The 126,100-nt window shown below is 33.7% G+C and overlaps 9 protein-coding genes and 3 long non-coding RNA genes across 24 annotated transcripts; 2 read left to right on the top strand and 10 right to left on the bottom strand.

The window, feature by feature from the left end:
- Window positions 1-9,289: 9,289 nt before the first annotated feature.
- LOC124448727 (TNF receptor-associated factor 2-like) lies at window positions 9,290-10,969 on the bottom strand. The gene is made up of 2 exons (XM_046999693.1): window positions 10,396-10,969; window positions 9,290-9,806 (listed from the first exon to the last, which is right to left on the bottom strand). Exons 1-2 carry the CDS (start codon window positions 10,925-10,927, stop codon window positions 9,562-9,564), a joined length of 777 nt encoding a protein of 258 aa, XP_046855649.1. The 5' UTR covers window positions 10,928-10,969; the 3' UTR covers window positions 9,290-9,561.
- A 909-nt stretch (window positions 10,970-11,878) lies between these two features.
- LOC124448746 lies at window positions 11,879-12,543 on the bottom strand. The gene is made up of 3 exons (XR_006949232.1): window positions 12,497-12,543; window positions 11,982-12,080; window positions 11,879-11,916 (listed from the first exon to the last, which is right to left on the bottom strand). It is a non-coding gene; the product is annotated as an uncharacterized LOC124448746 (long non-coding RNA).
- Window positions 12,544-20,296: 7,753 nt separating this feature from the next.
- Window positions 20,297-24,849, bottom strand: LOC124448244 (TNF receptor-associated factor 3-like). Its single transcript, XM_046999240.1, has 7 exons — window positions 24,704-24,849; window positions 23,724-23,775; window positions 23,448-23,546; window positions 23,217-23,381; window positions 22,563-22,718; window positions 21,715-22,390; window positions 20,297-20,541 (listed from the first exon to the last, which is right to left on the bottom strand). Exons 1-7 carry the CDS (start codon window positions 24,847-24,849, stop codon window positions 20,297-20,299), a joined length of 1,539 nt encoding a protein of 512 aa, XP_046855196.1.
- A 10,577-nt stretch (window positions 24,850-35,426) lies between these two features.
- Window positions 35,427-38,427, bottom strand: LOC124448731 (TNF receptor-associated factor 3-like). 3 transcript variants are annotated; one of them, XM_046999705.1, is made up of 6 exons: window positions 37,703-37,962; window positions 37,309-37,360; window positions 37,004-37,102; window positions 36,744-36,857; window positions 35,922-35,985; window positions 35,427-35,643 (listed from the first exon to the last, which is right to left on the bottom strand). In XM_046999705.1, the coding sequence occupies exons 1-6, from the start codon at window positions 37,846-37,848 to the stop codon at window positions 35,603-35,605; spliced, it is 516 nt and encodes a 171-aa protein (XP_046855661.1). In that variant the 5' UTR covers window positions 37,849-37,962; the 3' UTR covers window positions 35,427-35,602. The 3 variants fall into 3 exon arrangements, with proteins under 3 accessions (XP_046855661.1, XP_046855660.1, XP_046855659.1); XM_046999704.1 differs by lacking the exons at window positions 35,427-35,643; window positions 35,922-35,985 and adding an exon at window positions 38,260-38,427 and having other exon boundaries at window positions 36,485-36,857; window positions 37,703-37,870; XM_046999703.1 differs by lacking the exons at window positions 35,427-35,643; window positions 35,922-35,985 and having other exon boundaries at window positions 36,485-36,857.
- An 8,140-nt stretch (window positions 38,428-46,567) lies between these two features.
- LOC124448743 lies at window positions 46,568-52,446 on the top strand. Its single transcript, XR_006949229.1, has 2 exons — window positions 46,568-46,700; window positions 52,056-52,446. It is a non-coding gene; the product is annotated as an uncharacterized LOC124448743 (long non-coding RNA).
- On the bottom strand, window positions 51,668-53,442 carry LOC124448729 (TNF receptor-associated factor 3-like). Its single transcript, XM_046999697.1, has 2 exons — window positions 53,005-53,442; window positions 51,668-52,307 (listed from the first exon to the last, which is right to left on the bottom strand). The coding sequence occupies exons 1-2, from the start codon at window positions 53,366-53,368 to the stop codon at window positions 52,063-52,065; spliced, it is 609 nt and encodes a 202-aa protein (XP_046855653.1). The 5' UTR covers window positions 53,369-53,442; the 3' UTR covers window positions 51,668-52,062.
- A 9,007-nt stretch (window positions 53,443-62,449) lies between these two features.
- On the bottom strand, window positions 62,450-71,199 carry LOC124448717 (TNF receptor-associated factor 3-like). Of its 3 annotated transcripts, none has more exons than XM_046999672.1 (10): window positions 71,092-71,199; window positions 70,348-70,385; window positions 69,806-69,865; window positions 67,765-67,956; window positions 67,531-67,582; window positions 67,124-67,222; window positions 66,891-67,055; window positions 66,459-66,614; window positions 65,100-65,778; window positions 62,450-62,753 (listed from the first exon to the last, which is right to left on the bottom strand). In XM_046999672.1, the coding sequence occupies exons 4-10, from the start codon at window positions 67,908-67,910 to the stop codon at window positions 62,509-62,511; spliced, it is 1,542 nt and encodes a 513-aa protein (XP_046855628.1). In that variant the 5' UTR covers window positions 67,911-67,956; window positions 69,806-69,865; window positions 70,348-70,385; window positions 71,092-71,199; the 3' UTR covers window positions 62,450-62,508. The 3 variants fall into 3 exon arrangements, with proteins under 3 accessions (XP_046855628.1, XP_046855629.1, XP_046855630.1); XM_046999673.1 differs by lacking the exon at window positions 71,092-71,199 and adding an exon at window positions 70,887-70,947; XM_046999674.1 differs by lacking the exons at window positions 69,806-69,865; window positions 70,348-70,385; window positions 71,092-71,199 and having other exon boundaries at window positions 67,793-67,878.
- Window positions 71,200-75,213: 4,014 nt separating this feature from the next.
- On the bottom strand, window positions 75,214-84,346 carry LOC124448248 (TNF receptor-associated factor 5-like). Its single transcript, XM_046999244.1, has 9 exons — window positions 84,233-84,346; window positions 80,970-81,150; window positions 78,934-78,985; window positions 78,673-78,771; window positions 78,436-78,600; window positions 77,891-78,144; window positions 77,152-77,450; window positions 76,615-76,761; window positions 75,214-75,823 (listed from the first exon to the last, which is right to left on the bottom strand). The coding sequence occupies exons 2-9, from the start codon at window positions 81,113-81,115 to the stop codon at window positions 75,585-75,587; spliced, it is 1,401 nt and encodes a 466-aa protein (XP_046855200.1). The 5' UTR covers window positions 81,116-81,150; window positions 84,233-84,346; the 3' UTR covers window positions 75,214-75,584.
- Window positions 84,347-86,181: 1,835 nt separating this feature from the next.
- Window positions 86,182-96,883, bottom strand: LOC124448713 (TNF receptor-associated factor 3-like). Of its 3 annotated transcripts, none has more exons than XM_046999660.1 (8): window positions 96,681-96,883; window positions 94,135-94,300; window positions 92,487-92,538; window positions 92,218-92,316; window positions 91,972-92,136; window positions 91,532-91,687; window positions 89,716-90,394; window positions 86,182-87,278 (listed from the first exon to the last, which is right to left on the bottom strand). In XM_046999660.1, the coding sequence occupies exons 2-8, from the start codon at window positions 94,278-94,280 to the stop codon at window positions 87,034-87,036; spliced, it is 1,542 nt and encodes a 513-aa protein (XP_046855616.1). In that variant the 5' UTR covers window positions 94,281-94,300; window positions 96,681-96,883; the 3' UTR covers window positions 86,182-87,033. The 3 variants fall into 3 exon arrangements, with proteins under 3 accessions (XP_046855616.1, XP_046855615.1, XP_046855617.1); XM_046999659.1 differs by lacking the exon at window positions 96,681-96,883 and adding an exon at window positions 94,514-94,541; XM_046999661.1 differs by lacking the exons at window positions 92,487-92,538; window positions 96,681-96,883 and having other exon boundaries at window positions 94,135-94,216.
- LOC124448737 lies at window positions 95,788-97,868 on the top strand. Its single transcript, XR_006949223.1, has 3 exons — window positions 95,788-96,221; window positions 96,687-96,925; window positions 97,648-97,868. It is a non-coding gene; the product is annotated as an uncharacterized LOC124448737 (long non-coding RNA).
- A 5,147-nt stretch (window positions 97,869-103,015) lies between these two features.
- On the bottom strand, window positions 103,016-113,608 carry LOC124448711 (TNF receptor-associated factor 2-like). Of its 7 annotated transcripts, XM_046999654.1 has the most exons (15): window positions 113,306-113,319; window positions 112,897-112,939; window positions 112,276-112,319; window positions 111,428-111,574; window positions 110,466-110,618; window positions 109,437-109,908; window positions 108,948-109,097; window positions 107,515-107,693; window positions 107,268-107,319; window positions 106,639-106,737; window positions 106,404-106,568; window positions 106,166-106,321; window positions 104,898-105,549; window positions 104,362-104,508; window positions 103,016-103,553 (listed from the first exon to the last, which is right to left on the bottom strand). In XM_046999654.1, the coding sequence occupies exons 8-15, from the start codon at window positions 107,658-107,660 to the stop codon at window positions 103,315-103,317; spliced, it is 1,656 nt and encodes a 551-aa protein (XP_046855610.1). In that variant the 5' UTR covers window positions 107,661-107,693; window positions 108,948-109,097; window positions 109,437-109,908; window positions 110,466-110,618; window positions 111,428-111,574; window positions 112,276-112,319; window positions 112,897-112,939; window positions 113,306-113,319; the 3' UTR covers window positions 103,016-103,314. The 7 variants fall into 7 exon arrangements, with proteins under 7 accessions (XP_046855610.1, XP_046855611.1, XP_046855613.1 ...); XM_046999655.1 differs by lacking the exon at window positions 112,897-112,939 and having other exon boundaries at window positions 112,276-112,328; window positions 113,306-113,608; XM_046999657.1 differs by lacking the exon at window positions 113,306-113,319 and having other exon boundaries at window positions 112,276-112,328; window positions 112,897-112,944.
- Window positions 113,609-118,635: 5,027 nt separating this feature from the next.
- Window positions 118,636-122,456, bottom strand: LOC124448735 (TNF receptor-associated factor 3-like). The gene is made up of 7 exons (XM_046999708.1): window positions 121,724-122,456; window positions 121,174-121,225; window positions 120,649-120,747; window positions 120,419-120,583; window positions 119,995-120,150; window positions 119,058-119,736; window positions 118,636-118,881 (listed from the first exon to the last, which is right to left on the bottom strand). The coding sequence occupies exons 1-7, from the start codon at window positions 121,867-121,869 to the stop codon at window positions 118,637-118,639; spliced, it is 1,542 nt and encodes a 513-aa protein (XP_046855664.1). The 5' UTR covers window positions 121,870-122,456; the 3' UTR covers window position 118,636.
- Window positions 122,457-126,100: the final 3,644 nt, after the last annotated feature.

Below are 126,100 nucleotides of genomic sequence, written 5' to 3' on the forward strand. Positions count from 1 at the left end.
ACGTATATTTAAATTTCATAATGAATTCAGTTCATTCACCCTAACAACAAAAAAATTCCTAAACATATATGTAGCTAAATTTTATATAATTGTCCTTAACTAACTCAAGGTAATAGAATGACTTTAATAAATGTTAGTTGATTCGTTCTGTTTTATTTTATTTCAATCATAAGTTAATCGATCTGGTGCTCTTCTTCTTCTTTCCGAACGTCGTAATTGCGACGACTGCTGTTCAGCACTCTCATCATATGAATTTGTTCCTCTCGCTTCTTCCTTTGGCGTAGATATCTCTATCTTTGCGTCTTCTGTGGGACGTATTGTAGTGTCTTGAACTTCTGTTGGAGGGGCAGAAGTTGTTGTACCGTCTTGAAATCATAAGTCTCCTTGAGATGCTAAGTATTTTGTTGATACGGTATCCTCTCTTCCATCAGCGTGTCGAATGTGAGCATATTGAGGGTTTGCTTGTATTAGATGTACTTCGTCCACTAATGGTTCAAACTTTGAATTTCGCACTTGACGTTTTAATAGAACCTTTCCTGGTGTAGCTAACCATGAAGGGACAGACACCCCGCTCGTTGACTTACGTTGAAAAGAAAATAATCGTTCATGAGGAGTAGCGTTTGTAGCCGTACATAACAAAGACCTAATCGAATGGAGTGCATCCAGCATCACCTCTTGCCAGCGGTTAATGGGTAGATTTTTCGATCGTAAAGCGAGGCAAACTGTTTTCCACAACGTTCCATTGAATTTTTCTACTTGGCCATTTCCTGCAGGATTATAACTAGTTGTTCTACTACTTGAAATACCCTTCTGTAAGAGAAAACTCTTTAGTTCAGCACTCATAAATCCTGACCCTCGGTCAGAATGAATGTACGTAGGCATACCAAAAACCGAGAATAATTCTGATAGACAAGCAACAATAGTCCGAGCGCTAACATCTTCACATGGGAACGCAAATGGGAATCTAGAATACTCATCTATGATAGTCAATATATATCGTTTCTTGTCCGTACTAGGCAGCGGACCTTTAAAATCTACGTTCAGTCTTTCAAACGGCTGTGTTGCTTTTATCAGATGTGACTGTGCAGGTCGATAGTATTGGGGTTTACATTCTCGGCAGTCTCTACATGATTCGGTCATGCGCTTAATTTCTTCTATCGAAAATGGTAAATTTCGGCTTTTTACAAAATGACTCATGCGAGATACTCCAGGATGACACAGTGCTTTATGAAGTTCGAAAAGTTTATCCAGTGTAAGCGACATAACCTTCACTCTCGATAAGGTATCCGCTGGTATATTTTCTTCTCCTGTTCTATATACTATGTCAAAATCATACATAGAAAGTTCCAATCTCCACCGCATTATTTTATCGTTCTTAATCTTACCATGACGTTTCAAATTGAACATATAAGCTACTGACCTCTGATCCGTTACTAGTTTGAAATGTTTACCTGTTAGATAATGTTTCCACCTACGAACGGCCTCCACGATAGCAGCTGCCTTTTCTACTGACGAGTGTTTTAGTTCTGAACCATTTAGTGCTCTTGAGAAGAATGCTACTGGTCGTCCTTGTTGATTTAATGTCGCTGAAAGTGCAAATTCTGATGCATCGGTCTCTATTTGGAAAGGATAAGATTCATCAATTGATCCTACTACAGCATTCTCAATATCATTTTTCAGTAAATCAAACGCTTGCAACGCATCATTTGATAATGGAAAAGCTAAATTGTGAGACAAAGGTCTAATTTTAGTTGAAAAATCTTTAATCCATTGGGAGTAATATGAAAACAAACCGATGACACGCTTTTGAGCTTTTGCATCACGTGGGGCTGGCAGCTCCCGCAAAGGTTTTAGTCTCTCCGGATCTGGCTTAATCTCTCCTTGAGATACAACACTTCCGAGTATACTAATTGAAGTTACCGAAAAAACGCACTTGCTTTCATTAAATGTTAGGTTACGCTTCCTCGCTGCTTTCATAAAAAAGTTCCAAATTTTTATCATGATGCTCCTGATTGTAACCGCATATAGTAATATTGTCTAAATACGCGAAAGTATCTTCTAAAGCTTCTTCGGATATGAAAGTATCCATTGATCGTTGAAAGGCCGCCGCTCCATTAGTTACACCAAATGGGATTTTACGGAACTGATAAAGTCGATGGTTAGCTTCAAAAGCCGTGTACTTTCTCTCTTTATTTTTGATAGGTACTTGATGGTATGCACTTTTAAGATCTACAGTGCTAAAGACACTATATTGTGCAACTGCGTTTACTGTATCATCTATTCTTGGCATCGGATAAGCGTCCAACTGAGTAAACTTATTAATTGTTTCAGAGTAATCGATTACTAGCCTTTTCTTTTGTCTTTCGTTCTTGGTTACAACGACTTGGGCTCTCCAGGGAGAGTCACTTTCTTCAATAATCCCTTCTTCAAGCAATTTCGACACTTCCGTTGCGATGAACGCTCTGTCCTCGGCACTGTATCTTCGTGATTTTGCAGCTACCGGTCTACAATCTTCAGACAAAAATTGAAACAACGGCGGTGGCCCTATATTTATAGTTGATAAACCACATATCGTTAAAGAGGGCGATTTTCCCCCATACTCAATAATTATGCTTTCATGTTTTTCCTGCCAATTTTGTCCTAATATCACGTTCGTACATAAATTTGTTAAGACAAACAGTTTTACTTTCGCATACTCTCGCTCTTTAAGTATAATATCTGCAAGACAATAGCCTTGAATTTTAGAAGAAAACGAGGATGCAGCCATTGTTACTTTCTCTTGAGTTGTATAAACGTTCAATCCCAGATTACTTGCAACTTTAGGATGTATAAAATTATGTGTACTTCCCGAATCAATTAGAGCTTCGCAAGATTTTCCATTAATCAAGACATCAATACAGGCTTTCTTTAGTGACTTTGCTACTGTATGTTTAGTTGATGCTAATGCTATATACGAGGCCTGAGGAGCGACCGATTTACATACTCTTTGGAAATGTCCTTTCTTTTACATTTATAACAATAGGCGTCTTTAGCCGGGCATGCGGAACGATGGTGTGGTCGATTACCGCAGAAGAAACATTTCGCTGATCTAGAAGAGGCGGCAACGTACTTTCTATGCCGTTGTTCTCTTGATGTCCGTCAGATTGATCGGTTTTATCTTGGTTTTCGAATGCCCGTTGATTAATAAACGAATTCTCCCCGTTCTTGTTTGATAGAGCAGCCGCTGTTATTGGAATTCCGTCTGCATAAGTTTCAGAAGTTCTCTGTGCTGTATCTAAGGCTCGGGCTTGATCAAAAGCTGTCTGAAGGTCTAATGTTTTATTCTCAAGAAGACGTTGGCGGATGTTAGTTGAAAGAAGACCTGCTATAAACGCGTCTCGTACAGCTTCGTCTCGATATTGATTTGATGTCACGCTACGAAAATTACAATCTTTGCTTAGCGATTTTAATTCTTGCAAATACTCATCCAGGCTCTCGCCAGATTGTTGTTTACGAGTAGCTAACTTATGTCGCGAAAATATCTCATTAGGAACCTTAACATAGAGATTTTTTAACAATTCTATAGCTTCCTCGTAGGTTGTCGCTTCACAGAAGAGTTGATAAACGTCGGCAGAAACATAATTGACTAGAACCTTTAATTTGTTCACTTCTTCGTTAGGTATAGCAGCTACAAAGTTTTGGAAAGTAGCAAACCAGTGCACCCACGATCTAGCAGCGTCTTGAGCGTTAGGATTGGTGTCAAAACGTTGTGGTCTTAAGACTTTCTCCATCACAGCATAGGATGCGGAAGACACCTGATAGGATTGACTAGTGGGAGCACCAAGATTCTGAGTGTTGTGTAAATTGATGTAAAAGTTTTATCAAATATTTATTAAATTTTCCATATGCAAACCTAAGGAGGTTTTACACAACACTGCTGGAGTTCAATGCAAAGGCTCCTTAAATAATGGGCATACTTATTTACATTTACGTATATTTAAATTTCATAATGAATTCAGTTCACCTATGCTGCCACAACTGCTGAAATTGCTGCTTCAAATTGTAACCATGTTTGAGGATGTAGAATCATATATTCGGTTGTACCAGACTCATTTCTTTTGAAAGTGGACTGGCTTTGTAAAAAATTATGCGGGACAATTCAATGTATGAATATAGACACGTAATTAACGTAAACTTCATATTTATCTGGGACAGTCGCTGCATAGTATTACCAGAAAACAAGACGCTAAATTGAAAAACGCACCTCTCATTTTGAATTGAAAAGGATAAGTTATTCTTATGGTATTTATATTTTTTTATTGCCATCCGCAGGGCCGGATCAACCTCTCAGGTGGCCTGGCTCCCTCATTATGTTGAATGGGTGGCCTTTCTTTGCATATCAGTGCCTTTCGTACCTAATTTTCTCCTGCAACACTTGATGTAATGCAACATTAAACAACTAGAGGTACATCGTACTGTGAGTGCACCAATACATGCAACAAACAGACCAGTCCCTAAACCCAAATTTCTTAATGTGTTTTTTTTGGATAGAAAAAGGGCTGAGGTGCGTTTTCGTTTGGGTGTCCTACGACTCATGTAATTTCAAGGTTGTTGGCTTATAGATCCTTTGTAATCCGTTATAACTGCTCACGCGCTATTGTTGTTTTCATCGACTATTTGAAAGCAAATAAATGGATTATAATTGTTTCTTTTTTCTCTCAATGAAGGGCAAATTAATACTGTAAAGGGAAGTTACTAAATTTAATGAATTTATGCAACATACGAAGGTTTACGATAATGACGCGATAGCAACTCATTGCAAAATTAGTGCACATTTGAAAAGCTTCTTTCTTAGCTATAAAAACCCACAGACGTCAGAAGAAAACCAGTTCATCTTGTGTTCTTTAGATAAATCTGAGCCATTACCACACACAGTGGATAGCAAAACAAATAATTTATTAGTTCGTACAACCGATCAAGAACATTACTTCCCAAAATAAAAGTCTCTATTCTAGGAGAATCTGAATGAACTATTTTGACTGCTTATGCTTACGCGATATGTCTAGAGACTCCTAAGACTTGTTCAAGCTGTATTACATTATGTGATCAAATCAAACATTACTGCCATACCATATTTCGCACGCGCGCTGGTTAGCAAATCACAATTAAAGATAACTGACTCACTCAAGCAGATTAAGCTTTCGACCATAGATTACACACGCGACAGAGAACAATACATACCTCCAAATTCTGATATTCTGTAATGCAAATTTGTTTTCTGGGCTCAATTCTTACAGTTACATAATACATATTACTGAACCAATGCTTGTGATCTATACTTATACTATAAAACTACTTATTTATAGAACTATGCTATGAGAATTGCTCATAAACAATTTAAAAAAGTACATAATTTGTATAAGGTTGATAAATACTAGTTCATAAAAGGAAGAAAATTGGATTTATAAAAGGAACTCAAGCTCTATATATGCCTTAAATGGAAACATTCAACCCCCGCATGTGCAACTGCGTCGATAAATTGCTGTTTGACATTTGGTAGCTATGGACAAGAGTACATATTCCTTTATTGTTTACCAAATACTTGTAGTTAGCCACACACTGTACATTACGGGCATTACAATAATACATTTCTTCAGTATGTAAACAAGAAGAAAAACAAAGTTAAACGAGCCGCATCAGTTGGCAGGAAAATCACGAAGTTTATTGATATGCTGAGCCCCAATAGGACAATTGCAAATAAAAGATTTGTTTTGCATTCATGATTAAATATGATTTATTAAAAGTAAACCTCTCACTACACCTCAGCAATCTGCAGTGAAGGCATAGCAAGACATGTTACTTAAGCTATTTTCCTCATACTCAAGTAGATATCTGGAGTTTTGTCTTGATTTACGTCATCTTTCCTATGTCTAATCGAATTTGATTAAGAAAACTTCCGTAAACATTTACGAGATTTATTTTTATACTCTTTACATATAATTTGTATGGACAAAAGTCACAAAAACTATACGGATTCAAAGTAATAATGCGGACGGAGCCCTATGTCAGGGGCACCCACACCCACGAAATTAAGACTTTCCCTTTAGCTGGAACCAAAGTCCAAAATGAGTAAAAATGTGCGAAATATTAAAAAAGGATTAAAAAAATTTGAAATCTCATCAATATACTCTTGTGTTGTATTCTTGACTTGCAATCATTCTTTTGAGATTTGCCAAACACTGTTGCTCGCCCACGCCGGCAGGTGCCAACAATAAAATATTCTTTTGTATCAGACCATCAATAAGGCTGAATTGCAAGTCAAGAATGGAGAATACACAAATACATTTAGTTAAATTTAAATTTAGTGTTTTACTTCAGATAACTGACATGAACAAAGAAATGTTATTTAATTGTTAGAATGGCACTGAAAGGACAAAGAATGGCATATTTTTGAGTGATTTAAAAATAGGAAAACCGGGAGAGTGAAGAGCTATAATTAAAATAAAATAAAATATTATCTGCTCTTTTAACGTCAATCGTAATGTGTTACGAAACAATAAACATCAAAACTTAAACACGCTTTAGTAAACGCATGTTATTCGTCTGAACCATACACCATAGCAAATGAGTGGTTTGAAAATTTGAATCTTTTTTTAAAATTGTTTGTTCAAAGAACTTATCATCACTTACGGTAACTTAGGTACGAAAATAGGGGAAGTACCATATATTTATGCATATAATAATTATGCAGCACATTTCTGAAAATATTTAAAAAGACATGTGAACCATACTGCAAAACTCATTTTTTCGGTGTTTTATAGATTTACACCAGTAATTAAGTAAGCAAGCTTTCTATTTTAACACAGAGCGCTTTTTTATTGAATTTTAGTAGATCAAAATACGCCAAATTTGGCTTGCATTTTTGTCACGCCATCGATATCTGACGTAATATACATACGAAATTGCAAGCATTGCATTTTGCACCATGAGAATAATAATAATGGCTGACAACCATTTGTCTTTTCGGTTTGTGTATGTCTTAATATGTCAATGATTTCAGACTTATTTCTGTTAAAATAACCTTCCATAAAATCACTTGTGTACAAAAAATGACGAAACTTATGACCTATTTCTCAAGCGTCTGTAATTTTATAATATTAAACTTCAAAAGAAACAATGTCAAAAGCATTATTATCATACTTGTATATAATCAATTGCTAAATCTCATTCGTCGTAAATGATCTTTCCATTCACTCCATTTATGGCAATGTGGTCGATGTCTCACTTAAGTATCACTACAAAATTTTAGCTTATGCAAAATTTTATAGGCTGCCTTCGTTTGAAAACATTTTTCATTCTGCATGCCAAGCATAATTCAGTTCTTAAAGATCTAAGCGGGAATAATATAAACCTGAACACACATATAACTTATAACTAGAAGTTACTAACGCAAGGGGATAGGAACTTCTGGTTATAAATTATGAGTTTGCTTTCTATCTATTAATGGTCACCATTTTGTAAACAAATAATCGTTTACAGAATTACCAGTACCACATTTTCCCAAGGATAGTTTATTTTCCATATTATTTTCGTTCTTACTTCAGCGTAAGTTTCCCGTTGATTTGCAAAAATTATCTAATTAAGCGCAGTAGCTGTTTTTCTTTTTTCCACAGAAAAAATGTTGTATTCAGTTAAGGTTTTACTCAAAGGCACAATAAATATATTGTACATCGTAAGGTCCATATCATTTTTTAAACTTAAACCAAGGAATAACATAAGAATTACAGAGAATTGTCCAAATTTTTTGACCAAACGGATAAAATCAATAATGTTACTATAAACTCAATGTTATTTACCTTCGGTTCTTTTAAATGAATGTTCAAAGTTTTATTTTTGTGTAGCACTGTGCTTACTTTTGAGTAATACAGGGCAAATCGTGTGAATTATTCAAAGCACAGCATTAGAATGTTGTCAAAATCCCAGCAGCGTAAATGGACGCTGCCATTCCTGCTATGCAAAATATAAAGTCGCAGTTTTTTGATACACTGAATGTACATCTATAATTGATTAAATTTTCAACAGGGTTTTTATGACTAACTTAGTAGGGTGTCACACCACAGCTAGCAACCATCAGCATCAGTTATGCTCTAGATATTCTTTGATGGAGATTGGAAAACTTCGTCTCTTCGTCATTGTGTTTATGATAAATTGATAAACCTTCTATTGCCATATATGGTCACAAAATGTTCCAACAAAAAGATTCTGTTACATAAATGTGAGCAAGCAAACTGGAGGAAGTTGCTCACAGCAACAAAACAAGCATTAAGTTCCCACTCTGCGACCTGAGACAGAAACCCGCACATTTATAGAACTCAAAGGTACAAGATTGTAGCTCCAAGCATGACGAAAAACATTCGAAATGAAAAAAATGATCCCTTTTATTTCAGTTTAAACCATTGGACAAGATGAATCCACTGTTTCAAAGAAGAATTTAGATCCTGAATCAAAAGTGCCAAGGCCAAAGTGGAGGGCTGAAATAATCAAAACTTAGTCACATGTCGTGTATCCTAAATCAAAAATACCCAACTTTTACATATATAAATAAATTTAATTACTTTTTTCTTTGTTTTCAAAGAGAAAAGCAAAGAAGAAAGCACATTTAAATTATATAAGCTCTTACAGTTTATCTTACCTCTCTGACAGATAAAAGACGTGGTATAATTGCATGGGACGTCATTCCACTGGCTATTGGAATAACAATAATGTACACAATCCTCTACACCAAAACGATTATTTGGTTCATTACGATGCCAATTTGTGAAATTAGGTTTGGTATTCTGGATTGTGTAAAACATATTGTCACTTTTTTTGCGAAACAAGCCAATATAAGGATGAGTAAGCCCTTCTCTTTCCGAAATTTGGAATGTTAATCAAGACTGCACGGCACTGTTCAAAGATAATCTGATGCATTTCATAAGACACACTGAAGCTTAAGAAGGTCAATTAAATGCTTTATGAGTTGTAATATAAAAAGATTTAGAATAGTCCACTCTTCAAACTAGAAACGTTTAATTAATACATCACAATATCTCATATAAACTACCCGTAGTACCATTGGAGATAAAGTAAAATGCAAAGAGACAAAGTTGAGGAAAAATACTGCAAATTGAAATCTGGTGCTGCTTTTTTCGTACGCAACCCATTGTATCCTAAGCAAATCATTGCATATCGAACAACTCGTTGCAAACCAAAATTTCTGTTGAACACTCAACACAACTAGCATTATGTCCTTGATATAAATTCGTCACGGAAATGAGTTTGGAGCAGGCAAGTTAAGATACATGGAGAAAAAGTTTTCTGTAAATTAATAAAAAAATACCTTACTAAACTAGAAATTATACGCCCATGATGCTAGCTAAAAATTAATATTGAAAATGATAAAAAATGAAGGACATAAACTCTGTGCGCTCTTTTAGTAACTTAGTTTCAAATTGGCGAATGTTAAAAATCTTTCGTCCATCAAAGTAAATGCTCTGTTTTGCAACCACTCTCTGGATCTATCCCTACTCATCTCCAACCTTTCTAGTCAATAATCATTTTTATAAACAATGCATCATCTTTAATGTACTGGCGATTTTTTAAACTTTCCAATGGCATAAAAAGAGGTGATCCAGAGGCGATATTCATATCTGACTTTGGTCGCTGAAACGAGGAACTTTGAGGATCTGAATGAAAAGCATCAATCATGTGATCACCATTTTCACGATCGATTAACATCATCGTGATCTTTTTTTGAAATGGCCATGCTTGAAGTGCATCGTAATCACCTAAGATTATTAATATACAATTACATACGATTGTTGGCAGTACACTATTCGGCATAGTGCGTAAGTTGAATTCTCACGTAATTTCTGAGAATTTCAAAATTTCCCTTCTTAAAGTAAATGAGGACTCCCTCCCTCATTTTGTACAGAACGCCAAGTCTGGTTGCAATAAGACTTTTTATAATTCAAGAATAAAGGAAATAACGAGGGAGTCTTCGACTCGATCAAAAAAGGAAATTTCCATTATGAATTCTACACAATACTAATGATGCTAGTATTTTAAGTTTATTATGTCTTGACTTTAAATATTCAAGTCCAAATTCAATAAAAAAAAGCATTGAATAAATTCCATTCTGTCAAAAAATAGTTCTTCGATTGAGATTATCTCAATTCACATTCCCAGATAAATTTAATTTTAACCTTAAACATGTCATCATAATTATTGAGTTCACTCTTATTATATCATAGCGCATTTATAGAAAGTCTACTTTTGACTAAATCATAATGTCCAGAAAAAGAAAATAAACCAGCAATATATATACATCCGTTACTTTCAAAGCATCAAAAATAAAACATAGGAATATGTTTATACCTTTCATGACAACAAAGAACAAAGCTAAATGAGTTCCTTTTCCAAAACCATCACCATTCATATAGATCTTACCACACATCTTGTAACCATTTTCAGAACTGTAGAATGGTGGACTGTACAAGGCTGTTTTGATACCATTAATGGCGTCCTGTCTCTTTCGATTGAAGTTATCAATTTTCCACAGTAACGTACCATTGTAGCTGTGTATGGAATGATTCGACCCAAGTGTACGCGAACCACGTTGAGATTCAAGGTCCGTAATCTTAACTGTGTTTCTCGCAAGTGATTCGTCATTTTGATCTAAGCGCTCACGAAATCGTATTATAGTTGAGGAATTGTCTCGTAATTGCTGCTCGAGAGTCGAGATTCTATCACGCATCAAGGAAATCTCTGAGGACATCTGGGGGTTACTATCGCTACCACCACGACTATCGATGCTCTCAATCCTCCTTTCAAGACCTGTAAGTTTACCCACTAACATCACAAATTTCTCTGAAAGATTTGCACGAACAGCAGTAGCTTGATCACCCATGTTTAGAGCAGCAGTAGTAAACTCTGGACGTGGTATATAGTTACTTAACTGTGTAACAAATGCCATAACATATCGTAACAAGAGGCTCACATGATCAATTAAATTTTCATTCATATGTTGACGGATCTCTCTTCGTTTTATGGTCTGTGGAAAGAAAGACACAAAAATTGTGCCACATTCAATAACCAAACCGTCGTCAAGAAGACGTTTATTGGATACCATTTACTTTTCATTTCATTACATAGTTTGAATCTAACTTTGATGAAGACCTCATACCAAATTATAAAATATATTAGCCTATACTATGCAAAACTTTTGACGTGAATTTTGTTCAATTTAAAGATTGTTCAACCGTGTCGTTGCTGACTTGAAAATGTAAAACAAATCATATATTCTTACTTGATCATGGTTACATCCAATGTCATGAAATTCACATTTAGTTGGCACTTCATCACAAGTTGTTTCTTCATGTTGTTTACTATCTTTCCTTGGTATCTTCTTCTGACAAAATTTACAAACCACGGGTGCATTTTCACAAACATTGTCTATGTGGTCCTATATGTAAAATGAATGTAAAAAGCAACGACAATTAGAAAATAGACAACTTGAAAGATGGCAAAAAAGAATTAGTGCCATCTGACAGGCTGAAGCAATGTCGACGCATGTATATGAAAGAAAAGGTTACATTCTATACACATTATATAGACTCATGTATATGAAAAGGATAAATTTTCATTTCATTCTTTTAAGTACAAGTGCGATGTAAATATAATTTTTTAAATCTCACTGTGTTTCATTAATCTATGCTGAAATATTCCTCGTACCTTAAGTGAAGCATACGGGACATCTTTACCACAATATTCACATTTCACATTTCGATAATGACATTTATTCTTCAAATGTTCGTCGAGAAGAGAGCGAGGTAACTGAATGTTACACTGCTTATGTACACAGTTGATGAGCGCATGCTCACAAACTTGAGAATGACTCTGACGAAAAATAAAAACTTAATAAGTAGTTATGCAGCACTTTCATGGTAACTTTCTGAACTCACTTCCAATTCCTGATAGCTGCCAAACCATTTGCACTGTTCGTAGGGACAATGTAAACGAATCTTTTTCAACTCACGCTTTGTAAAAGTATCCGGGAAAATCTATATAGATTCAGTTGATGTTTAAGGCTGTTAAAGTGCTTACATCAGAGTCAGGGAAATATAACTTTTTAAATTGTTAAATCGATTTTAGGAACATTTGCAGTATGTTCGATAGGCCGAAAATTTTATCTTGAATGGTTATGTTGATCATAGAAGTACATGACTCAGCACCGGAAGTGACGAATTTAGGAGAACACACTTGCATCGTAAAGTGGAAAGTTGTATCCGTGTCAAGTCATTTCTCGGAACTTGATATACGCGCTTTAACGGTTGGTGTAACAATTACTGATCAGTTGACGAAACAGACGTTGAGAATTTTTGTTTTATGTAATAATACCAAATTTTTCGTGCAAGGCTTTCTCAATCAGTGATTGATATATTGCGGTATGGACATTTTCTGTCAGAACTTCACCTACCTCATTTCTGCACAATTTTTCTTGATCTTTAGGACATTTCGGATCAGGATTTCTACAGATTGTAAAAACTTTAAAAAAGATGCGATGAACGTGGAATAAAGGTCATTCTAAGGCACGCAAATCACAATGTTCAGAGCAAGACTGTTTTATCTTAACGTCAATGATAAGCATGAATTTAGGATCCTCAAACATTCTTCTCTTGCATTAAAAGTATAACATAATGAAAACAAGCAATAAGCAGATGCGTAGAACCTATTCGGATGGGTGCAACTAAGATGGAATGTCATCTTGGGTTAAAAATGCAATATCTAGATCGTTGGAATCATGCAGTGGAATATGGGATACCACAATTTGAAATGGAATATCATATTATTACGTTGGATTATGCAATACTAAATTTAAATGCGACATGTTTTAAAGACAAATTATCACATTGGAAAAACGTAAGATATTTAACTACCATATTCAATATTGTTATACGTTTTAATAACATCAATCGATTCAGTTACAACAGTCACAATTTAAGGTTAAAATTTCAACAATAAATTACCCAAGCAGGATCTCTATACAAGATTCACAAAACAAATGTCCACACATGGTCTGCATTGGACTGAAGAGGAGTAGATGACAGTGGGTACAAATATACTTTGCATGGAGAGTTTCCTTGTCTTCATTGCGTATCTTTGTTCCCGGCATATTGAATGATGGCAAATCCTTAACACTACAATGAAAATTTTGTCAAAATTAATATGGTCTCACACAATTGCAGAAATATTGGAGTGTAAAAAAACAACAATAATCTCAAATTTAGCTGACTGAGCACAAGCAGGCTGCAGCTCATGCATGTTGATATAAGTTGAGTTGGAATAAAGGCTTTCTTGTTGCACTGCATTATATGCTTCATCACTTTTTTATTATAACACACCATTCATGATCTCAAATCAGATCCAATTTTCCATTATGATAACCATCCATTATGACAAGTATAGGGAACAGACAGAATTTAAAATCAGTAGTATATCATATGATAAGCTTTTGATAAAATAGGGGGTTCTTCACTTCTTTCTAATATGTTTGCGCACTGAGAAGCCGGTCTAAAATAACTGAAATTGTCTATTTTCCACGCTAATCACCCTTCTAAACACAGTTTTGACAGTGTCAATTTACATTCCAATGTTTCTACATGTACAAATCGCATTTCACCAGCAAAATTGGGTGAAATGAATATGACATAATTATAGCTAATGGCGTACAACAATTAGCAATTCTAACACAATCTCCCGAATGAAAAACAATTAAACTCGCGCGAGTAATTTTCTGAAATGTACAGTTTTATGCCGAATAAATGTAAATGATACAAATGAGTAGAGGGTCTTTTCAAATAGTTGTACTCGTAGTTTCATTCCAGGTACATGGCAAACAGAGCCATTCCACAAGTTTAGAAAGAGGCGAGTATTTGTTCATCTTTCGAAGGTATTGTTTGTAAATGATGATCGTCCAGGTTGGTAAAGTCCTGAGAAGGACTGTTTTTGTTGTTGTTGACTGACGACGTTTCGACAACCTTAGCGGTAGTCATCTTCAGAGTCAAATGAGGAGTAAACGTCAGGTTAGCCGTATTTGTTATCTGGTTCTTACGTCATTGTATTGTGTGTACAGGAAATGTGTATTGTCATTGTGGATTAGTGTGAAGTGAAATATTTTATTTTTAGTTGTGATGTGTGATTTAGGTGTGATGTTTTTAGTTGTAATATGTGGGTGTCAATTGTGTATTGTCATTGTGAATTAGTGTGAAGTGTAATGTTTGTAGTTGATCGTTTGTTTGTATTGTAAATAAGTCGTTTGTAAGGTGCCGGTAATTGCTGTGATCTGTTCAGGAGGGTTTGTTCCAAGTTGGTATATTAACTTTCTAATGTAAGCCGTTGCCTATAGTCAGTACTGTAAGTGATGAGTCATTTGCCGAGTCCCAGTCAATGTTGTGCTTTGTGATTCTGTGATGTTCGGCAATGTGATTAGTTTTGTCTTGTTTCTTAGTAGCTCGTTTGTGTTCAGTAAGTCTTATGTTTAAGTTCTTGCCAGTTTCCCCGATATAGGAGGCGCGGCAGTCAGAGCAGTTTATTTTGTAAACTGCACCTTGTCGTTCGTTGGGTTGTTCTTTGTCCTTTATGTTCGTTAGTACTTGTCGTAACGTTGTGATTGGTTTATGTGCAACACGTATGTTGTATGGTCGTAAGATACGCGAGATAGTCTCAGACGTACCTTTGGGTTCGTTGGGTTTGTAAGTGTTGCGTTTGATAAAGTCAGAGTTATAGTTGTTTTTGTCAAAAACACGTTTGAGATAGTTGTTTTCGTTTTGTAGAGCGTCCGGTGATTCACATATGATTTGTGCGCGTCTTGTTAATGTTCTGATTGTGGTGGCTTTGTGTGATGTAGTGTTGTAAGATGATTGGTCTAGTAGTCGGTCAGTATGTGGTAGCTTGCGAAAAACTATTGTTCGTAGTTTTTGATTGTCATGTTTTAACAAACACTCGAGAAAAGGAAGAGTTCCGTTTTCTTCGACATCTTTGGTAAATTGTATGTGGCTGCTCTGTTTGTTGATGTGAGTATGGAAGTCATCAATCTCGTCTGCATGTAGTGCTGTGATTGTGTCATCTACTTAGCGAAACCAAAAAGGTAGTGCATGTTTGTAAGTCATGAGCGACCGTTCCTCTATAGGTTGCATTACAATTTCAGCAACTACAACAGAAACGGGCGAGCCCATTACATGGGACAGCAATCACTTTTGCTATCATTTGATCGATAAACCCACATATATAATTTGAAAGAACCTCTAATGGTTCGTCAAGTTGCCGTCAGGATGCGTTCGCAAACAAAGAGCAAACCATGAACATTGAACAATGAGCTGTGCGAACAAGCACACAGAAAAAATACGAAAGGTCTTGATTTTTGTGGGCAAGCTGGGGTCTCCAAAAATAGTTAATGTAGCTCGTGTAACTGATTCGCTAGTCTTCTTGATGAGAGCAGTTTAACATCTGCAACCTATCATGTCGAATAAATTTTCGCATGCATAGTCCAGTTGATGGTCAGTATTAGTAACTTTGGAGTCTATCACTGGCATCGCAATTTGTCAATGAGATCTTCCAGCTTTTTTCAATAACGCTTAAAACTTTTTCCGTGTCGTCCGTTTGCACCATGTTCAGACATTCGTCTTCTTTAGAATTTTTTAACGCGCTTTCCTAAAAGATTTCGACCACGAAGCTCTTACCCTTGCTGCTACAACTGCTGAAATTGCTGCTTTAAATTGCAACCATGTTTGAGGATGTATAATCATATATTCGGTTGTACCAGACTCATTTCTTTTGAAAGTGGACTGGCTTTGTAAAAAATTATGGGGGACAATTGAATGTATGAATATAGACACATAATTAACGTAAACTTCATATTTAACTGGGACAGTCGTTGCATAGTATTACCAGAAAACAAGACGCTAAATTGAAAAACGCACTTCTCATTTTGAATTGAAAAGGATAAGTTATTCATATGGTATTTATATTTTTTCATTGTCATCCGCAGGGCCGGATCAACCTCTCAGGTGGCCTGGCTCCCTCATTATGTTGAATGGGTGGCCTTTCTTCGCATATCAGTGCCTTTCGTACCTAATTTCCTCCTGTAACACTTGATGTAATACAACATTAAACAACTAGAGGTACATCGTACTGTGAGTGCACCTATACATGCAACAAACAGACCAGTCCCTAAGCCCAAATTTCTCAATGTGTTTTTTTTTGGATAGAAAAATGGCTGAGGTGCGTTTTCGTTTGGGTGTCCTACGACTCTTGTAATTTCAAGGTTGTTGGCCTATAGGTCCTTTGTAATCCGTTATAACTGCTCACGCGCTATTGTTGTTTTCATCGACTATTTGAAAGCAAATAAATGGATTAAAATTGTTCCCTTTTTCTCTCAATGAAGGGCAAATTAATACTGTAAAGGGCAGTTACTAAATTTAATGAATTTATGCAACATACGAAGGTTTACGATAATGGCGCAAAAGCAACTCGTTGCAAAATTAGTGCACATTTGAAAAGCTTCTTTCTTAGCTATAAAAACCCACAGATGTCAGAAGAAAACTGGTTTATCTTGTGTTCTTTAGATAAATCTGAGCCATTACCACACACAGTGTATAGCAAAACAAATAGTTTATTAGTTCGTACAACTAATTATTACTTCCCAAAATCAAAGTCTCTATTCTAGGAGAATATGAATGAACAATTTTGACTGCTTCTGCTTACGCGATATGTCTAGAGACTCCTAAGACTTGTTCAAGCTGTATTACTTTATGTGATCAAATCAAACATTATTGCCATACCGTCATTCGAACACGCGCTGGTAACAAATCTCAATTCAAGATAAATGACTCACTCAAACAGATTGATCTTTTGACCATATATCAGAGAACAATACATACTTCCAAATTCTGATTTTTTGCAAAGCAAATTTGTTTTCTGCGCTTAATACTTACAGTTCCATAATACATATTGCTGTACCAATGCTTCTAATTTATTCTTATTTAACAAAACAACTTATTTATAGGACTATGCTATGACAATTGCTCGTAAACTATTTAAAAAAGTATATAATTTTTACAAGGTTGATAAATACTAGTTCATAAAAGGAAGAAAATAACAGGAAATCAAAGTCTATGCCTTAAATGGAAACATTCAACCCCCGCAATGAGCAACTGCGTCGATAACTTGCTGTTTGACTTTTGGTAGGTATGGACATGGGTACATATTCCTTTATTGTTTACCAAATACCTGTAGTTAGCCACACAGCGTACATTACGGGCATTACAATAATCCATTTCTTCAGTATGTAAACAAGAAGAAAAACAAAGTTAAACGAGCCGCATCAGTAGCCAGGAAAATCAGAAAGTTTATTGATATGCTGAGCTCCATTAGGACAATTGCATATAAAAGTCTTTGTTTTGCATCCATGATTAAATGTGATTTATTAAAAGTAAACCTCTCACTACACCTCAGCAATCTGCAGTGAAGGCATAGCAAGACATGTTACTTAAGCGAATGTGATAAATGTGTCTAATCGAATTTGATTAAGAAAACTTCCGTAAACATTTACGAGATTTATTTTTATACTCTTTACATATAATTTGTATGGACAAAAGTCACAAAAACTATACGGATTCAAAGTAATAATGCGGACGGAGCCCTATGTCAGGGGCACCCACACCCACGAAATTAAGACTTTCCCTTTAGCTGGAACCAAAGTCCAAAATGAGTAAAAATGTGCGAAATATTAAAAAAGATTAAAAAAATTTCAAATCTCATCAATATACTCTTGAGTTGTATTCTTGACTTGCAATCAGTCTCTTGAGATTTGCGAAACAATGTTGCTCGCCCACGCCGGCTGATGCCAACAATAACGTTAATCGTAATGTGTTACGATACAAAACTTCAAACTTAAACACGCTTTAGTAAACGCATGTTATTCGTCTGAACCTTACACCATAGCAAATGAGTAGTTTGAAACTTTTAATCTTTTTTTAAAATTGTTTGTTCAAAGAACTTATCATCACTTACGGTAACTTAGGTACGAAAAAAGGGGAAGTACCATATATATATATGTATATAATAATGATGCAGCACATTTCTGAATATATTTAAATAGACATGTGAACCATACCGAAAAGTTCATTTTTTCGGTTTGTTATAGATTTAAATCAGTAAATAAGTAAGCCAGCTTCCTATTTTAACACAGAGCGGTTTTTTTTTTGAATTTCAGTAGATCAAAATATGCCAAATTTGGCTTGCATTTTTGTCACGCCATCAATATCTGACGTAATATACATACGAAATTGCAAGCATGGCATTTTGCACCATGAGAATAATAATAATGGCTGACAACCATTTGTCTTTTCGGTTTGTGTATGTCTTAATATGTCAATGATTTCAGACTTATTTCTGTTAAAATAACCTTCCATAAAATCACTTGTGTACAAAAAATGACGAAACTTATGACCTATTTCTCAAGCATCTGTGTAATTTTATAATATTAAACTTCAAAAGAAACAATGTCAAAAGCATTATTGTCATACTTGTATATATGATTCGTCGTAAATGATCTTTCCATTCACTCCATTTATGGCAATGTGGTCGATGTCACACTTCAGTATCACTATAAAAATTTAGCTTATGTAAAATTTTATGGACTGCCTTTGTTTGAGAACATTTTTCATTCTGCATGCCAATTATAATTCAGTTGTTAAAGATCTCAGTGGGAAAAATATACACCTGTACACACATATAACTTATAACTAGAAGTTCTAACGCAAGAGGATAGGAACTTCTAGTTATAAGTTATGAGTTTGCCTTCTGTCTCATAATGGTCACCATTTTGTAAACAAATAATCATTTTACAGAATTACCAGTATCGCATTTTCCCAAGGATAGTTCATTCTCCATAGTATTTTCGTTCTTACTTCAGCTAAAATTTCCCGTTGATTTGCAAAAATTATCTAATTAAGCGCAGTAGCTGTTTTCCTTTTTTCCCCAGAAAAAATGTTGTATTCAGTTAAAGTTTTACTGAAAGGCAAAATAAATATGCTGTACTTTGTAAGGTCTATATCATTTTTTAAACTTAAACCAGGAATAACATAAGAATTACAGAGAATTGTCCAAATTTTTTGACCAAACGGATAAAATCAATAATGTTACTATAAACTCAATGTTATTTACCTTCGGTTCTTTTAAATGAATGTTCAAAGTTTTATTGTTGTATAGCACTGTGCTTACTTTTGAGTAATACAGGGCAAATCGTGTAAATTATTGAAAGCACAGCATTAGAATGTTATCAAATCCCAGCAGCGTAAATGGATGCTGCCATTCCTCCTATGCAAAATATAAAGTCGCAGTTTTTTGATACACTGAATGTACATCTATAATTGATTAACTTTTCAACAGGGTTTTTATGACTTAGTAGGGTGTCACACCACAGCTAGCGACCATCAGCATCAGTTATGCTCTCGTTATTCTTTGATGGAGATTGGAAAACTTTGTCTCTTCGTCATTGTGTTTATGATAAATTGCTAAATCTTCTATTGCCATATATGGTCACAAAATGTTCCAACAGAAAGATTCTGTTACAATAACTTCTTAAATGGTGAGAACACAGGAAGAAAAGAGTATTTTGGGAGCAAAAATAAGAATAGACATTCTCATTTATAAAAGATTTTGTTTTCTCCCTGCAATCGCCCCCCCTTTTACATTTTCCTTCTGAATATTTTGGTACATTCAATATCTCTTGCTGCAGGAGGAAAGCACACGAAAGAAAAACGTTATGGTAAATGTTAATCAAGACAGCACGGCACTGTGAGGGAAAATACTGCAAATTTAAATCTGGTGCTGCTTTGTTTATACGCAACCCATTGGGTCCCAAGCAAATCATTGCATCTCGAACAACTTCCGTTGAACACTCAACACAACAAGCAATATGTCCTAGATATAATTTTGTTACGTAAATGAGTTTCAAACAGGCAAGATAAGATAGGTGGAGGAAAATTTTTCTGTAATTTAATAACAAAATACCTAACTAAACTAAAGTTATACACCCGTGAAGCCAGCTAAAATTTAAAATTGAAAATGTTCAAAAATGAAGGACATATACTCTGTGCGCTCTATTAGTAACTTAGTTTCTAAATTGGCGAATGTTAAAAATCTTTCGTCCATCAAGGTATATGCTCTGTTTTGCACCACTCTCTGGATCTATCCCTCCTCATCTCCGACCTTTCTAGTCAACAATCATCTTCATGAACAATGTAGCATCTTTAATGTATTGGCGATTTTTTAAACTTTCCAATGGCATAAAAAGAGGTGATCCAGAGGCGATATTCATATCTGACTTTGGTCGCTGAAACGAGGAGCTTTGAGGATCTGAATGAAAAGCATCAATCATGTGATCACCGTTTCCTTGATCCATTAACATCATCGTGATCTTTTTTTGAAATGGCCATGCTTGAAGTGCATCGTAATCACCTAAGAATAATAATATGCAATTACATACGATCGTTAAAAGTATTTTGCACTTAAAAATGTCGACACAGTTCGGCATAGTGCTTAAGTTGAATTCCCACGTAATTTCTGAGAATTTCTAAATTTCCCTTATTAAAGTAAACGTTCTTCTCCTAAGGTTAAGTGTTCTGTCTCATATCAATGCATCTACTTATGGACGCTGTTTAATGTCAAGTGCATCTTTTCATGCTCTGACTTAAATTAACAAACATCCACAAAATTTCTCCTAAAAACCAAAGGCGTTTAGCTTCATTCACCTTCCAACACAATTTGTTTTATTAGCAATTGTTATGTAACAATTTACGTTGCTCCTTTATACTTTTCTTTTCTACTTTAAGAGCAAACTTAATGACCTGAAAGTTTATGGTTCAAATGTTGAATACTCTGTTTCAGTCAATTTGAAGATATCTAGTCTAAAATCAAAGATCACTATCTTCTGTGAAGTTAACAATCACATTGCGTTGCAGTGTTTTTTTTGAAACAACTGCCATGATAACTTTGATATATTCAAAGATACCATCAACTTCCAAACATAAAGAAGGTCATATAGACAAGCTGTGAATATTCTAGGCTAGTTTTTCCAAAAAAGAAGAAGATAGTTCGGGAAAAGAGCAAATGGCATAGATAATCAAATTGAAAGGAAAATATTCGGCTTGTGCGCATGCAGCTACCCAAAAGTCAAAAGCGGTTATTTCTTAAAAAACGCTAAGTCTGGTCACAATAAGACTATCTATAATTCAAGACAGAAGGAAATAACGATGGAGTCTTTGACTCGATCAAAAAAGGAAGTTTCCATTATGATCTGTACACAATACCAATGATGCTAGTATTTTAAGTTTATTATGTCTTGACTTTAAACATTCAAGTCCATATTCAATAAAAATAATCATTGAATAAACTCCATTCTGTTAAAAAGTAGTTCTTCGATTGAGATTATCTCAATTCACATTCCCTGATAAATTTAATTTTAACCTTAAACATATCTTTATAATGATTGAGTTCATTCTTATTATATCGTAGCGTAATTATAGAAAGTCTACCTTAGCTAAATCATAATGTCGAGAAAAAGAAACAGAAAAATATATACATCCACTACTTTCAAAGCATCAAAAATAAAACAAAGGAAAATGTCTATACCTTTCATGACAACAAAGAACAAAGATAAATGAGTTCCCTTTCCAAAACCATCACCATTCATATAGATCTTAGCACACATCTTGTAACCATATTGAGAACTGTAGAATGGTGGACTGTACAAGGCTGTTTTGATACTATTAATGGCGTCCTGTCTCTTTTTCTTGAAGTTATCTATTTTCCAAAGTAACGTACCATTGTAGCTGTGTATAGCCTGATTTGAACCTAGTGCTCGAGTACTGCGTTGCGCCTCCAGGTCCACAATCTTTACAGTGTTTCTCGCAAGTGATTCATCATTTTGATCAAAACGCTCACGAAATCGTAGTATAGTTGAGGAATTATCTCTCACTTGTCGTTCTAGAGTCGCAATCCTATCACGCATCGAGGAAACTTCTGAGGACGTCTGAGGGTTACTGTCGTTACCAGTGCGACTCTCGATGCTCTCAATCCTCCTTTCAAGACCTGTATATTTACCTTGTAACATTCCAAATTTTTCTGAGAGATTCGAACGAACAGCAGTGATTCGGTCACCCAAGTTTTGAACAGCAGTAGTAAATTCTGGACGTGGTACATAGTTACTTAACTGTGTAACAAATGCCATAACATATCGTAACAAGGCGCTGACATGATGAATTAAATTGTCATTCATATGTTGACGGATCTCTTTTCGTTTTAAAGTCTGCAAGAAAGACCAAAATCACGACTGTGCTACAACACCATATGTTTCTGGAAATTTTGTTGTTTGAAAAAGTTTAATTAAAGCACTTCATGGCCTCTTACAAGTGGAAGATTGTCGCAGATTGTTACGTTGTTTTTGACATAGAATTTTGAATAAATTCAAATGTTCTTACTTTATCATAGCTGCATCCAATGGCTTGAAATTCACATTCAGCCAGCACTTCATCACAAGTCGTCTTTTCATGATGTTCAATATCCTTCCTTGGTATCTTTTCTTCACAATACTTACAAGCCACGGGATAATTTTCACACACATTTTCCAAGTGATCCTATATGTTAAAAGGCAACAACGATTTTGTGATTAGCGTACGGTCTAATATCTTTAAAGATTTACATTGGTGGTTTCAACTGAAAGGCGACAATTATGATGTTGGAGACAAACATATTTTGATATATTTAAAAAGCATTTATTGTTGTGTTGATTGTCAGGAATGTTATAAATGCTAATTAAAATATTATAGAATTTCAGCAATTTCACTGGGCGAGAGGTACGATCTATAAGACGACATTCAATCAGAATTGCCTTGTTATGGAAATGACTTCTTCTTTTGAATATGAAGATGACTACCGCTAAAGTTGTCGAAACGTCAGTCAACAGCAACAAAAACAGTTCTTCTTAGGACTATACCAACCTGGACGAACTACATTTACAAACATGTATCTTTAACTGTATAGACAACGGTTAAATGTTATCTATTTGTTAAATATTAGGCGATTCATCTCATCTCGTTAAGTTCCTACGATCCGTTCTCGTATGTTTTGCTTACCATATATGAAGCATACGGGACATCTTCAACACAATATTCACATTTTACATTTCGATATTCACAATCATTCTTCAAATGTTCGTCAAGGAGAGAGCGAGGTAACTGAATGTTACATTGTTTATGTATACAGCTGATGATCGCATGCTCACAAACTTGAGAATGACTCTAACGAAAAAAAATTTATTTGAGTAAAGGTTGCAATTTTTGGATAATTTGCTCAGCTCAACTCACTTTCAACTCGTCATAGTTGCCAAACCAATCGCACTTGTCAGAGGGACAATGTAAAAGAATCATTTTCAACTCACGTTTTGTGAAAGCATCTGGGAAAATCTATGTTTTTTAAAAATTTCAACGGTTGGTGGATGTTGGTATTTTAACTCACGCAGATGAAGCAGATTTAAGAATGATTTTCTACGCAATTACATTTAGCCAAATGAAGTTATTTGTTTAAGTCTTTCCGCAGAAACTATTAATAATATATGTGTATGGAATTTTCTTTCCACGTACTTTGTTCTTGGTTAATTTTTCTTGATCGTCGGGACATTTTGGATTTGGACCTCTAAACATTGAATACTCATGAAATTTACGACTATTTTAATAAATATGAAATTGAGGTTAGGTAAACAGACAATTAACTTTCTCACCATTTAGCCACAATGATAAATGGCAGATTGGAATTTGTGATACAACATTGAGACATAAGATTGAAAAATTGAGATATGTTATTCAACATTGGGATATGTGATACAATATTGGGATATTTGATACAACATTGGGATATGTGATATAACATTGAGATATGTGATTAAACATTGGGATATGTGATACAACATTGGGATATGTGATACAACATTGGGCTATGTGATATAACATTGGGATATGTGATACAACATTGGGATATGTGATACAACATTGGGATATGTGATTCAACATTGGGATATGTGATACAATATTGGGTTGTGTGATTCAACATTGCGATATGTGATAAAACATGGGCATAGGTAACACGCACTGCTTTGAGATATGTGATATTACATTACGCAATATTGTGATTATAACATTCTAGCAATACCTGTCAAATGTTGTCAATTGATCAAGAATTCTACCGTGAACTATCGAATAAACGCCCGGGAGGGTAAATAAATAACAGGGGCAAAACTTGAACGTTAAATAAGGAGAGAATATTCATACATTGAGATCTGTCTTGCTGATTTCTTTTGAAATTATAAACGCTAACAAACCAAATAATTCAAGCAGTGCTAAATATATGAATACCCCCAATTTACATTCTAGTTTCGCCCCTTGGATATAGCGTCTATTATAGACAGGAAGATAACTTAGTGAGGCGTCTAATAAAAACTCACGTCTCAAGAAAGGCTTTTATTAGATAATAGTCGTATATTTGATAGAGAGAGTCGCGACTATTTTATCATTGTCACACATTGTCAAAACAACGTGTTAAGGTTTAGACGAAAATTTTATCTTACTCTAGAATAATGTCAATACAAGATTGACAAAACAAATGTCCACACGAAGTCTGCATTGGATTGATGAGAAGTTGATGACAGTAAGTACATATAAACTTTTTGTTGATTTTTTCCCGGTCTTTATCACGGATCTTTGTTCCTGGCATCTTCAATGACGTCGATTCTTTCCAAATAACTGAATAAAAAAAATCAATACTAATAAGCCCTAGCATAACTAAAGAATAAGTTGCTGTTCTTTATAAAAGTATAACAAATTTGTGACCACATGCATGTCCTAATTCTGTTTCAGGGATAGGGAGAAGGAACAATTTTGCTCGGTACCGCTGTATATCCTACACACAGAAAGCAACAGAGGGCGTTACAAGAAAGGCTTGCACAAGCAACTTTCTTGAAGCATTAAGGCCCGTTTATAGATTATTGTACGAAGTACTTTCTAATGGAATCTAATATTCTTTTAAGTGCAAGATCGTATTAAAATTATGAATGCATTTCATTCAAAAGAAATGAAAATACGTAGCTACAAGACTTTTTAGCTAATACTGCTTTTGAATTTGTCCTAACGAATTCAATACCAAACTCATACATGCATTTCTACAGTTATGCATCATGACAATTACGATAGTCTGAATGTTCATGGAATGGCTAAATGATATGATAAACGCAAGCCAGTCTCACCGGAAATGCGGAAATATTCAAGCTTTTTCGCTCACTCTGTAGTCTACACGTATATTTATTAATAAATAGTGCAGCTATATAAAGGTTTTTATTTCTGCATGTAATCCACCGTTTGTTTTTCCCATTAATCTGCCATATCGTAGCTAAATTTAATTTCTAAAGCATCTTCGTCGTGATGACACCTGCAATAAATATATGTGCATCTTTAGAATTTCTGCTCTCTACGCTCAAAGATATTCTTGTCTGAATGCAAATCTTGTCTATTTATACTTACATCCCAAAGTTAGCAATCCGACAACACGAAATCACGAAAGCCATATCCAAATACGGTAAAGTGAAGAGAAAATTGAAATAAAAATGAAAGTGTAAATTAATTATTATTAGCAATTTTGCGAAATTGAATACAAGCAATACTAAGTAATTTTATATTGCTTCCTAGAATTGAGTATGTTAATTAAGATGCCCTTCTAAAAGGTCGCCGAGGGTCACAACAAAGTTGAAAATTCGACGTAAGGCCAAGTTCATTAAACCGTAAAATCATGATAATTTCGAAACCAAAGGAAAAAAGTACAGTAAACATCGGAAAAAACCATGCTAGAACTCACGGCAAAACCACCCTCATCACATGGCGGAAGTAAAACACACACAGGTTCAGTGTTGCCAATTGTACGGGAAATCCCCTATAGTCGAGAGATTAAGTAGTTTGTAGGTGGTAGGGGAAACCTAGTTCTGAAACATACGGGGAAAACTGTAAAATGTAGGGATATTGTTAGGGGAAAGAAAATATTTTAAAAATTAGTCCTATTTTTGCCCAAAATATTCTTTTCTTGCTGTGTTCTCACCATTTAAGAAGTGATTATATGTAACAGAGTCTTTCTCTTGGCACATTTTGGCAATAAAATATTAGCAATTTAGCATAAACCCAGTGTGTCATTTACGTCACTTGTATGCCATTAAATCCTACGCCAAATTACTATTTTTGTCGTCCAGATGCTTTTAGTTTTCAATATAATCTACTTTTGTATTCATTTTTAAAAACAGATTAAAAATTGAATGGTCCGACCCAATGTAGGTATATAATAGGGGGGTATGTTGTTGTGTAGGGGAAAAGTAGGAGAAAACAAGGAAAATAGTCGTAGGGGGAAGTAAATGGAAAATAAAGTTTTGGTAGGTGAAATGTGCATACACAGAGTGGCAGCACTGTAGCGGATGTGAAACACATGGCTAAAGAAAAAGCCAGTTTTGTTTATGGAAGTGAAAGAAAAAATACTTATATACATTTCCTGAAATGTATTTTTTAAATTTGTTAAAACTGCAAAAATTTATAAAATATAATTACTTATAAATGAAATTTAATAATTTCGTTTGTCCCTAACTATATTTACTTCGTAAAGGACCTTGTAAAACATTTGTAGAAATACCTAGTTGCAAGGGCTTTTCTAACTATGCTTTGTTGCTTTTAGCGAAAAACTAAGTATATTGCTATTAACAAAGCAAAGGAATAGTTGATCTCCTTTTAATTTTTTCTTCAAACAACTTTTGGTTCATTCATAAGTACATTGATATATAGAAAATTATCAATTGTCTACGATTTTCTATGGAAAACATTTTGGCACATGCATGGTGAACTGGCTGTAAAGCTTGCAGAGAGCAATATACTCGCCGTGAGGAGGTGAAAATCAAGTGATATAATCGTTGCACCGTTGCTTGACGGGTAACAAAATTTTATGAAACCTTCGTGTAAACATCTGCACAGCTGAAATATTATATTTTACCAGAAGTATAAATCTATTAAATATAAATTATCACTTATAACATCACAACAGAATTAATTCAGCAAAACTATTATTCAATGAGCTCAGCTTCCATTGAATTCCGTGTACTTCTTGGTACTCTATCACATCCATTCATTATGGCGAAAATCATCTGGTCATTTTTCGTGCTTAAAACTTTGTTAAACTTAAGAACGCGAGAGGTTATGTATCCATGGCTTTTGAAGGTGAAAATAAAAAATATTTAGAGAAAATGAAAAAATATTAAAAAATATATTACAATTATGCTTCAAAAGTTGAAGGAGAACTGAGTTTGAAGTTAAGGTTATAACAATTTCTATAGGTTGCTTAGAAAGTGAAATGAAAAAATTTAAAAAAGACATACAGGAATTGTTTGATAAAAAGGAAGCTGAAGTAAGCAGTTAAGAAATGCAGAAATTATTGTTGTCGGAAAGTGAGGAAAACATTATCAGGAATAACAAGCGGAATGATTATTTGTAAACAATTAACTACTAAAGTTTGTTCGTTGATAAATATCCTCAAATATGCTGAAGAGAAACATCTGGCAATTATTATATAAAATTTGTTAATAGAACGAAAAACAGCAATAAAGAAAAGTTTACTCTATATTTGATAACATTATCTTCAATTGCAAATCTCTTTCTTGAAGGTAATAAATAATCGGCCAACTGATTATATTAAACAGCAATTTTTTTATATATAAAAATTTTAGTATATTTTATTGGTTCCTTTAACTTTCATTGTGAAAATATTTAGAACAAAACTGATATGAAGTTACAACAATATTTTCAAATTCAGAAAGAATTCAGACCTTAATCATATTTTATCTATACAACATAAACTGCAATATATTTTTCACACAATGAATGACACAAGTTTCTCCTTATATTTTGGTTAAATTTTGCCTTTTAAAATTGTTTAATTTGGCTCAATGTTTCATTAATTTTATCATTACAAAAAGGGGAAAAAATAAATACGTAATCCCACTTTGAATATAACCCTAAACCATCCATGATAAAAACCCAAGCCACTCAAAAGAAAATACCCCATTCGTTTCTATTTTGACGATATTCACATTTAAATGCTCGAAATGTTTCTTCACAGGACAAAATAAATACGTGAAATTGCTCTCAACATGCTGACTGAACATGCAGGCAACTTTCTAGACTCAACTTGTTCAGAGCATTTGCACACCCGGCTGAGAAGTGTTGAGTGGCATTAAACGGTGTTGAGTGCTGTTGAGAGAAATTTAAATCTCCTCAAACTTTCCACTCAACAACTGTCAACATTTTCTTTGTCGTGTAGTCACCAGAGCGTAGCTCAGCATTATTTTGTGCGTTTGAACAGCACACTCAACAATTTTGAGCTGAAACATGTGCGCTGTGCTGCTTCTACTTTTGGGAATATGGTCTCAGAAAAGATAGAAATTGAATTTTCAGCAAATCGCTGAGCCAAGTAAGAAATTATACGGACACAGTTGTAAGGTGTAATGGAATATTTTACTTCGTGATCTGACGTTTATCATTTTAAGGCTTAAAATGTTGAGCCATGTTAAGTGCGTTTTCAAACAATTCGCTTTAACATCACTCAACAACTGCTAACTTTAAGGGTAATTTTTACCCCCCAACATTTATATTGCACACGCTAGACAATAATGAGTCAGCAATAGCAGATTATTAACTACGGGGCCAGTATACGCTAAGACAAAGTTCTGGACCTTTAAGTCCAGTTTTCTTTGCTATTGCGTTTTATGTTTGTAACCCAACACGGTGAAAAATGTGGAAAATTTTATTCATAAGTTCTAACGAAATTTTCAAATCATTGACATGGTCATTGATGACATTGCGCATTCTGAGCATCGCCCATTTGAACAGTAAATAGCCCTAAAGCCATTTTTACTCTGCATTTAATTGCTCGTAAAGTTTTCAAAAGCATAAATGATCTAAGTTTTACACATTTAGATAGCCCTGAATAGCAAAAACTTCCAAATCCTAATAATGTCTAGATACAACGGACCTCTCGAAAGCCCGGGCCTGTAGGCTTAAACCTTCTTAGCCTACTGGATACTCCGCCCCTGAATGAGTGCCTGTTCAAGCATCAAGTTGAGAGGCGTTTGTGATTAACTTAAAATTTCCTTTGAATAAATGAAGTCTGTTTACACTATGTAACAGCTGGTAAATGGGAAAAAACTCTCACATCAATTTCAAATAAGTATACTTCATGTGCGTGGTATTATGCATGTCAGAATTTTGATCACTTACAAAACTTCCATCACAATTACAGTCAAACATGTATTAAGTTGCACTCTGTAAAGTCCCAAATTTAATCTCATGTATAGCTAATTTGTAAAAATGAGACCTCTATCAAGCAGACTCTATTAAGTGGACATTAATTTGTTCCACCAGGTGCCCTCTTAATACAGGCTTAGCTGTAACAAGCTTCAAATTTCCGACCTGATTAGTCAACGATGAGCTTGATAAACAGAGTATCTTTAATATACTGACAATTTTTTAAACTCTCCAATGGCATGAAGAGAGGTGATCCAGAAGCGATATTCATATCGGACTTTAGTCGTTGTAATAAAGAACTTTGATGATCTGAATGAAAAGCATCAATCATGTGACACCATTTCCTTGATCTATTAATATCATTGTGATCTTTTTTGAAATGGCCATGTTTCTAGAGCATCGTAATCACCTAGGGAAAAATAACTTAAATATAACTTGTTTTCAATTAAGTTTTCTTTGTAGAATCTTCAAAAATTATTCATGATTCCACTTGAATACACTCGACAAAACCATCAAAACAAATAAACCAACAAGGCAAAAAAATTCTCTAAATAAAATAACTCTTAAAAATACCATTTATTTCATATAATCATTTAATTGTTATTCTCAAAGAAAAAAATTGACGATTGTAGTTACCTTTCATGACAACAAAAAACAAGGATAAATGAGTTCCCTTTCCAAAACCATCACCATTCATATAGATCTTAGCACACATCTTGTAACCATATTGAGAACTATAAAATGGTGGACTGTACAAGGCTGTTTTGATACCATTAATTGCGTCCTGTCTTTTCTTGCTGACGTTATCTATTTTCCAAAGTAACGTACCATTGTAACTGTGTATGGCTTAATTTGACCCCAGTGCACGAGCACCACCCTGCGCCTCTAGATCTGCAATTCTCATCGTGTTTCGCCGAAAAGATGTTTCGGTCTGATGTAATCGCTCGCAAAAAAGTTGTACAGAAAAGAAACGATGTCTTAATTTTGGATCAACATTTTCACTACTGTAGCTGTGTATGGCTTTATTTGACCCTTGTGTACGCACACCACGTTGACCCTCGTGTTACTTGTGTACGCACACCACGTTGCGCTTCGAGATCCGTAATTCTCATAGTGTTTCTCGACAGTGACTGACCAATTTGATCAAAACGCTCGCGAAATCGTAGAATAGTTGAGGAAATATCTCTCACTTGTCGCTCGAGGATAGCAATTCTTTCGTGCATCATGGAAACCTCAGTGTTATTATCATTGCTACCACCCCCATTCTCATGATTCTCAGTTCTCCTTTCAAGACCTGTAAGTTTACCCACTAACATCACAAACTTTTCTGAAAGATTAGCACGAACAGCAGTAACTTTAACAGCCTTGTTTTGAACACGTCCACAGTTTACTACACAGCCTAGTAGGGGGTATATGACACCACATCAGGATAAATGTTCCACATAGTGATATGTGACACAACATCAGGATAAATGTCTTACATAGGGATATGTGACACTACATAGAGATATATGACACCACATCGGGATATGTGACACTACATAGGGATATGTGCCACCACATCAGGATAAATGCTCCACATAGAGATATGTGACGCATTATTGTGTTACTTATACGAGTTTGTCGATGTCGTCGCCCGTGTCTGATGTCTTGTGTTTCGATGAACTTTTATGTGTCACTTAAACAAGTTTTTTAGTTAACTTCAACAATTACATAAGTTGTTGTTCCTATTCCAAGGAACGCAACAGTTTGTAGCAAAATACAACTCTTGCTTATCATTTAGAAAAAAATTTCCTTACCCAAGAAGAATATCGATACAAGATTTACAAAACAAATGTCCACACATTGTTTGCATTGGATTGACAAGAAGTAAGTGACAGTAAGTACATATATATTTTGTGTCGATTTTTTGTAGGTTTTCATTACGGATCTTTATACCAGGCATCTTGATTAACTACAAATCTCTTCAATCTGCAGTTATAAACAAATCATTATCAATCAATATCACTAGAAACTGTAGTTGAACCTTACGAGGTTACACATTGTTAAGCGATTATGTGGTATTGTCCGGAAAATTTCATAATATAAATACTATTTAAGGGATCTTTATTGAACAATAACCACTATTTAGTAGACGCAACCTTGTTTTCCAAGGTCCCAAACTAAATTTTTTATTATTTTAAAACTGTATTGATCGGTTATGTAAAATAACGAGCAACATATTACACATATATAATTAAAATGCATAAATTGATATATAATTAAAACTTTGTTCGGAAACATTTCAACGTCTTTACGTTTGAGCCTTCAGGAACAACAAACAAAAAATCACGTTTGTGTTTCATCAGAAAGTTTAAGACCGATATCGGGCTGTCGAACTTGTACAAAGCTGGGAAATCCCCGCTAAAATGTATACATCCGCTGTACATGAATTAAAGCAGGTACACTAATCGATCTTGCACTATTTGTAAAATCATAAAGAAATTTTTGCTCATTGTCTCGTTTATTTTTATCTAAATTAAACCAAATTTAATGACTTCTTCCTTTACCAATGTGAAAATAACCTTAACAAATTTATGACTACAGGTAAAAACGAATTGTCCAAGCGGAAATTATATTAAGATTTTGCAAATCAGCAGAATTACTCGATTGCTATTTATGAAAACTCCATAATTTATAAATAAAAAGCATTTTCTCTTAAAAAACCTTTAGAATTTTCAGAAGCAGTCGTTCTAGTAAAAAGATAGTTTACCACTAAAGACTGCAGCCCGTTTTCATAAGATTAAAACAAAAGGATAAGTTCTGAAGGCATCCTTACTTTCACATGCTGCAATACGCACTTGTTTAAATCATTTTTTGCTCACCATTTATATCTTTACCATCTCAAATCCCATTTATTTTTTTGATACGTTAAAAAGTGTATGCGTTGACTCTACTGCGTCTATTAACATTTGCACAAAGTTTTATGTTGCAAACGTTTTATATAATTTAGCGGAAGAGAATTTTCGGGGGTTCCCCACATATTTACAATATCAATGAAGTAAGCATTATTTAGTTTAAACGTTTCGACATGTGTTATCAGGCTTAAGGTGTACAATTTACTAAGTTGCAGTTTTATCTACGTATGTGGACATATAGAGTATAGAGAAATCACGAATTCATTTTTGAAACATATTCACACTGATTAAACTATCCTTACCTTAATTGATTTCTTCATCATTTTGAGACGTTTTACTGATTTTTACATCTACCACTGACTTCAGTGGTTTTTGATATGTACAAAACGTCTACAACTAGCACATATGCGTATCTTTTTTGTTTGTGCATGCTCCCATATAAACCGATGAAACATTTTCCTTTTGTCCCTTATACTTGATCTATTCTATAAAACTATCATAAATGCCTCTCAAAATTTAAATCCTCCTATGCATGGTAACTAGTCTGAGTAATATACAATATTCTTGACTTGCAATTCAGCCATGTTAGTGCTATAATACAAAAGAATATTTTATCAGTGTCATTGTTGGCATCAGCCGACGAGGGCGTGCAACATTGTTTAATAAATCTAAAGAAAATGGTTTCACGTCAAGAATATGTCACAACACCTCCCGTAGCAGTAAATTTGCTCTTCTTGCTGTTTATGTTTTCTTCGTATGCAATCTATGTCATGGCGCCATGTTGGATGATCTTATCACAGCATTTTCCATTTTTCCTTATATATAATGCAGATGATGGCAAAAATTCCATTGTTCTCTCACTCCCAAGAGAGTAACATCACACAATCTATACTATTGATACTTCATAAAAATAAGGTGTGCACTATGATTTATACGTGGCACACTTGATAGTGATATTTGACATGATTTGATGAAACTATTTGAAAGTAATCTTGAAATTTCCATAACGCAATAGCTCATTATCAACATCAAATAATATATTTTTTTAAGGTTTTTCTTCAAACATAAGCAAGCTATAATTAGACAACTAAGATTGCGGCATTTTCTCAGATGTTAGTAATTTTCAAGCTCAAAGCTTCCAGAGTCCCAGTCGGCAATAGATACCAGTACTAAACTAAACCGAAACGATTTATAATTGCATAATGCATAGTCTAACTTCGGGAAGATTTATGATAAGAGCTAGCAAATAGTGGAAAGTTATGTACGTTCTAGACCACCTTTTCATATACAGGTTGTGTGCATGGGCTGTCATGATAGGGAATAATACAGCCTTCGTGGTAAAGTCTTCAGAGCCATAGCCTATCCGGGGAAAGTTAGAGTATGAAAATGTTGTAATTGGGTGTTAATTTCAAAAAGTTTATAAGAATTTTTCATCGTTGAATTTTCTTTGCAAATTTTTAAGCAACAGAGTCGTTTTACTTACTTGAGCCTTGATTTTCGGACGATTTTTAAAAACGTGCGTAAAATTTAAACTAAACATACTCTGAAAGATTGTCTCCCTGTGAATATATTACATGTGAACTGCTAACACATTAATCCTTAATGCGTTGGCGGTGAGTTTTACTTGGCTATAAAGAGCAATATATGGAATATTATGCATTTCATGTAGTGATATAAAATGGTCATTTTATTCTCCATGTTTTCAAGCTTTATTGAAAAATATACAATGTTCAAAGGTCAAACTTGAACTTTTGGTCAAAAATTTAAACATTTTCCCGCTTTGAGCCTCAATTTATCTTTTCATAGACAAACGAATATAACATGAAAAATTGTGTTCAGAATTTTTACTTCACTGTTTCTAATATGGAAAAGTAACTTTTTGCGTTCGGTAGAATGGCTTGGAGCATGGATCATTTGTACAGTGCTTGGGTAAGGCCTTGATCATAAAAAAATCATTTCATGTTTATTTAATAATATCCTGTAACTCAAATATTGGTCGAACAAAAATATGCAAACAAAAGTATTTGGTATGCTTTTATTGATTCAACATAAAATATATATTGAACAAAAAGGATATATTAAGTTACAAAAATATTTTATAATTGAAGAAAAATTACTACCTTGATGATGCAGTTCCAAAAAATATCGTTTATTGAAAAAAATTGCTAGCAGTAATCAATTTACCCGTTTGCTATTGAATTTCACTATTCTTAAAAACATTTTGAAGCTTTAACAAAATTTGATATATATACTTCTTATTCAACAATAAAAACTTTTACTCAACAAATCTGTCACTATAAAGAGAAATCATTCTGATCATCGAATAATGCCATAACGCACTCTAAATGTCACACATTAAATGTCTTAGCAGGCATTTAAAAAGTGAATTATGCACAAACACAAACCATCATCACCTAACAAAAGCATTGATGCCACACTGTTACAGTCGACAAACATACCATTGGTAATTTGAAGCACTGTTGACTGAGTAGTACTTTCATAAAACAAGAATAATGAAGAAAACACTAAGAAAATAAGATAAATGTCGTAGCTACATACATCATTTAACCAAACTTCGCCGGCATTTGACACAAACACACAAACACTCGTCATATGTATTGCAGTTTAAAGAAAAACATCAATTTCCGTTTGGAAACATCACAAGCCTATAATCACCACAATGTACATTTACACAGCCACTTCGAGCTTACGCACAAAACTCAGTATTTCAATTACTTAAGTCTGTTTTAAACGTCGAACTTTACATGCACCAAACCCATTAAAAACAAAAGAAAATGAGACAAACTTCCTTATTATCTTTTGTTTTAATGCGTTTGGTCCATGTAAATTCGACGTTTGAACCAGGACTAAAAAACAGAATTACTCTTCACAAAGTCGCAATTTTTCCACTTCAAATACCATGCACTATACAGACACTGGCGTCAATCGAATGTTAATTGTAAGGGGACGTTTCACATATTCTGTTAAGCAAGACTGATGTCATTTTAAAGTGAAATCATTTTCAAAAGAAATTAGCCAGGCAATGACAGAATATATGAATATTGTCACCATACCCCTAACTAACGTTTGACTGACGACAATGTATAAAGCACAAAGTGTGGAAAAGAGCCAATTTCCAACCTTTTCAATCAACAATCAGCTTAATAAACAGTGGATCATTTTTAATATACTGACGATATCTTACATTTTCCAATGGCACGAAGAGAGGTGATTGAGAAGCGATATTCATATCTGACGTTGGTCGCTAAATGAGGATCTTTGGAAATCTAAATGAAAAGAATCAATCACGTAATCACCATTTCCTTTATCATTAACATCATCATTTTGGAATTTTAAAACATTTGTGTATTAGATGCTTGTACATTATTCTATTTAAAAAGGCCTTTTTTGACCATTAACTGATTTGTCAATCTAATCTAAACACTTGCAAAACCGTTCTATAGTGGCTAAATTCTCTCTCGTTTCTCCAAAATTGCAAATTTATCGCAATCAAGGAAACTTCTACGGACAACTGGGCGCATTCACAGTTCACTATTGCTATTACCGCGACCCTCAAGGCTCTCCATCCTGTCATTCATATGTTCTGGAGCATCTTTTTCTTTTGAAGTCTGTGAAAGACAAAGATAAAGAAGGAATATTTTTCTAAGGAAAGTATTTAGGAAAATATTTATCATCGATAAGCATTGTTCATTAGCAAATATACTCTAACTACAGTTGGATTTTACGAAAAATTTCGTGTCTCAAGGATAAGGTCTGTTTCCAAATCAACAAAATAAACATGCTTTTAACTGATTATTTCAAACCTCTTTGAAAGCTTTACCATCTAGTGACATCGCTTAAATTGCGAAATTAAGACAAAAAATTGCATTTCTTTGAACAGACGATTGCGCTGAGTGATACGACCTTTATGACATCAGTAAACAATACAACTGTATCATTCAATACCGTTACTTGCACCTACATTGGTGTTCAGAATATCCAGATGTTGATATTGTTCAACTCTGATACTCGTCTTCATATAAAAAATTGCAAGTGCAAGTTTATTTAATGTAGAATTAAGATGCAGAATTATAACCCCATCATTTTTAACATATTTTTCTTTTTTTCTTGTAAGTTAGTAACTTTTAACAATTTCATATCTTACACGTACCATTACATCATATCTATACTCAACAATTATCATTTTTTGTTTTAAAAAAATAAAAAGAAAAGATATCACCCAGGTAACAAACTAATGCTAAAAGCAAACAAGATAGATAACAGTACTTTTTTTATTATTATCCCATTTCATTTTTAACCTTCCTATAACGTTGCCAGATCGATAGTTGAGGTTGAACTTTTCATAAATTAGTCTAAATATTCTCACGTGAATTTTGCGGCAAAACTTGTTCAGGTGGTCTTCAATATCCTTTCTTCGAATTCTATCTTTGCAATATGCACAGACCACGGGGGCATATTCGCATGTACTTCCTATGTGACCCTTTACGTTCCAAAAGAAATTAAATAGCAGTAAAATTTATAATGAAGACGCACATGACAAACACATTCTCGTTAACTAGAAAAGGACACTAAAAATAGAAAAGATAGATAACAGTACTTTTTTGAAAATTTCTCAGCGCAACTTACCTTCAATTCTTGATAGGGGCCAAGCCATTTGCACTTTTCATTGGGACAATGTAAAACAATACAATTCAACTCCTGCTTTATGTCATCATTTGGAAATATCTGTATAAAATCATAGAAATCCAAACTTTTTTTAATTTAACTGTATTTTAGTAAACGAAACGGCTGTTGAACGTGCATAGGTTTCCATCGTGCTAATGAATTCAATGAAGTTTTTCTTTTCAAACAACTTGAAGCCGACTGATAAGAGCAATGTGGAACAGTTTTTATCAAAACTTTGTCCTATTCCATTAAAACATTTCACTTACATTGTTTCTGTTCAAATGTTCTTCATCTTCAGTACATTTTGGATTAGGACGTCTGCAGATTGATCAAATATGAAAACTTGTTACAATTTTTAGGGGATTAATTTTGCTTGAACAACTTCATGAAAAACAAATATAGAGCTACAAAAATATCGGTTTATAGGGATTTATTTGAAAAGCATCATTGAAGTAAAAAATGATCGACAGTTTTAACGTAGGCACAACAATGGGATCTAGATAATGTCTAGATAATGAAAAAAAGTTGGATTATATGAAGACACAAGGAGACAAATGAAAGCACACATAATCAATTACTGTACACCTGATTGGCCAATTTAATTTGCAATGTTATCTAGACACTACTTCCAAACATAAGATTAGAAAAAAATTTCCTTACCCAAGAAGAATCTCGATACAAGATTGACAAAATGAATGTTCACAAGATGTTTGTATTGGATTGACAAGAAGATCATCACAGTAAGTACATATATATTTAGAGTGGATATTTTTCCTATCTTCATCTCGAATCTTGGTCCCTACCATTGTTGACTAGAATCAATTTTATCTAGTTTAAAATAAACCATTAATCCCTTATCATCTAGTTAACTAGCATTTATCTAACTGATACAAAATTGCTCTAATTGCTTGATGAAAATGACATGAAAATAAAAAAAAAAAATTTGAGAAAATCAATGAATGGAAATAAGATGTAGTATCAGGATTAATTCTTATCAAAAGTATTTAAAACATGTCTACAATCATGAAGCAAATGCCATACTCTGGGAGAGAGAGAGCGAGGGCTCTCCTAATTGATGGGATGAACAGTCAAGTAATCAAAACATCCGAGCAACGAATTCATTTGTTAAAGTAAAATATTATGAGCTTTCATAAATGAAACACAAAACAAAATCCAAATACTTCGATAGCCGATACTCAAAGAAACGTCTATTTTACCCTTGAAGCCTAATTCACAATTGTCCTGAGAATGATACTTCTAAAAATAAAATTAAGTGCTTATAATGTGCAGGCAAGTTGAATCGTCGGTTGTGTATTCACTATTTATAAAAAGTATTAATTTAAATAATGAAAATACGAAACTTCCATAATTGACTGTTTCAATTTACATTCAAAGACATGAATGTAAACAATGTAATTTTGATCAAAATAATGAAAATGAAGACCAACTATTGTCCCATTTATGTAAAGTAAATCAAGATTTTAACATCACCATACTTACAAAACCACATCGCAATGCAACTAAATTGCTAAAAGAAATAGACACCAGGAATAGCGGATATAAATTCACAAACTAAAATTGAAATTAATCATTTCATTTCCTTAGAAATTTATCATTATCTAAATAATAAACAAATGCCAAGGGTGCTACGCAACATTATTTCGCATCAAAATTGTGATGCAAAAGGGCTGGAGACTATGAAATATGAGTCGACTTCTTGGGCAATAATACATAATAAAAGTGAAAGAACCATATTGTGATGAAATCCGATAAAACACGAGTGCATCTCGTGAATTTGAAACCAGCTGTGTGGATCTGTCTGTTGTATGTCAACCCATTGGTTCAAATATACAAACAGATCAGAAATTTCCATAAAATCTATGAGCCAAAATTTACTTAACTCATAACGCAAATGTAAATATTTCCCTTATCTAATTTTTATACAACTACGAAGATTAACTATCAAAGATCGCTTTCTTATTCATGCCCATTCAAGCATTTGTTGACTATCTTGTACCACACCTATCAACCGTTTCCATTTATCTGGGTTGGCGTAGGTAAAAATAAATTGTTCAAAAAGTCAAATTAAAAACAGTTCAAGATTGCAATTTGAAGATCCAAAACATCATGATTGATCACATAAACGGATACAGTTATGTCGACGACATGACACTTTATATATGTCCTTCGTTAATCAGCTGTACGTTCATTTTGACAAAGAAATCTCAACTTCACAGATACTTTACTATACCTACAAGCATATATTACGATTGCTTGTGCAGCGGTGCAAGATGCGATTTAAAATTCTACTGATTCATAGCAAGTGCTACTTGTCTTCCGTTCTACTTCTAAATAGTCCACAAGATCATTGTCTATAAATTGTTTAAGTTAAGCAATCACAAATTTTATACGTATGTTTTTTTTGCCGACATGTGATGTCGATATACATGTCCCCACCAGGGATGTACTTATGTTCAACCCATACACTCGCTTTACGTTAATATAAAATCGTATTCAACGACACTAAAAGGACACTTTCATTAGGGGGCATGACAGCGACCTAACATCTGCTATAAGCACTTCAGGATGTATGGAAGTTTGAGATACGTACCAGTGATATGTATATTAGACTGGATAACGCATTTTTTGCGAAAATTGAAGCCGGAAGATCGATCATTTGCTACTGGCTTCATGGGGGCTATCGGTCCCACTTTACTATACTTTTGTATTAAAAAATCACAGTTTTCGCATTTGTATTCCTTTTACAAACTTCTGATTAAAGCAAAATTCTTCTCACATGTAGAGGAAAACCGGCAGAGAGTTTTAACCCTAAAGGTCTTTTTTCTTGGCTTTGTAACGACTGAAAAATAAGATGGCAAGTTGTATTGAAATTTCAAAGTTGAAGGTGACGAGGACAATTTAACCGTGCTAAGCATTTTTTGAAGATGAATACTAAAATTACAAATTTACAACAAAGTAAGAACAAAGATATTCATATCTTTAACATATTCATCGATATTGAAGTTGTTCACATAGGAACTGGTTGAAAACTTTGCTTCGCTTTATGACAACAGAGGTACTTTAATTCGCCTATTTTGATGATGTACATCTCGTAGAGTTTGATGATACCGTTTTCAACTTACTATTGTTCATCAAAATGTCTTTCTGATTATTTTTCTATGTCGATTTGTTTTGTTTCTTCACTGATATAATAAAAACGTAATTTGAAATTATTATGATATTAGCGATGTGAATAACAAAGTGTTGTTAAATAAGTAAATTTGTAGCAATCTTCCATAAACGTCATTGTAGATAAAATTTTGGTAGCAGTAGTAGGATTTTGTAATATTTCTCCATTTTTTATAAAGGAGCAGCATCATATAATCTCCAGTTTGTTTCAAAACAATGAAGGTCGACCTTGTACCATCTCAATTTTCAGCCATTATAAAGCCAAGAAGACAAACTTTTTAGGATTAAATATATTTGTCGGTTGTTCTGTCCCTAACTATATTTTATACATGAATGCGTTATCCAGTGTAATGTACATATCAGTGATACGTACGTCAACGCTATATTTCTGAGGGTCTCTATTTCAGTAGTTTTTCGTCTTGGATTGAGGATTGGCACATGGGACATGTTGATCGTTATGGTAATTTTACTCAAAAACAGTTGAGATTGCTTAATTCATGTAAATGAAGTGCATAAATACAAACTCTCGTACCAGTTACCAATTTATTGTATACCATTAGATTTTCTACTCTTCATACTCAATTCATCATTATATCTGATGTGACTACAAATCTTACATAGTTATACATTACAAGAAAAATTGTTCTTTGAAAGAACACATTTCATATTTTTGAAAACAAGCGAAATACTACATCCAAACTACTAACCGATTAACACATTCGAGCGATGTTATAATGGGAGCAAGCAATATCAAAATAAGAAAGTATTAAAACCTGAAATATATTTATGCGCGCTTCACCTTTAAAATTTCAACTTTTAGTTGGGAATGCAACGTTTAGATAAAGCTAAATTTATTAACGTTTGATATTTCTGACAGGGGCGGATTTATAGCTATATGCTACAAAAAGACTCTACTACAAATCATACTTTATATTGTTGTTAAAAATTAACCAAAATTTAACACGAACATGACTATTAAATAGCGACAATATATGGAGAAACAAAATTTCTGTTACGTAGTTTAGATGTAAACATGCAACATGAATTGTGAGAAAATAAAGCTCAACTAAAATCCCGTCGCTTACGCAAACGTTACATGACTATTATTACAAAATTTTGAATACTTACGTAGATATTTAGGAGTACAAATAGCCGTTGTTGCAAACAGCTTGAAGTTGCCGTGTTTAGCTCGACTCTTTAAAAACGAACAAAAAATTGGGGGAAATTCCTAGCGCTTAAGGGGAAGTCCCGAATAAAATAGCACGTGATCCAATTTCAAATATTTACTGTTTCCTAAATATTACAAACCAAAGAAGCCATGCAAAATTCATATAAACGTGAAATTAAGCAAACTCTATGTCGTCATTGTTCTACGTCACTAGGAAGTCATGTGAGATAGAGCGCGCGATATCAAGATCAGTTCGAGCGTAGATTTCACAGCATTATCAGGCCAAAAATTTCTTTTCCACACTATATTACATAAAATCGTTTTATTAAAGTCCGTAAATACATCCTTTTTTTGCATGAGAAGGTATCACATGATCATCTTCAGCTTGAGTCAATACAAAATGATGGTTACAATCAATATCAGTATTCTATGAATTTTTCCCTTTAACTCTAATGAAGCAACTTATCTGTGTCAAAAGCTCTTTTATTTTTAAAGGTAAAAAAATGTTTTACTGAGTTTAACAAATCGCTATCAAAGTTTATTTCTAGTTCTTAATTTTCTAATCAAGTCTTATGCCAAGCAACTAATTAAGAGGTTTTTTCTCGGCAATAAGTATTAGAAGGATTTCTTTAAAAAGTCCACACTGTTCAAGTTTTTCTATTTTCTTTTCAATCACAGGACGCTTGCACTGCGATTAGCTAGTTTAGCGTACTTATGGGTCAGATTTATAATTGTGGTTATCATGAATCAATAAAATATAAAATTTTCAAAATAACAATTGTGGAACTGGTGGATGGGGCTCTCTTACGCTACATTTAATTAGCAATTTCATTTTTTTTATTCAATTGTACTTACAGAACATTGAAACGGTAGGTCTTCACAGACTCTTTATTTATGTATGGAGTTTTTCAGATAAAACTTACAGTAATATATATTGCAAATAAAAGGACATCATTTTATGATCTTGCTATATCAAAGCTGCATGTTAAATTACATTTACAATACAATATAACATAATAACAACACAATTGTATTATTAATTCACAAGGATATTCTATCATCGTGGATTTATGATACAATAAAAAAATACAATGAACATTTTTAAAAATTACTAAAGTATAAAACTGAATAGATAAAAATCCTTTACGGGAGTGAAAAATAATAATAAATTGGCAGGTAGTTACGAAAAATAGCAATAATTGCTTTGCATGATTTCATCAAAGTTCGGGAGCCGCATTTTGTGCTTCCATATCGTCTACCTCATCCAAACGCTCGGTATTCCATTGTATAGCAGATGTATTAGCTCTCACTTCACGCTCTAAAATTTCAATTCTCCTTTCTAGGCCTGTAATTTTTCCAACTAAAATCACAAATTTGTCCCAAAGATTGGCACGAACAGCACTGATTCGGTCGCCCAAGTTTTGAACAGCAGTAGTAAACTCTGGACGCGGTACATAGTTACTTAACTGTGTAACAAATGCCATAACATATCGTAACAAGGCGCTCACGGGATTAATTTGACTCATATGTTGACGGGTTTCCTTTTGTTTTAAAGTCTGCGAAAAAAAGAAAAGATAATGGCAAAGCATTATTTTCCACAAAATAGCGTTACTTGCAACTAATTTCGGTTATTTTAATCTAAATATGATGAAGAACAAATTTTGTTTCCTCTAAGTTCTGAAATCATTAAATTAATAAGAATGCACAAACGTGCCCGTTTTCAAACAGAGAACCTATACAAATCAAAAAAACCCAAAAAACAAAAAAACCCCATAATTTCATTTCTATACTCAAAATATTGGTATCGGTGGTGCTTATCTTTGTTTTGAAGTTCTATATTTTGGCAATAATAGGTAGTAAAAACCCATGGGGGATATGTAAAGAAATTACGCCCAGGTGGCTAAATACGGTGACTAAAACACCGTACTCAGAGTTTACATAATCTAAAATTGGTGACTTTCAAAAGAACAGATAAATCATTAAAAAAGCTTTTCCTTTTTTTTGGTAAAAAATTTGCTATGCATTAATTTTTTATGATCATTCTTGTCGGAGGGGTTTTAAAGCTCACCCCATCCCCCCGGTCAGTTGACATCCTTACACTCATTTAGTTCACCCTTGATGTCATGTTCAACTTTGCTAAATATTGTTAAACATATAATGCTCATATTTTGGATACATTTTCATTAACATGTTTTCCGTAGAAATCAAATATATTTTAAACTTAATAATTCATTCATATGTAACATTAAAAAATCAACTGCTGTATTCTTCGACAATTACTGCTGTCCTTCAAATTAAGAGCAAAGAAGTCAGTTATACTTAATGGATCAACTATGACCGGTATTTGCCACTCTCAATCAAATTAACTGCAAATTTACTAGCAAATCAAAAATATGAAACAATGTCCATCCCATAGTTAGGTCTAAAACTGTAAATTACACATTTTTATTGTCAAGTATATAACCAATAGATATTTATGCAAAATTCTTATTATTTGATAATAAAAATCACAGTTGAGAGCAGAACATGAGAGTATATCAGAGCAAAATGTTTAGCAAAGCCTCAGCAATGGTGGTTCATATTGACACAGCAAATTTCGTACGTCTGAGAAGTAAAAACCATAACAGCAAATAATCTATAAAATTATCCTAAGACCCATAAAATATCACATTCTTTATAAGATTTTGATTACCGACAATGTTTGAAAACAGAAATAAGAACAGAAGTTAAGTCTAAATGTCCAAATGTGACGCAAGATTTAGAATTAATATGGCCTTCAATATGTTTTGTTTGTAGCATGAGAAATACAACATCTTTAGTAAAAGATTCGTTAGGTTGGTAGCAGTTCTCGCCTTAATTTGTCAAAACTCACTGTACCATCTCACTTATGAAAGTATCCCAACTGCGTGCAATTAAAGTTAGGATAAACACACACGACTTACACGAGGCTAATTGAGAACAAAGACATTTACAAGTTTAACGGATTTTTATTTTTACTTACTTTCTATTCCCCAAACAAAAACATAACGGGGATAAATAAATGAAAGACAAGAAGTCCATCCTGACGATATGATCCACTGAAAATGTTCAACTTTTCAACTGTAAATTTTTTCAATTCTTAATTTTATAAAAATTAAGCGTAAGCAAATTTCGACACATTTAAAGCCAGTCAGTGATGCCAGATGAAATTTTAAAATTTCATGCGCGCCTGCGTCAAAAGTTCATAAAAATGGCAAAAGGTTCATTTTACATCTAATTTTTAAGATCGGAAGTTAACGGATTAACTCGGGAATTTTCAGAAAACCTCGGAAACTTTCGAAAACTCTCGGAAGTATTCGTTCTGAAAGTACTGTCGAGCTATGAAGATTTTCTTTTCATTGAACTATGATTTATCTATACATTCTTTATGAAAATGACGAAAATACAAAAATGCATAATATATAGAAAAATTCACAAAAGTTCACAAACTTTTAATGTTCATGAAATGTTCATGAAGAGAGCAAAAAATTCATAAATCTGTGATTTATCGCTCCAGTTGTTATACAGTTCACTGGCACAAACCAATAAACCAGGGACGGCAGAGCAACATATAAAGAGGCTAAGTCTTCAATTCTACTATAGTGTCTTAACAAACACTTTTAAAGAACAATTTTAGCTCAGTCTAAATATCTTTATTGCAAAAAGTGGGGGACTTCAGCCCCTCCTGTTCCGGCGTCCCTGTGAACAACGCCACGTTAAATTTTCGAGCAAGTTAGTGCACCTCACGTTACAGTAAGTATTAGCCAAAATTTAACAAAATTTTATAAGGTCAAAAATCACACGACAATTCGATACACAACTGTTTTGTCAGCATATAAGCAATTATATAATTTACAAAGCAAGACAATATTCGTGGGAAGACTTCTCGTGTGACTTCCTAGGTAATTTATGTAATTAATGTAGTACCTTTTAGACTTCTATCATTCACTTTGCTTGACGTTGACGTATATCGTATGTAGTACCTTTCGGACTTCTATCATTCACTTTGCTTGACGTTGCCGTGTATCGTATGTAGTACCTTTCGGACTTCTATCATTCACTTTGCTTGACGTTGACGTATATCGTATGTAGTACCTTTTAGACTTCTATCATTCACTTTGCTTGACGTTGCCGTGTATCGTATGTAGTACCTTTCGGACTTCTATCATTCACTTTCCTTGACGTTGACGTATATCGTATGTAGTACCTTTTAGACTTCTATCATTCACTTTGCTTCACGTTGCCTAGGAAGTCACAAAATAACTCATTCACTCTATTTAGCACTAATCATTTGGATAGTTAGGTGTTAAATGGTTTGACACAGGGGTGGTCTGTGTGCCAAATATCTGTATATATGTTTATTGAGTCGAGATTAGGATTCATGTTTATGATGTCCTAAGTTGACCACACCATCAGATCTCAATTAACACCTTCATACCAATAAGGTGGTAGTACGTTGGACATAAAGAGAACAAAATAAAAAAAGCACCTTCACCCCTTTGGTGCATGCATTTGTTCGCTGCGAGCTCCATCGTGTTCGGTGATTGTTGCTCTGAAGCAACGCCATTCAGCAAAGGGTTAATTCAACAAAATTCGCTTGCATCCTCATCAATAGTGGACTGCAGCCCTCACAAGACAGCGGCAATATGTATTTTGTCGCGCGTGTTGTGCGTTGCGGTGCATGAGTTTAGCGAAGACTTTGGTGCACGTACACTGCACGTACGCCACTGTTTTTTTTTCCTTTGACCCATCGCTTCATGAATTTTTTCGCCGACCGAGCTCCATTGTGTTCGGTGATTGTTGCTCCGAAGCAACGCCATGCAGCAAAGGGTTAAGTTTTAGCATTACGGTTTACTGTTATGTGCTCCATGTAGGTATTGATTGTCAAGTCTACGCCTCATATGTCTGTCGCTAAAAAGCTGTTAACTTTGCAAGTTGCTTGTTCTCATTTAAAATATACATGCATGTAAAATTGCGTGATCGCAGTATATTTCTTTCTCTTATAGAACTTGACTGGATAACTTTACAAACAATACACTGGCAAGACATGAAATAGCTAATTTTTGTAATATAATTCACAATGCTTTTGCCGTCTTGTTCCGCCATGTTGATTTTTCAATTAATGCAAACCCCAACTGTGTTACACAGCTATAGTTTGAAGACCTACGCAAACATCAACAGCCGTAAAATTACTGATATAGAGATGACATGGTGTGTATTTGTTATATTGCCATAGATTGATCAAAGAATGGCCTATATTTTCGAAAAAGATCGGCCTTGGCGGTAGGTTATTTTATTTTAAAACTACACATCTTACGAACGCTTAGAATACAAAAATATAATAAAAATAAACGCCATTCGTGAATCGTAAACATTTCGAGAGTTTCACATGGCAACTGTAAGACATGATCATTTTAAATCTTTAACGCTCTGAATTTTCGTGTTTTTCATACAAAAAATTCCATGAAAACGATTTCTAAGAAATAAGCTCTTGCTCTGTCACAGTGTTATCCCGTAAAATATGTTTCACCTTGGAAGAAAGCGCCTACAATATATTATTGGCAAAAGAACCATGTCTTTTACCAGCAACCTACTCCTTCCTTTAGTAAGTTAGTATAATAATATAACATAAATAGTAATCGTTTGAATCGGTTGCGAAAATCAAACTCAATGGAGATTCGTACGATGATGTAGATATAAACAATGTTCTTACCATCGAAGGTATCTAAAACTATAGAATTTCTATGTGCAAAATATTCTTTATTTTTGTCTTATGACGTTTAAATTTTATCGAGCAGTAATGTTTGAAAACTACACAATCTAAATACTTCGTATGAACAATGAAAATACCATAGAGTCGATTGTTTACTAATATGCATTTTATAAACTTGAGACTGTTTTGTGTACGTTGTATTCAATGTATTTACAATACATAATAACACTGTCAATATTTTTGCTTATCTTCAAATACATTTTCCCCAGGAGTAACAGATTTCACGGGGGTAACATAAACCACTGTTATATCACTTATAGCAAAGAATAGAGATCACAAACTCTCGTCGGAGCATTGAAATTTTTGTCTCCAAGACGCCATATTGAGAGGTCTCGTTCAACGTGGCATTATATCGACAATTATAGTGAAATATCGGTTTTTCGTATTTATCGTACTATGGCGCTTTAACATTTAGAAATGCATAATGCCTTATGCGAGACTTTTTCTTTACTTTTTTTTTGTTATATACTATTGATAACTTGGGTGTATAACTTTTTATGTACAATATCTGTTAGACGTATTCATAATCGATTTTTTTAACATCGAATAACTTAATAAAAGTCCAATGCTTCTTGTTCTTCGAAGTGCTTAGATGTTTGTTGAAAAACATTTGATGAACAATGCAATATTAACGCTGAGAATTGTATTTTTAACAACAATATAATAGTATTTCTAAGTGAAATTTCCCAAAGGCTTTCTTTCAATATGGCGGCGATACCGGAAGTCAAACGACTTTTGAGACAAAAAACACGTATCTCAAATGGATTGGATAACGCAAAAATTAAAAACGGAAGGAGTCAAAGTTGGGGACCCACTTTTCTATAGATTTGTATTACAGATTCATAGTTTTTGCAATATTTTGTCTTTTCCGTGTTTCTGATCGGACCAATTTTCCTATCCTAACTATAGAAATGCGTGGAGAAAATTTTGGACGGAAAGTTTGGGTTTCACAACGCTGTGAAACTTGGAATGAACAATTTCGATAATGCACAAGCTTATTCTAAATTTAAGGCGGATGATTCTTAACAGAAAATCGATTCCAAATACAGAGTTAATGATCAGGGCTTACAACATTGTTATATTGAAATAACCAAAAATTTTCGTCCAAATTATTCTCCACATCCTTCACTAGTTGTGATCAAAAAATTCAAAATATTGCAAAAACTTTGATTCTGTAATACAAATCTATAGAAAAGTGTGTCCCCAACTTCGATTCGGGCAGATTTACTTCCGGCTTACTTTTTACTAGAAATTTTGAAAAATCATGTTGAGTGAGACCTCAGTGTGATTTCTATTATGGCTAGCTGATCCAGGGTAAGAAAAAATAAATTATGGGCGGTATTTTTAAATTTAAAATATCTCTAAAACAATGCCATTGGCTATGAAGTCGCTACCGGAAATTGAATCATTAGCAGAAAGAACTGAACAGCTTATAGATTAAAGTGCAAGTAAAACGAAAATGTGGTATCATTTTATATTTTCATTGTATTTTTATTTTCATTTTAACTGTAATAAATTCGAAATATCACTATATCTTATTTTGTGCTTTCTTTGATCGCAAATTATGAGCTAAAGATGGAAATTATTTTCTGAGTTTGTTTCGTGTTACGTGTATAACTCTCAAAACTACAGTGGACGTTTTAAAACAATTCATCTACACAACCAGTGACGTTATATTGCGTAATTGTCGTTGCAAATTTATAAATATCCTTCCTTTTTGTGACAACTTTTGAAAGAAATACTATTGGAGTATTTTATAAAATTAACACTTTAAAGCGAGTGAAGCTCAGTCCATTTGATGTAACTTATCAGCAAATATTCTTGATCATTCCATATCTCATTATGCAATGTGACGTCACTAGTTGTGTGTAAAACGGTCATTTGAAAACTTCGACATCTTAAAAAAAAGAAGTCTACTGTCATGTTCTCTTCAACAAAATTGTTCTCTTCAATAAAAATGTCAATTTAAATAAGCAAAAGTCTCGTTTTACTAAAACTTTGAAAGAAAACTATGATCAAAATGACATTGTCATGAGTGTAGTGAGCCACAAATACAATTTTTTTTTATCTATTTACGCAAATCTCAGTCTGTTAAATACTTTAAAACCTAACTAATTTTTGTCATATGTTTCCACTTGTTTGATAAAATTTTGTTTTACTCTGTTTTTCTAACATAATATTTTAATGATATAGTAACCTTTGAGAGAGTCTTTATCAGTTGCCAAACATTTAAACATTAGACTTTCGCTTCATTGGAATCTGCAAATGAAAAACAGTAACTGTAGCAATATTACCGTAGTCAGCATGCTATATTGGTAAATAATTGGCTTCATAGAGTGGCTACTATCAGGGTAGCGCTTAGTCTCGAGTTGTTGTCTTCAGCATCAGTTGACTCTAAATCCACGCTTTATAAAACGGTATTTTTTTTATTTGTTTGAAGTTGTAAAGTTGCCATAGTTGACACAAATGCACACATAAGCAATTTCACCGTCAGCTACTTTGCATCGTAAAATATAATTCTTAGTTTAAATAGAAAGTCTCAAAGTAGTGTACAGTACTCCTTCTTCCATCTAACAATAAGTGTTACTAGCTCAACTTCATGTTTCCATTATTGCGCCTGGTGTTTTCAAAAAAAATTTCAACTAAAAAGTAGCACAAAAAATAAACCTCCACCCTCTATCCTCCCATTTCAGTGAAATGAAAAAATCACGGGTCAATCCCACGATGAAATCAACAAATGCTAATTAAGATTTATTATTTGTTACAAGCATTTACTCGTTTAGAATTTACGACTAAATGATCACTTGATTAATATTGAAATATCAGACAAAATTAACGTCATGTTTAAACTATCACCACAGAATAATGATTAGGTGTACACTCAGGTGTACAACTTGCCTCATGTCGGCCTAGATGATTAGGATTTCTTACTGGTTTCCAGCCGTTAAAATTACATGACGTCAATACTTAATAATGAACTCAAGAATATTTTGACTTAAGAAATGACTTCGGATCATTTTGAAGATTTGGAAAAAGTCAAAAACCCTAATCATCTGGCTGGAATAATGGCGGCCACCATGCGCGGCACGACATGCGCGAGGACAAAAACGTCAAAGGTTCCGACACGAGTGACTCTTCTGTATATTCTTATTCTGTGCTATCACGCTTAAATTATTATGAAGCATGTGTCGCGTAATTTAGTACGCGTGAGCAATTTTGCGTGAAAGTTTGTTTTAGACTAGCCTCTTTTTGCGCATTCTCCGTTCCAATAATCCCATAGTTTAAAGGTAGTAAAAAAACTCGGGGGGATAAGTAAAGAAAACACGCCCAGGTGGCTAAAACCTGTATGATGTTTCTCTGATCGTGAAAACACCGTACTCAGAGTTTACATAATCTAAAATTGGTGACTTTCAAAACAACAGATAAAAACATTAAAAATGTTTTTCCTATTTTTTTTGTAACAAATTTAATTTGCATTAATTTTTTATGATCATTCTTGTCAGAGGGGTGCTAAAGCTCACCCCCCCCGGTCAGTTGACATCCCTACACTCATTTGGTTCACCCTTGATGTCATGTTCAACTTTGCTAAATATGTTAAACATATAATGCTCATATTTTGGATACATTTTCATTAACATGTTAACCATAAAAATCAAATATATTTTAAACTTAATAATTCATTTATGTAACATTAAAAAATCAACTGCTGTATTCTGCGACAATTACTGCTGTCCTTCTTTATATTGTTAAATGACGGTTATGCCCCCTTCTTTTGTGACTACTCCCTCCCAAGACAGAAAATCCTGGCTACGACACTGCCAGCCACAAAAATGGGGACGTCGGTAGGACAAAGAAGTTATGGAGGACATACTTGGCAAAAGGGTTTTCTGGAACGAGCAAAAAGCGAGTGAAATTTTCACTTGCTGAAACTTTTCCACGTTAGCCTCTGCAGTGAGACAGAAAACGATTCAAATATTAGTTCACTCAAAAGTCTAGTTAATGAACTTAGACGTGTAACACTAACTGTTCGTTTCTTTGTTTGTCGCACAGTTCGCCTACATTGTAATATTTTATAAAAGCTCTTGTAGTTAGAGCATCTGAGAAATATCAAAATGCTTTGACGGATATCCAGTGGGCAAAAGAGACAATTTTCCTTGGTTTGCGGCTTAGTGAGTTGCTAGAAAATATTGAAAATTGGAGGTGGCGAGCCATTGTTCACAATTTAGTTTGACGTAGTCATAATTTGTATAGCCAAACTTAGGCGTGGGTGAAAACTGATAGTTTAGCAGGAGCTTCAGAGAAGGGGGTCTAAAGCTCCTTAGTTTCCCTAAAAGAGGATAGTTACAACTCATATTACATAGGTTTTAACAAATGCATGTTGGTAGAAAACAAAATGAAAATCTATAGGTAACATAATTCTTAACAAGAGAATAAACTTTTTGTTGTGAAATATGAATAAAAAACTCAGTAAAAGACGTTCTGCAAATGTCATAATGCGTGCTATTGTAGCGTCATGATTTTAAAATACTATAATCGCATAGCGTTTTTATTTTTCTCTATTTTTTAGTTTACAAATATATCTATGATTACATACACATATTTTTACTATATTTTCATCACGATGATTTCTTGTAGGCGAAACACAGTGTTTAGCCATTATGTTAGTAACAATAAAACAATGAAATAGTATATTCTTATTTTGCAAGTTCTGTGAATGTAATACATAAAATTACCTTATTAATTATAACAATTAATTATATTATGTTATGAATAACTATCAAAAAGTATTTTAAAAACACAAAACAAAACAAATGACACTGGGTAAAATGTATTACGTGCTAAAAGAAACGTGCTTTTAAATTTAGGAATTGTTCAGTCAACAATCATCTTCATAAAGAGGGTATCATCTTTAATATACTGACGATTTTTCAAACTTTCCAATGCCATGAAGAGAGGTGATCCACAAGCGATATTCATGTCTGACTTTGGTCGCTGAAATGAGGAATTTTGAGGATCTGAATGAAAAGCATCAATCATGTGATCACCATTTCCTTGATCCATTAACATCATTGTGATCTTCTTTTGGAAAGGCCATGTTTGAAGTGCATCGTAATCACCTAAGAGCCATCATAAAGTATTCAAAAACATACATGTGGTGGACAGATTTTCGAGATATATACATAAGAACGAATCAACAATTGACTCATTCATTTGTGTGCATTACTATGTATGGATCATTAAAAATATGTTTTGCAAGAATTTCATCTTTCCTGTACGTGCACTTTTTACGTCAAATAAATTTGCAGAGTTCAAACATAAATATCCTAGCTCGAGACAAACATAAAAGAAATGAAAATGACGGCAACGAACAATTTTTCCTGTGCGCCTGCAAATGAAGATTACCCCTCAAAGAGCTTGGCTAAAAGGCCAGGGCAATCTGTAAAACTTGAGCGGATTACTATGAAAGTCGAAAAAAATAAGAGTAAAAGTGCTTGACGTCTAATTATATGAAAACAAACGATAATCACAGAAAAAATAGCTACATCAACTGACCGAGATAATTTTAAGAGACTGGAAACTTATGCAAAAAGCTCGAAGCAAATGACTTATAGAAACGATAACTTAAACATTCAACTTAAGCCGCCGCTACTAGTTCAAGCGAATTTTTTGACGCAACTTTTTGAAATTATCAACAAACGTTGAAAATCTTTAGTGTAGCCACCTTCGAACGCAAGATCAGACAGCCAGAAAAGACAAAATAACACAGAATTGTAACAGATAAAAAATAGTTGGAGATATGCAAATGATCTGTACCTTTCACGACAACAAAAAACAAAGATAAATGAGTTCCCTTTCCAAAACCATCACCATTCATATAGATCTTAGCACACATCTTGTAACCATATTGAGGACTGTAGAATGGTGGACTGTACAAGGCTTTTTTTATACCATTAATGGCGTTCTGTCTCTTTCGATTGAAGTTATCTATTTTCCAAAGTAACGTACCATTGTAGCTGTGTATGGCCTGATTCAACCCAAGTGTACGCGAACCACGTTGCGATTCAAGGTCCGTAATCTTAACCGTGTTTCTCGCAAGTGATTCGTCATTTTGATCTAAACGTTCACGAAATCGTTGTATAATTGAGTAAATCTCACTTGTCGCGCGAGAGTCGCACATTTTTCGCTGTTTAAGGAATCATTCACGAAGCACTGTGCGTACATACGACTGCTATAATCAGCCAAGTTTTGAACAGCAGTGGTAAACTCTGGACGTGGTACATAGTTACTTAACTGTGTAACAAATGCCATAACATATCGTAACAGGAGGCTAACATGATCAATTAAATTGTCATTCATATGTTGTCGGATCTCCCTTCGTCTTAGAGTCTGTGAAAGAAATACAAAGATAATACCAATATATTCCTGACACAAAATTACAAATTAGCTACAATAAATCGTTGCTTCAAAACAAATATAATGAAAACTTTAAGACTAAATCTTGTTTTTATACGCAGTAAAAAAATTGTTGTTTCAAAATAAATATAAATAAATCGAAGCGTTTTTGATAAAAATTTTGTTTGCAAACAGTTTCAAAGTTGTATATTTCATTACTGACATGAAGTTGTAAAACAGTTTATATATTCTTACTCTATCATAACTGCATCCAATAGCTTGAAATTCACATTCAGTCGGCACTTCATCACAAGCTGTCGTTTGATGTTGTTCAATATCTTTCCTTGGTATCTTTTTCCCACAATACTCACAAACCACAGGATAATATTCACACACATTTTCTATGTGATCCTAATGTTAAATGTAAAAACTTAGAAAGTAAAATCCGGTATAATGTCTTGAAATATAGAAAGATGGTTGGTAAGAAATGATACACAAAAATATAATGACGTTTAAAGTCATACAATTTTATAAATTAAAAAACAGGAGAAAAGCGCTCATATATTACTCTCCTGTTTTTTGTACAAAAGGTCCAAGATATGATCCAACGGGTATAAATACATTGTAATGAATACAGATTAGCACTTTTGGCTATATCTCAATTCTATTTTTCTTTAATCCGCCTGAGAATACTCCGCATCCCTTAAGTGAAGCATACGGGACATCTTTACCACAATATTCACATTTCACGTTTCGATATTCACATTCATTCTTCAAATATTCATCAAGAAGAGAGCGAGGTAGCTGAATGTTACACTGCTTGTGTATACAGCTGATGAGCACATGCTCACAAACTTGAGAATGACCCTGACGAAAAAGAAACTTAGTGATTAAAAATACCAAACTTTTTTAATAAATTTCTCAATTCAACTCACTTCCAATTCTTCGTAGGAGCCAAACCATTTGCACTGTTCAGAAGGACAATGTAAACGAATACTTTTCAACTCACGTTTCGTAAAAGCATCAGGGAAAACCTGTATATAGGTTTCATAGAAGTTCAAAGGTTGGTGTAATAATTTCACATTGGTAGATGAAGAATATTTTACAGGAGTTTCTCAATCAACAATTGATACAGCTGTATGGAAGTTTCTTTTTAAAACTCTAGAATATTTTCACCTACATCATTTCTGCTCAATTTTTCTTGATCTTCGGGACATTTTGGATCAGAACTTCTACAGAATAAACGAATGTGAAAACTACAGGGTGCATCATAAAAATTAAAAAACTTAAATATCGAGAAAACTATCATTCCATCAAATTTCTCAAAAATCTTCCCGCGTTTATGCATTTTGGCATCGTTTGGCTTATATTAAAGTAAAAACAATCAGAAAAATTACCCACGAAAAGCGGGAGAGCAATTTTTAAAGGCCTCAATTTTAGCCACTTGCGCAAAGAAAATGAAAAGTTTAAAATCTAAATTATTTCGAACGGGTGAAAGTTTGAAGTCTGTTGCGCATTGTACTAAAATTTTAGATTTACCTCCTTAAATGAAATTAGATTTTAAATGCCTAAATTTCTTATTTAAATATGAGGATTTTACAAAGTACTCTCACAGATTTCGAGATAAATTTTTTTGATTGATTTCACTGGTACATAAACCAGATGCCAAAATACATAGACATATTTTGAAGAAATTTGGATAAAATGATACTTTCACACGTTTTAAACGTTTCTAAATTTTTTGATACATTCTGTAGTAGCAAGAATGTTGAATGTTAAAAAAAGATCATGGTGAGACACGCAAAACACAATCTTCAGTAAACTGCTTGAACCTAGGAATTATGATGAACGTAAACTTACTCCCGTATTGTAACAGCTAACTCACAATCACTGTTTGGAGCTTAAAAATTAGCTTATGATTGTTTGAACACGATATTTTACGTCACTAATTTATTGATTGGAAAAATTTTAGCAAAATCCTTGCCATCGAAGGAGAAATAATTTCGTCATTGATGAATGGGAATAAGATTTTTACGTCGCACTCAGTGAGAGTGAGTATGAGCAAGCTTTTTGAATACGGGCAATAATGTTTGAATTACAGAGTTCATTTATATATTTCTATGCTTTATAACAATTTCTCTTACGAGTTTGAGTTGAATTTCAACAAAGTTAAGTCGATAAATCAGCTTGCAATTGAAGTAACTGACTGACAACAAACACAACATGAATGACTAGTTTCTCCAGTAAATCTTCAGGAGCTCTGATTTGTGAGAACATTTTTAAGTTGATGTGTTATTTGAAAAGAAAAAACGTAAATTATGCTCAATCCATAATATAGATGTGCATCACTTTGTAAAACAAAGAATAGTATACATGTTTGTAAATGTAAATCGTCCAGGTTGGTATAATTCACAATTTCTTGTACACACAATACAATGACGTAAGAACCAGATAACAAATACGGCTAACCTGACGTTTACTCCTCATTTGACTCTGAAGATGATAAACGCTAAGGTTGTCGAAACGTCAGTCAACAACAACAAAAACAGTCCTTCTCAGGACTATACCAACCTGGACGATCTTCATTTACAAACATGTAACGATACTCCCGGGTTCAAACCATTTACTTTAAAGAATAGTATTTTGGAACTCAATCGTCGCACTAAATCTAGTATTTTAAAACATATACAGTAGTTTGATGTTGTACCTATCAAGGCTGCTGACCTCATCGATACCATAGTGGATAGTTGTACAATAATGAGATATAAGACACCACAAGATAGGATAAGATAGGATAAGGTTGAAACACGTGATACAACATTGGATAAGAAGTAACATTGCAAATGATATCCATGATTTTAATAAGTCAGAGCTTCCATTTCACAGTTTTGATAGAAAAATATCTTACCCAAGTATAATGTCGATACAAGATTGACAAAACAAATGTCCGCACATTGTCTTTGTTGGATTGACGAGGAGGAAATGGCAGGAAGTACAAATATTCTTCGCTGGGATTTTATTCCTGTCTACATCACGGATTTTGATCCCAGGCATCTTGAATGAGGGTAATTCTTTTCACAAATAGAATCTAAAATTTGATAAAAAAAATTATTAAAATAAGATCTAAAAATACACGACAATTTGACAAAAGCACTGGAACAGTGGTAAGTAATCATTTTAGTGAGTTTACACAAACTTTTCAGCAATTTCACTCTAATACATGCTCAAAAAACTGTCTGTTTATTTCTCTTTTAGAGCTCATTTCGCAATAAAACCAATAATGCTTCATTCTCTTGTTCGGCCATATCGGATTTATAATAGCTACAATGAAAACCCCAAACTGGGTAACAGAGCAATCTATGTCAGCTGTTACGTATGGAAAACACAAACATTAAGGACGTACGCGAATAGCAAATGCAATAATTTTAATTATGTAGAGAAGAGATGCTAGGCATTTGTTATAGATTGATCAAAGAATGTCCTACATTTCGAAACAGATTGGCTTTAGCGGTATGTTATTACAACGATTTCATAATAGAAAACCTACAAAAGCTTAGAGCATCTTTCTCTCATACAGAAAATTTAGTGAAATAAAGACCTACGAAATACACCGTAGCAATATATTTCCCAATGCTTGTGCTGCACCTATATGAAATCTGTTTACTCTGAGAAAAAACGAGCACAACACATGATTAGGACATAATTAAGGCACATCTTTTAGCTACCAAAGACTGTTACGCTTGCAATATGTTCAACAGTTTAGTCATATAATATCATAATATCAGTTATTCGTCAAAACTGTTTCAGAAATTTCAATTCGATGGAGATTCAAATTTCAAATGGAGACTCGTATTTTATCTAAATTTTAGAATCCCTGTGCGTGTAAGATTCTTCTTACTTCTTTCAGATAACGCTTAACTTTTATCGAGCATTAAATTCGTCAAATTAAACAATCTATAAAGAACAATTCATCTTATAACTTTGTATGAACATGGAAAATGTAGTAGAGTCGATTATTTAGAATATGCATTTTGTAGTTAACAGTCTTCATGAGACGTTGTTTTAGAGTACGTCGTTTTATACATTAACAACAATATTAAATCAACAGACTTTTCGTGCAAATGAATGATATTGGTATTGCTTTTACTCGTGTTCAAAACCCTTTTCTTTAGGAGTAAATGATATCTCAGCGTAACACAAATCACTTCGATAGCACGAGTAGCGAATTAAAGGCTAGGTAAAATATTAGCCGTTTATTCTTTATTCAAAATCTTTTATAACAATGCCATTGGCAACGAGTTTTCAACTATAACAAATTTGACCAATCAATGAGTTTTTGTAATTTATTATTCCTAACGCTGGACTTTTCACTTGAAATCGAATTACAGCAAAAAAGAGCAGTTTAAGAAGTTAAAGCACAACTATGAGTAAAATAACTTTATCAGTGAGCAATGAATATCTCTTCCTTTAACTTCCTTTAACTTCCTATAGTCTCTTTACGCAAAACTCCGTCTGCTAAACACTTTGTAAATGTAACCCATGGCGTAACCTATACGTAACTGGAAGTCTATGTTGCGAACATATGAATCTAACTCAACATTTACCTTCGAGAAAATCTTTATCTGTTGACAAGTAATCTTTAGAGTTTTACAACAATATATATATTGAAGTCTAAAAATAGAAAGTATTGTATATTTTTCAATTTGAAATTCAAAATTAATGAACAATTACTGAATGAGGTTGATATCCTCCGGCTCAATGGTTGAGCATGATATCAAAAATTATTTAGACAAAGGTTAATGTTAGTTGCCGAAGCGAAGCTGAGAAAGAAAAACGATGGATAAAACACCTGAAATGGAATAGCCAAATGGGAATATGCGTAAAAATGCGAAAAAAACACATTAAAAAATCTGCTATAGTCACACAAACTTGGATGAAATTTACATTGACTTGTCTTCGTTTCGGCCAACGAAGTCGTGGACCAGTTTTCGAATAACGTCACTGCCAGCGTATTTGTGTAATTTAATACCCTTATATTTAAAGTAGTTATAAACAATAATTTCGCGTATCTCGACAAATAGTGTTTTGAATTTTCCAATACGTGTCGGGTGGATATCCCTAACATATAAGACGAACTTATTGGCGAGTTCGTCTGCGTAAATACGAAGACGAATCAATGCAAGAACTGAAAAATTTCACCACACAATGCGTGAAAGTAGTTATTTAAAGTATTTGTGTGCTTTTTTGCCTATACTTCCCATTTTCTCATCTTCTTGTGCGCATTTTATCCTTTTTTCTTTTATTCCATTCTGCATTTAATGCCTAACATGTCTCTAGGACCTTAGTGTTTTTTGACATTCGTGCACAACAACAATACACTATAATTAAACACATCTCTCACACATTTCCTTTGCATACATCACATGCTATAAACCTGACAACAAATAAGGGATATTTCTCACATTAGTGATTCAAATTTACATTCCACTCCCACCTTTTTTGGTAATTATACTTATCATCAATGCTTATACATGTGTAGCCCACATATGGTGGTGGTTTCTAAAATTATGCTGCATAGTTGTTTTTTGTTGGAGAATTGTCTCTTTTTTGTCAACTTTTTTCTAAGAATAATTCAGAGGTATGTTATACTATAGCAGGAACACTATAGTCCTAGTAATAAGCAATACAAGCAAAAAACCATTCCCATGAAACAGTGTAAGATTTACTGTTGGTCAGAATACCATATATTGCTTAGAGAACATTCTAGGACTACAATATTACTAACAGTCGGATCCGTGAATCTTAAAAATCAGATGAAAATAGAACTTGCTCTATTTTCATCCGACCAAATGGAAGGAAAACGACTTGTCAAATTACATAGATTTGAAAAAGACTTGGAAACAAGAACAAAAATACGAAAAATATATCGATTAATGTACCGGATAACACAAATGTCTGCTCCCACGACTATAATTATTTAAACGAGTATAAATATCAACAAAATTATCGGACCGTCTGAATAAGCAATCAAAAGTCGGAACCGAAACGGTGGGGTCGTATGAACGGGCCTTAAAACAAACAATACAAACAAACGTAGCCGTCGGAAAAGGGACCCGGAAGTCCGTTTTTTGTAAAATATTTTAAACAGGAAATACATTTATATTGATGTTTCAAAGCCACTTTAATACTGACAAGAAGCAATTTAGTATACTTGATTTTTGAACAAATAGCTTAATTCAGCTTAATTTCAAAAATGAAAATTGAAGCAAAACAAATCAACCAGCACTAAGACAAAACAATACTACGGCAATATTCATATATGTAAGTATTCATTATGCTTGTCCATCAACCATTACGTGAAGAATGGTTACACCCAGCAGGTTATGTTGGAATCGGCAATAATAATGCATAGCCAAATTTTATATTGATTATAATATGTCTTTACTATATTAATGCTGTTAATAAGATGAAACAATCAGAAGTAATTCAGCTTAAATTCATAAATGAAAATTGAAGCAAAACAAATCAACCAGCACTAAGACAAAACAATACTACGGCAATATTAATATATGTAAATATTCATTATGCTTGTCCATCAACCATTACGTGAATAATGGTAATACACAGCAGGTTATGTTGGAGTCGGCAATAATTATGCATGGTCAAATTTTATATTAATTATAATATGTCTTTACTATATTAATGCTGTTAATAAGATGAAACAATCAGAAGTAATCATTTATTTCCATCAAAATTGATCATGGTTCATACCATAAATAACAGGAGATGCCCCACTTCAATTATGAAGGCCAGCCACAACCCTCAATGTACACATATCTGAGAGCAAATATTGCAATATATCTTTTATACCAGAAACAATACATAGAGGTAGCACATGGAAAAATTTCGAATTAGATATAAGTATAACGATGACGTGTTCCTATGGAATATTTATTAAATAACCTGCGATATTATTTTACTGCTGCAGTTACAGTGAAACGTGAAGTGGTCAACAGAAATGGCATATTATTCACGACTTTACTAAAATTACACGTAAGCATATAATTACACGTAAGCATAAGAGTTTCTTATTCAATGATATTTCACTTACTTTAAATCATATACGATATTCACTTTAAAAGTAGTGTCTAAACTTTTAATTAAACGTTGTAAGTTCAAAAAATGCTTACCAAAGCAATCTGGAATATAAGTATATAAACTATTAATACCTCAACAGCAAAACACGATGACGAGGATCACGCACAAGCCACGCCTACTTGAACACGTAATTGTGTTCAATGTTTTAACATGACGTCATATATCCGCCATATTGAAAAAAATTAATGAAGTTCCTTTTATGTTTCACTGGGAAAAAGTGAAAAGTAAGAAAACGATCTATAAAGCAGAGAAAGTGTCGTTACTTATAGAAAGAACATAAAGTCTCTTCTCGGGTATATCTGTATGCATAGATGAAAAAGGCAAAAAAATAGTTATTTTGATAGGAAGACTTGTGAGAGTTGCATGATCAAGGGAATCAGCTGGCAAAACAAAGTAACATCAATATGAACATAATAGCCCAACACAAGACTTTTAAAAAAGCCATCACAATAATAAAATAAAGAAAAATAAAAGGTTTTTTAATAATTACGTTTCGTCTTTAACTTAAGACATCTTCAGATTATTTGAGATAAATTATATAAATGAGGTTTTAAATACAAGTATTTATTACAGGGTGTTAGTTTACATGTGAGGGGAGTAGGAAGTTTAGATGACGGAATTAAATGAAAAGGGAGGTATATTAAAGAATGTGAAGGTGGATTGAGTTGCCTTGGGTGTTAAGAGGGGTTTAAGCTTGGATATAAGAAGGCTTTCATGAATCATAAGGTCATAATTGTCGGAGGAGAAAGAGAGAATTGAGAAGTCGTTAAAATCGACAGAGTGAGATGTATTTCTTATACGGGAAAGAATTGCAGATGGTGGTGGACATAAGGAAGGTTTCCCAGTTAAGGAAGCGATTCCCAAGTGTTCCAATGTTCTGGTGTGTAAATGACGCGTGGTTTTACCCACATACGATGCTGAGAGGAATCGACACTTATAAGAGTATACAACACCAGATCTCAAGAGCTTGGGGACCCTATCTTTAAAAGGCAAGAAAGAGAGACGCCTGGAAAAACGAAAAACAAAGCGAACGTTGATATGAGAAAGGCAGCATTGCAGAGTCGAGTGATTTGAGTGCGAATCTGAAGACAGTTTAGACCAGTGAAAGGGAGGCAGTAGTACATGACTTTCTTAGGAGCAGTGTGAATAAGATCTTTGGGTTCAAACGTATTGTTGAGGAAGCGGTGAACATGATTGTCAAATATGTATGAAGGGAAGTTGTTTAAGGTGAATAATTTTCTAACAACTTCTAGTTCAGTATGAAAGTGTTCATAGCTGGAACAGAGGTTGAAAATTCTGTGAAGTAAAGAGGAGAATAAGGAGCGTTTGTATTGAATGAGAATGAAACCATGAAAATTGGTGAAGATTGAAGAGACCAGTGAAAGTGGGTTTACGATACACGGAGGTGGCAAACTTGCCGTTTGAGCGAGTTATTTTTACAGTGGTCATCCCCCTTTAGAGCAATTTTTTTTAGTTTTATAGGTAGACACTTTAAAACAACATTTTTGGGAAGTGTTGAATGTGAGAAATCATATCTGACATATTTTTTTTTGATCACTCATTAATTATGCTAATTATCAAAGATGGCGACTAATTAATTAGCATAAAATGAGCCTCTTTTCAAACATGATTGCATCAAAACTACTAATCAGAAACTTATATATAATACATATTTACAAAGCTTATATCAAGAGCTAGTGCATGACACTTTTTGATTTTGTTAAAAAGCTATTTTAAAAGAAACGTGCTTTTGAATTAAGGAATTGTTCAGTCAATAATCATCTTAAGAAAAAGTGTATCATCTTTAATATACTGACGATTTTTTAAACTTTCCAATGGCATGAAAAGAGGTGATCCTGAAGCGATATTCATATCTGACTTTGGTCGCTGAAATGAGGAACTTTGGGGATCTGAATGAAAAGCATCAATCATGTGATCACCATTTCCTTGATCCATTAACATCATTGTGATCTTCTTTTGGAAAGGCCATGATTGTAGTACATCGTAATCACCTAGGAATAATTACAGAACCATTAAAAAAATAATAAACAAACAAAAATTGATAAAAAAATTGCAGACCAATGTCATTTTTACATAATAAATCACTCCAAGTAAGTTATATTGGTTAAGGAGCAATAGAAGCTAGTTGTCTATTATTACCCAGGATTTATGCTACGCAAAAATGGATTTTTTCTTTTCTAAAGGAATCAAAAAGATACATTTGGTGGACAGATTGTCAAGATATATAAGAACGAGTAAACAATTGGCTCTTTCATTTGTGTGCATTATTATGTATAGATCACTAAAAATATGTTTAGCAAGAATTTGACGATTCCCGTATGTACACATTTTACGTCAAATAAATATGCAATGTCTAACGATAAATATACCATCACACAACAAAATTAAAAAAAAAATAGCAATGACTTTAAAGAACAATTTCTCCTGTGCTCCTGCAAACCAAGATCATCCCTACATTATAACAAATAGCTAGGCTAAAAGGCCGGTACAATCTGTAAAACTTGAGCGTATTTCTTTGAAAGTTGAAAAACTTAAAAGTAAAAGTGCTTGACGTATAATTATATGGAAACAAAGGATAAGCACAGAAAAAATAGCTACACCAACTGACCGAGATAATTTTAAGAAACTGGAATCTTATGAAATGGATTTGAAACAAACGACTTATAGAAAAGATAACTTAGACATTCATCTTAAGTCGTGGTTTGCCAGCTTAAGCGAATTTTTTGACGAAATTTTTTGAAATTATCAACAAACGTTGAAAATCTTTCGTGAGACCTAATGTCTGTACCGTTCAAAACAAGTAGAAAGAACAAAGATAAATGAGTTTCCTTTCCAAAACCATCACCATTCATATAGATCTTAGCACACATCTTGTAACCATATTGAGAACTATAGAATGGTGGACTGTACAAGGCTGTTTTTATACCATTAATGGCGTCCTGTCTCTTCTTCTTGAAGTTATCAATTTTCGAGAGTAGCGTACCATTGTAGCTGTGTACAGCCTCATTTGACCCTAGTGCACTAGGTCGAATCAGGCCATACAAAGCTACAATGCAACAAATCCGATATTGGCAAATGAGACGCGAGATTGAAATTAATGTTTATTAATAAACATTACCAAAATAATCGTCGATAAAAAAATTGTCTTGCATGTGTAGCCATTACCTTTGTTTGATAATTTTGAAAAATTGCATCGAAAAACTCGCTCGTGTAACTCCGGCTTTAGTAACCGTAATTTAGATTTAAGATTTAAATGCAATAACATCTCATTACTTCCATTGATGCAAAATCAGTCACAAGACAAACCACTTATTTTTGAATTGTTTTTTGAAAAAGAAACAGGAAACATCTTCATAAGAATTCCCAGTAAACATACGTCATTCTTTATCTGGTGCATGTCACAAATATTGAACTAAATATATAACTGGACTGCTGCCTTGCATGCCTGTACAATGCACGAAGCCACAATTTACCCTCAGGAACACGTGCCTGGCGGTCAAATCCCACATTCTACCTCATCGTCGTAAATGAACTTTCTTTAGGCCTTGCGTGAAAAGCCTGGCACTAGTTGAAATGCAATGGCTACAAATTTATTTGCGGGAGGAAGCCTTCCAGCCTTCCGTATTCAATTCAATGGTCACAAATCAAAAGACACATCTGTTATACAGTTTATTTCGGTTGATGCAAAGGACCACGTATACTAATGGATTCAAAAATCGTTTTAAAAAGAGCAAATACGATGGTGAATGGTCAAAATAATAACACAATAGTTCTTAAAAGAACTGTTTAAAACCAGAACACTAACTCAACAATTCTAACAGGAACTAAGATTCTAAAAACAAGAATTCTAATAGGAAATAAATTTCTAAAGGAATCTAATAGTTCTTAAGAACTATTATGTTATCATTTCGACCGTTCACAATAGTAGCTATTTGCTCTTTTTAAACGATTTTTAATTTGTCACCAGAACAAAATCTTTATTTAACTAACTAAGGGATTTCCTAAGAAGAAACAAAAAGCCTAGTTGTATGATGAGCGCTAAAAATAATCAAGTAATGAAAGCTCCAGAAATAAAATCATAATATTTCTACGTAAAATAAAGAACAAAATTTCTCTTCGATTATATAATAGTTCGAAAGTTGCCGACTATTTCATACAAGTTGCATGATAACTTTAAACGCAACATCTATTTTAATGTTGAATGTGTACCATACAAATCAATGGGCGCGCGCATGACACAGTTATAACATGTAAAAAAGTTTAAATTCAGCCCACAAACAAAACACTCAGCAATTTTTAATAGGTAAAATAGTAGGAGATTTGCAAATTGTCTGTACCTTTCATGACTACAAAAAATAAAGATAAATGAGTTCCCTTTCCAAAACCATCACCATTCATATAGATCTTAGCACACATTTTGTAACCATATTGAGAACTGTAAAATGGTGGACTGTACAATGCTGTTTTAATACCATTAATGGCGTCCTGTCTCTTCTTCTTGAAGTTATCTATTTTCCAAAGTAACCTACCATTATAGCTGTGTATGGCTTGATTCGACCCCAGTGCACGCGAGCCACGTTGCGCTTCAAGGTCCGTAATCTTCACCGTGTTTCTCGCGAGTGATTCGTCAATTTGATCTAAGCGCTCACGAAATCGTAGTAAAGTTGAGGAATTTTCTCTCACTTGTCGTTCGAGAGTTGGAATTTTATCACGCATCGAAGAAACCTCTAATGACGAGTTGGCATTATTACTATCGTTATCACCACGAGCCTCGAGATTCTCAATTCTCCTTTCCAGACCTGTAAGTTTACCCACTAACATAACAAATTTTTCTGAGAGATTTGCACGAACAGCAGTAACTTGGTCACCCATGTTTTGAATAGCAGTGGTAAATTCTGGACGTGGTACATAGTTACTTAACTGTGTAACAAATGCCATAACATATCGTAACAAGGCGCTCACGTGATCAATTAAATTGTCATTCATATGTTGACGGATCTCCTTTCGTTTTAAAGTCTGTGAAAGAAAGACAAAGATGATACCAACACAATCGTTAAACAAAGACTACAAGTTTGCAACAATTTACTTGTTGTTTCAATCTAGTGACGCAGCCAGAGGAATCTGTCAGGGGGAGTGAGTCAAAAGGGAAAGGGAGCCGTAACTATCATTTAAACAATATAATATACATGAAACATAACATTTTAAGGGGAGGGGCAAAGAATTTTTCTTGGGGAACCTGGACCCCTATAGCTTCGTCTCTCTAAATATAACTAAGATTTTAGGCGCGATGGATGAATGTCTCCTTAACGCAATGAAATCATCAAAATATAAAGACGAACATTCCCAGGTCGGTAAGGCCTGTTTACAATGGACAAAACAAACCTATGTCTGAGGCTTTAATGTGTCGAGCATCTTGTCATCGAATGAAATTATATATTGCATACAAATTTGAAAGTTCACCTCTCAGCAAAAAGTTTCATTGTAAATTTCCATTACTGTAAATGGTCAACTATTCAATCCAATACCTTAGTGGTTATTGAATTTACGTAACCAAAACAAGACATCATTAAGGTATCACGACAAATACATCAAGTCAATTACTTTAGACGGAAATTTTGTTTAACTTGAAAATTTCTGGCTAAGTTAGCTTGTTTCATTACAGACATGGGAAAGTCAATTAGTTCAAATAACCTTACCTTATCATAGCTGCATCCAATGGCTTGAAATTCACATTTCGTCGGCACTTCATCACAAGTCGTATTTTGATGGTGTTCAATATCTTTTCTTGGTATCTTTTTCTCACAATAATTACATGGCACTGGTACATTTTCACACACTTTTTCCACGTGGTCCTTTATATTAAATAGCAATACAAAACCATAAATATTTAGATTATGAATTTCCTAAAAGATGGCAAAAAGAGTTGAAAACAAAATCGGTGGAGAAAACTTTTTGTGTGTGAAGATGTTTGTGAAAAAGCTCAATTTTTTTTTCCTTTCATATGGTAAAAATATGGTGTAAATAATTTGATGCGAATCTCACCATGTTCTTCAGGTTAATATCTTCCACCTGCCTACCGCCCTCCCTCCCCTACGTTCTTTTTATCTGTTTGAAAATATTCTGTGTACCTTAAGTGAAGCATACGGGACATCTTTACCACAATATTCACATTTCACATTTCGATATTCACAATCATTCTTCAAATGTTCATCAAGGAGATAGCGTGGTAACTGAATGTTACATTGCTTGTGTATACAGCTGATGAGCGCATGCTCACAAACTTGAGAATGACCCTGACAAAAAAGAAACTTAATAAGTAAAAATGCCAAACTTTTTTAATAAATTTCTCAGTCCAACTCACTTCCAATTCTTCGTAGGTGCCAAACCATTCACACTGTTCAGAAGGACAATGTAAACGAATACTTTTCATTTCACGTTTCGTAAAAGCATCAGGGAAAACCTGTATATAACTTTGATATAAGTTCAAAGGTTGGTGTAATAATTGCACATTGGTTGATGAAGAACATATTGAGAATGGAAGAACTTTGTAAAGAAGTTTCTCAATAAACGATTGATAAAAGTTTTACCACGTAAGTTTTACACAAATGGAAGATGTTAGCAGTTGGTTTATTAACTATAGTTCAGTAGATGAAGTAGATGATGATAATAGATTGTGTTAGTAAACACTGAAATCCAAGTGAATTTATTCGTGCTGATCTTTCAATCAAAGGATGTTTTCTATCAAAAAATTGGAATATTGTCACTTACGTCATTTCTGCTTAATTTTTCTTGGTCCTCAGGACATTTTGGATCAGTTCTTCTAAAAATTAAATAATTATAATTTTTTTTAATAATTAAAACGATAAAAAACCAATCGGATCCGAAAAAACGGATCGTGTGAACTCATATAAAGTGGGCTCCCTAAGTGATTATTATGCATTCTATTTACAATTCTAACCAATCGCAAACTTCCACTTAAAATTCAAACAAAAATTACCGTACCCAAGTATAATGTCAATACAAGACTCACAAAACAAATGTCCACACGAGGTCTGCTTAGGATTGACAAGAAGGTGATGACAGTAAGTACATAAGAATTTTGGGTGGATTTTTTCCCGATCTTCATCACGAATATTGATTCCAGGCATCTTTTGCACAATTTCGGAATCGATGGATAGTGAAAACGCCACAATTCTGTAACAAGAAAGTTAAATGATGAACAATTGAAGCAGAACATGGTGATTAGGTTTTGGTTGAGTTTTAAAATGATCTTTCTTGTTGCATTCTTCTATATACTCAAGACTAGAACATCTTTTCATGAACCACGACTTTTGTCTTTCGATTTCAAGTCAAATCGAATTTTCATTATCATACCGGTGTATATCATCCGTATGTAACGCAAAATTGCAGCAACAAGCTTTAGAGCTTTACTGCAAATGTTTTTCATCGTTCAATGTACGCAAACTAACGAGAAACTTATGAAAAACAGGCACGTACACAAAACATGTTCCCCCCCCCCCAGCAAAAATTTTTGAAGTTGTTGAATTGTTTGTTGAAATATGTCAGATTCTTGCATCCATATGTTCTCTAGATTTATCTGATAATAGAAAATAGAAATTTTTCGTTTTTTTTTGTTTGCCAAAGATCAAAAATAACATATGAAAGTTGAAAAGATGAATTCATGTATTGCAATTATACACAAAGATATATTCCCTGCTATATGCACGTTATATCAGCTACTATGCTAGTTACTATTTTTCAAACATCTTGTAAAGTTGAGCTTTTGTCTAAAGTTAAACACCTTATTATGTTCTTCAAAAATATACTATACCGTCGTATTCTTTTATGATTAACTAATTCACTGTAGGATGTTGTTTTCTATTATCTGGGGAGGGGTGCCCCCTGCACTCCGCCTACGATTCACGTCCACAGCTGCCCCCACCAAAAAAATGTTGCTGAATTCCCAAATTTTTTACTTCCTAGCTACCGCGCCTGATTGAAAATATTTAATTTAATCTTCCTGGAAACCAGTATCCTTTACAAAGAAAATTTTTCAACATTCTGTGTTAAAGGGACTTCCCCCTTTTTTATCTGGTAGCTTATTTGGTTGTCGGTGTCACTTTATTAAATTTCTGTAATACAAAATAAAATTTTTTCCGTTTTTTATCTTTTCCTCAAATAAGAAATCTGTAAAATGAATAACAAACGAAAAGTGGGATTTTGTAATACATTTATAGTTGGGAAGTTCCAAAAAAGATAGGAATTACTAATATTTCAACTTATCAGTTTTGACTGCAGACATTACGAACAAGTAGATTTAGAATATGTTCGTGATTTCTGCCAAGCAACTGTTTTGTGATTAATGTTGCTAACAGTATATAATCGTTTTCGTTCCACCCACAGCAGTTCTGAGTCAATGCTTATAGCCTTTGGTCAGCTGGATTCAGGAATTACGTAACTTATTGTGGGCCTCAACGTGACGATTTCGATGACAAAAGCTTCTTTACACTGCTCGTCTAACGTAAAGTCAAGATCTTAATAATTATTTTTAAGGTTGACCGCCATTGACGTTTTTATAATGTCTGTAGACTCAAAGTCTTTAATGTGGAATGAAAATTCAATTGAGCAATCACTCTAGATTTTTCTAGAATGTACGACTTGATAATAAACGTAAACATTTAGATAATTATTACATTGCTTCATATTAATACATGCTCAGAAGTTTCGAGTAGTAAAATCACATACAGAGAATATACAGAATATTTAGTGAAATCTTTCGTTTTTAAAATTATTACAACAAACGAACTGAAGTTGCTTAACAGCTGAGGTAACTAGTCAAAAAAGTTCAAATAAAAGTATCAAAATCAATAATGTAAATATGAGTAGTCTTATTTTGTGAACTCCTAAGTTACAACAGTGAATACTTTAACTTCTATGTAACCTTTTTGTAACCTAACTAAACTTAAGTGATAATTTTATAATTGTTAAACATAATTTTGTCTTAGTCTGTATAGCTAGAATATTTTTTCAATTTTGAATTTACCTTTGAGTGAGTCTGATTCTATTGACAAGTAACCATCAGCTATCACTTGAATGTTGTAATCTAAAAATAAAAGAAGATTCTGACATATATTAAAGTGAAAATAGCGCATTGTCATTTTCTATTTTAGTTTAATTACAAAATAAATATAAATTGCCAATTAACATATTCATATACTCATGCTATGAATATTGGCCAACCCCCAAACTAAATATCAATTTTCGTATGCCTATGCCCTTTACTTTCCCTGGAAAAGAGTTTTAGTGGGCTGAAGGTGTTAAAACCCTTTAGAAATTTTACTGCTGGGTAAATAGTTCTCCACAAATTTTTAGGTTGCCAAGTGTGGTTACAGGTATCAATTAGTACATAAATGTTAGCTAAATTATATTATTGCATATATATACTTTGATTACATGATTATCCAATACTTTCTGATAGTTTTTCACACTTTAGCATAGCAAAGAGACTCATGAGAGTACCATGATTTTTAATGTTTACAAAGGAAATAAGTACAAAAACCTGTATTACTGAAGTAAATTTAGTACCTCAAAAAGTAATACTTCAAATAGAATCTTGAGGACATCTATAACAAATGGTATAGTCATGTTAATGCTTGCCTAGCTTAAGAGAAACTAAAAATTAATCTTTTCCTTTCGAGTTACAAAAACTTGTATCCAATAGGAATTAGGTCCCTGCATTTCTATAGATGATTATATGATTCATTCTTTATGGTGATATGTCCACAAAACAATGAATTAGGACTCCAATGTTTGTAGACCTTCCATTCTGTCAGATGTTGACTGGCATAAACATAATACTTTGCAGTCTTTCTTGGTTCATAAGCAATTTTAATGCTTTATTTAGTGAGAATATTTTCAATAACACTGCGATGCTCATTAACACGCAGGAAAATACTCAAATCAAAGTGTCGAAATACCAATGTTGACATTATTTTCCTCAGAAGAATTGGTGAATAAGTTGAAGATTAAACAAGTTGGGTTTGGTAGTAACATAAGTATCCAACTAGCTATCGCCCCCTTCTCCTAATTTCTACCCTGATTTAGTCTTTTTGTGAGGTCATTACCTCTGTTCATTGGGGGTTATATAAGCCCCCAACACCTTGTCTATGCCAATGAGTATGCGCTGGTAGTTCTAACTGTATTCCTCAATGTTTCAACTCATAACAAAAATTTTTGAACGTGACCCCACGAAAGTATGTACCCATTAGACTAAACAAACAAAACAAGAACAAACAAAAACCTTCAGTAATTCAACAGCATTTCACATACTTTATATATTCAGCCATGTGCCATTCAATTGATTAGACTTTCAAACCACTATGCCATTATTTTTAGTTAAACTGTTAAGAAGAACACTCCGATTCACTCCACATGCGGAAGTGTTTAGTGTTTAAAGGTCACAAACCGCTTTATTTCGGATTCGACTTCCGTTCAATACTGCTTTGACGCACGCATTCCTTGTAATGTTGAAAGAAAATTAATTTACTAGTGAAAAACCTTAAGTCTTATTTGGAATATCAAGAAAACAGGATGTCTTTATTCGGAATTTGTTTCATTTCGTATTGTTGAAAATTTAATATGACGTATTTATATTTTGGCCACAGCACAAGGCAGAAAAATAAACAATAGCAAAACTGCATTCTCAGCGAAACGCGTGTGGGAGGATAAATTCGTCGTCTATTTTAATTAAATATGTCAATTATACCACTAAATTATACAGCATACATAATTTTACTACAACACATTTGTCACAAGTATGGTGATGCTTTCGAAATTCTGTTACTCAGAAATGATTCAGAAATATCTTTATGAAGTGTGCTCTGTTAAATACACAGAGCGCTGCGACACCACCAAAGGAATATTAAGTTCCAATTCAAACCGCCGGAAAGTTCGTTCAATGTAAATTAAATTACACACACTTAAAAAATAAAAAAATATATATGCAAAAAATTTTGAAGGTTCACTAACATTTGCATAAAGTGGCCAGGTCGAGCCCATGATGTAAGAGTTTTGTCAAACTCGGGAGTGTTTGCAAAAGCTGAAGCAGGAAAACTTTTCCCAAATGTAAGTTTTCTGTTCTTATAATAAAAAGCTTATCTTAGGTCAGAGGCAAATTTTACTGCATTTTTGATAATAGCCACGAAAATTCATGGTTTTGATATATTCTAGGGAGAAAAAGAGATATGTGGTTGCAATGTACCATTCATGCTTATTGGTGATCCAGCATATCCACTGTTACCATGGTTGATGAAGAGGCATCCTAACGATGGCAATATCAGCCCTGCTCAAAAGAAATTTAATTACTACATAAGTCGAGCAAGACAAGTCGTAGAGTGTGCATTTGGCCGTTTAAAAAACAGATTCAGATGCCTACTTAACAAGAATTATACAAATCTAGATCATTTGCCTATGAAAATTCCAGCATGTTGTGTTGTACAAAATATTCGTGACAGTAGAGCTGACAAACTTTTTGCAGATTGTGTTGAACTTATTCCTGATGATGAAATTTCAGACTTTGTTTTACAGAATACAGATGCAAGTGCAGAGCAAATTAGAATTTCTTTAACTGAGTTTTTGATAACACAAGCTGATGATAGCTAAATTACTCATGTTCTTAAATGAAATCAAAGTTTGTAGTATGTCTTTTGACTTTCAGCATCATGGTGAACATTGTAGAATGGTTGTTGCACAGGCTGAGACCTCATTGCTATTGCATTAGCAAGAAGTGACATTGACTCCTTATAAACATTAAGCTCTTCATTTCGCAACTCTCGCTCTTTTTCTGCTTCTTTTTTCATTTCTTACAAAAGCATTTCATTGGACTCCTTGAGACATTTGTTGTGCTCTTTCATTGCATTCTCGAATGTCACTTGCATGCTGGAGGGCTTTTCCTCCCCCCCTTGGTATTCTTTTCCTTGGCACTGATTTGTTTTCACTTTGAAATGGTAGGGACTCCTCATTTGCTTCATTAGGTAACTTCTCATCTGCGTTACTGACATCTACATAACATATCTCATAAATGTTACGACGTAATAAAACAAAATATAGTACACACAAGCAATGCTCTACTTTTCACCTGCTTTAATGTAATCGCAATGTGGGCAAACAAGTCTGTCATCATCAGCGTATACTGCAGTGCTGTTTCCAACATGGGCTCCTGCTGTCCTAAGCTCCACAAACTCATCGCACTAAGAAAATTTTTTTTTCAATGATCCTCCCGTGTCCGTATTTTCTTGTAAGCTCGTCTGCTATGAAAAGCAAAACCAATATTTTCTTTTGCAAAAAAAACACTTCATATCAACTCATCCACGATAACTTACCATCATCATGATGCACGTTAATGCTTTTTATTTAGGCATCAGCTGATGAACACGTTGAGTCATCAGATGTATCGATGGCGTTTTTTAGACCCCTTGCTTCTGGTCTGTCACCCAAGAAATTGTCCATAACGAAAGAATTTAGGTTTCTTGCTTCTCCCAGCTCCTGATCGTGATAATGTGTCTTTGAAGTTTATATATTCAGATTTCATATGTTTAAATTTAGTTCTAAATTGCGTCTGATCACTATCTATTCCTTTTTTTTATTATAATGCTGATTTTAATATAAATATTCGCGTTTTAATGGGTACCTTTCAACTTTTGTTGAATTTTTTCTATACTGTACGCTGAGAGGAGGGCTAAACAGTCTTTTTCTGACCAAACCTCTCGTTTTTGCGCCAATTTTCTAAGCTTTTTTCTCTGTTTTGATTTTAAATTTTGAGAAAAATGTCTACGTTTTGGCGGAAACGGCATGGGAGCGAAACTGTTGTATCGAAATAAGTTCACTTACGTTCACATATAAACCGGATCGATCTCAGATCGATTTCACACCACCTTTCAAAGCGAGCTGACTTTGATCAATCTGAGATCGATCTCAAATTTTAGCAAAGGTTCACACTTAGCTCGCTTTACGCTAGATGGATGTAATTTAGCATAACTACATGAATGCACAGGCTGTATTTAGATACATATTTTTTACGAACATATTCCTCAGTTCCACGACAAAATATTTCACCCACTCTGCAAACTTGTTACATACTTACATTAAGGATCCAGTGTAAAATGACTGAATTTTTTTATTTCTGTGTTCTTGATCACCCGCAAAAAAGCAAAGTTCTAAAACTTTAAAAACACCGTAGTGTTTAATGTTTAATGATCCTCGTGCAACCTTAAACATTTGAGTTTATCTTATCTATACTGTGAATAGTGAAACTTGCTTTACATTTGAATCAATATATATATCTTGTGCTGTAAGACGCTTTATTTAGCGTCAATCGTGTCCAGAAATGTCTAAAGTTTGCGTCTCCACAGAAATTCAAACCTGGCGGGACATTATTTCTCAGATATCATAAGAAACCACAACACAGCTCAATCAAAACACCAGTGCATGGAAGCAAATTAAATGGCATAAAAATGTCACTAACAAGTAATCAACAAAGTTGAATACTAAACACTTTTTAAATTACTCGATCTTTCTAACGCACCTGTATTGTTTGAGCATGCAAGTTTTACAAATTTTATAATTAGATTTAACACGAACATATTTCTGCCTAGTTTCAGCCTTACAACACGAATTCACAACAGGTTGCATTCAGATACAGCTCTGTTTCCGTGCAGTTTCCAGAAACAGCTCGTAAAGTCAAAACGATCGTTTTAATTTAGATATCATGCTTTAAACCTATACCTATAGTTTTAATTCACACTTACTCACGTTTGATTTTACGTTTTTATTCACGTTCATATTTCTCAGCACCACGAAAAAATGTTTCACCCGCTCCCCAAGCTTCCCAGGCTACTCGACTACTTGTTACATTCTGATTCCAATATCAACTGACTAAATCTCAAATTTATTTTTTATCACTCCAAAAAAGCAAAGCTCTAGCGCAATAGAAACACCATCGTGTTTAAATATCACAGTATCCAGAAATCTTTACAAGTTTGCGTCTCCACCTGGTCGACAATTATCCTCTCTGATATCAAAACAAACCACATTACAGCTTGAACAAAACGTCAAACTTTGCTCAAGCATTATGTAGACTCAGCAATAGAAGAAGAATTCTTTGTTGTGTCATCTCTGGCAATGGCATATCTGTGCTGGTACACTGAGCATTAGATGGAAAAGGAAACTATAATTTTTTTAGAAGTGGGTAGCCTGTTCTGTAGATTTAGTGCAGGAATCAAACTTCGTCAGTATATTTACCAACAAGCAAAAATCCTTCATTATCTTGCCAAAATACCCAGCGATTCGCAGTTACGTTTGCAATCATTATGATATAGCGAAATGTGGCGCGATGGTAGGCAAATGACTGGCTCAAACCTCTCTACTTTGTTTATAATTAATACATTCATTATGTTTCATGCAAGTTAATAAAGCCTATTTAATTTATTTTTTAATATCATCACCGAAATCATTTTTACTCATCACGTGATATTAATTTCTATGTGGACAAAATAATCTGGATTGGTTTATTATAAATCGGCAAACTATTTGCTGTTATTACAAATTTACTTGACAAGAGGTTGGTTTACTTAATTCAAGAAACTTTTTTGTTGACAAATTTTTTTAATGCACGGCCAAAAAGGATTTGCTACACTCACAACTACAGCGACCTCCTATTAAACTTACTCAAAATCACGTACAAAAAGCGCTTCAATAGTTGGTTAAATGTTTAGCAAAAATATGTATCATAGACGTCCTCGAAATCAGTGTAAAACTACCATATTTCAATTAATCAATAACATAAAGAAAAGGGTGTCGTCTTTAACAAATCGACTTAAACACTCCAACGGCCAACGACGAAGCAGATATCCAGAATCATTTATATTTGAAGTAGGTCGCTGAAGGGAGGAACTTTGACCATTTAAATGAAAATCAAGTACCATGTGTTTACCATCACAATCATTTATAAATTTCGTGTTGTCATTTTTATGAAATGGCCACTTTTGAACAGCTTTGTATTCACCTAAAAAATATAACAAAAAATAGTAAATTTCTTATATTAAGAATGAAATTCCTAAGCTCTAATATCTGTAGTAGTTTGTTAATAGTTTCGATGCTGTTTCGGATCGGTTTGAGTTAAAACACTTGCTATTTACGCACAATGCCGAATCTCAGAGCATTTGAGAATATCTCTTAACAAAAATAAAATATGTAAGCCTCAAAGTAACAAATAAGGCAATGTTTGACAAGGATTGTTCAGCATGCATCTGTTCGACAAAATCCGTCAGTACCAACTTTTAAAAAACCACTCCAACAGAAAACATTGTGTATCGTACATTGTGAAATACTGCAAAAATTTAGTTTTAAAGTTTGTAGTCTCACACAAAAACAACCTGTATTTACGGAACAGATTTTATGTTATGCAATATCCCACACAAACCACCTGTAGTCATAGAACAGATCAACAAATGCAAATTTAAAGCAGAAAAACGCTGGAAGTTCACAACCCTCTACAACTGCTAAGTAGCTAGGTACCAAGATTATGGCATTGAACATGATCGAAGCAATGCATCAATTTCAAACAATATACTCACTTAGTCATTTTCATCCAAATAGCTCAATAACAAACAATTATCAAGCTTTTCACTATTTGTGATAAGTAAGACTTTTAGGCAAAAATGTTTTACGTATAACGTCAATTACAGGTGTGGAAAGCGTAAAAAACTATTTTAAATTTAAAAACCTTTCCCAACATCAGATATGATTTAGAAAGATATGTTTAGTCAACAATTAACATAATAAACAGTGTATTACCTTTAATATACTGGTGATTGTTTAAATTTTCCGAACTTTGAGGATCTGAATGAAAAGCATCAATCATGTGATCACCATTTCCTTGATCCATTAACATCATTGTGATCTTCTTTTGGAAAGGCCATGTTTGAAGTGCATCGTTATCACCTAGAAACAATTTAAAAAAAGTAAATGCATATTTCCAATTTATTATAATAAATTCTTTCAAAGCACTTTAACTTTGTATTTTTCCTCTCTTACTCCCAACCCTTTCTGAACATAACAACAGACCAATAAGAAAATATAGCATTTCAACATCGACCACTATTGTTATTCAAAGGACCATGACAACATTTGATGTGGATGTCCATTTTGCAATTGACAAATTGGAAAAACTAGTGATATTAAATATGAAACATTTGATGACCAAACACTTGTTAAAACAACTGAATCTACAACCATAATGTATATAACCTGTTATCTATATGTAGATGGCAAAAAATGCTTTCATTTTTAGAGCAGTCAAATGCAAAAAAATAACGATAAAAGTGAATAAACCTTTCATAACAACAAAAAACAAAGATAAATGAGTTCCTTTTCCAAAACCATCACCATTCATATAGATCTTAGCACACATCTTGTAACCATATTGAGAACTGTAGAATGGTACACTGTACAAGGCTGTTTTGATACCATTAATGGCGTTCTGTCTCTTCTTCTTGAAGTTATCTATTTTCCACAGTAACGTACCATTGTAGCTGTGTATGGCTTGATTAGACCCCAGTGCACGCGAGCCACGTTGCGCTTCAAGGTCCGTAATCTTAACCGTGTTTCTCGCAAGTGATTCGTCATTTGATCTAAACACTCACGAAATCGTTGTATAATTGAGTAAATTTCTCTCACTTGTCGCGCGAGAGTCGTACATTCTTCGCTGTTTAAGGAAGCATTCACGAAGCACTGTGCGTACATACGATTGTTATAATCAGCCAAGTTTTGAACAGCAGTGGTAAACTCTGGACGTAGTACATAGTTACTTAACTGTGTAACAAATGCCATAACATATCGTAACAGGAGGCTAACATGATCAATTACATTGTCATTCATATGTTGACGGATCTCTCTTCGTCTTAGAGTCCGTGAAAGAAATACAAAGATAATACCAATATATTCCTGACACAAAATTACAAATTAGCTACAATAAATCGTTGCTTCAAAACAAATATAATGAAAACTTTAAGACTAAATCTTGTTTTTATACGCAGTAAAAAAATTGTTGTTTCAAAATAAATATAAATAAATCGAAGCGCTTTTGATAAAAATTTTGTTTGCAAACAGTTTCAAAGTTGTATATTTCATTACTGACATGAAATTGTAAAACAGTTCATATATTCTTACTCTATCATAACTGCATCCAATAGCTTGAAATTCACATTCAGTCGGCACTTCATCACAAGCTGTCGTTTGATGTTGTTCAATATCTTTCCTTGGTATCTTTTTCCCACAATACTCACAAACCACAGGATAATATTCACACACATTTTCTATGTGATCCTAATGTTAAATGTAAAAACTTAGAAAGTAAAATCCGGTATAATGTCTTGAAATATAGAAAGATGGTTGGTAAGAAATGATACACAAAAATATAATGACGTTTAAAGTCATACAATTTTATAAATTAAAAAACAGGAGAAAAGCGCTCATATATTACTCTCCTGTTTTTTGTACAAAAGGTCCAAGATATGACCCAACGGGTATAAATACATTGTAATGAATACAGATTAGCACTTTTGGCTATATCTCAATTCTATTTTTCTTTAATCCGCCTGAGAATACTCCGCATACCTTAAGTGAAGCATACGGTACATCTTTACCACAATATTCACATTTCACATTTCGATATTCACATTTATTCTTCAAATGTTCACTAAGGAGAGAGCGAGGTAACTGAATGTTATATTGCTTGTGGATACAGCTGATGAGCGCATGCTCACAAACTTGATAATGACCCTGACACAAAAGAAACTTAATAATAAGTAAAAAAGACCAAACTTTTTTAATAAATTTATCAACTCAACTCACCTCCAATTCTTCGTAGGAGCCAAACCATTCACATTGTTCAGAAGGACAATGTAAACGAATACTTTTCAACTCACGTTTCGTAAAAGCATCAGGGAAAACCTGTATATAAGTTTCATAAAAGTACAAAGATTGGTGTAATAATTGCATATTGGTAGATGAAAATGTTGAGAATGGAAGCTCTTTGTAGAGGAGTTTTTTAATAAACGATTGATACAGCTGTATGGAAGTTTCCTTTTAAAACTTTAGAATATTTTCACCTACATCATTTCTGCTCAATTTTTCTTGATCTTCGGGACATTTTGGATTAGAACTTCTACAGATTAAACGAATGTGAAAACTACAGGGTGCATCGAAAAAATTTAAAAACTTAAATATCGAGAAAACTATCATTTCATCAAAATTTCTCAAAAATCTTCCCGCGTTTATGCATTTTGGTATCGTTTGGCTTATATTAAAGTAAAAACAATCAGAAAAATTACTCTCGAAAAGCGGGAGAGCAATTTTTAAAGGCCTCAATTTTAACCACTTGCGCAAAGAAAATGAAAAGTTTAAAATCTAAATTATTTCGAACGGGTGAAAGTTTGAAGTCTGTTGCGCATTGTACTAAAATTTTAGATTTACCTCAGAATGAAATTAGATTTTAATTGCCTAAATTTCTTATTTAAAATTGAGGAATTTACAAAGTTTTCTCAAAGATTTCGAGATAAATTTTTTTGATTGATTTCACTGGTACATAAACCAGATGCCAAAATACATTGACACATTTTGAACAAATTTGGATAAAATGATATTTTTCACACGTTTTTAAAGTTTCTAAATTTTTTGATACATTCTGTAGTAGCAAAAATGTTGAATGTTAAGAAAAGATCATGGTGAGACACGCAAAACACCATCTTCTGTAAACTGCTTAATCCTAGGAATTATGATGAACGTAAACATACGCCCGTATTGTAAAAGCTAACTCACAATTACTGTATGGAGCTTAAAAATTAGCTTATAATTGTTTGAACACGGTATTTTACGTCACTAATTTATCGACTGAAAAAAATTTAGCAAAATCATTGCCATCGAAGGAGAAATAATTTCGTCATTGATGAATGGGAATAGTGTTTTTACATCGCACTCAGTGAGAGTGAGTATGAGCGAGTTTTTTGATTACGGGCGATAATGTTTGAATTATAGAGTTCATTTATATATTTCTATGCTTTATAACAATTTCTCTTACGAGTTTGAGTTGAATTTCAACAAAGTTAAGTCGATAAAGCAGCTTGCAATTGAAGTAACTGACTGACAACAAACACAACATGAATGACTAGTTTCTCCAGTAAATCTTCACGAGCTCTGATTCGTGAGAACATTTTTAAGTTGATGTGTTATTTGAAAAGAAAAAACGTCAATTATGCTCAATACATAATATAGATATGCATCACTTTGTAAAACAAAGAATAGTATACATGTTTGTAAATGTAGATCGTCCAGGTTGGTATAATTCACATTTTCCTGTACACACAATACAATGACGTAAGAACCAGATAACAAATACGGCTAACCTGACGTTTACTCCTGATTTGACTCTGAAGATGACTACCGCTAAGGTTGTCGAAACGTCAGTCAACAACAACAAAAACAGTCCTTCTCAGGACTATACTAACCTGGACTATCTACTATTAAAACATGTAACGATACTTCCGGGTTCAAACCATTTACTTTAAAGAATAGTATTTTAGAAATCAATCGTCGCACTAAATCTAGTATTTTAAAACATATAGAGTAGTTTGATGTTGTACCTATCATGTTAAAGTAAGGTATAACAGAAATCAAGGCTGCTGACCTCATCGATACCATAGTAGATAGTTGTACAACAGGGGTCTCCAAACTACGGCCCGCGGGCCAGATGCGGCCCGTTAGGCCTCTGAATCTGGCCCGCAGAAACACTCGAGAAAAAAATAAGAATATTATTAAACAAAATAAACTTTGTGCATGAAAGAAAAAGAAAATTAGATGATGAATGTCAGCGATTTCATGAAGAGTGAAGTGTAAAATACTTCTTCATCGCTCTTTGACCAGCGGTATACGGTTCGTTGGCCCTCAACATGCTGGATGAAAGTTCATGTGGCCCTCTGGCTGAAACGTTTGGAGACCCCTGTTGTACAATAATGAGATATAAGACACCACAAGATAGGATAAGGTTGAAACACGTGATACAACATTGGATAAGAAGCAACATTGCCAATGATATCCATGATTTTAATAAGGCAGAGCTTCCAGTTCACAGTTTTGATAGAAAAATATCTTACCCAAGTATAATGTCGATACAAGATTGACAAAACAAATGTCCACACATTGTCTGTGTTGGATTGACGAGGAGGAAATGGCAGGAAGTACAAATATACTTCGCTGGGATTTTTTTCCTGTCTACATCACGGATTTTGATCCCAGGCATCTTGAATGGAGGGTAATTCTTTTCACAAATAGAATCTAAAATTTGATAAAAAAAACTGTTGAAATATGATCTAAAAATACAGGACAATTTGACAAAAAGCACTGAAACAGTGGTAAGTAATCATTTTAGTGATTTACATAAACTTTTCAGCAATTTCACTCAAATACATGCTCAAAAAACTGTCTGTTTATTTCTCTTTTAAAGCTCATTTCGCAATAAAATCTATAATGCTTCATTCTCTTGTTCGGCCATATCGGATTTATAATAGCTACAATGAAAACCCCAAACTGGGTAACAGAGCAATCTATTTCAACTATTACGTATGGAAAACACAAACATTAAGGACCTACGCGAATAGCAAATGCAATAATTTTACTTATGTAGAGAAGAGATGCTAGGCATTTGTTATAGATTGATCGAAGAATGACCTACATTTCGAAAAAGATTGGCTTTAGCGGTATGTTATTACAACGATTTCATAATAGAAAACCTACAAAAGTGTAGAGCATCTTTCTTTCATACAGAAAATTTAGTGAAATAAAGACCTTCTACGAAATACACCGTAAAAACATATTTCCCAATGTTTGTGCTGCACCTATATGAAATCTGTTTACTCTGAGAAAAAACGAGCACAACACATCATTAGGACATAATTAAGGCATATCTTTTAGCTACCAAAGACTGCTACGCTTGCAATATGTTCAACAGTTTAGTCATATAATATCATAATATCAGTTATTCGTCAAAACTGTTTCAGAAATTTTAATTCGATGGAGATTCGTATTTCAAATGGAGACTCGTATTGTATCTAAAATTTTAGAATTCCTGTGCGTGTAAGATTCTTCTTATTTCTTTCAGATAACGCTTAACTTTTATTGAGCCTTAAATTCGTCAAATTAAACAATCTATAAAGAACAATTCATCTTATAACTTCGTACGAACATGGAAAATGTAGTAGAGTCGTTTATTTAGAATATTCATTTAGTAGTTAACAGTCTTCATGAGACGTTGTTTTAGAGTACGTTGTTCTATATATTAACAACAATATTAAATCAACAGACATTTCGTGCAAATGACTGACATTAGTAATGCTTTTACTCATGTTCAAAACCTTTTTCTTAGGAGTAAATGATTTCATAGAGTAACACAAATCACTTCGATAGCATGAGTAGCGAATTTAAGGTTAGGTAAAATATATACATATATTAGCCGTTAATTCTTTATTCAAAATATTTTATAACAATGCCATTGGCAACGAGTTTTCAATTTATATAGATTTGACCAATCAATGATCCGGCTCAATGGTTGAGCATGATATCAAGAATTATTCAGACCAAGGTTAATGTTATCCGCCGAAGCGAAGCTGAGGAAGGAAAAGATGGATAAAACATCTAAAATGGAATAGCCAAATGGGAATATGCGTAAAAATGCGAAAAAAAACACATTAAAAAATCTACTAAAGTCACACAAACTTGGATGAAATTTACATTGATTTGTCTTCGTTTCGGCCAACGAAATCTTAAACCAGTTTTCGAATAAAGTCACTGCCAGCGTATTTGTGTGATTTAATACCCTAATAGTTAAACTAGCTATAATCAATAATTTCGCCGATCTCGACAAATAGTGTTTTGAATTTCTAATACGTGTCGGTTGGATATCCCTAACCTATAAGACGAACTTATTTGCGAGTTCGTCTGCGTAAATACGAAGATGAATCAATGCAAGAACTGAAAAATTTCACCACACAATGCGTGAAAGTAGTTATTTAAAGTATTTGTGTGCTTTTTTGCACATACTTCCCATTTTCTCATTCCCTTTTGCGCATTTTATCCTTTTTTCCTTTATTCCATTCTGCATTTAATGCCTAACATGTCTCTAGGACCTTAATGTTTTTTGACATTCGTGCACAACAACAATACACTATAATTAAACACTCACACTCTCACACATTTCCTTTGCATACATCATATCCCATAAACCTGACAACAAAAAAGGATTATTTCTTATATTAGTGATTCAAATTTACACTCCACTCCCCACCCCCATTTTTGGTAATGGTACTTATCATCAATGCTTATACATGTGTAGCCCACATATGTTGGTGGTTTCTAAAATTATACTGCATAGTTGTTTTTTGTTGGAGAATTGTCTTTTTTCTGTCAAGCTGTTTTTATTTTAAGAATAATTCAGTGGTATGTTATACCATAGCAGGTACACTGTAGTCCTAGTAATAAGCAATACAAGCAAAAAACTATTTCCAGGAAACAGTGAAAGATTTACTGTTGGTCAGAATACCATATATTGCTTAGAGAACATTCTAGGACTACAAAATTACTAAAAGCATTTGTTTTTTGTAAAATATTTTAAACAGGAAATAGATTTATATTGATGTTTCAAAGCCACTTTAATACTGACAAGAAGCAATATAGTATACTTGATTTTTGAACAAATAGCTTTATTCAGCTTAAAGTCAAAAATGAAATTTGAAGGAAAACAAATCAAGCAGCACTAAGACAAAACAATACTACGGCAATATTCATATATGTAAGTATTCATTATGTTTGTCCATCAACCATTACGTGAATAATGGTTATACACAGCAGGTTATGTTGGAATCGGCAATAAGTATGTATGGCCAAATTTTATATTAATTATAATATGTCTTCACTAAATTAATGCTGTGAAGAAGATGAAACAATCAGAAGTAATCAATTATTTCCATCAAAATTGATCATGGTTCATACCATGAATAACAGGAGATGCCCCACTACAACTATGAAGGCCAGTCACACCTCTGTACACAACACTGAGAGCAAATATTGAAATATATCTTTTATACCAGAAACAATACATAGCTGTATAAGGCTGATGTGTACTTATAGAATAGTTATCAAATAACCTGAAATCTTATTTCACTGCTGCAGATACAGTGAAACATGAAGTGGTCAACAAAAATGGCATATTTTTCAAATTCTTTACTAAAACTACACGTTGGCACAATTCGACAAAGAGTTTCTTATTCAATATATTTCACTTACTTTAAATCATATACGATATTCACTTTATAAGTAGTGTCTAAACTTTTAATTAAATGTTGTAAGTTCAAAAAATGCTTACCAAAGCAATCTGGAGTGTAAGTATATAAACTATAAATACATCTACAGCAAAGGACGATGACGAGCAATAGGCAAAAGCACTGTTATGTAGATTACACCGGATAACGCATCCATCCATGTATAAAATATACTAATATAATTGACACCGGAAGTTGCCTCATCTGATAATGACCTTCGTGGTCCAACTTTACTAATACTTTTGTATTACAAATTCACAGTTTTTGCGTTTTTATTCGTTCTACAAACTTTTGATTCGAGAAAAATTTTTGCGAAAGGGATAGAACTACCGGCAAAGATATTTAAGTTTGTCTTCTTGGCTTTATAATGGCAGAAAATTGAGATGGTACAAGGTCGACCTGCATTGTTTTGACACTAACTGGAGATTATATGATGCTGCTGCTTCTTAAAAAATGTAGGAATATTACAGAATCCCACTACTGCTGCCAACATTTCATCTGCAACGACGTTTATGGAAGATTGCTGCAAATTTACTTATTTAATAACACTTTGTTATTCACATCGCTAATATCATAATAATTTCAAATTACGTCTTTATTATATCAGTGAAGAAACAAAACAAATCGACATAGAAAAATAATCAGAAAGACATTTTGATGAACAATAGTAAGTTGAAAACGGTAACATCAAACTCTCTACCGGGTTTCCTCTACATGTCATGAAAATTTTGCCTTAATCAGAAGTTTGTAAAAGGAATAAAAACGCGAAAACTGTGATTTTATAATACAAAAGTATAGTAAAGTGGGACCGATACCCCCCATGAAGCCAGTAGCAAATGATCGATCTTCCGGCTTCAATTTTTGCAAGAGATGCGTTATCCAGTCTAATATACATATCATATACACCAATTGGAATATTCGTCATACAAGGCCTTTTATTTTCTGCTACTGTGATAATAACTGATCTATTTAACAGATAAGACTGAAACCAGGACACAGTTGTACAAGACAGTTCATGTTGTGAAAATTTTTCGTGTAAAAATGGGTTATAAGTTTCGAAGACTTTGGTGAGATCAAAAAGAATAACGCCTGTAACGTGGTTTGAGTCTATAGATGCCAAAATTTATCTGTGAACGTAGTGAACGAGTTTGGTTGGTTAATCTATGTGCGTATTTTGTGTCAGTATGACGTAGCCAGTGGGGGCGGCGCCCGTGTCTCCCCAAAATGTTATGCTTTACTTCTTTATATTGTTAAATGACAGTTATGCCCCCTTTTTTTGTGACTACTCTCTCCCAAGACAGAAAATCCTGGCTACTCCACTGCCAGCCACAAAAATAGGGACGTCGGTAGGACAAAGAAGTTATGGAGGACATACTTGGCGAAAGGGTTTTCTGGAACGCACAAAAAGCGAGTGAAATTTTCACTTGCTGTAACTTTTCCAAGTTAGCCTCTGCAGTGAGATAGAGACGATTCAAACATTCGTTCACTCAAAAGTCTAGTTAATGAACTTAGACGTGTAACACTAATTGTTTTTTTCTTTGTTTGTCGCACAGTTCGCCTACATTGTAATATGTTATATAAGCTCTTGTAGTTAGAGCATCCGAGAAATATCAAAATGCTTTGACGGATATCCTGAGTGCAAAAGAGACAATTTTCCCCGGTTTGCGCCTTTGAGAGTTGCTAAAAATATAGGAAATTGGAGGAGGCGAGCCATTTTTCACAATTCAGTTTGACGGTAGTCATAATTTGTAAAGCCAAACTTGGGCGTGGGTGAAAACTGATAGTTTAGCAGGAGTTTCAGAGAGAGAGGGGGTCTAAAGCTCCTTAGTTTTCTTAAAAGAGGATAGTTACAACTCATATTACATAGGTTTTAACAAATGCATGTTGGTAGAAAATAAAATCAAAATCTATATGAAACTTAATTCTTGAGGAGGGAGTAAACTTTTTGTTGTGGAATATGAATAAAAAACTCAATAAAAGACGTTCTGCCAAATGCCGCCATGCGTGCTATTGTAGCACCATGATTTTAAAATAGTATAATTGCATAGCATTTTTATTTTTCTCTATTTTTTTGTTTATAAATATATCGATCATTACATACACATAATTTTACTATATTTTTCCATCACGATGATTTCTCGTACGCAAAACAAAGTGTTTAGCCATTATGTTAATAACAATTTAGTATTTTTTAGTATTTTAGATAATAGTTCTATTTTACCATTATTGTATTTATTCGTTATTGCTATTGCTGTAAACTCCAATATATCTTAGCTTAATAAATATACAGTACATGAAATAAACTATAACCAATTACCATTACCATTACATTAATTATTCATCTAGAATTTGGTCTCTACATCTGAGCTCCTTGCAATAGACAAAGACTAGATGGATGGTTAGTGAAATTCTAGAAAAATACTCGTCCAGCAATTTCACCAACCATCCATTTAGACTTCTGTCGTCACATCTGAGCTCGTTGCAGAAGTTTGGAATTCCAAAAATTATTAATCCAGATCTTGTTCCTTTTTATCATAACTTGCTGCAATTTGTCTAGAATTTCATATATCGTCCATTCAGATTTTGTTCTTTTTTAACTCGTTGCAATTGGTATAGAATTTCACTAACCATCCATATAGCTGAGTTAGTCGTTACATCATGAAAATCTTTCAAAGTCATTACATATACGAAGAGATTTTACGTCATCCATATCATCCCATGACTCCACAAGAAAATATGTCATTCTTCAGTGAGTGTTAACATTAAACAATTAAGCTTGATCTCGAAAAAAACATTCTCAAACAAATAAATATAATCGAAACTTGCTTATAATTTTAGAAATTGTTCAGTCAATTATCATCTTAAGAAAAAGAGTATCATCTTTAATATACTGACGATTTTTCAAACTTTCCAATGGCATGAAGAGTGGCGATCCAGAAGCGATATTCATGTCTGACTTTGGTCGCTGAAATGAGGAACTTTGAGGATCTGAATGAAAAGCATCAATCATGTGATCTCCATTTCCTTGATCCATTAACATCATCGTGATCTTTTTTTGAAATGGCCATGTTTGTAGTGCATCGTAATCACCTAAGAATAATTACAGAACCATTAAAAAAAAATAATAAACAAACAAAAATTAATAAAACAACTTGTTCTTCTATATAAAGTTTATTCAGAAGGCATTTTGAACATTAAACGGACAAAAAAGTTTGCACTCGATTTCCTATCAATTACCGAAGTATACATGATAACATGAGGTATATGATTTAGGCAGAAAATAGACAACACAGTCACACAAACTTATCTCGTAAAAAGCAAATCACTCTTTTTTAGATATTTATTATCTAATGAGAATACGTGCAGACCAATGTCATTTTTGCATAATAAATCACTCCAAGTAAGTTATATTGGTTAAGTAACATTAGAAGCTAGTTGTCTATTATTACCCAGGATTTATGCTAACCAAAAATGGATTTTTTCTTTCCTAAAGGAATCAAAATTCAAAAATATACATGTGGTGGAAAGATTGTCAAGATATATAAGAACGAGTAAACAATTGGCTCTTTCATTTGTGTGCATTATTATGTATAGATCATTACAAATATGTTTTGCAAGAATTTCACGATTCTCGTATGTACACTTTTTACGTCAAGTAAATATGCAATGTCTAATGATAAATATACCATCACACAACAAAATTAAAAAAAAATAGCAATGACTTTAAAGAACAATTTCTCCTGTGCGCCTGCAAACCAAGATCATCCCTTCATTATAACAAAGAGCTGGGCTAAAAGGCCGGTGCAATCTGTAAAACTTGAGCGTATTTCTTTGAAAGTTGGAAACTTAAAAGTAAAAGTGCTTGACGTCTAATTATATGGAAACAAACGATAATCACTGGAATCTTTAAGAACTGGAATCTTATGAAATGAATTTCAAACAAACGACTTATAGAAAAGATAACTTAGACATTCATCTTAAGTCGTGGTTTGCCAGTTCAAGCGAATTTAATGACGAATTTTTTTGAAATTATCAACAAACGTTGAAAATCTTTCGTGAGACCAAATGTCTGTACCGTTCAAAACAACAAAAAACAAGGATAAATGAGTTTCCTTTCCAAAACCATCACCATTCATATAGATCTTAGCACACATCTTGTAACCATATTGAGAACTGTAGAATGGTGGACTGTACAAGGCTGTTTTTATACCATTAATGGCGTCATGTCTCTTCTTCTTGAAGTTATCAATTTTCGAGAGTAGCGTACCATTGTAGCTGTGTACAGCCTCATTTGACCCTAGTGCACTAGGTCAAATCAGGCTATACATAGCTACAATGCAACAAATCCGATATTGACCAATGAGACGCGAGATTGAAATTAATGTTTACTAATAAACATTACCAAAATGGTCGTCGATAAAAAAATTGTCTTGCACGTGTAGCCATTACCTTTGTTTGATAATTTTGAAAAATTGCATCGAAAAACTTGCTCGTGTAATTCCGGCTTTAGTAACCGTATTTTAGATTTAAGATTTAAATGTCATAACATCTCATTACTTCCATTGATGCAAAAATCAGTCACTAGACAAACCACTTATTTTTGAATTGTTTTTAGAAAAAGAAACAGGAACATCTTCATAAGAATTCCCAGTAAACATACGTCATTCTTTATCTGGTGCATGTCACAAATATTGAACTAAATATATAACTGGATTGCTGCCTTGCATGCCTGTACAATGCACGAAGCCACAATTTACCCTCAGGAACACGTGCCTGGCGGTCAAATCCCACATTCTAGCTTATCGCCGTCCATGAGCTTTCTTAACGCCGTGCGTGGAAAGATTGGCACTAGTTAAATCACAATGGCTACAAATTTTTTGCGGGTCATATTCAGTTAAATGGTCACAATTTAAAAGCCATTTCTGTCATACATATTACTTTGGCTCATTCAAAGAACCACGGATACGAAGGGATTCAAAAATCGTTTTAAAATAAGCAAGTACCATGGTGAATGGTTAAAATGATAACATAATAGTTCTTAAAAGAACTGTTTAAAACCAGAACATTAACTCAATAAAAAGTAAGATCCTAATTGGATCTAATAGTTCTTAAGAACTATTATGTTATAATTTTGAACATTTCATCATAGTATTTGCTCTTTTTAAACGATTTTCAAATTTGTCACCAGAACAAAATTTTTATTTAACTAACTATGGGATTCCGCCAGAGGAAACAAAAAGCCTATTTGTATGCTGAGCGCAAAATACAATAAAGGAATGAACGCTCCAGAAATAAAATCATAATATTTATATGTAAAATAAAGCAAAAAATTTTTCTTCAATAATGTAATAATTCGAAAGTTGCCGAATATTTCTTAAAAATTGCATGATAACTTTGAACGCAACATCTATTTTAATTTTGAATGTGTACCATACAAATCAACGAGCGCATGACACAGTTGTAACAGATAAAAAAGCCGGCAATTTTTAATAGCTAAAATAGTAGGAGATATGCAAAATGTCAGTACCTTTCATGACAACAAAAAACAAAGATAAATGAGTTCCCTTTCCAAAACCATCACCATTCATATAGATCTTAGCACACATCTTGTAACCATATTGAGAACTGTAAAATGGTGGACTGTACAAGGCTGTTTTCATACCATTAATGGCATCCTGTCTCTTTCGATTGAAGTTATCTATTTTCCACAGTAACGTACCATTGTAGCTGTGTATAGCCTGATTTGACCCTAGTGTTCGCGCACCACGTTGGCCCTCCAGGTCCGTAATCTTTATCGTGTTTCTTGCAAGTGATTCGTCAATTTGATCTAAACGTTCACGAAATCGTAGTATAGTTGAGGATTTATCTCTCAATTGTTGCTCTAGAGTCACAATCCTATCACGCATCAAGGAAACCTCTAATGACGAATGGACATTGTTACTGTCGTTACCACCACGATCCTCGAGACTCTCAATCCTCCTTTCAAGACCTGTAAGTTTACCTACCAACATCACAAATTTTTCTGAAAGATTGGCACGAACAGCTGTAACTTGGTCAGCCATGTTTTGAACAGCAGTGGTAAACTCTGGACGTGGTACATAGTTACTTAACTGTGTAACAAATGCCATAACATATCGTAACAGAAGGCTCACATGATCAATTAAATTGTCATTCATATGTTGACGGATCTCCTTTCGTTTTAAAGTCTGTAAAAAAAAAAATACCAACACGTTCGTTAAACGAAAACTACAAGTTTGCCACAATTTACTCGTTGTTTCAATCTAGTGACGCAGCCAGGAGATTCTGTTAGGGTGGCAGACAAAAGGGTAGGGAGGGGCGTAACTATGATTTAAGCAATATAATATATGTAAAACATAACATTTTAGGGGGCCTTCCTCCCTCTAGCTACGTCATTGTTTCAATCCGAACATAATTAAGACATTTGGGGCGATTGATAAATGTTCCCTTAAGGCAATAAAATCATCAAAGTAGCACGAATATTCCCAAGGCGGTAAGACCTGTTTCAATGGACAAAACAAACTACTTCTCAGGCTTCAATGGGTCGTACCTCTTATAATCGAATGACATTATATATTGCAGACTAAAGGGAAAGTTGGAAAGCTGACATCTCAGAAAAAATGAAATTAATTCAAAATCTCTTCAATGAAATTTTAGTTAATGATTTGGGAATACGGTGTAAAACATTAAAATGAAAATCATAAAAATCCAGGTTTTAAAATCCCATTGTATCAATGACCATGAATGTTTAGAAATTTCGGGCTCTACAGAATCTGTTTTGCTCAAAACTAAAATTGGAAACAAATCGTTAATTGCTCGAAATTATTTTTCGCGCTTGTTACCAAACCATGTGAAATATCTTCATTTCCATATATACACAGTTACACTATGATAAATATGCCAATACTTGCTCGCGTTTTGACTTAATGTCGTAATAAACTTTTTTCATGGTCATTTAAGGAAAGATTGGGAGTAGCTCAATAACTGGCTTCAAACTTTAGAGAGAGGTAGCTGGTGGAACAAAGTCAAGTACCAACATTAATCAACCCGTTTATTTCAACACCCATATGTTGTAGCTGAGGTTGTTGGTTGTATATCGAAACATAATTTCATACAAAAAACTTCATTGTAAATACCATTACCATATCAATCCAATACCTTAGTATTAATTGAATTTATGTAGTCAAAACAAGGTATCATTAAACTTTTACTACAAATACACCATGTCTATTGATTTAGACGGAAATTTTGTTTAACTTGGAGATTTCCAAGTTAGTTTGTTTCATTACTGATACGAAATTGTAAAACAGTTCAAATCGTCTTACTTTCTTATAGTTACATCCAATAGCTTGAAATTCACATGTAGTCGGCATTTCATCACAAGTCGTACTTTCATGGTTTTCAACATCTTTCCTTGGTATCTTTTTCTCACAATATTTACAAAGCACTGGTGCATTTTCACACACCTTTTCTATGTGGTCCTACAAGTTAAATAAAAATACAAAGGAAAAATATTTAGATTAATTTCCTAAAAGATGAAAAAAGGAGTTTGTTCCATTCTATATGCTAAGACAAAATCGGCAAGGCAAAGTTTTATACATGAAGACGTTTTTGAGAAGGCTCAAATTTTGTTTGGTTTTACATAGTAAAAATATGGTATAAATATTTTGTCTCGTACTTTGTTGCGTATATCACCATGTACTTCAGGCTTATTATTCGCCCTCCCCCTGTGATTCTTTGATTCGGGTGAGAACATTCTGCCTACCTTAAGTGAAGCATATGGGACATCTTTATCACAATATTCACATTTCACGTTTCGATATTCACATTCATTCTTCAAATGTTCGTCAAGGAGAGAGCGAGATAACTGAATGTTACATTGCTTGTGGATACAGCGGATGAGCGCATGCTCACAAACTTGAGAATGACCCTGACGAAAAAGGAAGCTTTTGTTAATAAAATGGATACAATTTTATTAACTAAAATAAAAGACTATCTTGGTGCAACTCACTTCCAATTCTTCATATGTACCAAACCATTCGCACTGTTCAGAAGGACAATGTAAACGAATCATTTTCAACTCACGCTTCGTAAAAGCATCAGGGAAAACCTGTGCAAGTTTCAAAAAGATTACGTGCGGTTAAAGGTTGGTACATTTGCAAACTATAAATCAGTTAATGAAGTAGATGTTGATGATAGATTTTTCAGTAATGGTCGAAATTAAAGTGAAGTGATTTTGGGCAGGAATCTCAAATAAAACTATAGAATATTTTCACCTACATCATTTCTGCTCAATTTTTCTTGATCTTCCGGACATTTTGGATCAGAACTTCTATAAATTAAACGAGTATGAATACTTTTGATAAATAAATGATGTAAAACTAAGGACGTTTAAAGACAGCCAAATCACAAATTTATTGAGTTTTATTTTTGGGAAGGGGGGGTGGGGGGGGGGGTGGGAGATAGGCAGCTTTAACTTAACTACAATGACAAACACCATTTAAAAAAATCAAAAATTCTCGTCTTGCATCGTAACTTCTATTCCGACATCATAACACTGTACGGTGTACAACAAGTGAGCCTCACAAAGTTTGGGAAAAATTTATTTAAATCGTTAAAATGTAAATAGTGAACTAAAAATAACCGTATGTGATATTGCAAATATATCTGCTAATCAAGTTTACGCACATTAAACATGTACCTTAGGGCCTGTTTTTCATGATCTCGGTTACTGCGGTTACCCTACTGGCCGAGACAAGTTTACATATGTAGCGTTTACAGGAGAGATTATTGTTAACTGCACGCGCTTTTTCAACTCGTTCCCAGTTCACTTTACATTCATCAAAATCCAAGATGGATGTGTTTATGTCATTGAACTATAATACATGGAATGCTACCTGCAATAGAAAAGTCTGATAATTTTTTGAAGCCAAATTTAATACCCAGACACGCGAGATTACACCCAGATACACATTCAATCAATTTTCACACCTCGAGAGAATCTCTAAACAATACCCACGCGTGTCTGGGTGTAATCTCGCGTGTCTGGGTGTGAGATTTAGCTTCAAATATTTGCTTCAGGTAGCGTTCCATGTATTTTAGTTCAGTGGTTTATGTTCCATAATTTTACTTTGCGCATGCGTTATGCAAAACTTGTCCCTGTTACCAGGACTAAAATGACAAAAAACTTGTCTCACCGAGTAGGGACACCCTCTTTCCTAAATATGGTAACCCTAGAAGTAGGGTTACCCTGCTCGAAAGAATGGCTCATGTAAACGCTCGTCACTAATTTAATATGTAAATTGTAGTAACTTAGCCTTCCCAGCGTGTTTCGGGCGGTCGGGTAACAATAGTACCCGAGACCTTATAAGCGGTCCTTTTACACATTTTAATCAAACGCCAACGTAATTAAAAAATTATTTGATGGTTTCCGTGTTTGGAAGTTCTGATTCAAATATGCGGAAATTAAGCACGAGTTAAAAAAACCGAGCGAAACACGAGGCAAAGGCGACTTTGCCAATTTTTATTTAAGTTCACATTGCCAAAAATGCACTCCAAGTCACTTTTGGCAAGAAATTGCTTTTGTTTTCAGGCAAGCTGAAAATTCTCACGACAGCAATTTCCGTGTTTAGATGGCCTCGCGTTTTGCATATTTTATATAGGGTTCAAAGGGCACAATACTTAAGAATGGTGACAGCATAACAAGATTCGTGTACCAACACTTTACGGCAATAGTGGTAACACAATTTTAACGCGAGACTGCATTTGAATACCTCTCAAAATTATGATATTCAATTAGGAAAACATATGATAACATTAGCACACAAAATATGTAGCATCTCATCTTGCGGTAGTATATTGTGTATTTAATTTACAATTCGAACCAGTAACAAACTTCCAGTTGAAAGTCAGACAAAAATTTTCTTACCCAAGAATAATGTCCATACAAGATTTACAAAACAAATGTCCACATGAAGTCTGCATTGGATTGACAAGAAGGTGATTACAGTAAGTACATATGAACTTTAAGTTCATTTTATTCCGATCTTTATCACGAATCTTTGTTCCTGGCATCTTGAGTAAATCTGTTTCAACTACAAATAGATAAAAAATTAAAATAAATAAGATCTTCCACAGTTTAGTATCAAAGGTTATAAAAACGCCGCGAAATTAAATTGAGCAAATTGAGTTTCCAAAAGGTATCTTTCCTATAGCATTCATTTATGCACACGCAACTAAAACATTCTATCATTTACACAATTCATGCTTTACGATCTCGAATCAAATCCAGTTGATGATTATCATACCAGTGTGTATCATCTGTATGTAACACGATAACAGAACAATAATAACAAAATTAAAGTGACGTTGCACTAACTGTAGGAAATTTTGTTACGAAGTTTATTTTCATCGCTCTTATGTATATATGACAAAATTGTTCTTTAACATCCTGTTTAAAAAAAAGCAAATTATAGCAAATCACAAACGGTATGACAGTTAAGGGACTTTCCATCTTTCAAACGGAAACTGGTATTTTTTCAAGTTTTCAATGTTGACGTAGCTACCAAAATAGTACCATTCACATGTCCAAGCATAATTTTGCTAACTGTGTTATCTGCGTGCAGGAACTAGCAATTCGTGTTTAACTACTTTGGTGAATTGACGAAATTTGCGCGTTGTAAACTTATTCAATAAAATTGTAATTTATTCAAAGTAAGTGTTCGTCTTTATATAAGACATCATCATACAAATAATTAAAATTGTCAAGGTGCACGTTTATATACATATATATATATATATACTAGTTTCCCCATAGAGCGGGGAATGCTGCCTAACTAAGGTATTGGCGTAACCCGATGCTCAGAACTTTGTAAATATTTCAATTTTTTTCCAAGTCTTATTATCCACAACGTGACAGAACAACAATAACAACTGTGCTTAAACGTTAGTGTATTTAGCGCCCAGTAATTCTCTTGACTTATATTGTCCGTATCACCTGGAGTGGACTGTAAATATTTAGAGAGAGCACGTTTTTTGGAGTTACAAAAAGCCTTATGTTAGTTTTGAAATCGCTGTGAATAGTTTATAAACTTTTACTAGCAAAAAATCAATTCCCGCTGCTGAAACCACTGCTTATAGCCTGTGGTTTTACGTAAATGACTTTACATAACTTCCATTGTCTTTTCCAAATCGTTCGATACAGGATGAACAACACGAGCGCACGCAATGACGCGTTTTGGGTCAAGTGTTCCTTTGTGTGACGTTTGAACTTTAGCATGAAATGTTATCAATACGTGTAGACGAAATATCAGTTATTACAACTAATCAAGTTTTCTTTAGGTGGATTGCATGTAACGTCAAGGCAGCCATGTTGGTGGTCAAATATAAAAGAAAATTTTATTAATGCTATTGTCGGCACCAGCCATCGTGGGTGAGCCGCATTTTTCGGTAGTTCCCTGGCGGTTGTAGAATATTTTGTCCCACTCAACGGATCTCATATCTCTCAAGAGCTATTTATGTCTATTAATAATTACAGTCATGTTGAGTAATGGGGAATCCCCGGCAATGTTTACACGTAATCTTATACTAAACACATCAAAACATATTATTGACGTTAAATATGGTTCGAAGTGGCAAATAGGTCGGCAGCTTGCTACTAGATGAATGGCTTTTTTTTCTTTAAGACTATAACATGCCTTGTGTAGCTAACGATCTCTATAACACACCAGATGATTCGAGTCCAAGTGTTGGCCGCATCAGTATCCTTTGATCTTTTATAAATTACAATAGGATGTATATTCTCTCTCGAAATCAATTTAATCATTCATATTTTATGTAAGAAAGCAATAGAACTGAGTTACCACTCGTTGTGGTTAGGAATAGAGTTTCGCAAGGGTTTATTTAAAATGTAAATTGTAAATAATTATCAAACTCTGAACTGCATGTCATTTAATAGCAGCAGATGCCGGCTGAAGTTATTTGTTAGACGGAAATGATAACGAACGACAAACATTGGTAAGTGTTTTTGTATTTTGAAAGATTTTAAAAGTAGCAAATCCTAAAGCAAAGAAATACAGTCAGATCACTGAGATGAATTATTAACCGCTACTTCAGTTCAACGTCGACCGCGTTGTGTTTTATGAAACCATAATGCTTTTTGTAAAAGTTATCCTTCGTCTGAGTTGATTTTCATGATTTATCAATTATATGACTTGATTTTAAAGATCTCTATTTGTCAAATTAGAGAAATTTTTCTCATGAAGTGAGAGGAGTGGGTATATATTTAACAAAAACTTGAATATGCCTGACAAGGAATATTTATTAAATAATCTCAATGACTCTAACATTTGCCCACTTAAAGCAAATTGTAAACATATAATATACATTTACGTTACTAAGTAGATTAATCCTCAGAAATTTGTCTACCATCTGTATTCTGTTTTGTATACATAATTTTTAACTTTTTACATTTACCTTTAGAGAATCACTATCTGTTGACAAGTACACTTCTGAATTGTTCAATGGAAAAAAGCTATAGAGAAGCTTGTCCAGGTTTTCATAACACTGTGAAATCAATGAAAGACAAGAACTGAAAGATGCTTTTAAATAAATCATATTAGACGTCTTAGTCATGGCTTGACCACAAAAATTTGGTGTCAGCAATGAGTCAACTTAAAAGGAAGGGGAAGGCAGCCCCCACAAATTGTTAAAGAGAAAAGGTCAGAAAAGTTGGGTAAATTATGAATACATAGGTCATTCAAGATTAAAAATGTACCAACCTACTTACTTATACATTTTCACTATTACTACAGGGTTACTACACTTCCTTGTACTAAACCAAGGCAGGTTTCTAAGTTCTGAAATATGTTTTAAATCATAGTAAAGTTGAATTTTTCAAACTTCTGCATTGTGAGATTACTGATAAGAGTGACAGCCCAACCTAAAATACTTAGCTCTTTACTGAGCTTTATTCTAAAACTTTACAAAATAATTTTAGGATAACTTTAAAAAGTCCATTTCAACTTTGTATGAAAGAAATTTGAAACATTCAAAGTGAAACTCTCACTAACATATATTGGCTTGAATATTGCGTATGACATAAAATATATGTTAGAAAATATTCAGTGTCAACAATTAGGGAAAACATGTATGAGTTGAACAATTTCTGATTGTCAACAAACAAAGAATTTTTATAGACACAAACAAACAAACAAACAAACAACATTTATATACCGGCCAGTATTAATCCCCGCCAGGGGGGTTGACCGGTCCATGAATTTTTCCACGCCACACGTCTCTATCTCTCGCCATATCTCTCGTTATACCCATCGCCTTCATATCACTGTTCACAGCATCCATCCATCTCTTAAATTTTTATCTTAAATTTCATCATCTTAAATTTCATCATCTTAAATTTCATCCATCTCTTTAATTTTTATAGACACAATGAGTGGCCAAATGACCTCCGCTTCTATAAAAGATACATTTATCATCAAAATAATGCAAAATATTCCTTAACCAGCTGCACATTGGAGAATTTATGTATCAGAACACAGAACAAAAACTTCTAAATTAAAAAAGTAAAAATCCTATATGGTTGTTATTTAGCATTTTAGAGCAACACAAAATGTTTTTTTTGGCATTGTTTTTGCATAAAAACAACACATTTGCTTACGTTTTTTTGGAGTGAACAATACTTAAATGTTTTGCCAAAAATTTAGTCTCATTATCATGCCAAATGTAAGGCTCATTAGCATGCCTAGGAACATAAAATTTACTTTACAATAATGCTATCCCAAAAAAGATATAGTCTTTAAAAATTTCTACCAAGTTCTCAGGCATAGACCCCGAGAGACTCCCATTCACATCTCTATGTAATGAGTTGAGTTAGAAATGAGGTACAACAAGTAACAGTTCATAGATGTAAAAAAGCTCAAACTTCAAACCATGCAAGTTTATTGTAACCCTTTACCCATTTTCACATGCAGTGCCAGCTAATTCACCTTTTGATAAAAAAACTCAAAATTCTTTTCTGTCAAAGATTAAACAAAGATTATCAGAGTGAAAATTTGCAATTAAGGACAGCTTAATGCCATTAATGTTATTAGGCATTTCACTAAACTATTATCTTCTGTAAGTTTATGCAAGGTGTGCTATATAGCAATCACCAGTAGCATTGTATTTGCCAATATAAACAGAATGTAACCAACATGTCTTTAATCATATAATTGCATGAATGTTAAAATTGGTTCACGTGTCATGCTTACTGGTTATGATAAATATCTTTTCATATGATTAAAGCTTGTTTAAATGTAAATCTGAAATAATTTAGTTTATAAATTATAATGATCATCAGAAAAATTACCTAGTGATCATGAAAAATACTTTGCTGTTTTCCAAATTTCAAGGTACATTTACATACCTAGTAACAAATTTTTATTTTATAGAAAATGCTTTTCATACATCAATAGGTCTTAGGAATTTCTGGCAAACAATCTGGTATGAGCCGTAAATCAACCCACCTTGACATCTCTACATGAGGTGTTCAGTTAGAACAGGGGACAATATGTGACATGGGACAACATTTCATGTATTTCACTGGTTTAATACTATCCCAGTCAAATTTTCAAATAAAAAGCTTCATGGCTCAGAAAGACTCAAAATCACAGGTTGTAATAAACAGCTGCTCATGTAATCAATATTAGTTTTCTCAAATCTTAAACAATGTGTAGTATAACTGTCCAATGATTGAATGATCAATAATCATAAACTGAAAAGCCCCAAACATTTGTTTATAATATGGTAAATAATAGCATGGCACCTTATAGCCACAGATTTTTTGTCCATTAAAATATATTTGAAGGAATGTAGGATTTCGCAGCCATATAACTGCCGCGATTTTCCAAACATTAAAGAAATCATAGCTAAAAGTCCTTCGGCAACAACAATTTTAGAAGCATCAATCTGCTTACCATACGCCATATTAACATAAATCGCATCACACACTCGCATAAATTGACTTTGATATATTACATTCATGCATACACTTCAATTGTCCTATACTTACGATTTTGGAAGTAAATTTCTGCTGACAAAACTCAAAACAATGTTGGCTTGCTTTTTAACATCAATGATTGAATTGTCTCCCGCGAGATCGTCTTTGCCAAGAATTTACAATTCATCCATAAATTTTTCACCCTTTTGAAAAAATTCACAGCCTGGACAGCAGCATTCATGTGAATATATGAATTTGTAAAAGTTTCCCCAAATTCCATCTGATTGAAGTTTAGTTTCTATCATGCTTATAAAAATTACTATGAAACGATCAAACATTCAATTCAGACAGTGAGCTTGACTATGTTAGTTCAGTTGGCTATCAGTCGAAATCCGTCAAAACCAATCACAATAAAACAAAAATTCAAATGAACCAATTACACGATAGCATTTGGACTCCCTTATACGTCCGGCCACCCCTATTATCAGTCGAGACCATTCCAGACTGTCCACTGATCTGGCCATTGACCAATAAAATAAGCGTTTTTGGCGTTCATAGACTCCTTTATCCGTCGAACCAGTCGAGCCACCCCGCTTATCAGTCAGCCAGTTATCCTAATTCCAGATATGTGAAAATCTACTGATTCGTTTACTAAGGTGGTATTTATATAAGTTTTCATATATAAAAGAGAATTTTGACGATGAAATCGAAACGATTACAGAACGGGAAATCAATGATCACAAAAAATTGTAATCATTAAATTTGATAAATAATTTTTGAACTATAAACATCAGTCACGTGACTGATTTGACAAACACTAGATCCGCCCCTGTTATAACAGTTAATGTAAGCAAATCAGTTAATATTTCTGCTATTTTTCCCATGATTATAACAATATTATTCAACTGCTCTAGATTACAGTAAAAGCAAGCAACTAAAGTTCTACAGTACTGTTCAACAAAAGTTGTACTGTTCTAGGTAAATCATATTGTGTCATAAACATTGAGCTTTAACTATTTACTTAACAGATACAGGCACTCGTTTATAAACAAGGACATTTCACTTACTTTCAATTTACCTACCATGTGAAATTTGGTAAATTCAAAATTAGCCAAAAAAAACAAATCCTACATATATAAAACAGAAAATTCCAACCTACTGAACAAAGCTCTTTGAGACTGACTCAACACGTAGGACGTTGCCAGGTTGTTCAGCTTCACACTGGGGCAGAGGCCTCACAATGAGGTGATTCTTCCGGCACCAGTTTGACGCAAGGACGCAATTGACTGATAAATAAGGACCAATGTTGAAATAAACCTAATTTACTATTGGAAATTAAATATGACGTGTTTTGGCCACAATACAGGGAGAAAAAAACTCTAGGAAAACTTCTTTAGAAAGTTTTAGTTTAGTTTCACACCCACTTGCTGTTGAGGTTTGCCGATTCAAGAAATTTGAATTTAGTTCGGTGTTTTGCATTCGTATTTTAGAATTCGCATTCTCCTGATATAGAATATATACAAAGTTCTGAGCATAAGGTTACGCCAATACCTTAGGCAGCATTTGCCGCCCTATGGGGGAACTAACCAGTATATATATATATTGACCATTTTAATTATTTGTATGATGATGTCTTATGTAAAGACGAAAACTTACTTTGAATATATGGTAATTTCATTGAGTAAGTTTACAAGGTGCAACTTTCGTTGATTCACCAAATTAGTTAAGCTAGTTCGAAGTTAAGCTAGAACGAATTGCTAGTTCCTACACGCAGGTAACAGTTAGAAAAAGTATGGTTTAGACGTATGATTAGTACTATGACTCATAGGCGTACGAGGCGGGGGTGCTGGGGGTGCTGCAACACCTCCAATTTTGAGCAAAAGGAGTAACGTCGGGCGATTTCTACCCAAAAGTCGGCAATATTTGGTCTTTTGTGGACAAAACAATAAGCAAATTAATCACTTTAATTAACAAAACTAATTTTAACAAGCAAATAGGAAGAAATTTTGCGACTGGGCAAGTTCTCTTTGACCTTTTCCTTTGCTATTTATTTTAATATTACTGTCAGATAAAAGCATTTACGTGTAGCTTAAATATGTAAAAAAGGAATTTTTATCGAAACCATATTTTGGGTGCAGTAACATTAAGGCTTTAAACTTTACCTGGCAATATTTGCCGTCCTTCATTACGTCTTTCTGGCTTTTACATTTAAATTGAATGAAATATATATTAGGGAATAAGTTGACAGTTTAACGTCGTATGACAACAGAAAACTACTAAGACAAATATTCAAAGCAGGCGTATTGAAAAGAGTGGTGTGTTTTTCGCTTTAAATGAATGCTTTTTCTATTGTTACATTTTAGCAGAATAACAATGTCATTAGGAAAAAACGTAAAAGGGAAGATAACACAATCTTTTATCAAAAATAATACTGTCTTTTACTAAGTGTCTGAACTTAAAGCGTCATTTTTCTTCTGCGTCATCTTTTTTCTGTGTCAATTCTATTTTTGAGCGAAAGAGCTACATTCCATCACTAATCCCTTTTTCAAGGAACTGTCATGCAAACTTTGTAAAGGTCTCTTTAATGTTACATGCCAAGGTGATAATGAACATTTAAAAGGGTAGGATACCTTATGTTGCACAGAAATGCAAAAATATTAAAATTGAAAAAATGGAGAAATTTGCAAACTGTACGCCATATTTACATTTCCCACATGTTATCCTTCGCTAACTCTCTGTAATCAATTGACGAATTCACTCTGATCTCATTTGTATGATATTTGAATAATGAATTCATAGTCACATACTAAATTATTTGATCAATCTTCTAGTAAGCCTTTGCTCCCGGCCTTACTTCCATCTCTCGGCCTAGATTTGATACGAACAAATTTCTGCCTAATTTCAGCCTTACAACACGAATTCACAACAGGTTGCATTTAGATACAGCTTTGTTTCCGTGCAGTTTCCAGATGCAGCTCGTAAAGTCAAAACGATCGTTTTCGTTTAGATATCACGCTTTAAACCTATACCTATATTTTTAATTCACATTTTACTCACGTTTGATTTTACGTTTTCATTCACGTTCATTTTTCTCAGCACCACGAAAAAATGTTTCACATGCTCTACAAGCTTCTCAGGCAACTCGACTACTTACATTCAGGTTCCAATACTTCTGTGTTCTTATCACTCCAAAAAAGCAAAGCTCTAGCGCAATAGAGCACTATCGTGTTTAAATATCACAGTATCCAGAAATGTTTAAAGTTTGCGTCTCCACCTGGTCGACTATTGTCCACTCAGATATGAGAACAAACCACATTATAGCCTGAACAAAACATAAGTGCATGAAAGCAAAGTTAAGGCCGTTTCAAACGTCAAACTTTGCTCGAGCATCATGTAGATTTAGCAATAGAAGAAGAATTCTTTGTTGTATTGTCTCTGGCGTTGGCATATCTGTGCTGGTACACTGAGCATTAGAAGGAAAAGGAAACTATTACTTTTTTAGAAGTGGTTAGCAAATTTCTTTAGATTTAGTGCAGGAATCAAACTTCGTCAGTATATTAACCAACAAGCAAAAATCCTTCATTATCTTGTCAAAATACCCAGCGATTCACAGTTATGTTTGCAATCATTATAATATAACAAAATGTGGCGCGGTGATGGGCAAATGACTAGCTCAAACTTGTCTACTTTGTTTATAATTAATACATTCATTATGTTTCATGCAAGTTAATAAAGCCTATTTAATTTATTTTTTAATATCATCACCGAAATCATTTTTACTCATCACGTGTTATTAATTTCTATGTGGACAAAATTATCTGGATTGGTTTATTATAAATCAGCAAACTATTTGCTGTTATTACAAATTTACTTGACAAGAGGTTGGTTAACTTAATTCAAGAAACTTTATTGTTGACAAAAATTTTTCATGCACGGCCAAAAAGAATTTGCTACACTCACAACAGCAGCGACGTCTTATCAAACTTACTCGAGTGACGTACAAAGAGCACTTCAATAGTTGGTGAAATTTTTAGCAAAAATATGTATCATAGACGTCCTCCAAATCAGTGTAAAACTACCATATTCATGATTTGTTTTCAAAATTCAGATATTTCAATTAATCAATAACACAAAGAAAAGGGTGTCGTCTTTAACAAATTGACTTAAACACTCCAACGGCCAACGACGAAGCAGATATCCAGAATCATTGATATTTGAATTAGGTCGGTGAAGGGAGGAACTTTGACCATTTAAATGAAAATCAAGAACCATGTGTTTACCATCACAATCATTCATCAATTTCGTGGCGTCATTTTTATGAAATGGCCACTTTTGAACAGCTTTGTATTCACCTAAGACATATAACAAAAATTAGTAAATTTCTCATATTAAGAATGAAATTCCTAAGCTCTAATATCTGTAGTAGTTTGTTAATAGTTTCGATGCTGTTTCGGATCGTGCTCGAGTTAAAACACATGCTATTTACGCACAATGCCGAATCTCAGAGCATTTGAGAATATCTCTTAACATAAATATAATATGTAAACCACAAAGTAACAAATAAGGCAATGTTTGACAGCAATTAAAATACTCTTCAGAGTATTTTATATGTTTACTGGAGTCGTTCCTTTGAAAAGGATTGTTCAGCATGCATCTGTTCGAGATTCCGTCAGTACCAACTTTTAAAAAACCACTCCAACAGAAAACCTTGTGTATCGTACATTGTGAAATACTGCAAAAATTTAGTTTTATAGTTTGCAATATCCCACACAAACCACGTGTAGTCATAGAACAAATCAACAAACGCAAATTTAAAGCAGACAAACGCTGGAAGTTCACAACCCTCTACAACTGCTACGTAGCTAGTTACCAAGATTATGGCATTGAACATGATCAAAGCAATGCATTGATTTCAAACAATATACCCACTTGATATTTTTCATCCAAATACCTCAATAACAAAAAATTATCAAGCTTTTCACTTTTCAACCGAATTCGTGATAAGTAAGACTTTTAGGCAACAACTACTTTTCATATAACGTCAATTACAGGTGTGGAAAGCGTAAAAAACTATTTTAAATTTAAAAACCTTTCTCAACATCAGATACGATTTAGAAAGATATGTTTAGTCAACAATTAACATAATAAACAGTGTATCACCTTTAATATACTGGCGATTGTTTAAATTTTCCGAACTTTGAGGACCTGAATGAAAAGCATCAATCATGTGATCACCATTTCCTTGATCCATTAACATCATTGTGATCTTCTTTTGGAATGGCCATGTTTGAAAAGCATCGTTATCACCTAGAAACAATTAAAAAAAAGTAAATGCATATTTCCAATTTATTATAATAAATTCTTTCAAAGCACTTTAACTTTGTATTTCTCCTCTCTTACTCCCAACCCTTTCTAAACATAACAACAGACCAATAAGAAAACATGGCATTTCAACATCGACCACTGTTGTTATTCAAAGGACCATGACAACATTTGATGTGGATGTTCATTTTGCAATTGAAAAATTGAAAAAACTATTGATATTAAATATAAAACATTTGATGACCAAACACTTGTTAAATAACTGAATCTACAACCATAATGTATATAACCTGTTATCTATATGTAGCTGGCAAAAAATGCTTTAATTTTTAGAGCAGTCAAATGCAAAAAAATAACGATAAAAGTGAATAAACCTTTCATAACAACAAAAAACAAAGATAAATGAGTTCCTTTTCCAAAACCATCACCATTCATATAGATCTTAGCACACATCTTGTAACCATATTGAGAACTGTAGAATGGTGGACTGTACAAGGCTGTTTTTACACCATTAATGGCGTCCTGTCTCTTCTTCTTGAAGTTATCAATTTTCCAAAGTAACGTACCGTTGTAGCTGTGTATAGCCTGGTTAGATCCCAGTGAACAGGCGCCACGTTGCGCGTTACGCGCCAATGACTCGTAAATTTGCTCTAAACGCTCGCGAATCCGTTGTATGATGGATGAATTATTTCTCATTTGTCGCTCAAGGGACATGATCCTCTCACGAATTGAGAAAACAGCTTCATACAACTGGGCGTCCCTATCGTTACCATCACGACGCTTGAGATTGTCGATCCAATTTTTGAGATCTGTAAGTTTACCTTCTAACATCACAAGTTTTTCTGAGAGATTGGCACGAACAGCATTGGGTCGGTCAGCCATGCCTTCACCACAAATAGAAAATTCCGAAGGTGGTATATAGTTACTTAACTGCGTAACAATTGCGATAACATATCGCAACAGGAGGCTCACATGATCAATTAGATTGTCCTTCATATGTTGTTGGATCTCCCTTCGTTTTAAAGTCTGTAAAAAAAAGACAAAGATAACAGCAGCACATTTTTTAAAAGGCAACTTTGTTATCTTTCAAAAGCCCTACACAGGTGTGCAAGTATTAAGACCTTACTAACCAAGCACGAGGTCATGTGATTTTGCAATGAATTTCATTTCTCCGTTTTTTTAATAATGTTAAAGATTATGACATGGGCTAGCTGTATATGGCGGGGTTAGAGGGTATCGGGATAGCTTCCATTCTAAGACAACGTTTTACTTATGGTTTGTCAACGGAATGCTTTAAGTAAAATAGAACTACCTGAGAACAATGACATAAATGGATTGTAATTAAGACGTATATGTTTAGCTTTAAAACGTCTTTATGTTAGCAGATTAGAACTTCTCAATTTGTTTGATTTCTAAAACAGCGATGCATGCAGAAAATAGTTATTCCGGATTCACGCTTTGTAGGCTTTACACAAGATACCGTTAGATGCACGATAGCAACTTTACGACAATCATAATCATTGTATGTCTATAATCTATGGATATAATTCTTAATCTGGTCCTTTATAGTTATAGTTGTGGTGTACTTACTTATGTTTTTGTTCACATGCATAAACATCTTAAACAGTCCAAAGATTCTTACTTTATTATGGTTACATCCAATAGCTTGAAATTCACATTCAGTCGGCACTTCATCACAAGTTGTATTTTCATGGTTTTCAATGTTCTTCCTCTGTATCAATTGCTTACAATACTTGCAAGGTACGGGTGCATTGTCACAAATATTGTCTAAGTGGTCCTATATGTTTACGAAAAATATTAAGATCCAAAATTACTCTGTGGTTGCAAACAATAAACGCACAGCCACAGCTAGATCCTACCTTAAGTGTATCATAAGGGACATCTTTCCCACAATATTCACATTTCACATTTCGATATTCACAATCATTCTTCAAATGTTCATCAAGGAGAGAGCGAGGTAGCTGAATGTTACATTGTTTGTGTACACAGCTAATGAGCGCATGCTCACAAACTTGAGAATGACCCTGACAAAAAAGAAGCTTTCGTTAATAATATGCCTACAATTTTTACTACAACTCTCTTGGTGCAGCTTACTTCTAATTCTTCGTAGGTACCAAACCAATTGCAATTGTAAGAAGGACAATGTAAACGAATCCTTCTCAACTCACGCCTTGCAAAAGCATCCGGGAAAACCTAGATAGGTTTCATAGAAATCAATAATATTCAATGTAAGAAGTTTAAACGCAGTTAGTCTGTAAATGAGGGAAAACATGTTGCAGACTTATTGAAAAACATAAAGTTTCCCAGGATTCCTAATCGTATGCTATATGTTACAATAAGAACTTTATTCAAAAGTAAGAATAAAATTTGGAGTAAAATTTAAGTTCGATCACTTGTGTTATTAAAAACTTAAAATTATAATCGTCTCACTTCTTATTTACAAAAATCGAGGGAGATAGCTATGCATAGTTGTGTCGATAATTTTTAGGCTAATTATAACGAAATGAAACTAATTGACTCTTAGCACATACGTTTGCGAAGGGATTTTCTGGTTCTAGTACACGAAATTTAATGTACATGGGTATCGATAAAGTCGATTTTAGCAATAATTTTGTAAGTGGTGAGACCACGCCGAATGAAGCTTTTTGTTTGTGAATTTTAATTTAGAAGCTACGATTGTTAGTAGCTGTGGAATCTTTTGTTAAAACCTACTTTTCACATACCTCGTTTTGGTTTAATTCTCGTTCATCTTCAGGACATCTCGGATCAGAACATCTACAGATTGAACAATGAATATAAAAACTTTTGAAATGAGTAATGTATGTGAAATTGAGCTAAGTCATATGTTGAGACACCCAAATGACAGTATTCATGCCACTGTTTTCAATCGATGACAATGATAAACACTAATTTAGAACTTCAAAATTATTTTCTGCATGAAAATAGTCAAATTTGGATAAACTGCCATACCCAAGTACAATGTCAATACAAGATTCACAAAACAAGTGTCCACACGAGGTCTGCTTTGGATTGACAAGAAGATGATGACAGTAAGTACATATGAATTTTGGGTGGATTTTTTTTCGATCTTCATCACGAATCTTTGTTCCAGGCATCTTACTTGATAGCAATTTGGACTTAATTTGTTTCTAACATTAAAAAAATAAACAGGATGAGCAGCTTACACATGCAACAAGCACTCGGATTAACGAAAGTGGAAGCAGGTTTTCTCTATTTTCCCACGTTTGAATGTAATCATTTGACTGCATGTTGTGAGAATTTAAGACTAATCTTTTGTTTTTCGATATAGACAATATATTAGCCAGGTTTATGATGATCATTTCTTTTGTCAATTAGCACTACAACACCATAACAAACAATCCTCGTGCGCATGTGCAGATTTTGAATTTCAGTAGGTTGCATGATATAGAACATTTGGAAAATGAAAGCGCGAGTTTAAATAAACATGATGACGCCTGTCTGCTGACTTAACCGTTTTTATGTCTTGACTGACTTGTTAATTTAGAGATCATGTAGCCTTTTACTGGCTCTATATTGCACCTAATCTAACAATTAGTCTTTAATTTATACAACATGTAAAGACATGATCCGAGTATAGTAATGTTGGGAATGAAATTTCAAGTTGTCGAAAAGTAGGAAAATTATGATGAACATTTTAAATCAACTTTGCCGAAGACAATCATCCTGTAATGGACAAAAAACATTCCAGGGTCTTACTTGTAAAAACGACATTGTTTACTATCAGCTATATTGACTAATTGTCTAAATTGCATATGACATTATGTTGGATTTTATTGATTCCGAATGATAGATCTCATAACGTTGTATAACAATTTCCAAATTTTTTTGCGTAATATGCATATTTCCAAAGTTAAAAATTGCTCAAATACAGATTTTGGGAAAAAAAGAGTGAACATTTGTGGACTAGAATTCAGGAATACGTCTGAGAAAAATATTTAAGTTCATATTACAATATACTTTTCTTGTAGCTATCTGCGCATTGTTTCAACAGTCATAAACTAATAATGGTTCACACTAAACTCTGTGTAAATGCCTAATTTTTAATTTAATATTTCTATATCTTTGTTAAAAGCGTAGTCCTGAAATCCAGTAACTTTGGTGCGCTGTTTTGTTTAATTCTATGTTCGAGCTACATTACTTCTGTAAATTCTTTTTGCTTGTAAGGACTAATAGAAAACTTGATAAATTAAACTTCTTGAAAAATTACACAATAAAAACCCAAAATTGGTGATAAACACTTAAAAACATGTTGCTAGAATCGAAGCGAATACACTACCCCCTACCGTCTATTTTATAAAAAGATTTGGTGAAATACCTAGACGGGGATTTCCCTAATTGATGAAACAAACAGTACTATTTACCTGCAAAGGAACAAACTCCAATAATAAGAAACAAACTCCAAACAATAAGAAACAAACTCCAAACAATAAGAAACAAACTCCAAATACGTCGATAGTCGATAAAATTAAACACACGTCTCTTTATACCTCGACTTCCTGTTTGAATTTGTTCTGAGAATGATAAGAGTTGACGAGTTAAAGATAGACAGCAACTTATCATGAGCAAACTGTCAACACATTGCACATTTTGGTCATGACCTTCATTGTAAATGGTGATATTTTGATATCAGCAGGGCCGCACTTGGGGTAATCAATATTTTATGAAAAACAGTTATTTATACAAATTGATGAAAAAAATACAAGGTAAACAATGCGGCGCTTTCTACATGCAGTGTCATTTTATTGAGATGTTTTGTAGAATGTGAATTGTGTGCAAATGACGTTCATTGTAGCTCCCATCGTTTACACAAAATAAATATTATCATTATTAAAAATCCATCGAATACTTACACTAAAAACCAAGACGATTTTTGGAGATAAAAATAACTATTCCTTCACAAATCTTCAAGCTTGCTTATCAGATATCACTTGCTATTTAAAGGGGAATCCCAACAGGTTTAGGGGAATACCAATAAATTTGAACCGTTATTTCACTGAACCATAACATAATAGGGATAGATTCACTTAAGTTTTCCACATGTAGTAGATTAGAATATAAACGTGCAAATAAAGAGAAAAAATGAACTAATTTTAAAGAACATGTGCTGGATACTTTTTACGTAACAAAATATCCCAGGTAAATTGCTAAATCACTACAGTTAACGTCCTCTTTGTTGAACAAAAGGACCTTCCATTGCCATTCCATCATACTGCATCAAAAACGGTTGAAAATACCGTAAGAATTAGTATAGTTTAGGTTAACTTGCTCAATGATCAATTAATTGGTTTAACATCGTTGTCGGAATTTATTTCGTTTTAGAATCTATGGAAGAAAAACAAAAAAAATTATAAAAAAGTGCTTACTTTAAAATAAATGTTATAGTTATTTAATTGTTTTTGGTGGACACTTTATGTAAAGAACACATTTCCACTACATTGATGACATGTCTTGTTTATGTTTGATGGCAGGCAGATATATGCTAAAAGAGGTTAACCATTGTTGCTCGTTTTGTCCAAAAGCACTCGACGAAATCTGCCTGCCAGCAAAACGTAAAAAAAGGCAAATCATCTATAAATCAATGATCTCAGATGATCAGGATATACCAATCGTTTATAAAAAAGTATATGCAAGAACAGAGACGTAGAAACATCACTAACTGGGGAATTCATATATGCATGATAGCAGTATTACATTCCTTTAAAATCCATCGTTTTTTAAGGATTATCACATGCATAAATGAAAGTGGATACCCCAATTATCGATTTTCCTGGGCCCATAAATGCAAAATATGATAAATACCTCCTGAAAGTAAAATGAAATCGTAGCAACGTACATTGTGTCGTTAATATGAACTAGTTAAAAACACTGAACATTCTTACTTTATCATGGTTGTATCCAATGACTTGAGAATTTTCAGTGTCTACTTTATGGCAAAATTGTTCCTCGTGGTTTTTGATATCTTTTCTTCGTATTTTATCTTTGCAATTTTTGCATATTACGGGTGCATTTTCACATGTGTCTTTTATGTGATCCTATGTGTAAAATAAAATAAAAAATAATATCAGTCACCCAGTGGACACTCAAAATGAGCACGCACTCAAAATCCTGAGAATGACTCAGATAAATGAGACTATTAAGACTAGAGATTCTTCAGCGTAAGTAACCATCCATTTTTTGTAGTTACCAGACCAATTACACCGGTCAGAAGGACGATGCAGAAAAATACTTTCCAATTCATCATTTGTGAACGGGTGTGCTGAAACCTACATGGGTTTTGTCCAATTATATCAAAACTCACAAATAATAAAAAAGCATTTCACCTTGTTAAAAATTAACTGTAATGACTAGCATTTCGTGGTTTTGTCATAACTAAAACGCTTCTAAATTTTCTGTTTTTAATGTTACTTAAGCAGGGGCGTTGCAAACGGGTTGGTCAGGAGCGTGCCCGACTCCCAATCATGTTCTTTCGTAAAAAAATGTTCATGCCTCGGTAAATTTTTGCGAAATTTTAATACATGTTTGGTAACTATACGCCCAAATCCGTACCATGCCACACGCGCACCGATAAATTTGACGTTCTGCCGCCAAAAAACATATATTCGGAAATGCGAGGGTATAAAACTCCTTATCGCAAGAGCCTACATAAATAGTACATAATCATGCATTTTGGAAGCGTCATTTTTTGGAGACAATGCTTCAATCATACCTATAAACAGGAAGATCTCATTATACTTCTGTTTCAAACCAATCAGCAAATGATGAATTTTGATAGTCTTTTACACACAATTCTAATCAAGCACAGCTGCTGCATAATGGCCGGCTTAAATACAAAATGCCTCACCCTAGAATAATTTCAACACAAGACTGACAAAAGAAGTGTTTACACTTTGCTTCCATTCGCTTGTTCAGCAAGAATCCACAGAAAGTACATTTGTGTTTCGCGTCGAATTTTTTTAGATCTTTCTTACTGATCTCAATTCCAGGCTTTCTAAACAAAAGCTAAGTACATTAAGAAATGTGTTGAATAAAAAATGACAGGAATTTTTTTTAAAAAAGTGCATAGTAAGCATTTATGTACGTTTGTCTGAATTAATTAAAAGTATAGCGAAATCAAAAAAAATATCCAGAAATATCTTATATTTCATTGGAGAAATTAGCTCAGTCTTAAAAATGAAATAATGTTACATTTTTAAATAACGAACAAAATCTAAATGGTAAATTAAAAATACAATGTAAAAAATCCGATAAATTCAGAAGATAATGTTAAAACTCATAATAATACGACTGGTTCCCACTTGCCTTTCTCAAAAATCATAACAGACACTTAAAAATTTTGATCTTTACCAAAAAGTACAACTTAAATGCTACAAGTCGTTAATGAAATGCTTTCGAATTATTCAAAATTGCGCAAAAATGTTTCAGAGTAATCAGGATTCAATTCTGTCGCGTATTAGCACAATGTATTAAATACGTTTGATAGAAAGTTCAAAGGCAATGAATGATTGTATTACTCTATTAATCAACGTGCTTAAGTAGTGCAAACAGTATCCAAATCCAGTTAATAACTGCAAAATTTTTACTTGAATCCAGATTTATGAAAGTAGATTGTTGGAAGAGAAACAATCTTTTACGCATACTATATATATTTAATTTTTATTAACTGCATGATGACTTTCACATAACACTTACTTGACCAAGAGTTTCTCTAATTTCGCAGTTGATAATGACGGTTTCTAAATCATCTATTAAAGACAGATGGCTGTCATGGGTGTTGACTGGGATTGGCTAGGGACTTCCCCACTTTAGGGTTGATACCAACTTTAGGCTTTAAATTCATAAATCCGAGGAATTCGTTCGATTATCAAAATAGAGTATCTATTTCATCCCCAACTAATATACGATTACACAAAAGTATCCCAATAGAGCAAAAAGGAATTCAAAACAGTCTTTAAGAAGGTATCTTCTCTTTACATGAGCAAGGTAACGTTCTCATGAATGTTATGAACAACAGCACTCAGGAAAAAAGATATACGAATACTAACTTTCGTAATGTTGTTGATGATATCTAAATCCAAGGCTTTTTATGATAAAAAATGTCACGTAAAATCGAAGATTTAGCGATAATAACTAATCTCAAAATAATTCACTTATATAGGTGTAAATATCCTTTATTTGTAGAAAGTTTAGTATTCGTCTAATCTATGACTGTGGCCTTATAATGTAATTTTTATTGCAATTCAAACACAACGTAAACAATTTAACTCACTGTTACTATTAATATTGTTCGTGTTTTTGTCACGTTAAACATACCTCCTGTCCTGGCAGGTACTTAACCTTGTAGGTTTAAAGACTTCTGACAAACATGGGAAGATAAAATTTATAAGCAGTCATTGCGCTTAGATAGCACAAACTAATTATAACAGCGTTTGGAATTCAAATAATCTATGTTTGATTGTTATTTAAAATAATGTATAATATTTATTGTTGTTTATATTATTCATGATGTTATTAGCATATACAAATATTTTTCTTGTCTCTATAGAGTTATGGAAACATACGGAAAAGTTTAAAAGAAACGAAAAATTAGGTTGCAAGTGCAAGCACGAAGTGCAAGTGCTTCCTAGCAATTTTGAATTTGATTCTAGTGTGGAATGCATTGTACTTTAATTTTTACTACGAGTTTAATAAAATTTTAATAACAGTTTAATTAGAACTCTACCATTCACCGTGACAGTGTGAAAAGTCCAAGTTTCCTTTCTTCAACATGGTTGCACCCACTGGCTTGAAATTCACATTCTGTTCACCTTTCACCACAAGTCCTTCTTTCTCAGTTTGCACAAACTTTTCGTCGTTGCTATCTCCGTTGGAGAAGTTGAAATAGCTTGCATATACATGCTAACTATATGTTCGCAGTTACGTAGAGCACAAAACACATAATTCATACGAATTACACTTGTATGAACATGGAATTCACGCGTTGTAATCAGTCGTAAGGTGATGTCCAAAGTGAATGATCACAGGGATAGACAATAACTTAAAACAAAATGTTCTTTCAAATGTTTAAAATATTTATCATTGGTTACGCAGGGATTCCCCAAACCATTAGAACAAATTGCACGCATGAGGAAGCTATTTTAAAATTCCAACATTCAAGAAATGCTTACCGTTGTCAAAATAAATCAAACACGAAAAAATTTCCATCGCTACAAAATGAATTCAAAAGACAGTAATCTACTATGGCAAAGTTATTTATACATTGATTATACAGCAATGGAAATTTTCCCGATTTTAATTTGGCTACATGATCTTCATTCTCACAACAAGCTGTGGTATTTGATTTTCTTCGCGGTGGCGAGTATGAGGAAATTTGTGGTTGAAGGTTAAGCACAGTATGTTTTACTAAAAATAAAGCTGGTCATTGCAAAAATGGTAAACCTCATACCCTATTGTACCAAAAATATTAATAAAAGGAAATTCAACGCACGCAATTAACAGAAAATAAAGTCTTCTTTAAATTCTTTCCAGCTAGTCAAAACATTCAATCAACATACACACATTGCATTTTTTATAGCATGTTTAGAATTTGACAAAACATCAGTCTTTTGTGCGCAAATATTTACAATTTTTTGATAGGTAAGCAAAAATTCGACAATGCATGTTTTGCCGTAATAAGTTCTTTTGAAATCAATTGTTCGTTCAGGATTAGCTATAACTTGAAAATATGAATAAAATCACCCCTCCCCCCTAGCTTTATCGAGCTAGCGACGTACGTCACTGAGATGACTTTGAACTTTCAATTGAAAATACATAACTGCTGATCCTATTGTTAATATTTTAATTTCAAGTATCTTTCTGCTGACTTTAGCAATTTTCAACAAACAACGTGTTCAACCTTGCAGTATTTTGCATTTACAATGAGCTGCTGCTATAATTTATCATTTGACTTTTCTTAGATTTAACTATGGTAAAGTCTTCTAAATTTAAAACTCATTTGTAGAAAATAAAAATTTCCACTTTATAAAATCAAACAGATGTACGTCTTCAAGTGAAAGACATTTAAATGATGTGCACATAAAATATTGTGCAACAATTCTATGACGACAAAAAAGCTTGATCAAATAAAACATTCACAAATTTTTGTTCAAATAAACACTCACCCTGATAACATTTTCCTTACGCGCTTTTAGTTTATCGACCTGTCAATGTACGACGTCTGGTTTTGATCTTTGGTTAATTTTAACAAGATTTTAACGGCTTTTCGTTTTCAACTAGTATTGTAAAACCTACAAATGTGAAAATCTATCTGTGCATCTTCTTACTTGGGTACCACCCAAAACCAATGAAGCATTTTGTTCAAGCTCATGATTTTTAGTTTATATCAAACACAAGTGATGACATTATCATTCGTGAGATTTCAGATTTACAATGTACAGTTGGCCCAAGTTTCCACATTTCGTATGTTCTGTGTAGATGAATTTCCTATTCAGTAAGGGCTGTTCACATGAGCCTGGTAACCAAGATTCAGTGAGGCATGAAATGATTTTGAGTCATTGAAGGGGTAAAAACTTTAAGCGCAAAACTTACAACCTTTTCTTAAGCGTCATAAGTCGTTTTAATGGAAATTTTCTAATCAATCTAAGTTATTTCTTTCCATTTTAAAGGTTTTGTGAATTTGCAAATTATGAGCATAGAGAATTTGTCTTTTCCATTTGCCAAAATGATTTAACGCTTCGCTGAATCCTGGCTACTGGACTCATGTGAACAGCCCTTACTGAATGGGAAAATTCATCTACACAGAACATACGAAATGTAGAAACTTGGGCCAACTGCACATTGTAAATCTGAAATCTCACGAATGATAATGTCATCACTTGTGTTTATGCTTTCTTGAGAGTCTTGGGGGGAGACTCATATGAAAAAGCTCTAAACGTGTAGAGTGTATGATTTTTTACGTAATTTTTATCGTAATGAATATTTGGTGTGCAGCCATTCCCCTGGGAGAGAGAAAACAATGGAATGTTCGCCATGTTAGAGGACATTTACATTGTAAATAAGGAAAAATCCTTTGTTAAAATCGACGCGAGTGGTTGACATTTTTTGGTAAACCTTAAGTAAATGGTCATAGTATAGAAACAAACAGTATAGTCTCACTCTATTGTGCAACTTGGTGCTGTCTACTTAATTAGATTACTGGCTGCGGCAAGCCATCTCAGCGTTCCTATTGGCCATAAAAGATATGCCAAATAAGATATGCGCTAAACAAAAAATTTCTAGAGTAGGACTACTGCTTGTTTTTATACTGTGGAATGGTTGCAAGGCAAGAATATACGTATACGTAATTGGAGATGGTATCAGAATATATTGTTTCTTATTTAATGATATTTGAAATGTATTACGATTGGGAAGTCACAGCACTATAAAAGTTTCACATACAGTTTCATGTGCTAACTCGTTGTCGCTGCAAGTTTTAGTGTGATAGAGTTTTATGATGCTTATGCACTCATTATTTTCTTTACATTATTCACTTTGTTCAGCGTACTCCTTTATGAATAGGATTGGAATACAAACTGCTTTTCAAAACAATTTGTAATAATTTGGAGAATTTTGTTGTGAAATTTTGGCTTTAGTAGCCACAACAACATTAAACTTAGCCAGCTCAAATAAAGATCTTTACGCTAAAATTTCAATCAAACAATCGAATACACTGCAAAATTTTCATTTCTATCATACAAATCACAACGAGAAGTATGTCTCAGATGTTTGTAGATGTAGATCGTCTAGGTTAGTAGAGTCCTGAGAAGGACTATTGGTGTTGATAACGACTGACACTTCGACAACGTTAACGGTAGTGACCTTCCGAGTTAAGGGTGAAGTCCTTCGTGGGAAGCCGAGTATTACTTGCTTAAAAATCTTTTAAAACAAGAAACTGTTGAGCTGGGTGATTTCGGCGACAACTTATATCATAAACCATTTAATCTGCACAGAAATTATTAACATTGGGAGTGCTGCACCCCAGCCCCCTTGAATTATGGCTCTGAGGAGCTATCTAAACACTTATGATCGCGCATGCGTAAAACATTGTGTAGTGAGTATGCAAACATTTTTTTTCACCATTGTATTGCTTTTTGGTTTACCATTATTTACACTTCACTGCACATTCGTTTTAGTTTTATTTAGATAATATTATACATCGATGCATGTTTATTTATCATCAGGAAGGCTACTTTGCGTAAAACAATGTGTAGGGAGTATATTTCTTTAAAATAATAGTTGTAAATAGTTACTTTGCTCTTACTTATTGAATATGAATAGCTTATTTTTAATCGTATGTATAACAGTGTTCAATGTAAGTGTAATTAGCGCATAAATATAGACATAGTGGAAAATATTCACAAACTGCAATTTTATTCCAAAAAACCCGTTTCGTGATATCTCACTCATCAGAGGATTTCAATGATAAATGAATATGTTTAAATATATATACAAGAGGACCGAAGTTAGCATTTTAAGCAAGGTGTATGATTATAAATTGCATAAGAGTGTTTTGTATATCTATGGCAATAAGAGGAAACAAGTTTGTTACGTTTATTGAGTGATGATTGTGTTGGTTGTGGAGAAAGAAGATTTTTATTTCAGACAAATATTACATCTATTACTGGCGCTGCTTTACGGTTTGCTGCATGTGATGATGATCCATGGAGATGTTTTCGTGGTCAATGTTGCTGTCTTTAAGTGTCCAAATGTGCTTACTCAGTTCGGTCGAGTTTTGTAGTTTTTTTTATGGCGGAAAGTGGCAGTGTGGTTGCTATGTGTAGTCTTAAATTCGTTTTCTGTAAGTCCCATGTACATCTCAGTTGTGTAATTGTTCTTTGCATTTCACATTTTCTTGGTAGATGACGGATGATGGTAAGTAGTTTCCGTAAAGTGGGCAATGGGCTTTTTGTTTCAGTCGGCAGTTGCATGTTCTGGTCTGTATTTTGTTATTCGTGGTATTGTCGTTTTGTTGCATGTTCTTGAAATGTAATTGTTTTGATTTTGCATCATTTGTTCTCGATGCTGTCCATGCAGTTGTAGCTGAGTTTGATTGTCTTAAGGCCAAATACTTTCCTAAGTTTGTGATCTATGGGGAAGTGTTTGTCGATTAACAAAAGGAATTTGTAGCCAACGTTTGTGTAGACGTTTTTGGTGTAAAATTCTAGTTTGTGAATTTTTACACTACCTCTCTCTCTCTCTACATACATATATATAAAGTTATTGATAAGAAGAAGAAAATACACAAAAACTACAATTTCATCCCGACAAGCCTGTTTCGTGATTGCTCACTCTTCAGGGGATTAAATCAATATTTACGCTCTGATCTCGGGCATCGAGCACTGTTTCATACGGAAAATCATAAATTATAAACTTCCTATGTATAAAGTTACATATAATAAAAATTGTATCTTTCATATAAAAATTTTATTGTTAATAAAGATTGCCCAATACTAGAGCAAACATATATTTATAATTGAAGTGATTGCAATTCTAATTTTTTTTTATAATAATATATGGTTCATTTATTTGTAGCGTAGGATACCAAAGACGTAAATGGCAAACACGATCAATTTGTAGTTTAAATTTTCAAAGGCGTAAAAAATATAACAATGAATGCTGGCGATCTTCTCTACTGTGCTTAGTGATTTCTAACGACTAATAATCAACTATACTTCGAAAAACGCAAAAAAATTAAGCTTCAAACATACCAATTTTATAGAAAGAAATGAATTGATGGTGTGGAGTTGTGCCAACTATCTACTAAGACTTTGGCAGTCTAGACTCGTTGTTAATAGCCTGGATGGCTTCACTTATATAGAGGGAGGTACAGTAGCTAAAACAACCATTTATATATAGCTAGATACGGGTGGTTACATCATGTGAATTTTTTGCAGCATCACAATTTCAAAGAAATTTTACGTAATCCGTTCCGTCCCATGACGCCACCACAATAAAAATACTCCCTTCTTGAAAGAGTGTTTACTTGCATTAGTTAAAGGGATATCAACAAACCTGTTTAATCGACAATAATTTTAATAAACAGTGTGTCATCCTTAATATAATCACGATTTTTCAAACTCTGCAATGGCATAAAGAGTGGAGATCCAGAAGCGATATTCATTTCAGACTTTGGTCGCTGAAACGAGGAGCTTTGAGGATCTGAATGAAAAGCATCAATCATGTGATCACCATTTCCTTGATCCATTAACATCATTGTGATCTTTTTCTGAAAAGGCCATGCTTGAAGTGCATCGTAATCACCTAGAAAATAAGCAGAAACAAAAATATTTGTGTCAACCTGTTTGATATGCACAACCATAGCTTAATTCACCCCACACTAAATTATATAAAGAAGCAAAGTTTCAAACAAATCTAGAAAACAAACGCCAGTCAACTTGGAGTTACATAATATACAAAATGCTACAAATTGTCTGTACCTTTCATGACAACAAAGAACAAAGATAAATGAGTTCCTTTTCCAAAACCATCACCATTCATATAGATCTTAGCACACATCTTGTAACCATATTGAGAACTGTAGAATGGTGGACTGTACAAGGCTGTTTTGATACCATTAATGGCGTCCTGTCTTTTTCTATTGTAGTTATCTATTTTCCAAAGTAACGTACCATTGTAGCTGTGTATGGCCTGATTAGATCCTAGTGCCCGGGAAACTCGTTGCGCCTCAAGATCCGTAATCTTCACGGTGTTTCGAGTAAGTGATTCGTCTATCTGATCGAAACGCTCGCGAAACCTTGATATAGTGGATGAATTATCTCTCGCTTGTCTCTCCCTCGCTGAGATCCTATCGCGCATCGAGGAAACCTCTAATGACGAGTGGGTATTTTTACTATCGTTACCACCACGAACCTCAAGAATTTCAGTCTTCTTTTCCAGATCTGAAAGCTTACTCACTAAAAGAACAAATTTTTCTGAAAGATTAGCACGAACAGCAGTAACTTGGTCAGCCAAGTTTTGAACAGCAGTAGTAAACTCTGGACGTGGTACATAGTTACTTAACTGTGTAACAAATGCCATAACATATCGTAACAAGAGGCTCACATGATCAATTATATTGTCATTCATATGTTGACGGATCTCTCTTCGTTTTATGGTCTGTGGAAAGAAAGACAGAAAAATTGTGCCACATTCAATAAATAACCTTGTCAAGAAGACGTTAATTGGATACCATTTACTTTTAATTTCATTACATAATTTGAATCTAACTTTGATAAAGACCGTTTATGCATCTAAATTATAAAATATATTAGCCTATACTATGCAAAATTTTTGACGTGAATTTTGTTCAAGTTAAAGATTGTTCAACCGTGTCTTTGCTGACATGAAAATGTAAAACAAATCATATATTCTTACTTGATCATGGTTACATCCAATGTCATGAAATTCACATTTAGTTGACACTTCATCACAAGTCGTACTTTGATGGTGTTCAATGTCTTTTCTTCGTATGGTTTCTTTACAATACTTACAAATTACGGGGGAGTTTTCACACACATTGTCTATGTGGTCCTATATGTAAAATGAATGTACAAAGCAACGACAATTAGAAAATAGACAACTTGAAAGATGGCAAAGAAGAATTAGTGCCATCTGACAGGCTGAAGCAATGTCGACGCATGTATATGAAAGAAACGGTTACATTCTATAGACATTATACAGACTCGTGTATATGAAAAGGCTAAATTTTCATTTTGTTTTTTAAGTACAAGTACGATGTAAATATAATTTTTCAAATCTCACTGTGTTCCATTAATCTATGCTCAAATATTTCTCGTACCTTAAGTGAAGCATACGGGACATCTTTACCACAATATTCACATTTCACACTTCGATATTCGCAATCATTCTTCAAATGTTCATCAAGGAGAGAGCGAGGTAACTGAATGTTACACTGCTTGTGTATACAGTTGATGAGCGCATGCTCACAAACTTGAGAATGACTCTGACGAGAAATAAAAACTTAATAAGTAGATATGCAGCACTTTCATGGTACCTTCCTGAACTCACTTCCAATTCCTGATAGCTGCCAAACCATTTGCACTGTTCGTAGGGACAATGTAAACGAATCTTTTTCAACTCACGCTTTGTAAAAGTATCCGGGAAAATCTATATAGGTTCAGTTGAAGTTTAAGGCTGTTAAAGTGCTTACACCAAAGTCAGGGAAATATAACTTTTTAAATATTCAATCGATTTTAGGAACATTTGCAGTATGTTCGATAGGCCGAAAATTTTATCTTGAATGGTTATGTCTATCATAGAAGTACATGACTCAGCACCGGAAGTGACGAATTTAGGAGAACACACTTGCATCGTAAAGTGGAAAGTTGTTTCCGTGTCAAGTCATTTCTCAGAACTTGATATACGCGCTTCAACGGTTGGTGCAACAATTACTGATCAGTTGACGAAACAGACGTTGAGAATGGTTGTTTTATGTAATAATACCAAATTTTTCGTGCAAGGCTTTCTCAATCAGTGATTGATGTATTGCGGTATGGACATTTTCTGTCAGAACTTTAAAATATTTTCACCTACCTCATTTCTGCACAATTTTTCTTGATCTTCAGGACATTTCGGATCAGGATTTCTACAGATTGTAAAAACTTTAAAAAAGATGCGATGAGCGTGGAATAAAGGTCATTATAAGGCATGCAAATCACAATGTTCAAAGCAAGACTGTTTCATCTTAACGACAATGATAAGCATGAATTTAGGATCCTCAAAAATTCTTCTCTTGCATTACCAGTATAACATAATGAAAACAAGCAATAAGCAGATGCGTAGAACACATTCGGATGGGTGCAACTAAGATGGAATGTCATCTTGGGTTAAAAATGCAATATCTAGATCGTTGGAATCATGCAGTGGAATATGGGATACCACAATTTGAAATGGAATATCATATTATTACGCTGGATTATGCAATACTATATTTAAATGCGACATGTTTTAAAGACAAATTATCACATTGGAAAAACGTAAGATATTTAACTACCATATTAAATATTGTTATACGTTTTAATAACATCAATCGATTCAGTTACAACAGTCACAATTTAGGGTTAAAATTTCAACAATAAATTACCCAAGCAGGATCTCTATACAAGATTCACAAAACAAATGTCCACACATGGTCTGCATTGGACTGAAGAGGAGTAGATGACAGTGGGTACATATATACTTTGCATGGAGAGTTTCCTGGTCTTCATTGCGTATCTTTGTTCCCGGCATATTGAATGATGGCAAATCCTTAAGACTACAATGAAAATTTTGTCAAAATTGATATGGTCTCAAACAATTACAGAAATATTGGATTGTGGAAAAAAAACAATATTCTCAAATTTAGCTGACTGAGCACAAGTAGGCTGCAGCGAATGAATGTTGATACAAGTTGATATAAATGCTTTCTTGTTGCACTGCATTATATGCTTCATCACTTTTTTGTTATAACACACCATTCATGATCTCAAATCAGATCCAATTTTCCATTATGATAACCATCCATTATGATAAGTATAGGGAACAGACAGAATTTAAAATCAGCAGTATATCATATGATGAGCTTTTAATAAAATTGGGGGTTCCCCATTTCTTTCTAATATGTTTGCGCACTGAGAAGCCGGTCTAAAATAACTGGAATTGTCCATTTTCCACGCTAATCACCCTTCTATACACAGTTTTGACAGTGTCAATTTACATTCCAATGTTTCTACATGTACAAATCGCATTTTGACAGCAAAATTGGGTGAAATGAATATAACATAATTATAGACAATGGCGTACAACAATTAGCAATTCTTACACAATTTCCCGAATGAAAAGCAATTAAACTCGCGTGAGTAATTTTCTGATTTGTACAATTTTATGCCGAATAAATGTAAATGATACAAATGAGTAGAGGGTCTTTTCAAATAGTTGTACTCGTAGTTTCATCCCAGGTACATGGCAAACAGAGCCATTCCACAAGACTAGAACAGAGGAGAGTATTTGCTCATCTTTCGGAGGTAATGCTACCAAAGATCCTCCAAAAATTACCACCAGAACGAGAAAAAGGTTTTGGTGATGGCAACTTGCCCAGGATAACCATGATATTATGCTAATAAATTTACTAATGAAGCCAATCAATTTTTTAAGCATCGTTACGAACAACAGAAAGATCACTTTTGCTTACATTTGATCGACAAACCTATATATAAAATTTGAAAAAACCTCTTATGGTTCATCAATTTGCCGTCAGGATGCGTCTGCAAACAAAGAGCAAACCATGAACATTTAACAATGAGCTGTGCGAACAAGCACACAGAAAAGATACGAAAGGTCGTGATATTTGTGGGCAAGCTTGGGTCACCAAAAGTAGTTAATGTAGCTCATGTAGCTGATTTGCTAGTCTTCTAGATGAGGGCAGTTTAACATCTGCAACCTATCATGTCGAATAAATTTTCGGAAGCATAGTCCAGTTGATGGTCAGTATTAGTAACTTTGGAGTCTATCACTGGCATCGCAATTTGTCAATCAGATCTTCCATCTACTTTCAATAACGCTTCAAACTTTTTCCGTGTCGTCGGTTTGCACCATGTTCAGATATTCGTCTTTTTTAGAATTTTTTAACGCGCTTTCCTATAAGATTTCGACCACGAAGCTCTTACCCTTGCTGCCACAACTGCTGAAATTGCTGCTTTAAATTGTAACCATGTTTGAGGATGTATAATCATATATTCGGTTATACCTGACTCATTTCTTTTGAAAGTGGACTGGCTTTGTAAAAAATTATGGGGGACAATTGAATTTATGAATATAGACACGTAATTAACGCAAACTTCATATTTATCTGGGACAGTCGTTGCATAGTAGTACAAGAAAACAAGACGCTAAATTGAAAAACGCACCTCTCATTTTGAATTGAAAAGGATGAGTTATTCATATGGTATTTATATTTTTTCATTGTCATCCGCAGGGCCGGATCAACCTCTCAGGTGGCCTGGCTCCCTCATTATGTTGAGTGGGTGGCCTTTCTTCACATATCAGTGCCTTTCGTACCTAATTTTCTCTTGTAACACTTGATGTAATACAACATTAAACAATTAGAGGTACATCCTACTGTGAGTGCACCTAAACATGCAACAAACAGACCAGTCCCTAAGCCCAAATTTCTCAATGTGTTTTTTTGGATAGAAAAATGGCTGAGGTGCGTTTTCGTTTGGCTGTCTTACGATTCTTGTAATTTCAAGGCTGTTGGCCTATAGGTCCTTCGTACTCCGTTATAACTGCTCACGCGCTTTTGTTGTTTTCATCGACTATTTGAAAGCAAATAAATGGATTCAAATTGTTCCCTTTTTCTCTCAATGAAGGGCAAATTAATACTGTAAAGGGCAGTTACTAAATTTAATGAATTTATGCAACATACGAAGGTTTACGATAATGGCGCGATAGCAACTCATTGCAAAATTAGTGCACATTTGAAAAGCTTCTTTCTTAGCTATAAAAACCCACAGATGTCAGAAGAAAACCGGTTTATCTCGTGTTCTTTAGATAAATCTGAGCCATTACCACACACAGTGGATAGCAAAACAAATCATTTATTAGTTCGTACAACCGATCAAGATTATTACTTCCCAAAATAAAAGTCTCTATTCTAGGAGAATATGAATGAACAATTTTGACTGCTTCTGCCTACGCGATATGTCTAAAGACTCCTAAGACTTGTTCAAGCTGTATTACTTTATGTGATCAAATCAAGCATTATTGCCATACCGTCTTTCGAACACGCGCTGATAACAAATCCCTGATAAAATTCAAGATAACTGACTCACTCAAACAGATTGACCTTTTGACCATATATCAGAGAACAATACATACTTCCAAATTCTGATTTTTTGCAATGCAAATTTGTTTTCTGCGCTCAATACTTACAGTTCCATAATACATATTGCTGTACCAATGCTTCTAATCTATACTTATATAACAAAACAACTTATTTATAAGACTATGCTATGACAATTGCTCGTAAACTATTTAAAAAAGTATATAATTTTTACAAGGTTGATAAATATTAGTTCATAAAAGGAAGAAAATTCGGTTTATAACAGGAAATCAAACTCTATGCCTTAAATGGAGACATTCAACCCCCGCAATGAGCAAGTGCGTCGATAACTTGCTGTTTGACTTTTGGTAGTTATGGACATGGGTACATATTCGTTTATTGTTTACCAAATACCTGTAGTTAGCCATACACTGTACATTACGGGCATTACAATAATAAATTTCTTCAGTATGTAAACAAGAAGAAAAACAAAGTTAAACGAACCGCATCAGTAGCCAGGAAAATCAGGAAGTTTATTGATACGCTGAGCCCCAATAGGCAATTTCATATAAAAGTCTTTGTTTTGCATCCATGATTAATTGTGATTTATTAAAAGTAAACCTCTCACTACACCTCAGCAATCTGCAGTGAAGGCATAGCAAGACATGTTACTTAAGCTATTTTCCTCATACTCAAGTAGATATCTAAAGTTTTGTCTTGATTTACGTCATCTTTTCTATGTCTAATCGAATTTGATTAAGAAAACTTCCGTAAGGATTTACGAGATTTATTTTTACACTCTTTACATATAATTTGTATGGACGAAAGTCATAAAAACTATACGGATTCAAAGTAATAATGCGGACGGAGCCCTATGTCAGGGGCACCCACACCCACGAAATTACAACTTTCCCTTTAGCTGGAGCCAAAGTCCAAAATGAGTAAAAATGTGCGAAATATTAAAAAAGATTAAAAAAATTTCAAATCTCATCAATATACTCTTGAGTTGTATTCTTGACTTGCAATCATTCTCTTGAGATTTGCGAAACAATGTTGCTCGCCCACGCCGGCTGATGCCAACAATAACGTTAATCGTAATGTGTTACGAAACAAAACTTCAAACTTAAACACGCTTTAGTAAACGCATGTTATTCGTCTGAACCTTACACCATAGCAAATGAGTGGTTTGAAACTTTTAATCTTTTTTTAAAATTGTTTGTTCAAAGAACTTATCATCACTTACGGTAACTTAGGTACGAAAAAAGGGGAAGTACCATATATATATATATGTATATAATAATGATGCAGCACATTTCTGAATATATTTAAATAGACATGTGAACCATACCGAAAAGTTCATTTTTTCGGTTTGTTATAGATTTAAATCAGTAAATAAGTAAGCCAGCTTCCTATTTTAACACAGAGCGGTTTTTTTTTTTGAATTTCAGTAGATCAAAATATGCCAAATTTGGTTTGCATTTTTGTCACGCCATCAATATCTGACGTAATATACATACGAAATTGCAAGCATGGCATTTTGCACCATGAGAATAATAATAATGGCTGACAACCATTTGTCTTTTCGGTTTGTGTATGTCTTAATATGTCAATGATTTCAGACTTATTTCTGTTAAAATAACCTTCCATAAAATCACTTGTGTA

This window comes from Xenia sp. Carnegie-2017, unplaced genomic scaffold (assembly GCF_021976095.1).
Source record: "Xenia sp. Carnegie-2017 unplaced genomic scaffold, XeniaSp_v1 HiC_scaffold_23, whole genome shotgun sequence".
Classification (NCBI taxonomy): Eukaryota; Metazoa; Cnidaria; class Anthozoa; order Malacalcyonacea; family Xeniidae; genus Xenia; species Xenia sp. Carnegie-2017.

Excerpts from the sequence above, each read along its gene's own strand:
- LOC124448727 (XM_046999693.1), bottom strand. The coding sequence starts at position 10,927 with ATGGGTGATCAAGCTACTGCTGTTCGTGCAAATCTTTCAGAGAAATTT. Across the intron at positions 9,807-10,395 it reads GTTCTTTGTTGTCATGAAAG|GTGATTACGATGCACTTCAA; the intron begins GTATAAACATAT and ends TAATAATCTTAG.
- LOC124448244 (XM_046999240.1), bottom strand. The coding sequence starts at position 24,849 with ATGCCAGGAACAAAGATCCGTGATAAAGACCGGGAAAAAATCAACAAA. Across the intron at positions 23,776-24,703 it reads TGTATTGACATTATTCTAGA|AGGTCCAAATCCAAAATGTC; the intron begins GTAAGATAAAAT and ends TTCAATGTTTAG. Across the intron at positions 23,547-23,723 it reads AAAAATTAACCAAGAACAAA|ATTTTCCCAGATGCTTTCAC; the intron begins GTACGTGGAAAG and ends TAAAAAACATAG.
- LOC124448731 (XM_046999704.1), bottom strand. The coding sequence starts at position 37,848 with ATGGTAGGGACCAAGATTCGAGATGAAGATAGGAAAAATATCCACTCT. Across the intron at positions 37,361-37,702 it reads TGTATCGAGATTCTTCTTGG|ACGTCCTAATCCAAAATGTA; the intron begins GTAAGGAAATTT and ends ATCAATCTGCAG. Across the intron at positions 37,103-37,308 it reads AACATTTGAACAGAAACAAT|ATATTTCCAAATGATGACAT; the intron begins GTAAGTGAAATG and ends GATTTTATACAG.
- LOC124448729 (XM_046999697.1), bottom strand. The coding sequence starts at position 53,368 with ATGTGCGACTCTCGCGCGACAAGTGAGATTTACTCAATTATACAACGA. Across the intron at positions 52,308-53,004 it reads GTTTTTTGTTGTCGTGAAAG|GTGATTACGATGCACTTCAA; the intron begins GTACAGATCATT and ends GATGGCTCTTAG.
- LOC124448717 (XM_046999672.1), bottom strand. The coding sequence starts at position 67,910 with ATGCCTGGAATCAATATTCGTGATGAAGATCGGGAAAAAATCCACCCA. Across the intron at positions 66,615-66,890 it reads TCCCGTATGCTTCACTTAAG|GACCACGTGGAAAAAGTGTG; the intron begins GTACACAGAATA and ends TTTAATATAAAG. Across the intron at positions 65,779-66,458 it reads TTGGATGCAGCTATGATAAG|ACTTTAAAACGAAAGGAGAT; the intron begins GTAAGGTTATTT and ends TTTCTTTCACAG.
- LOC124448248 (XM_046999244.1), bottom strand. The coding sequence starts at position 81,115 with ATGCCTGGGATCAAAATCCGTGATGTAGACAGGAAAAAAATCCCAGCG. Across the intron at positions 78,986-80,969 it reads TGTATCGACATTATACTTGG|AAGTTCTAATCCAAAATGTC; the intron begins GTAAGATATTTT and ends TTTAATCTGTAG. Across the intron at positions 78,772-78,933 it reads AAAAATTGAGCAGAAATGAT|GTTTTCCCTGATGCTTTTAC; the intron begins GTAGGTGAAAAT and ends ACTTATATACAG.
- LOC124448713 (XM_046999659.1), bottom strand. Across the intron at positions 92,539-94,134 it reads TGTATGGACATTATTCTTGG|AAGTTCTGATCCAAAATGTC; the intron begins GTAAGAAAATTT and ends TTTAATTTATAG. Across the intron at positions 91,688-91,971 it reads TCCCATATGCTTCACTTAAG|GACCACATAGAAAAGGTGTG; the intron begins GTAGGCAGAATG and ends TTTAACTTGTAG.
- LOC124448711 (XM_046999653.1), bottom strand. The coding sequence starts at position 107,660 with ATGCCTGGAACAAAGATTCGTGATGAAGATCGAAAAAAAATCCACCCA. Across the intron at positions 106,322-106,403 it reads TCCCTTATGATACACTTAAG|GACCACTTAGACAATATTTG; the intron begins GTAGGATCTAGC and ends GTAAACATATAG. Across the intron at positions 103,554-104,361 it reads CAATCGCCAGTATATTAAAG|GTGAATACAAAGCTGTTCAA; the intron begins GTGATACACTGT and ends TATATGTCTTAG.
- LOC124448735 (XM_046999708.1), bottom strand. The coding sequence starts at position 121,869 with ATGCCGGGAACAAAGATACGCAATGAAGACCAGGAAACTCTCCATGCA. Across the intron at positions 120,748-121,173 it reads AAAAATTGTGCAGAAATGAG|ATTTTCCCGGATACTTTTAC; the intron begins GTAGGTGAAAAT and ends GAACCTATATAG. Across the intron at positions 120,584-120,648 it reads GCAGCTATCAGGAATTGGAA|AGTCATTCTCAAGTTTGTGA; the intron begins GTGAGTTCAGGA and ends ATTTCTCGTCAG.